The 109512-nt window shown below is 45.0% G+C and overlaps 1 protein-coding gene and 1 long non-coding RNA gene across 4 annotated transcripts in view; one reads left to right on the top strand and one right to left on the bottom strand.

The window, feature by feature from the left end:
- LOC145721430 (uncharacterized) overlaps nucleotides 1-2488 on the top strand; it is an 11216-nt gene extending 8728 nt beyond the window's left edge. Inside the window, exon 3 of the long non-coding RNA XR_014145105.1 lies at nucleotides 1377-2488. This is a non-coding gene — a long non-coding RNA (uncharacterized LOC145721430). The remainder of the gene's footprint in view (nucleotides 1-1376) is intronic.
- Nucleotides 2489-18788: 16300 nt separating this feature from the next.
- On the bottom strand, nucleotides 18789-98765 carry SLC4A8 (solute carrier family 4 member 8). 3 transcript variants are annotated; one of them, XR_014145700.1, is made up of 26 exons: nucleotides 98561-98765; nucleotides 85723-85804; nucleotides 77583-77729; nucleotides 76925-77060; nucleotides 75470-75630; nucleotides 72588-72776; nucleotides 71591-71682; nucleotides 70482-70639; nucleotides 69830-69917; nucleotides 68688-68834; nucleotides 67783-67883; nucleotides 62403-62577; nucleotides 61672-61805; nucleotides 60680-60925; nucleotides 56904-57009; nucleotides 56143-56304; nucleotides 52740-52853; nucleotides 49207-49368; nucleotides 48044-48295; nucleotides 44662-44730; nucleotides 42629-42802; nucleotides 39600-39743; nucleotides 34250-34341; nucleotides 32393-32488; nucleotides 30750-31003; nucleotides 18789-20058 (listed from the first exon to the last, which is right to left on the bottom strand). XR_014145700.1 is itself a non-coding variant. In XM_081821690.1 (25 exons), exons 1-25 carry the CDS (start codon nucleotides 98603-98605, stop codon nucleotides 30991-30993), a joined length of 3285 nt encoding a protein of 1094 aa, XP_081677816.1. In that variant the 5' UTR covers nucleotides 98606-98765; the 3' UTR covers nucleotides 25595-30990. The 3 variants fall into 3 exon arrangements, 2 of the variants coding, with proteins under 2 accessions (XP_081677816.1, XP_081677817.1); XM_081821690.1 differs by lacking the exon at nucleotides 18789-20058 and having other exon boundaries at nucleotides 25595-31003; XM_081821691.1 differs by lacking the exon at nucleotides 18789-20058 and having other exon boundaries at nucleotides 25595-31003; nucleotides 39606-39743.
- Nucleotides 98766-109512: the final 10747 nt, after the last annotated feature.

Here is a 109512-nt window from a genome sequence, read left to right as displayed (position 1 = left end):
AGATGAACCATGAGAGACGATGGACCCTGAGAAACAAACTGAGGGTTCTAGAGTGGAGGATGGGTTAGCCTGGTGATGGGTATTAAAGAGGGCACGTTCTGCATGGAGCACTGGGTGTTATATGCAAACAATGAATCATGGAACACTACATCAAAAACTAATGATGTAATATATGGTTACTAACATAACATAATAATAAAAAAAAAGTTGGTTTAGTTTTTCTGGCTATGGGGCACCTGGGTTATTTTATTTTATTTTATTTTATTTTTTTAAGATTTCATTTATTTATTTGACAGAGAGAGAGAGAGCACAAGCAGGGGGAGAGGCAGAGGGAGAGGGAGAAGCAGGCCCCCCGCTGAGCAAGGAGCCCAATGTGGGACTCAATCCCAGGACCCCGCAATTATGACCTGAGCCAAAGGCAGACGCTTAACTGACTGAGCCACACAGGCACCCCTTTATTTTATTTCTTGAAAGAGAAGGTCAAGAGAAGAAACAGGAGAATGGTGGAGAAGGTTCAGATCATATCACTGAAACACAAGAGAAGGAGCTAGGGCTGTTGGTCCTGGTGAAGAGAAGGGGGTGCTGGGGAACTGATTTAAAATGTCTAGAAGGGGGTGCCTGGGTGGCTCAGTCATTAAGCATCTGCCTTTGGCTCAGGTCATGATCCCAGGGTCCTGGGATCGATCCAGCTCCCTTCTCAGCGGGAAGCCTGCTTCTCCCTCTCCCACTCTCCCTGTTTGTGTTCCCTCTCTCTCTGTCTCTCTCTGTCAAATAAATAAATAAAATCTTTAAAAAAATAAAATAAAAAATAAAATGTCTAGAAGACTAGTACGTGTTATTAGACTGGTTTGTGTGCTACCAGAGAACAGAACTAGAACCAGTGGGTAGGCATTCCAGGAAAGCAGATTTTCCTTAAATTAAGAGACGGACGGGGCGCCTGGGTGGCTCAGTCGTTAAGCGTCTGCCTTCGGCTCAGGTCGTGGTCCCAGGGTCCTGGGATCGAGCCCCGCATTGGGCTCCCTGCTCCGCGGGAAGCCTGCTTCTTCCTCTCCTACTCCCCCTGCTTGTGTTCCTTCTCTCGCTGTCTCTCTCTCTGACAAATAAATAAATAAAATCTTAAAAAAAAGAGATGGACATAAATGAAACTAACCACTGCGGCTTCTTATCTGTTGCTACCTTGGGCTTCTATGATATGGGGATTACCAACTGTCAGTCCATCAGGCCATTTCCACGCCACCAGCCACTCCCTGGGCTCTGCAAAACCCCCAAACGCTAACCAGGTGGCAGTACCTGGGACCTGTCCTTCCTGAAAGACCCTGAGGCTTTCGTTCCTTCACTCTGGTTGTGTTCTGAGATTTCTTTCTGATCTTTTTCAGGAGATAGAAAATATTTGCCTTCCCCTGTCTGGGATGGATATGTTTCTTGAGGCCCAGAGACAACAGACATTGACTCTTTTGTTCCGTTCCACTGTGGGATCAGCATCGCCTCAGCAAAGCAGCATCCACCCTGCTTCACCTGGTACCTGGCTCACAGTTACCACCAGGAGGACCCCCTGACAATAAACAGCATCACACGGCCCCTCCACTTTGCCCTCGCTTTCCTTAAGAATGCCTAAGTTGTTAACCTAGAGACTCGTTCTACCACTGAAGCCCAGGTCGAGGAAACTATGCGTCCTCTGATTCGGGGACCCACTCCTACCGCCCAAACAACATGTAGGAGTTTTCTCTGGGCCAAAGCTTCTGTGTATTATCTCACTTAATTTTAATAACACAGTCCTATGTAGTAGGCACAGAGGAGAAAATGCAGGCAAAGAGAAGTTAGGTAACCCAGCTCAAGGTCACAGTTGCCAAGCGGTAGAAAGGAACCCCAGGCAGGCGGACTCCAGAGCCGGTGACCTTAACCATGACACTAGAATAGCTACGGAGTGCATCATTTATGGAGTGCATAAGACAGCATGACAATGTCTTGAGTGCTCACAACTGGATGAGATTCGTGTTATTGTCTCCACTGCTCCAGGTGACGAAACTGAGACACAAAGAGGTTAAGAAACTTGCCCAAGGACATAGACTCATGAGTAGCAGTGATGGGTAAAACACGGCCAGACTGTGACACTCTGCCCATTGCCAATGAGGTCTCTTTTCCCTCCTCCTGTTTTTTTGTTTTGTTTTGTTTTTAAATTCCAGTTCATTATCATACGGTGTAATATTAGTTGGAGGTGCACAATTTGGTGATTCAGCACCACCATAAAACACCCGGTGCTCATCGCAAGTGCACTCCTTCGAGGGCACCTGGGTGGCTCACTCAGTCGGTTAAGCATCTAACTTCAGCTCAGGTCATGATCCTAGGGTCCTGGGATTGAGCCCCGCATTGGGTCCCTGCTCAGTGGGGAGCCTGCTTCTCCCTCTGCCCACTTATGCTCTCTCTCACTCACTCTGTCTCTCAAATAAATAAATAAAATCTTAAAAAAACAAAAACAAGTGCACTCCTTCATCCCCATCACTTATTTTACCCATCCCCCCACCCACCTCCACTCTATAATTAGAGTCTGTTTCTTGGTTTGCCTCTCTCTCTCTCTTTTTCCTTTGGCAGCAGAAAGGGAAGTTAAGGTATCCATCCTATTTATAATTGCACCAGAAACAATAAGATGCCTAGGAGTAAACCTAACCAAAGAGGTGGAAGAACTGTACTCTGAAAATTATAAAACACTGATGAAAGAAACTGAGGAAGACACAAAGAAATGGAAAGACATTCCATGCCTGTGGATTAGAAGAACAAATATTGTTAAAATGTCTATACTACCCAAAGAGATCTACACATTTAATGTAATCTTTTCCCTCCTCTTAATACTGGCCTCTGGCTGCCTTGATCTACAATGAAGGACAAGCAGAAAGGGTTGTACGTGAGTTCCAGACCCAGACTTTTTTTTAAGACTTTATTTATTTAGAGAGAGAGTGTGTGTGTGCGAGGAGAGGGGCAGGAGAGGGAAAGAGCAGACTCGGAGCTGAGCAAAGAGCCTGACGCGGGGCTCCATCTTGCGACCCGAGCTCATGACCTGAGCCGACATCAAGAGTCGGTTGCTCAACTGACTGAGCCACCTAGCGCCCCCAGACCCAGACTTTGAGAAGACTGACATCTTGGTCTCTTCGAGCACTGGCTGCCATATGAGAAATCTGACACACTGCTGGAAAGACCCCATGGGGAGGCCCTGAGAGCACATGGAAAGAGAGAAGGGCCTAGCTGGGCCCAGCCTTCCCGCTGACTCCTCAATGCACCAGATGTGTGCATGAAACCATCTTGGACCCCTCAGACCCGCTCAGTTGCCAGCTGAATACCACCAAGTCACATCCGGTGATGCCATGTGGACACAAGAATCATCCAGCTCTAGCTGAATTCTCATCCCAGGAAATCGTGCAATATAATAAAATGGTTGCCACTGTGCTTCAAGAGGGTTTGTTACAGAGAAATAGATAACTGGAATAGTAGCAAGGCTTGGAGATGACCCCATGCTGTCTGGTTTCGAAGCACATCCACGTACGTATCCGGCTACTCGGATGATGTCAGCAGCCATCATCAGGCCAACAACACAAAACCAAAACCCAAACCAGCCATCAGCATCCTGCATGTTTTCCTGAATTGGGTCTACCGTACCAGGCCGCGACTCCGTGGCTTCCGTTTGGGGGCTCTGCCAACAGCTCTCCCCTCAGTTCCGGACACATCTCACAGGTGCTGATACGGGAAGAACCTAGATGGACTCCAAGACTGCAGGGTGGGACACATAACACAACACCAGTGAAGGTCCAGTGTCAGAGTGGGAGAGAGTCCCTCACACCTGCCCAGAAGGAAAGGGAGCTAAGACATCTGGATGGATGATAGGGCCCCTCGGCTGAGTTCCAGCAGATAAACCCCCCAAAAGAACAGGGTCAAGTAGCAAAACACAAATGTACAGCAGGCCTTGAGCTCCCCTGGAGAAACAGATGACAAGGTGAGAGAAAGATCTGGGGACAGGCAGCCTTGACTCCAATCCTAGCTCTGCTGAGTTCCTGCTGTGCAACCTTCGGGAAGTTAACTTTTCTGACCACCAAGAAGTCTGTGTGACACACCGTTTCGGACATAGTAGGAACTCAGCAACTGTTAGTTTTCCTTGTTCCTTACCCAGGGGTTCAGAATATCACTTCGCTCTTTTTATCTCTCAAACATTTCATGGTTTCTGATCATTGAGCGTTTGTCATAACTTGAACAGAGTAGGGGAGAGAGAGAGAGAGAAGGAGAAAAGGTGACATTGGAACCCTATCCCTTTCGGCAACTAACCAAGGTGACTTACTCCCCCCTGACAGTGAGGACCTGGGCCTCAGCCTTCAGCTGGCTGCCCGGGCCGAGGGCTGAGCCTACCAGCTCCGCTCAGCCGCCTTCTGAGGGGGCGCGGAGGTAGGGGGGCTCACGGCTGCTCCCCCAGGGGTGTCTCATCTCAGGGCGGCTGTCTTGCCCTGGACTCGTTTTCAGCAGGCCACCGGGCCATGAGCCGTGTCCGGGGAGGCCTGCTCGGCGTGGCCGGCTTTGTTGCGCTGCCGAGGTGTCAGAAGGACTCCCGGGGATAGAGAACAGGTGGGGGACGCCCTCAGCACGGCCGCTGGAAAGCCGTGCCCCGACCCGGGTCTGCACTCTTGGCACTACAGCTGACAGGAAATGGCTGCCATGGGCCCCGCCATCTGCCGCCACCCGCCAGCAGGAAGGAAGAGGGGGCCCGGGAAGCTCCCTCATGTTCCATCTTTTTAAGGGCAAGAACTGGGGAGTGGCTTCCATTGCTTCTCTTACAAATCACTGGCCACAACCCTGTCATCAGATACCTCCGGCAGCAAAATGCTAGAGGAGGTTGGTTTACCTGGGTGGCCTCTGTCATTTTGGAGGGAGGGAGGATGGATATTGGGGGACAGCAAGAGTCTCCCCCTCCTCCTTCCCCCCCTTCCTGCTCACGTCTAACATAATAGCATAAATATGCAAATTTTTGCTGGGGAGAAACAACAACAAAGGGGTACACTGCAGAGCAGGACTTTAAAAATACAGAGATCAGCCGCTGGTAGTGGCAGAAAGGAAGGAAGGAAGTGCCCAAAAAACAGAAGGATGGCAGAGAGGCATGGGAACCAACTTGAAAAATCCCCCAGTGGCCAAAGCTGGAACAACCTGAGCAACAAAACAAACTGTGCTATTGGACTACAATCCAAAATATAGGATACACATAAGTCTATACTGGTGAATGGTGAAGTTAATGATTCAATAAGCAGATGGAGGACAAAGGACAAATCTTCCTTACAGAAGAATTCCGAATAATATCAGTAGACACTCCACCCTTAGGAGGGAGAGCTTAATTCCCACCCACCCCGCCTTGAGTGTGGGCTGAACTTAGTGACTCACATCCAAAGAATACCATATGTGAAGGGAAAAACAGTCACTTTACCGTGGAGGAACTTGGCAAACACAACTTAAACCAAATGATCAAGGTTACCATCTCATTAACATCCCATACCCCCGGGGCGCCTGGGTGGCTCAGTCGGTTAAGCGTCTGCCTTCGGCTCAGGTCATGATCCCGGGGTCCTGGGATCGAGCCCCGCATCGGGCTCCCTGCTCTGCGGGGAGCCTGCTTCGCCCTCTCCCACTCCCCCTGCTTGTGTTCCCTCTCTCGCGGTGTCTCTCTCTGTCAAATAAATAAATAAAAAAATCTTTAAAAAAAAAAAAAAAAAAAACATCCCATACCCCCAATAGGATGTGATGAAGAAGGCACTTGACCTCTGTCGGACTCTTCCTACAAACTCATAACAACATTCAGATCATGAGAAAAACACCTGAGGAACCCTCCAAGCCTCTGGAGCGTTTGTAGATTGAGGGACAGTCTACAAAACACTGTATACCAATACTCCTTAAAATTGTCAAGGTCATGAAAAACGAGGAGAGCCCGAAACTATCCCAGACCAGAGATGCTAAGGAGACGTGATGCCTGCATGTAATGCAGCTTCCTGGGGGGGCGGATCCTGGACCCGAAAAACTGCCAAAAATGACTGACATCCAAGTAGAGACTAGAGCATAGTTAATAATAATGTACCACCGTTGGTTTCTTAGTTTTAACAAATCTACCGTGGGTACCGTAAGGTGCTAACATTGCCGGAAACTGGGCGAGAGGCATATGGGAACCGTCTGTACTTTATCTTTACAACTTTTCTATAAACCTAAAATGATTCCCAAATAAAAAGTTGGTCACTGTGTACGTGTAGAGCTGACCCTTGAACAGCAGAGATTTGAACTGTGCGGCTCTACTTACAAGCGAATTTTTTTCGATAAATACAGTACATTCTGTAAATGTATTTTCTCTTCCTTATGATTTTCTTAATAAGATTTCGTTTTCCTTAGCTGGCTTTATGGTGAGAATACAGTATATAATACATACGACATACACATACGTGTAAATCGACTGTGTTATCGGTAAGGCTTCTGGTCAATAGTAGGCTAGTAGTAGTTAAGTTTTGGGGAAGTCAAGAGTTATACCTGGTTAGGGGTTGGCGCCCCTAAACCCTGTGTTGTTGAAGGGTCAACCATATATGTATATTATGTAAATGGGTGTGTGTGTGTGTGTAAAGATGATCCAGATCCAGATTAATTAACTTCACATCGGTGGCTTTCAAACTTTCTGACTGGGAGACCTAGTGTAAGAAATACTGTGTATGTTAGGACTTGATGTATTTGGAACAAATATTTCCTGCGACAATACTTACTGGCTCTCGCACGGTGCACTCTGATGTTTTCTTTCCTGTTCTCACCACACTACTGAGCCCGGGACTCTGCTGACATGACCAGCTCCCCAACCTCGTCTCCCTCCAAGCCCAGCACATGGCCACATACTGTCACTCCTCCCTGAGACGCTCCTTATGCAGATACTGGAACAGTTCAATCCCTTCCCTGGCTACCCTATCTAAAGTCATCTCCCCCCATAATCCTGTCAGTCTCTGTCCCCGTTCCCTGCTTTCTATATCCCTGTAGCAGGGATCACAACCCAGTATCATGTCACGTCTATTCGCCATGCATTTATGTGTGTTCTTTCTCCCTGACTAGAAAGTCAGCGCCAGGGCACCTGGGTGGCTCAGTCATTAAGCATCTGCCTTCAGCTCAGGTCATGATCCCAGGGTCCTGGGATCGAGTCCCGTATCAGGTTCCCTGCTAGTGTGGAGCCTGCTTCTCCCTCTGCCTCTGCTGCTCCCCCTGCTTGTTCTCCCTCTCTTTTGCAAAAATAAATAAAATTTTTAAAAGAAAAAAAAGAAAGCACCATGAAATAGGGACTCGATCTGTTTTACTCACTGCTGTGTCCTCCTGCCTGATACACAGCAGCCGCTGAATAAAAATCACTTTGCTGCATTCTCTAGGTTTTTATTTATTTATTTTTAATTTTTAAAAAGATTTTATCTATTTGAGAGAGAGAGAGCACAGAGGGAGAGTGAGAAGCAGACTCCCCAACAAGCAGAGAGCCTGATGTGGCGCTCGATCCCAGGACCCTGAGATTATGACCTGAGCCAAAGGCAGACGCTTTACCGACTGAACCACCCAGGCACCCACCTAGGTTTTTAGATGCAAGCAGAGAAAACAGGACTGAGCCTTGGATTTTCTTCCTTTCCTCCCCTAACTATGGACTCAAGGCCCGCCCCTCTGATCTCGGTCACCCGGGTTGAGCTCCCTGCAGCCCCGCTATGACCAGGCCCTCCAACCCCTCAGTGCGTGCTCAGCTTTTATTGAATCCCTGGCCTCTCGTTGCTCCATGTGGCTATACCTCCAGACTTCTTGGCAATCTTTTTTATCTCTAGCAAGAATAAGAGAGGAAAGAAAGGAGGAGGAGGAAGACAAGGCGGCGAAGGAGATAAAAAAAATATTCTTGCAAATAAAAAAACCTGTCACTCTTGACCATCAGGCTTCTCTGGGGCTCACTCCCTCCATATCCCCTGACTTTGGCATTCTCTGTGTCTTGTGGTCTACGTTGTTTCTGCATAAAATGACTTGGGTTCTTTTTAGCTTCTGAGATCAGACGAGATGGGGCGCGTTCAGGGTGGTATGGCCGTAGACGACTTGGGTTCTTTTTAACTACATTCTGTAGCTCAGTGTTTTCTAACTAGATACAAACTGCTTCTGTCTCCTGAAGGGCTGTACGTGTTTCTCCCCCTTCTGACCATTTTTCGGGGAGGGCTGCCAGTAGTTTCCTCACAATTATGGTTTTGAGAAGGGGATTCAGGGGCACCTGAGTGGCTCACTCAGCTGGGCATCTGACTCTTGATTTCAGCTCAGACTGTGGTCTCAGGGTCATGAGATAGAGCCCCCCTGTCGGGATCCTCGCTCAGCAGGGAGTCTGCTTAAGATCTCTCTCTCCCTCCCTCTCTCTCTCTACTCCTCCCCACTCTCTAAAATAAATAAATAAATCTTTTTTAAAAAGAGGAGATTCAACTGTTAAGTAGAAAGGACAAGGAACATGGTAGTGTAAGAAATTAATAGCTATGTAAAAGGGGAAGGTGGAGAATATGTATTCAGTTTTTGTTTGTAAATGCACGAGAGACTTGGGAAATATATGTAAGAAATTGATAACACTTGGGAAAAGGAAAACGTTTCAGTTATCTATTCCAAGCCTGTAATCACTCAGTTAGTTGTAAGGGATGGGCCCATGCAGGTGGACAAGAAGGTAAATTTGCCTTTCAGAGAAGGAAGCAGCTTGTCCTTGGCAGGTGAAGCCTCTGATGTCATTGGGAGGGAAATTGAAGGGATGAATGAAATTGATCTTTGATGGGGCCGTTTAAAAACTTTGTTAAGCCCCAGGGACTCCTACTTTTATTATGTCAAATATATTAAAATGTGCTTACGTCCTACAATAAATACAATTTTGCCCTGGGAATTTGAGAGGAGATTTTATGATTTTGTTTTGGAAATTATTTGGCTATGAGTAATATTTAATTTGCAATTGGCGACAATTTCTCAGGAGTCACTGTCTCTACTCGGGAATCCTACTCAGGAAGTGAGAAAATCCAACCCACAAATCCTTTTCAAATAGAATGAATATTTAAAAGGTTAAATTTAGCAGTTAATGAGGTTGACATAATGTTATGTTTTACTGACATGTAATTAAGTACTTATTAATTCTGTTTTACTGTTTTCTTTTTGCATTTTGCGTTTTGCGTTTGAGCCAATAATTTCATGTTACAATGATATAATGGCCCCGTTGATATGTGTCCCACACCTATCTTGCTGGAACCTCTCACTTCAGGGTGAGTGCCTGGTAGTTCCTTTCTGCTTCCCTCTAATGCCCCAACCTCTCCCCAGCCTTATCCAGGCAACGGTCTTCAGAAGTACGCCATGCTCAACCCTCTCCTCCTTTATTCATTACCCTCTTCCTTTCTGCACCTCTCTGCCATCGACAAACATCTCCCATAACACCATGGCTCTGAGCTCTAGGCTCTGTTAATGTGCTAAAGCCATAAGTGGTTAATGCCTCACAGAGCAGGCAACATGTTTACATTTTTTCAGTTATATTTTAATTGGGTCTTTTTGGAGATGCATTTGAATCCAAACGACTGTCTTTTTAAAAAAGACTTTATTTGTCAGAGAGAGAGAGAGAGCACAAGCAGGGGGAGCGGCAGGCAGAGGGAGAGGGAGAAGCAAGCTCCCTGCCAAGCAAGGAGCCCGATGCGGGACTCGACCCCAGGACCCCGGGATCATGACCTGAGCCGAAGGCAGACGCTTAACGACTGAGCCACCCAGGCGCCCCTAAAGACACTGTCTTTAATGGTGTAAATTTAGGGCTTAGTTGTAGGAGACATTTCTGGGCAGGTACAAAATCCTTTGGGAGTAAACTTCAAAAAAAAAAAAATCCTTTGCCCCTGGGAGCTCACAAATTAATCAGGGAGATAACATATAAACTACATAACCATGACATGAGGCAGCACCTTACATAACACCCGTCTGTATAAGGTAGACAGGTAGAGAGGTGTAAATGAAGGGCTGGCAAGAGCTCACAGGAAAGAACTTGCTTCCAGCTCCAAGAACCAGGGGAGGCTTCCCGGAGGAGATGACATTTAAGTTGGACCCTGAAGGATGAGTAGGATTTGAGTAGAATTCTGGAACCTCCTTTGGCTCCACCCCTCCTGACTAGCCGCTGTTCATGAGTCACTCCAGCAGAGGGCAGGCTGAGCAAAGATGGGACAGCTAGTCTGGACAAGTCCTCCTGTTGGTCTCAGCGCCTCCCAACTGTCTGGACAGCTTTCTAGGCTTGCTAAAAAGAGTGAGTCCTCTCTGTGTGTTTTGAGGTTATTTGCCCCAGGTCTAGGCTCCAGATTTAGCGTTTTGGTTTTGCCTGGAATTAATACTGAGTTTGCATTTTCTATCAGTTTCCCGGAGTTTGGGGCAATTTGAAGCCTGGTGCCCCTTCTCCTTAGGCACTGGCAATGTCCTTTCTAGAGAACCCAGACCAGGCAGGCTTGGGCGGTCCAGGCTGGGGGCGGGGAGAGGAATGCTTCTCCGGGCTGCCATGGGAACAGGTTCAGCTTTGCCTCCCCATTCCTTACTTTGTCCCTTCTTCCGAAGCACTGTGAGCCAGGGTACAGGTTGCTTTGGTGCTTGAATTGTCTCTCTGTCTTCAGTCAGATGGGACAAAGCTTCACGTGCGGGTGGTTTACTAAGCACATATTCTCACTCGAATCCGGGGATGGGGAGAGCAGACTAGGGAAGGAGAAGCCAGTGTTTGATTCCAGGTGAGGTCCTCACCTCAGCCTGATCCTGTGGGGAGCTCCGGGGTAGAAGCTGGAGCAGAGTTTGTCCCAGCTCGGGGCAAAGGGATCGTTGCGTATCCTGCACCAGCATCGCTGCCCTGGGGATGTGAACTTGAAGGCACGTGTGGGTCTTGGTGCCTTTGGGTGAAGCAGCTCCAGAGCTCACCCATGTTTTAGCCTCTGAGGACAGCAGTTGACCGCAGCCTTCGGGACTGAACCCTGAAGCTGGGGGATGGGCACAGAGCGGCGGAGGCGACCTGAGGGTCCCCGGGGCGGTGCCAGCAGTGTTCACCACTTTCTCCAAGGCCCTTCCTTCTCTTTATCTAGTCTCCCCCGGCCGGAGGCCTTGCCTCTTCAGGCAGAGCCACCTCTGAGAAAACCTAGGAAGATTCAGAGCCCTCTCGCCTTCCTGGTATCTCGGCACCTCCTTTATTGCTCTTGGGAGCCCAGATTTTCATGACAGTTCTCAGCGCCGTCCCCTAATCCCTCCCACCCTGGCTCCCCAGATGTGCCCCTTCCGAGTTCTCCATGCTCAGCAACTCTGACTTCAGAAATGGATATATGAAAGGCAGAGAAATGCTCCAAAAGGCATTACGCTCATCCAGATACCCATCCCCATGTCACCGAAGAGTAAGCTCTTGAAGGGCAAGGGCTTGTCTAACTCACCTTCAGGCCGCCCACCAGCCCTGTCTCCTCCTGCAGTTCCCAGACCACCAGCACTCATTAAATAATGACAACAGCTCGAGGGACAGGGCCGGTCCTCCGGAGAACTGGCGTGGCAGTCATCCCCACAGCCAGCTCCCTCATCTCTGTCAAGTCACGCAGCACCTTCCCAAGCGGCCCCACCTTCACCCCAGCACCCCTGTCTCGGCTTGACTTTTTCTCTCTACCATAGCATCTGTTACCTTATTTATTCTTCGCTGCTCACAGGCTCTCACCCTGCCCCCACGAGAACCAGAGCTCTGTGAGGGCGAAGGGCTCTGTCTCACTGCCTGGGGTCCTCCAGGCCCGGAATGCAACGTGGGCACGCTGCAGAGCTTCAGGACATGTTTGTTGCGTGAATAAATGAAGTGTCTGTGCAGAGGTGTCCCTGCAGCTGAAGACAAAGATGATTCTCCTTCCAGGCTTCTTTCATCACATTGTGTTGGGATCCCCAAGACCACCACGGGGTTCAATGGTTCGCTGGAAGGACTCCCAGGACTCAGAAAAGCTCGCCTACTCCCAGCTACGGCTTAGCAAGGCCACACAATACAGATTAAAGGCAGCAAAGTGACAAAGCACATGGGGTGAAGTCCTGGAGAAACGAGGCTCAACTTCCCGGGGGTCCCCTCCCAGTGGAGCTGCACAGGGGTGCGCTTCATGCCGCTGGAAACTCCTCGAAGTGTTGTCAACCAGAGAGGCACATCCAAGCCTTGCTGTCCAGTGGCTTTATTGGGGACCCGTCAGCAGGCATGCACTGCGCATGTGACTGATTTTAGCTCCTCGGTTTCTGGCTCCCGGCCCTGCTAGAGGGCAAACTGGGCCTCCAGGGCCTCACGCACACACAACGGGCATTCCCCATAGGTCACTTTGTTAGCATAAACTATCTGGTCACGCTGACACAATATGGCCCAAGGCCTCAAGCAGGGGAAAAATACCGTCCTATCAAGCAGGGTATTCCAAGGGCTCAAATGTTACGGCCAGGAGCCGGGTCAAGGACAGTCCTGCAGATGGGCCTTTCTCGGGAGTGTGCAGAGTTGGAGCATCAGGCCTACTGAGCTGACCCTTTTCCACACAGACACCAGGAAGCAGACCCTTGACATGGACCCAGCTGAGCCTGTTCTGTAATTTGTCTATTTAGTGTGGATCTGACTTCTCCTTAAATGTCGTTGTACCCAATTAGCATAGAGTTGCGGGTTAATGCTACCTCCAAGTCGGGCCATGCGTTCATTTAACAAAGCTAATGAGCATCTTCTGTGTGCTTTCCTGGGAACACGAAAATGGACACGATAGACCTGGGTTCTGTCTTCAAGGCGTTTATGGTCCAAACTCATGACAGAGCAGTTTGGGGACTTTGGCGTGTATAGGATTCTTCTGGAACAACAACCCATTCCACAGGGAGGCAGGGAAAAGAGAGGACCATGGAGTAAAGATAACAGAGGTGTGGGTGAGAAGCTCCTATATATAGGGTCAGCTCTGCCCTTTGAACCTGCTGCTGCAGACCCCGAGGGACCTCCTGTGGCTTGTTTGAGGCACTGGAGATTTGCTTGGAGCAAGGCTGCCTTCTGAGAGAAAGGGCAGCCAGGGAATGTCAATGCTGAGTCCACATTTGTGCATCAAACACGTATGTGGCAGCTACTGTGAGCCAGCCATAGCTTCGGGCACTTTCTAGATATTAGCTTACCGCTACCCCTCGACCCCGCTCACAGCTCCCAGCATGCCCGTGCTGCCCTGCGCACTGTGCGTCCTGGGGAAAGCAGCAGGCTGCACTTGCTGTCCCCCCGAAGCCCCTTCTGGATCTAGATTTCTTATTCTCACATGCCCACCAGCTTGGCCCTCCGTGCCAGGCTCACATTGTCCTTGGCCTCTCCCTAACCAGTCCCTTTGCTTCTGTCCTTAGGGAACTCCTCTCTTTTGGGAACATACTTCCCTATATTATTGAACTTTTCTACTAATGCTTCTGGCACTTTGCCCCCACGGAAGCCGGGCTTTCCCCGGACACCCTGATTCCCAGTTCAGGTAATCAGTGAGCCAGTGACAGAATCAGTCTGAAGTCTGAGGCAGTAGTAACTCAGACAGAATCGGTCTGAAGTGTGAAGCTAGGGCAGTAACGAGGGGGGAAACAGGGATTCAGGGGCGGGTCACCAGGTCCCAGAGTCACATTTCTGCGGGTGAGAAGAGGTGAGGACCTCTAAGCCACGTGCCAAGGGATGATGGACCAAGGGGGTGACAGGTGGAATTGCAGGCACTTGGAAAACCCAGAGCCACCATCAGCCCATAGGCTATCTTTGTGCAAATCTGAAAAAGGTGTTCTTTCTTCTGCCCAAACACAGCCGTGTTAGGGCACAGTTGTGTGTGTGATCTTGGCTAGTGGAGTTCCAGCTCGAATTCCCCCTTTCAGCTGAGCCCCTGACAGAGCAACAGAGTGGCCCTGGGAAGCCCAGGGGCAGGAGGGGCAGCCCCATCTCTGTTCTCCTCCCCAGGAGAGACCAGCAGACCCTGCGAACGGGGGGCTGGCAAACTTGTCCGCCCCCAGCATCCCATTCCAAGGGGCACGGCAGACACAGCGGTGGGATTTTGGCTGCAGTTGTTTTCAGAGTCTGGTGCCCTGGGAGGGTTCTCCCAGGAAAGAAAGACCTTGGGACCACGTCCCAGGACAAGCAGGAATGAGGAAGGTATAGGGCTCCAGCCTAACACTGGGGTCCCATGGCTGCTGGGAGCCAAGAATAAGGGAACCAGGCAGATCTCCACGCCATTACTCTTGGTCCCCCCCGCACTCAGCCCACCCTCCTTGGGACCCAAGTCCCACAATGCCAGCCCCTCAGATTCTCTTACTCTCCATCATTTCTGTCTCTCTCAGCTCAGCATCAGCTCCATTTGCACGCAGTAAGTGCCTGTGGATTAAATGCACAGACCCATTCTCTCTGTGAATGGCATTGTGTGGTATTTATGTACCACAAAATAAACTATAAATACATATCATGTACTTTGTGTTGTAGCAGAGTAATTTCAAATATATTATAAAGCGATAGGGACGGAGGTGACCTTAAACTCGTTGAAATGCAACATCTTCTCTTTCCAGAGAAGGAAACTGATACTGAAGTAGGGAAATGTCTTAGCCAGGGTCACGCAGCTGGTGAGCGGTAGAGCTTGAACCGAGAGCTGGGGTGACAGCCGGACGGGGAGTGGAGTCTGGGCCTGGCATGCAGGGAGAAGGCTCACTAATGCTCCAGGCCTTGCCCTTGCCCCTCTCTCGGGGTACTGAAGCACAGAAGCACAAAGGGCGACCCTGAATATGAAATAATAGGAAATATATATTGGTTTCTGCTCCTGGTTCCTGACACAGAGCTCTTAAAATGTTTACAATTTCCTGAGTGATAGAAGCATCTGACACACATCTCCTAAATCCCTTGGAATTTCCCAGGTGATTGGAGCATATTTTGTTTCTAATGAGGTGACTCTGGTGGGTCCTGGAGGGCTCCTGGATGGGGGGTGGTCACCAGAGAGACCAAGCCATGATGAGAAGCTTGGATCTTTCAGCCCCAAACCGCCCCCCATCCTCTAGAACGGGGAGAGGGCCTGGAAATGGAGTTAATAATTGATCACAGCTAAGTGATGAAGTCTCCATAAAAATCCCCAAAGTACAGGTTCATAGAGCTTCCAGGTTGTGAACACATTCACCTACTGGGAGTGGGGCACACCTCAAATCCATGGGGACAGAAACTCCTGTGCTCAAGGCCCTTCCAGACCTCGCCCTATATATCTCTTCATCTGGCTGTTCATTTGTATCCTTCAAAATATCCTGCAAAATAAATTGGCAATAGTAAGTAAACTGCTTTCCTGAGTTCTAGGAGCCACTCCAGCAAATTATCAAACCTGAAAGAGGGGGTCAAGGGAACCTCTGGTTTGTAGCCAAGTTGGACAGACGTTGTGGGTAACCTGGGGACCCACTACTTGGCAAGTGGCACCTGAGGTGTGTGTTGGGGACCGGGGGTGGCAGTCCTGTGGGACTGAGCCCTTAACCGTGGTGTCTGTCCTAACTCCAGGTGTGTGGAAAACCCACACGTCTAGCGTCAGGAGCATTGTGACTTTGAATAAAAAAATAGAAGAGTTTTCCCTACTCACCGACATGCTTCATCCTGGCACAGAAAATAGCCTCTCTTCTCCGTCATGTGAATCTCAACAGAGAAGGGGAATGTTGCTCTCCAATAAACTGGTAGGTAGGGGGGCTTTCCCTGAAACATAAAGAAATACCCCAGAATCTGGGCACAGATTTTCCAAATTTCAAAATGATTCTTGAACTTGCTATTGACATGCACCTGCACTGTGCTCAAACAGCAGGTAAAACGCTGACAGCTATCAGTTTCTCCAGACTGGAGAAAAGTTGTGCTTTTTGGGACAGGTTCTGTTCAAGCCCTGGGGGCTGATGAAGATTCTGGGCTACCCCTACCTGTTTTGGAGGAGGTGCTCTGTCCAGTGGGGACACTGAGCCGGAGATCCCGTGGTTCTGCCCAGAGAGGCTCAACCACCTCAACTCGACCAAAACCAAGAGGTCCCAAACCATGACCCATGCAGCAAATGGGCATGCGCCTCCCCGGCTGGGGGCTTATCTGTTGGTACACTTGGGGAAAGCACTTAGTTGTATCAAGAGTCTTGCAAATTGCTATGTTCTTTTAGCTAATAATTTCCTTTGTCAAATCTATTCTAAACAATGTGACATACAGAAAAAATTATGCACAAAGATGTTTGTCACAGTATTGATAATAGTAGGTAAAAAATTAACAACACATTTGTCCAGCAGTAGGGAATTAGTTACATAAATCATAATATATCCGTGGTAGGGTATTATCCAGTCATTAATGATGTTTGCAGTGACTTTCTCATGACGTGATAGTGGTAAAAAAAAAAAAACAAAACCAACAGCAACAGATTCAAATTGTACATTCAGCATGATTTTAGTAGTATTAAAAGAAATACGATCAGAAAAGACTGGAAGGAGATAAAACAATGTTAGCAATGGTCCCCTTCAGTGGCAGAATTATAGATTTATTGAGTTTTGTCTTTTTGTACTCTTTCGTGTTATTTGTCTTTTCATACTATTATACTGGGTTGTAGTGAGCAGAATCATCAGACGGCCCCTATGATTCCTGCCCCCAGTGTCCACACCTTTGTATAATCCCCTCTCCTTGAGCGTGGGTGGAAGCCATGAGACTAGGGGCAAGTGATTCTGACCAACAGACTACAGCAAAGGTGAGCAGATGTCACTCTGTGATTATGTGACATTATACGGCAAAGGTTAGGAATTGCTCAGATGTCATTAAAGTTGACTAGTCTAAGGTAGTAGGCATGAAGGAGGAGGGCACGTGATGGAATGAGCACTGGGTGTTGTATGCAACTGATGAATCACTGAACTCTACCTCTAAAACTAATAATACACTATATTGTTAATTAATTGAACTTAAAAAAAAAAAAAGTTGACTAGTCTAGCTGGCGCTAAGGTAATCAGAAGGGAGGTTATCCTGGGTGGGCCTGACCTAATCAGGTGAGCCCTTAAGAGCAGGTCTAGAGGTTTGAGCTGCTCTCCTGCTGGAACTTGAAGGCGCAGTCCATCATGTTGTAAAGTGCCTGTGGAGATGAGTAGCCTCTGGGAGCTGAGGGCCACAGTCCATGGCAAGGGACTCAATTCTCCCAACCATTTGAATGATCTTGGCAGAGGAGGATCTTGGAAGAGGAGCTGAGCCTCAGATGAGACAGAAACCTTGGCAGACACCCCAGTTACAGCCTGTGGAGGCCCTGAGCCGAGGACCAGACGGCCATGCCCAGACTCCTGAACCACGGAAACTGGGAGTTAAGAAGTGTGTCATTTAAAAGGTTGTAGTAACTCGTCACACAGCAATGAAACATGAGTACATTTATACTCCTATGTGACTTTATAATTTTCTGTACCTTCTAAATATTTGGTATGAGCGCTGTCCAATGGAACTGTCTGCAATGATGGAAATGCTCTCCTCTGTGTTGTCCAATGCACTCACTGCTAGCTGCGTATGGCCACGGAGCTCCTGAAAAGCGGGCGGTGTGACCGAGGGACTCAATTTTTAAATTTTTAATTTTAATTATGTTTAAATAGCTGCACATGACTAGTGGACAGCATCTTTGACAATACAGTTCTGTGATTTCCTTTTATGGTAAATTTTTAAGATCTGACCCGTGAAACAAACTGCAGGTAAATGTCCACTCTGAAAAGAGAGGGTGTAAAATGCACAAAGCTGGGCAGGAGGCAGCAAGGACAGCACTAATGGGCTCCAGGGCCCAGAGTGTTCCCACCTCTAAAAAGGAAATAAGAATAATTGCTCGCAGGCAGCTTCGAGGATCAAATAAGATGCCGTCTGCAAACAGGCTGCTGGGAAGAAGGAAGCTGGGCCAATCGGTTCCCTCCAGCGCAGGACAAGCTAGTGGAAGAAGAGCTGCTCTCTGGGGACCTCGGGCTCTTTCTGACCCAGATGGTCTAAGCAAAGGAGAAAGGAAGGACAGGCTCTGCTCCTGCTGTGGGGTCCCCAGGGCCTGTCCTTGCGTGGGTCCACTCATTCCTGCTCAGAGACACCCGGGCTTCCCATCCTAAGGCACTGGCAGAAAACTTTCTTTCTGGATTCACTCTTCTGGCTGAGTTTAGGGGAATCGAGGCCTTTCCCCAAATGGAATCAGACCACTCCAAGGTAGCTCATGGCCCTCGGGAGCTGGAGTGAGGGTGGTAAGAATGTCTTCCTCTGAATGTCTTCCTTCTGTGAATATACACAGCCTCCCTGCGGGGGACAGGCAGGGAGCAGAATGCAGAGTAGGAAAAAGCATGTTTAGTATTATGAAATAATTTCATATCTGGATAACAAGCATCAGTTTAAAAGGCTTAAGAAAGCCTCCTCTGGAGGTTCTGGGACATAAGAGTAATGAAGTAGAAAGAGGAAAGTGCTTCGCAGTCATATCTACCACCTAATAGCTGGGTGATCTTGGGAAAATTACTAAGCATCTCAGAGCTTCAGTTTCTTTATCTATAAAATAGGAATAATTCTACCTACTCTGCAGTGCCCCACGGAAGGTATGTCTCATTTGAAACTGCATACAGCCCAACAGCATCCATCTACCTCATGCGATTCTGATTCTGTGGTGAGGCTGAGAGCAGGAGGTAGAAGGGAGAGAAGCTGGAGACAGGGGAGGGCTCTGCTGGGCATGCACCGCGAGGGCCCATGCGAGCAGGAACCAGGCGAGCCCTGGAGCCGGGGGTTGAAGAGGACGAGGCCCCATGCTGTCCCTGAGACACGACAGCCCTTGTTGGCATGTTTGCCCCAGGTGAGGGGAGAATGAGGCTGGAGAGGTGGGGAGGCGCTGTGCCAGAGGGGCAGGGGGTGGGCAGGACGAGACCGGAGGCAGGGCAACGATCAGCTTCCAGCACCTGTGCAGAGGGGCAGCAGTGAGAGATTTGTCATGTCGCTGGCGGCAGCCTGATGGGAGGGCTAGACGGGTCCCTCCTTCCTCTGACGGTGTGCCGGCGTGACGAAGACTCCAGTTGCAGGGATTGATCTGCAAGGTCCTAGTGTTGTCTGGGGCTGTGGCCATCACGCCAGCAACATAACGCAGGTTCTTTCTGGTTGGATTTTTCCAGTAACTCACTACAGGCTGCACAAAGCGGAGTCCGTGACCTAGTGATGATATGAATGGATCTGTGTTCCCTTCTCCAGGCAGGGGATCCGAGGCCACAAACCCCTGGCTTTGCACTTTCATCAATGTCAATATAGCAGATCCAGGAGACCACCGATAAACATGGGAACCAGTCTGCCCCGGGAGGGTCCCTGAATGTCTAGGTCCTGTGAGGGACTCCTTTCCCCTGGTGCCACTATCTAAAGCTTTCACCCATTGGATTCCAGACTGCAACCTACTTAGAGCCTCCTAGATGTCTCTGGTCCTGAGCAATTCCTGCCCTCATTATGGACTCAGGGGACATCGAACTCAGAAGAGAGCTAAGAAACTAAACATGAACCAGTGATTATACTGATGAAGAACCCAGAGACCAAGAAGGAAACTGAAGCTAGTCAAGAGCAGAGTCAGGACTCAAACCGCATCTCCTGACTTCCCCTTTCCCAGGCCATGTGACAACCATGAGACTGGGGTCCCTGCCAGTAGTTTTTCCAGTTGCTCATCCTGCTGGGGAGATCAGCCCCCTCCTCAGTGGCATGTGCTCACCTATGTCACCCTCTTCTGGGCTGGTAGCTCCATTGAGTTTGTCCACCACTGTGTCCTAAGCACGGGGGACGGTGCTCGGCACCACCATTATTTGTTGAACCAGTAAGCAAGTTGGTGTAGATATGGCCAAACCAAATTAGTCGACCCTCAAAAAAGTGGTCATTTGGGCCTAGAAGACTGGACAGGCTGAGCCAGTGTGGTCAGAACAATGCACAATGATGTGGTTTTGAGCATGAATGTGCTTTGGACTCAGAAGGACCTAGGTCTGAATCTTAGCTCTGCCATCTGCCGGCTGTACGTCATCAGGCAAATCACTGAACTTTCTTCACCTCAGTTTCCAGACCTGTTAAAAAGAAATAACAATACTTACCTCAAAGAGCTGTTATGAGAATTCATTGAATTGTACATTTAAAGCCCTTGGCCCAGAGACTGACCTATGCTAAGCACTCAAGGTACGGTAGCTTTTTATGTTAGGGATGCTTCATGAGCAGAGATGCCAGCTCTGCCCATACCTCCTGCTCGGAGCAACCCCCACTCACGGCCTCTGCTGTCTGCGTGACCTTGACATTGGACACCACTGGTTGGACCAAGGTAGGGAATTGGTAGTAAAGGTCAACCTGTTCCATCCTGTTCTTTGGGGGACATGGGCCTCCAGGCAATTGCCGCCTTGTAATGAACCCTCTTCCTCTGGCACACTGGAGGGGCCAAGGCAACTAGTCAGCTTTGGGAATCCATCGGCACAGGGGAGGGCGCCTTGACGCCGGGAGAAAAGGCTCCTTAGCCCCGATCAGGATGGGTGGCCACCAGCCCGTGGGGTGTGGGCCCAGCAGGTCGGCAGTGGCTGATGGAGGCAGCAGCAAGGGCAGGGTCTCGCTCGGCGGTGGCCGCAGCACAGAGTGCTGGAACTGGGGTCTGGGTTGCAGAGGTTGTCACTGAGGTTACCACGCTCACGAGCAGACAGGAGTCGGCTCTGGGGTCTTTTAAGAGTCTGGAGGTCCTCTAATAGCAGGTGGGGGGCAAGGGACTGTCAGGAAAGTACCCTCTTATGTCATTCTGGAACCCTATTTTTTTAACCCAGACCCATGTAACCTGGGACCCATGTAACCCAAAGACGCAGCCCCGAGCAGCGGGCACTCCCGGGGCTGAGGCCCCATCCTCATGCTCGGCCTCGGGAGCAAACAACCGCATCCCACTCACTCTCTTCCCCGCACCGTTTTCTCCGTCTCCTCGACTCAGACATCTGTTCTCCACCCACTCCTTCATCACCACCCTCCCATCTCTCATCCTCCTCCCAGGTAACATCGTCTGTCTGCAGCTCGCGCCCTGTCCCTGTGGCAGAGTCATGGGCCCTGGCGTCCATCCTCCCACACCTGCAGCTCTCCTGACACATGGCCCCCCTGCACCCAGGGGGCGGCTCCAGCGCTGGGCACCCCCTCCCCCGGCTCCTGGGGCAGCGAGTTCCAGGCTGGGACACCTTTCGCTCTAAGTCCTATCACTGAGCCCAAATCGGCCTCCTTGGAAGAGAGGTTGTCCTGCTTGTGTCCTCTGAAGCTCGGTCAGACAAGTCTCTGACGACAGCTTTTCTCTCAGACGTGTGATGTTAGAGAGATGTTCCCTCCACCTGCGCACCCCGCCCCCTCCCGAGTCAGTGACTTTTGTTCCTTCAGGTCATCTCCCTGGTCTGCCCTTCGTCTGTCACGAGTGCCCTGGCCCTGGTCCGGAGCCTCCCCGCCTCGGTCCCAGAGCCCTTCCTCGCTGCCACAGGACGCAGTTCTCCACACCACAGCAAACATACATCTCCCTCCTGGTAGTGGCTCGGAGCCTATAGGAACTCCTCGCTCCTTATCCCGGGCATTTAAGGTCTTCTTTCCTGTGTGTCCAATTTTATGTGCAATTGCTTCCTTACACAAAACCTTTAACAGCAAGCAAACCAGCCAGATTCACCGTCTGCAGAACATTCCATCAGTACTCCTGCCTCTGGGACCCGGTCTACACCCTCTTCTTTCCCTCCTCCAATACTGTCTTGTCTTTGGAGGCCTCCCTGACTTCTGAGGCTCTGCGAGGGTGCCCTCCTACGTCCCACAGAATCCACGGTCCTCACCACTGTGCTTTACATATGCTGTCTGATTTTCTAGATGACTCCAATCCTAGGTCCTCTGAGGACTCTTATTCCCACACAGCCTTCCTAGGACAATGACGAGATAAACCCAGCTGCCAGGGCTCCCGAGGCCTCTTCCCCGTTTTCTTTGACTGTCTCTCTCAAGGGCATGCTTTGGGCATCTCTGTTTTTCAGCAGCGTCTGAAGAGGGCACGGTCCTCTCCTTGGGACCGGGTACACGGAAACCACAGCCCCCCTGCGCCAAATGTGGGGAGAGGGATGCAGTGAATTCCAACGAAACAATTTGACGGCCAACAGTTATTTACTCTGGTTCCCAGCAGAGAGATCAGTTTAGGTTCTTCGCATCTTCACAATGCACCCTGAAGTGCTTCTTGTGAGGAAACTTTCCCGGGATTGCCCAGGAGCGGTTACAGCTGCCCTTGGTCATTCATTTAAAAAAAAAGCTTGTGTCCCTGGCCACAATTTAGGCACTCTTACTGGAACACTGAGTTCATTTTCTCAACTTCTGCTATTTATAAGCAATGTAACTGTTATGTTCTCTAATTTCCTATTTATCGAATGCTTTTATTTTTCAGTAAGCCTTCTTACTTTTCTTTACTCGTGAACGTGTGTGTTTTAGATGCAGAGCCCATGGACAGGAGCCTTATGCACCTGGCAGAGTGCAAACTGAGGGCCAGGGCTCAAAATCAGTGCTAGAATCATATATCCCGAAGTTACTAGAAAACTTACGATTTTGCCTGGAGAGTCGAGGCCTGGGCATTGTCTTTATCCACTGTGTCTATTAAGGAAATCAGGTGATTATAACTCATTCTGTAATTTCTGAGAGTGGGGAGAGGCATTGGGGACTATGGTAATAATAAAGACATGGCCATTACCCTTACGGGCTTAGGAACACCCTGGTCACTCTGCCTCTCCTCTCTGGACCTAGGGAGCATACACCCGAACAAGGACTGATAAATACCTTACACTGGGCAAGCACTCCAAAGCCCCAAATGAAAGGCTCAGGTGGAAGCTGGGTTGGAGAACATGGCTTAGGCCAGGAAGCCCAAGCGAAGCCTCGTTCTTCCCAGAAGTTAATGCCTATAAAGACCCCAGACAAAGGTTACAGTGCTGGGACTCCTTTATGCTTGGCCCCAGGGCCCCATTCTACCACCTACTGCAGAGCCAAGGGTTGGAGGAGCAAGCGAAGGGAGGGCAGCTGCTGCGAGAGGGCACGGAGGGCACACGGGGCCTGCCTCCCCATGCTTGGAATTCATTTAGCCCTCCCCACTGGCCCTATAAAGTGGGTGGCGCTGTCGCTGCCATTCTGCAGTGAAGAAACTGGGGCACAGACGAGACAGGTTGCCCAAGGTCACACAGCTGTCGAGGCAGAGCTGGGACTTGAACCCAGACAGGCTTGTTCCTGGTTTAGCTGTTATGAACAAGGCTGCTTGCGAAGAGCCTCAGTCTCACCCCCTTAGCCTCCTGTCCGCAGCTCTGTGCCTCCCTCCGTCAGTGAGCCCCGGGCCAATGACACTGGGGAGTGTGCTTGGCTAAGGACATTTGGGGCAATGGCTGAAGAAGGGAGCAGTGCGCTAGCTTGCACTTTTTTCTTGCAAGTGTGTGCCTGTGTGTCCCTGTAATGAAACACAACCACGAGGTAAAAGGGGTGAATTTGTGGCCAGGTCTGTAACCTGGGGATCAACCTTTGGACATCACTAAGCTGTCCAGACACGTCAATCACTGTGTCTCTGGGGCCCTTGTCTCCTTCTCCGAGGGACTGACAAGTCACAGCTTCTGCTGAAGGAGCACCCCTTGACTGCCATACTTTTTAACTGCTTGCATTTCACGCTCTCCCTGTTGGCCCAGGCACGGCTCCAGACCGAGAGGCCCCTGATCCAGAGGCCGGTCAGGGACCTACAGTGTGGCCCGCCAAGACACCAATTACATTCTCGATCTTGGGATTCTGGTTTTGGAAATGGCGAGGCAGTGAGGGTGAATGAATGTGGAGGTGGCTAAGGCTGTGACAGGTCAGGCTTTAACGCTGCAGAAGGGCTACTGCGTGGAAGGACATTTACACGGTCAAGGCTGAGGAGGAGCTGGCCGGGAGAGACTCAGACGCTGGAGAGCAGGGTCAGACCATGGGGATGCACCGTAGCAGGGAATGCTCAACCCTACCTGAGTGTGAGAATCGTCCGGAGAGAAATTAACAAATATTAGTGCCCACACTTGTCGCCAGAGCCTCGATTTAATTGGTGTAGAGTAGGGACCAGGCACCAGTAGGTTCAAAATCTCAGATGAGTCTCCGGTCAAGGTGGGTGGAGAACCAATGACCTTTGGCGAGGTTCCCGCTGCTAGCAGAATCCTAATTCTGTACAAGTATTGGAGCTGGGCCCCAGCCCCGAGAATAAAGCCTCATTGGCCCAAGCTGAACGAGGTCATCCCATCCCTGTTTTCCCATCCTAGAGTCAGGGAGGTGGCTCAGTTCTGACCACTGACGTGACGGGGTCGGGGGGTGTCTCTGGGAATAATTTTCCCCTTTAAAAGAGAGAAGCTGGAGAAATGCCCTTCTCTCTTCCTGCATTTGGCTGATGTGATGCCTGGAGCTTCTGGAGCCATCTCGTGACGACTAGGAGGGGAAAACCCAGGATGCTGCAGAGACTGTAACCAGAGTCCTGATGTGATGGCTGCTGAATTTACCCCCCCACCCAGGAACCCCTCCCTCCAGATTTCTCGTTCCTTACCTGTGTGCTCACTGCATGCCAGGTGCCATTCTAAGTACTTTCCATCTATTACTTAATGGGATCCTTCACAGCCCCGAGGCCAGTCCTCTGGACATGAGAGTGCTCAGTGCTCCCCGACATGAGAACCGGCCCGTGCCCTGCACCAGCGGCCTTCCCATCCACTACCCCGACTCAACACAACTTAAGCATGTTTTTCTGAGACAAAGTGGCATATCGTGTATACTGTCAGGGTATTTAAAAAATAGCCCAAAGATAGCAAAAGTCCTGAGAGCTAGTGAGTTCTAGGTCTACAGCCCAACTCGGCTTGGGTCCCTTGATAAAATATCCACACTGTGCTCCATGTTCAGAGTGCTTTTGGGTGATGCCTTTCTAGGAACTCCATGAGGCTTGCTGACTGCCTCTCCCCGTGCCCCTGCCTCTCCCCACCTCACCGGCCTCCCTACTCTTACTCCATTGCCTCCCTCTTCCCCTTTTCTCCAGGCTTCCAACAGATGGATTTGGGAAGAAGATAAATAGGGCACCCCTCTCCCCCCAAAACTCAAAACACTCCTGAGTGACAGCAATTTTTAAAATCTGGATTTTTTTTTTAAAGGGAGGAATAACTTTTAAACAAATTTTATTTATCTTTAAGTAATCTCTACACCCAGCGTGGGGCTTGAACTCATGACCCCGAGATTAAGAGTCACACGCTCTACCAACCAAGCCAGCCAGGTGCCCCTGAAATCCGGATTTCTAGGCAGCACAGAGTCCTTCAATATTAGCAGTTGCTCTCAACAGTCTGGTTGTTATCTCCAAAATGGGCTGTCTTTTCCTGCTGACCTGTCCGCCCACCCAAACAGACGTCTAGGCAGTCCCTTTCTTCGCCAAGGACTGTGCAGGGTCTGCACCAGGGGGGTACACATGCCCCTGTCAAGGCACGCCCAGCAGGCAGCCCACCCTTTCTCCCAACTGTCTTCAGGACTCTCTTCTTCCACGTTCTGAAATTGGTCCGCATCGGCCCGGCCCCTTGGTTCAGGCTCAAAAAAATACCACAGGTGTGAAGAGTTTACACAGACTTTATTTTTCCCCCACTGAGCACAGGAAGGCCTGGGCAGAGGTGCCACAGTCGCCTGCCCTGGTTCACAGACGCAGACCGCAGGACTCGGGGGCAAGGGACAGGGTCCTATTCCTACCACAGATTGCTATGGGATTATCACAACACGTTTGTTCTCGGGTCTATTTACACCGTGGAGTGTGGAGAGGGTACATTTCTTACACTAAAAATATAGATTCTGGAATCTCTAAAACAAAAATATCTCTATCTCTACATGAGACCTACTAGAAAGAAGAGCATAGAAAACCAGGGGAAATGTACCAGCATCTCAAGCTGTCCCCTTCCGTGGGAAGGGTGTTCTGCTCTCCACCTGATGCCATTAGCTCCGGGCAGCCATATCTAACCAATCACACAGACAGACACGGATACACATGAGGGAGGCTTATCATCTTGGAGGAGTGAATACGGGAGACAGGAGTGGGGAGGATTTTGGCCTCTTTTGCAAAAGGAGTAATTGCACATTCAGTTTGGTACTTCTGTTTCCAACATCGTTGCCTGTGTGAGAACCTGCCTGCTGGAGCCATTCGCGATCCCGCTAAGAGAAGCCTAAGCTCTGCTGATGTCTGAGGGGCTTGGAAGAGTGCTGGGGTGGGGTGGGGGGTTTCTCTCTCAGGAAATATTAATGCCATCAGCTAGAAGAAGAAGTCCTGTGTTCTCCAATGCTGAAAGTGGGTTAGGTTTAAGACAAATGCTATCCCTTTTCTTTTCAGAAGGATCAGAAACCATTCCATTCCCTTTGAGCACAGAACCTCCTAAAGGAATTATGCCTATGGATGAATCATTCCACTTTCTGACTTTTCCTGTTGAAGAGATCCACATAACACTCCTTTCCTCTTTTCATGCTTCACGCAGTGATATGGTTCCTTCACACCTCTTTTGGTTATGAAAATTAGCCTCCTTTCCAGTAAAGAAGTGTTAACTGAGTCGACTGCCCATTCTCTACAATTAAGGTACGAGAACAAGGGCACCAAGAATCAAAAAGAATAGGTTTGGTAGAAAAACCACTCTGGTTTGCTTTTGGGGTGTCTTTTCCTGTTTACCCTGAAATATGGATGAGCTTGAGGGTTTGAGAATCCTTAGTCCCTCACACCAAGTAAGGAAAATAATCATAAAATTCCCTTTCCGAGGAGCCCCAGAACCGTCCAACCACCTCACCTCTCTCACCACCCTTGATTGGTGGTGGTTTTGAGGACCCCTGACCGAGAACGTCAGCCCTCCAAGGAGAACTTGAAAAACCAGGCAGAAAGGAGAAGAAAGGCTGCCAGAGAAAGCTGAGTCAGTAAAAGGGGCAGAACTTGGAGGATGCCTCATTTGGCCGGTCGGGGCCCCCAGGAAGGATTTCTACGTCATGGAGGCCTGACAGCTGCAACCAAAAGAAAGTCAGGAAGGCTGAGAACATGCAGTGCAGGGTTCCTGAATGTCCTGCCAGGATGTGGCTTGGGAACCTGAGAAGTCCGAGGAAAATGCAGTGACAAACTAGAAAGACTGCTTAAAAGTCCTAGGAGGAGGTGCTAACACTCTTGCAGAAGAAGAAATTTAGAGAAGCTGATATAGTAGCAGAGAGAACAGAGTGGATGGGACTTCTGATGCTAGTTAAAAGGAAAGTCAGGGGCGCTGGGGTCACACCTTCTCCTATGCTTCAGGAAAACATAGAGACTCAGAACATAGACAGTGAAGTTGATAGAGAAGATGCAGGGAGAACAGCTGATTACTCCACTAAGAGGGAAGTCTAGAGAGCTGAGTAAGTAGAAAATTAAGTAAAACTGAGAATTGTCTTTTCTGGATGACCAGAAAGCACAGATTCCTAAAATCAGAGACCTCTTGAAGGTCACCATTGTCATAGCCTGAGATGTCAACCCCGCCTGAGACTTAGCATTTACCAGACTTTTATCAAACATTTATGACTAGTTTAAAAGCCAGTTACAACCCAGACAAAGAGAAAGAGCAGCTATTCACGCCACCTTTTGAAATAAATGGTTCACTACCTCTCTATCCCAAAGGCAAATTTATACGACTGAGGAGGTGGGGACAGGAGCTGTATGCGTAAAGACCAGATCTCCTGATGATCCCATCATCAGAAGTTGGAAATCATATATAGTCACAAAGAGCTAGCCTGCGTTTTATGCAACCAAACAGATTTGGCAAGTTCACGGCATATTGCTGGTCTTCCTTGTTCTCTCTAGACCAACCCTTCCCCTCAAAGTCATGAGCTAGGAAGTAACCCAACCACCCCGCAACACCCGTTCTTACCACTAGAACCAAGATTTCACCTACCATCACTTTCTTAACCCCCTGGCCTCCCTCCCTTCCTACCTCAACACGACCAGCCCATCAGGGCACTGGCCTGCCAATACTCAAACCATTCCCGAAATCTCCCTTGTCATAAAAGAGGCGGACTGCCTCTCTGGCCCAAGCAAACTACCTGCCTTGCTTTCTACCCCTAAGTCAGTTTCTCCTTAACATTGAGTTTAAACACCTTTTCCTATAGACTAATCTGCCTATATTTGTCGTCAAGCTATTCTTATCAGAGAACTCTAAGAAACCCTAGATAGGAGAATGATCATATTTTTTTATGTCCCTCCAGCTTAGGTACACAAAGCTATTTAATAACAGCAAGGACATCTTATGGGCACACTTGCATTTGTCGATGAACATACATGAACACACACACAGACTCACCTCCACTCCCAGTTCCCTACCCCAAACACTGCCCAACCTGCCTCTGCCACCATGGCCACCATGGCCACCAGCCACAGACGTAAGTGAGGACGCATTCGGGTAGGACTGGGGTTGGGCGTTTGGTGGGAGTTGGGAAAAGAGAGACAATAAGAGTAGGGAATGGTTTCTACCACTGAGATGCAGCAGAAATGAGGCTGGCTATTGCTTGAGAAAGATGTAATGGCCTGAAAGGATTGGCAACAGTCTTCCAAAGTAACTAACATTCCTAAGGCACAGGAACCTGGGAGGATCTGGCTCCGGAAGGACTGGAGGTACACACATGGCCCTGTGACTGCCCTGCACACAGTTAACGAAGACAGGTTTTCTGCTCTCGAGAGGCCTAGCATACACAAGGCATCGTGAGACATCGACCATTAGGAGAGAGGTTTTTTGAGTGATGCTGTCACCTAACTTGTTGTATGAAAGGCTTTCCCCCGCCACATTCCTTACAGCTGTGCTGAGGCTCGGGGAACAGGAGAAGCAGTCACCAACCTGCCCCCACAGGGGTGGCAGGAAAAGATAGGAGGGGCAGGAGGGAGGAGGAAAGTGGGAGTGCTCTCAGGGAACAAGGAAGACGAAGAAAGAGGCAAGCTCAAGGAAGTAGCCAGAGAGAGAAAGGGCAAGTCAGCAGGAGAGCTCTTCCTATTGACAGGTTGCCTTTTGATTTTTCTACATTAGGTAGGTAAATGGGTACAATCATTACATTTCTCCCAAAGTGATAAAAGGTGAAGCTTTGGCTTGCAGAGATTTTAATGCCCATATAGTTCAAAGATGCATGCCTGTTCCCGTCTGCACCATATAAAGGGAAGCCAAGGCTGTCCCTAAAACGGCCGTGTGAGCAGAAATCCGACAAACCAGGAACAATACCCACAATTCAAAGGGATATGATTTTGACGTTTGAAAGCAGCGTGGCGCCCGGCCCACAGGCAGTGGTATGGCCGCGCGTAGCTGCCCGTTTACAGCCAGCATCCGTTCTGAGTGGTTGGCGTCCATTCTGTACCAGTTGTTCAATAGTCTGAAAATCATCTGTGTATTAAAATAGGTGAGGTTCTGGGGGTGGGGAAATGTTCAAGAAATGCAGGGTTCCTTCAATTTCAAAGGTCCTCAGAGTAAGACTAGACTGCACAGATGTATTTTAAGAGTCGAAGGAATGCGAAATTCAACAAAGTTTTGTCACCAACTCTTCACCTATAAAAGGAGAGCATCCGTGGGAACATCCCACTGTACAAAGGTTTTCCGGAACGGAAAACTGATGTGATCCAATTCCCTGGGTACTGACACACTTACTCATCACGTTCTGTTCACAAAAGAAGGGAAGACCTAGACACACTGGAGCCCAAACCCTTGATACTCATCACAAAGGAGAAGAGAAGAGAAAAACTATAAATACAGTTTTCAACCAAATAACAAAATTAATTTCACTACTTACAGTTCATTTCCCAGTGTGGCTTTTTACATCTGAGAGCCAAAACATTTGTCAACCAAAAGAAACTCATGATGATGGAGAAACCACATGGCTGAAGGTGGTTTTGGTCCATTGAGTTGATGATGGTTCGCTACTAAGGCAGCTAAGGAGACATTACGTAAGCACTTGGATCTCTCCTGGAGTGGAATCAGAATGTATCCTCAAGAGACAGCAGCAAAACATGGATGTTTCCACAACATGGCCAATAAAAACACCTTATCTCCCTTTCTACTCACAAACAACTATTATCAAATCTTTCCCAGATGTCTAGAAAGTAGACACTATGACAAATCTTCGGGCTAGGAAGCCCTTCCTGGTGTCTAAACCAACTCCTTCCGTAGCTACTGAAGCTCATTCTCTTAGCCTATCCTCAGTGAAACCAAGAGAAGCTGCTCATCCTCACTTACCATTACTGATTTTCCCCTGAGCTTTTTCCTGTGTGAGCTACACAACTCCAGTGTCCCTCGTGGCCCTGCCATCATCCAAGGTTCTCGCCAAGTTATGCGGGCTGCTATGCTAGCGAGTGATACAGACGCGCCTGGGGCAGAGGCATCTTCTGGCTGCGGTGGTGGGCCCTGCCAATGCCCAGGTCGCTGATCCTCCTAGTGGCAGACCCTCCCGACAGCCTCTGGGTCTGACCAGCCTCCCCCAGAGGAGGCATCAAACCAAGTCCTGCCTCACAGCCTGCAGATTCTACGGGACTGGAGAGCCTTCCCTTTTCTCTCTGCTCTCCTCCTACTCCCCCGCCCCATCCTTTAGGAAGAGGGAGCTCACTGAAGGAATCCTCAGTGGCAGAATGGATCCATATGGCTCTGCACGCCAGCAGAGAGTTTCAGAGAAAATGTCTGGAAGATGGGAAGCTGGGTCTTCACGGGTGGCAGTTCTGAAGAGAAAGAGAAAGGAAGAAGAGAAGTACCAACAAGAGGTGGTCTTCTGCTTCCACGTTCACATCTGGTGACTGGCTGCCGGTATGGGGATGGCTGGCTGCCCTCCAACGCACAGCACGGGTAACTGAATGCTTCGGCATGGCTTTGACATGACCGTGGACAGGGCCAGACTTGGTCTTGCTTTTTCTCTGAGAGACTCAACATCCTCTCTGTAACCAGAACTTCCCTGAGGCACCTCACGGCCCAAATCTTCCTTCCCAGCAAAGACTTTTAGTTGAAGAGACTGAATAAAAGTGTTACAATTAGACAAAAAGGGAACACATGATTCATTCCTGCTTTTAACACAATACTTTGAAGATGTCACCACAATTTGGATCTGGCTATATTTTAAGTTCATTTACAAGTAGACTAGTTCTCGACTAAAAATAACCATGTGCGTTATACATTTCGACAGCTGCCTGGATTTTCCTCTGAAGGAAACAAGATTCTTTATTTCACTCACATTCAGCACAGATTTATTTTAACCCATTCGATGAAGAAACAGCCTACCAATACCACCCACTGGTGACTGTGACTTTTCAAAATACTTAGTACTTCAGCTTCTCCTCAGAACATTCTTGTAAGTGAGGCAGTTAGTCATTATTATCTCCATTTTACTGCTGAATAAACTGAGTCCCAGAAACAACGGCCTGCCAGGTTATACACGGAATGATGGCTAGACCAGGTCCCCTAAATCCTAGCCTACTGCTTTTTTTCTTCCTTAACTAGAAAAGTTGCCTTTAATATAGACCTAAGATTTTGCCTTTAGTTAACTGACTTCTTCAATTAAAATGGTGTTGGGACTAAATTATTCAAGTGATTTGGGTGCATAGCCTACCTCAGTGAAGGCAAAGATGCCTCAAGTCCTTCCATTTTCTTCAGTAAGCTGATGAAAATTGATCTATGTATTGGCAAATGATATACAGAATTTTGTTTCCCAAATAAGAAAACTGTGATAATATTTCAAAATCTTTTCTTGGCAATAATTCTCATTATGGAATGAGTTAAATGTCTGTATCAATACTATCGACACTCTGCACATTTTAGCCACTTTCCAGTTTGTGCGGTTACAGTAACCAGGGAGATTTTGAAATGGGAACTTTTAACGGTTATTTTTTTCTTTCTTTTCTTTTCTTTTTTTTTTTTTTTTGAGAGAGAGAGCACATGCACGAGTTGGGGGAGGGGCAGAGGGAGAGGAAGAGAGAGAATCTTAAACAGGCTCCATGCCCAGTGCAGAGCCCGACCTCATGACCCTGAGATCATGACCTGAGCTGAAACCAAGAGTCGGATGCTTTCACCGACTGAGCCACCCAGGCGCCCCTGAAATGGAAACTTTTAGAAAGAGGATTAAGGTGACTAAATAAATAAAGTAAATTTACATCCCCAAATAATCCCATCCTGACTTTGGGGCTGTGTAAATGGGCAGCTGCAAACAGCACATCTGTTCAAATAGTGAGAAAACATGTTTCCTTTCCTTAGGCTTCTAGCAATTCTCGTGGGGTTAGCAGCAGTCCCAGAAGTGATATTTTTTAGATAATTCACTTTTGCAACTAAGATATATTTCACTTTCGACATAATTGTTATTTTTAAAAGCCAGAAATAAATAAAAACCAACAATTATAGTTCTCTTTACCTCTTTTCCTTTGTGTTTCCAGAGTTCATACTGAGAGCTTTCCAGACTGTAGTTTTAGGCATTTCATCAGATATATTAATCTCAGAGGGGTCACATCTGAAATCAATGTTTAGGACAGTAAATGTAGGACATACAAACATAAGACATATCTCAGTCTGTCACGATTACCACGCCACCGGATGGGAGAGAGTAGGTCTGACGGAGCTCAGCTGACAGCTCTCAGCAGCACCAGGAGCCAGGTGGTTGGAATGTACAGGGGCAAGGTAGCCCACTCGGTGCTGCTGAGGACTGGGCGAGGGTACCAAGTGGAGGGCAGCTCTTCCCCCACAATCGTGCCCTCCTTCAAAGGGCCCCTCTGGGGGTGCTGAGGACAACTTGAGGAGCTACCACCTACTGAGTGTTCGCTGGTGCCAGGCTCACCATGTGCCCGGCAGTGTGCTAATAAGCATTCCTCATACGCTTTCTCACATACATGGCCAAAAGTTTTCCATTTGTAGTTTACAAAGGATTCTTACAATCTATGATCTTAACTATCAGATCAGAAATTATTCACATCCTCATTTTGAAAGCACAGGAACCAAAGCTCCCAGAGCTAAGTGATTAATCAAGGTCAGACGTCAGTAAGTGGAGAATCAAGGCCTTGAATCCAGTCCTTGGTCTCCCAGCACCCCGGAGGACTGGGAAATTTTCTACAAAGCGGACAGTCTCATTTTGAAAGGCCAGAAGAGGAGGCAGCATCCCAGTAGAGAGAGGACACTGCTCCTACTTTGCTGCCAGAGAATTCAGAGTCTATGGCTACTTCCTTCACGACTTGTAGAAAGCTTATTAAGGTCCAAAGATTCCATTTCTTTGGGGTCAGTCACACACAAAAAGTCAAACTCATAAGAACAGACAGTAGAGGGATGCCTGGGTGGCTCAGTCGGTTAAGCGTCTGCCTTCGGCTCAGGTCATGATCCCAGGGTCCTGGGATCGAGCCCCGCATCGGGCTCCCTGCTCCGCGGGGAGCCTGCTTCTCCCTCTGCCTCTGCCTCTCTCTCTCTCTATCTCTCATGAATAAATAAGTAAAATCTTTAAAAAAAAAAAAAAAAAAAGAACAGACAGAAGAATGGTGGTTACCAGAGGCCGGGGAGTAGGGGAAAAGGGAAGATGTGGATCAAAGGGTACAAACTTGTAGTTATAGATGATCACTGGCAGAAGTAAGGAATTTGGGGGACCCCAGCTTAGTTTCCCCTTGGCTCCTAGGACCCCAGATGCCATGAGTCAAACTGGAGGGGCTGCCTCTGCCCCTCACCAAAGGCTGGCCAAACATGTGAATTTCACGCCCCCCCCAAGCTGAGAACTCTCTGGAAACAAAGGCCATATCCTATTCATCTCTGGAAAATGGCTAGAGGAAGGAGAGGAGCACTGACCTGAAGAATACAAAGACTAGGGTTTGACTCTTAAACTTTCTGCTTAGCAGCGTTGTGACCTTGGGCAAATTACCCCAAACCCTCCAAACCTCAGTTTCCTCATTGTACAAACATGGATAACAAGGCTTACATCAGAGAATTGTTGTGAAGATTAAAGGAGAATACGTAAGTCAAGCTTCTAGCACATTCCTAGCACGGAGAAGGCGCTCAGTACGTGGGCTCCCTTACCCCTGTTCTGGTGATTCCCAGCACCTGGTGTGATGCCCGGCACATAGCAGGTGCTCAGGAAACCATGAAAGGAAAAGGTACTTTCCCAGGTTGGAGCTGGGAGACTGAAGTTTAGCTCTTCATACCAGCAGCTGCATGTGTGACCACCCCCCACCACAACGCCACATGTTTACAGAATAACCAAAACAGTGATCTGCCTGGTGTTTGGGGAGTTTTTTACCTGAAACTGTTGTTCTTTCCAGGACTACTTAGTAACTTCCTGCTCTCTAAGGGGAACTTGTCTCCCCCCATTTCTAACATTTTCTCAGCCTCCTGCAAGAGAAGACATTATTTTATCTTAGACCAAGTAAAACCATGAATCTACACCACCCATATTTCTCTCACCACAATTTCTACCTAATTTCGCTCACATTTATTTTGAAAGAGTATACTTCTGTTCTTTCATAGATTTGGCTCATTACCAAAAAAGACACAACCAGATCTTTGTACCTATGGAATAGTATTTTTTTAAAAGAAGAAAGAAAATGAATCTGAATAAACCTCTAGAGCCAACTACCAATTTACTAGAAATATAGGGGACAGAAGAACATGCTGTTAAATGACACCAAGGGACACAGTAAAATCTGAATGGTGGAAAATCCTACAGGTCACAAACCTAGTTTCTTCAACAAAAAGAAAAAAAAGATACAAAGGGCCCCCTAAAGAGATTTAAGAAACATATCAACCATTGTAATATATATAGGTCTTATTTGGATCCTGATTCAAATAGATTGTTAAAAAATTAATATGGCAATTGGGGAAATATGAATACTGACTGCTCTTTCTACCTTTGGGTATGTTTGAATATTCCATAACAAAATGTTTTTTAAAAAAATAATCCCATCGGGCGCCTGGGTGGCTCAGATGGTTAAGCATCTGCCTTCGGCTCAGGTCATGATCCCAGGGTCCTGGGATTGAGTCCCACATCGGGCTCCCGGCTCAGCGGGGAGCCTGCTTCTCCCTCTGACCCTCTCCCCTCTAATGCTGTTTCTCTCTCTAAAAAAAAATAAATAAAAATCTTTAAAAAAAAAATAATCCCATCAATTCAAAGAAAACCATTACAGAGGAAAAAATATGTACAAAGATGTTTAAAGTAGTATGATTAGTAATAAGTCCTAAAACAACTATAAATTTTAACAAAGGAAGTTTAAAGTAATTATGAGAAAAAATTATAGAATATTATGCAGTCATTAAAACAATAAATATGATTGTTTATTATACAGACATATAGAAACATGAAAGTGTCTTATGAAATCAAGTTGAGGGGGGAAAATCAGAAAAAAATTACCTCCCCCCCAAATAAACAATTATTACAGTTACATGAAAACTATGTTAAGGACTTAAGGGCGCCTGGCTGGCTCAATTGCTAAGTGTCTGCCTTCAGCTCAGGTCATGATCCCGGGGTCCTGGGATTTAGCCCCGCATCGGGCTCCCTGCTCCACGGGAAGCCTGCTTCTCCCTCTCCTGCTCCCCCTGCTTGTGTTCCCTCTCTGGCTGTCTCTCTGTGTCAAATAAATAAAATCTTTAAAAAAAGAAAAAAGAAAAATAATAAAAAGAAAAGAAAAGAAAACTATGTTAAGAACTTAAAGAGAACATAAAGTAATGAACATAAATATTGGATGCTGATATGAAATTTTGGGGTGAAGTCTTCATTATTTTTCTTTCATTTAGTTTTCAAAATGACTTTATGAAGTAAAACATGTATTAACAAATACGTGTTTACTTTAGAAATTTTGGAAAATAAGGGGTATAATGTTTACTGCCCACCCCAAAATTAACATCCAAAGAGATGCTTTGATTCTCCTCCCAAAACTGCTTAATAAATAGCACAACCACTCATCCAATTGTTCACTCCAAAAATCTAAGACTTGTCCTTGATTCTTCTCTTTCACCTATGCTCATTATACATTAGCAAAACCTGTCAGCTCTCTCTTCAAAGGAAGTCCCCAATCCAGCTGCTTCACCACCTCTCCCTTAGCCTCGGCCACCTTCACCTCTTGCCTGAGCCATTGCCACAGACTTCTAGCTAGTCTCCCGCTACCTCTCTTCCCTCCAGGCTCTTTGGCTTTCTCATGTTCTTTAACCACACCAAGCTCATTCCTGCTTCAAAACCTTTGCATCTGCTGTACCCCTGGCCTGGAATGTTCCTACTCCCAGATATTCTCACGGCTTGCCCTCACTTTATTCAGATTTCAGATGAGATGTCTCCTTACAGTCATCCCTGATCACCCTAAATAAAGTAACTCCCTCACTCCTTATGTTCTTCTTCAAACATATCACTACCTAAAATTTTATATAAATCAGTAAATAAATGTATGTATGTATGTGTGTATGTATATACGTACGTAAAGAGATATTATGGGTTTGGTTCCAGACTACCACAATAAAGCAAGTCAAATGAATTTTTTGGCTTCCCAGTGCATATAAAAGTTATGTTTACACTATACTGTAGTCTATTTGGTGTCTAAAAACAATGTACATGCCTTAAGTAAAACATACTTTATTGCTAGAAAATGCTAACCATCACCTGAGCTTTCAATGAATCATAAACTCTAAACACAAATCACCATAACAAATATAATAATAATGAGAAAGCTTGAAATATTGCAAGAATTGCCAAAGGATGACACAAAGACACAAAGCAAGCAGATGCTGCTGGGAAAAGGGCGCTGACAGATTCACTTGACACAAGGGTGCCACAAACCTTCACTTTGTAAAGAACATAATATTTATGAAGTGCAATAAAGTGAAGCACAATAAAATGAGGTATGCCTCTGTGTGTCCACGCATGCGCACACATGTGTATATATAATTTTTAAATTTTGTTTATAGAGTTTTGGGACACTTGAAAGCTTCACATTTTATGTAGGGATTTCTATCAATCTTCTATTTAAAGTTTTCCTCCATTGCTTCTGTGATTATAATTGTTAAAATTCATTTAATAATAGAAAACAGACACATGTAATAGACTTGGGAGCCCAGAAATATGCCCAAGCTTATATGGTCAACTGATATTCGAAAAGGGAGCCAAAAATACTCAGTAGAGAAAGGATATCCTCTTCAATAAATGTCGCTGGGAAAACTGGATATTCACGAGCAAAAGAATGAAAGTGGATCTCCATCTTACACCATTCACAAAAATCACCCCAAAATGTTATTAAAGCTTAAATGTAAAACCTGAAACACTAAAACTCCTAGAAGAAAATAGAGGGAAAAAGTCCTTTGACATTGTTCTTGGCAATGATTTTGTGGATATGACACCAAAAGCACAAGCAACAAAAGCAAAAATAAACAAGTGGACCAATATCAAACTAAAAAGCTTCTGTGCAACAAAAGAAATGAGCAACAAAATGAAAAGGGAAACCATGGAATGGGAGGAAACATCTGCAAACTACATCTCTGGTAAGGAGTTAATATCCAAAATATACAAGGGATCCATACAACTCAATGGCAATAATAATAATAGTAATAATAATAATAATAATAATCCAATTTAAAAATAGCCATTTTTCCAAAGAAGATACACAAATGGCTGGAAGGTACATGAAAGGGTGCTCAACATCACTAATAATAAGTGAAATTTAAATCGAAACCACAAAGATATAACACCCCACACCTGTCAGAGTGGCTATTACCAAAAAGAGAAGAGGTAAGTACGGGCAAGGATGCGGAGAAAGGGGAACCCTCTTGCACTGTTGGTAGGAATGCAAACTCATGCAGCCACTCTGGAAAACAGCATGGAGACTCCTCAAAAAGTTAAAAATAGAACTACTGTAAGATCCAGCATTTGCACTAATGGGTATATATCCAAAGGAAATGAAATTACTATCTCAAAGAGATCTCTATATCCCCATGTTCATTGCAGCATTAATTACAACAGCCAAACATGGAAATAACCTAAGTGTCTATCAGTGGATGAATGGACAAAGAAAAGGTAATATATATTGTGTATATATATACACAATTGAATATCACTTGGCCATAAAAAAGAAGGAAATCTGAGGTGCCTGGGTGGCTCAGTCGGTTAAGCATCTGCCTTCGGCTCAGGTCATGATCTCAGGGTCCTGGGATCGAGCCCCGCATCGGGCTCCCTGCTCCTGGGGAAGCCTGCTTCTCCCTCTCCCACTCCCCCTGCTTGTGTTCCCTCTCTCGCTGTGTCTCTCTCTGTCAAATAAATAAATAAAATCTTTAAAAAAAAAAAAAAAGAAGGAAATCCTGCCATTTGCAGCAACATGAATGAAACTTGAGGGCATTATGCTAAGTGAAATAAGTCAGACAGAGAAAGACGAATACTATGTGATCTCACTTATTTGTGGAACCTGAAAAAAAACTGAAGTCACAGAAACAGAGAACAGATGCTGTTGCTGGGGGTGGGGGAAATGGGTGAAGGTGGTCAAAGGGTACAAACTTTCAGTTATAAGATGAATAAATTCTGGGGATGTAATGTACAGGATGGTGACTATAGTTAACAATGCTGTATCGTATATTTGAAAGTTGCTGAGAGAGTGATTTTAAAAGTTCTCACCACAAAAAAAAAAAGTGACTATGTGAGGTGATGAATGTGTTAACAAACCCTACTGTGGTGATCATTTCACAATATATACATATAGCGAATCATTATGTTGTACACAGTGTTATATGTCAATTATATCTCAATAGAGCTGGGAAAGAAATAATACAAGATTTTAAAAATTCAAGATATTAGGGAAAAATGTCATTTAAAATGCATTTCAAAGGACACTATTTCAGGCACTAACTGTATTTGGAAACACTTTCTGGCTCATTCATTTCTTGGTCTGATATTTTCATTTGTTACATATCCATTCTTGGCATGTATAGACCATTGATTGAGGATCCATTGTGTGGACAGCAGATGCCAAGCGCTGAGGGAAATGAGGAAGGACAGAAAGTCCTATGCAAGTTATCTGTGCATGTTGCCAACCACGACACCATCTGCAGTTAGGTACATAACAAATAATAGGTTTTGTATAGTTGTCAAATTAGGCCTTTTAGGAGAACACGAACCATGAGATCTGATAATAAAAGCAGAATCTATGTTCATATTCTAAGTATGAACCTGGTGAGTAGACTGTAGACAAACAAAGGGGAAAAGAACTGATTATTGGGACTAAAAATAAAGGACAGATAAGGACAAGAATCCTTCATCCATTCTCAGCTAAGAACATCTTTGCAGTAGGAGCGCCTGGGTGGCACAGTCGTTAAGCGGCTGCCTTCGGCTCAGGTCATGATCCCAGGGTCCTGGGATCGAGCCCCACACCGGGCTCCCTGCTCCGTGGGAAGCCTGCTTCTCCCTCTCCCACTCCCCCTGCTTGTGCTCCCTCTCTCTCACTGTGTTTCTCTCTCTGTCAAATAAATAAATAAAATCTTTTTAAAAAAAAGAACATCTTTGGAGTAATCTTTCCAGCTCCTGAATATAACCCTTGGGATTCCAGACATGCTGCCTTCTCACGTGGCCCTTCCTATGTTCTGTAATTTGAGGCTGCCCCGAAGTGTACAGTTGGTGCAAGCACCATGACCTCTTCCTCCTTGGCCTTCTTTTTGGCATCATCCAACTTCTTCTTTTTACTTTCAGGCATGAGATCATCTAACCAGCTCAGCTCTCGTTTAGAGAAACAGAGATCCATGACTTTCCTGACAAAGACCAACGCCAAAACCTGAAGAAAAATAAAGAAAGGGAATTAAAGGAGTTCATTTCCTTCCTGGAGTTAAACACTATGGCATTTCAAGGAAAAGCAAACTCATAGTAATCATAATAGTTGCCTATTATGGAGTGTCCTCTTTGTACCAGATACACAGGTGAGTGTTTTCTATGTAGTATTTTATTTAACTATCATCATAACAACCCTACAACTTAGAGAGCACCCAATTTAATGTCCTCATGGAAAAGAGACACCCCTCATCCTCAGAGGGCCCGAAGAGTTGCCTTTCCCTGTGGTGGGACCGGCAGGAAGGGCTGTAGGGCAGTCCTGGGGGAGAGAGGCTTTGCCAGAGCACAGCTATGGAGACCCCAGCCACACTCAGCCCAAGCATGCCTCACCATGGCAGGAAGGGACTCTGAAGGACCATCAGAATTCCCTCTGATCCTTCGCCTCGACATTTCCCCACAAAATCCTTGCTTCGTGCCTGCATTGTGAATTGCTAGTGTTTTGTGTCTCTGCCCTCCGGACTGGCCTGACACTCCTTTCGTAAATGAGGAAACCGAGGCCCAGGGAGAGAAAGTAACTTGCCTAAAATCCGACAGCTAATTTCCTCAACTGTCCAAGGACAGGATGCCTCAACTGCTGCCCCACTTTTTTCCCATAAAAGGCCATTTTTGCCAAAGGGGGATTAATAATAACCCAGAATGACCGGCCTGGAGTGGCTGGTGTTCACCAGCTACATCTGGTGGCTGGACAGGAATGAGGCAAATCAGGCTTCTTATGTTCAACCACGTTTCTCCTTCATGTCCACAACTACTCTCTCAATAAAGCCAAAATCAATAGTATCCCTTCCAAGGGGTTGTCAGGCATTTGCTGTTTCTTTAACCAAACAGTCAACCCCTGAATATAACACCCAAATGCAGAAACCCACATGAACTGACAAAAATTGAGAGATCCATCAGGAGGTACATGTGTAGGAGATGAGGGGAGAAGAGTCCCCCTCACCCCCATTTTCCTCACCCTTGAATATTCTCCCAGTAAGACAGAGTTCCAAAGTCCCGAAACAAGCACCAAACATTACCCCTATTGCCTTTTCTCTCTAGAGGCCCATGCTTTGGGTCATTTTCAAACAGCCCACAGAATGCTCCGCAGCCTCATGACCCCGGGTAAGCCAGAGAGGGGAAGGTAACAAGAGGAGAAGATGAGACCGTGAGGATGTCGGGTGGCAAGAATTTCATCCTCACCCTAGTGGCAGGAAACAGCTTGTCACCTGTGGTACCACACACAGTTCAGCTTCCCTAGTGCCTTTTCCAAAGCCTCTGCTTCAGCTCGAGAGGAGGTGAGGATGTCCCAATCACTTCTCAGTGCTGGGCCAACTTCTTCCTAAATTCCAGTGGCTTAAAACAGTGCATTTCCACCACTTCGGGCACATCTGATTGCAATGAATTCTAAACTGGAACTATGTTGCTCTGAAGTAATATGCAAATTATCAAATTATTGAAAACATGAAGAATCCTCTCCATGTCAGAGTCACGAGAGAGAGAGAAGAGAAGAGAAAGGGAGGAACGGAGGAAGACAGACTGATGGACTTGAAAGTAAAGATGGCAAGCTGCCCCACACATGCATCCACACCTCAAGGTCCCCAAATAATGCTGCTCCTGCAAAAGCCAACCAGAAAACTCGCCACCAATAAGGGATTCATATCCAGAATAGATGGAGAACTCCTAGAACTCAACAACAACAACAAAAACAAACAATCTGATTAAAAAATGGGCAAAGGACTTGAATAGACTTGTCTCCAAAGAAGATATACAAGTAGTCAATAAGCACATGAAAGGGCGCCTGGGTGGTTCAGTCGTTAAGCGTCTGCCTTCAGCTCAGGTCATGATCCTGGAGTCCTGGGATCAAGCCCCGCATCAGGCTCCCTGCTCTGGGGGAAGCCTGCTTCTCCCTCTCCCACTCCCCCTGCTTGTGTTCCCTCTCTCGCTGTGTATCTCTCTGTCAAATAAATAAATAAAATCTTTAAAAAAAAAATAAGCACATGAAAAGGGGCTCAACCTCACTAGTCATTAGGGAAATGCAAATCGAAACCACAATGAGATAGTACTTCACACACATTAGGATGGCTGATATCCAAAAATAACAAACAAAACTAAAACCCCCAAAGCAGAAAGTAAGTGTTGGCAAAGATGTGGACCAACTGGAACCCCATGTACTTATAAAATCGTGCTGCCGTTCCTCGAAAAATTAAAAATGGAATCACCATATGATCCAGGAATCCACTTTTAGGTATATACCACAAAGAAGTGAAAGTGGGAACACAAACAGATATTTGTACAATTCATGTTTATAGCAGCATTATTCACAATAGCCAAAAAGTGGGAGCAATCCAAGTGTCTGTCAATGAATGTACAGATAACCAAAAGGTGGTATGTATATATACATATATATATACAAATATACACACATACGCACACACACACACAGAGGAATATTATTCAGCCTTTCACAGGGAAATTCTGACACATGTTACAACATGGAAGAACCCCTTGGAGACATTATGCTAATAAGTAAAATAAGCCAGACACAAAAACACAAATACTTTATGGTTCCAGTCACATGAGGCACCTAAAGTAGTCAAGTTCATGGAGACCGAAAGTAGAATAGTGGTTGCTGGGGGGGGGGGGGGAGGGGGGCGGCTGGGGAGTCATTGTTTAATGAGTTTCAGTTTTGCAAGATAAAATAGTTCTGGAAATGTATGGTGGCAATAGTTGTACCACAACGTAAATGTACTTAATGCCACTGAACTGTACCCTTACAAATGGTTAAGATGATACATCTTATGTTATGTATATTTCATCATGATTTTTAAAAATAAATAATAACGTTGTTAAACTCACCATCATTGGAAAGACAATGGCGGCTGGAGATGCCTTAATGACCCAGAGCAGGACAAGGCAGGTGAGCTGGATGAGGGTGAAGAGGTGCACTTTGCGCAGGGGCACGTGCCGAAGGTAGATAAAATCCGGCTGGTGCTTTGCAGGCATCCCAAAGAGCTTCAGACGGTCAAAGAACTGAAAGGAGAGAACTGGCATTTATTTTCAGGAGGTTTCTTTGAGTCAGAAGCCTTGTGAGGCCCATTCATGTCTCTTACATCACCCGCTTTGAAAGGTTACCTACCACTGGACAAAAATAGAAACTGAGGGCGCCTGGGTGGCTCAGTCGGTTAAGCATCTGCCTTCAGCCCAGGTCATGATCCCAGGGTCCTGGGATCGAGCCCACATCGGGCTCCTTGCTCAGTGGGGAGTCTGCTTCTCCCTCTGCCCCTCCCCCTGCTCATGCTCTCTCTTGCTATCTCTTTGTCTCTCAAATAAATAATAAAAAAAAAAAAGTAAAAAAAAACTCTTAAAAAAATGGAAACTGAGTCTCAAAGAGTATAGGTAATTTGGCTGAGGTTGGTATGTGACAGAGTCAAAATTTAAATCCATCTCTTTTTTTAAGATTTTATTTGTTTGAGAGAGAGAAAAACAGAGACAGAGAGAGCGAGCACGAGCAGAGGGGAGCAACAGGTAGAGGGAGAGGAGAAGCAGGCTCCCCGCTGAGCAGGGAGTCTGACATGGGGCTCGATCCCAGGACCCCAGGATCATGACCTGAGCCGAAGGCAGACACTTGACCAACTGAGCCACTGAGGTGCTCCTATTTTCTTTTTTTTTTTTTTAAGGTTTTTTTTAAGTAATCTCTATACCCAGCACGGGGGTTGAATTCACAACTCTGAGACCAAGAGGCACATGCTCTATATACTGAGCCAGCCAGGTGTCCCTAAATCCATCTTTTCTAATTCTAGGTTCAAATTTCTTTCTTCTATCCCACACTGGCTCCTGAGAGATCTTTCTCAGGGAGTGTTGAAAATAAAATAAGCCAGTTCCATCTTTCTGCTTATCAAAACCAAATCTCTTACTTGTTCTTTGAGGGGTTTGAAGGTTTTCATTGATTATTTATAATAAAAAGATAAAAAAAAAACCTTCATAACATTCTGGATATAGAACATATGATCATCCTTATATCATAAAAAGGAAAACAGGGGCGCCTGCGTGGCTCAGTCAGTTAGGCGTCTGCCTTCTGCTCAGGTCATGAACCCAGGGTCCTAGAATGGAGCCCCATGTCAGGATTCCTGCTCAGCAGGAAGTCTGTTTCTCCCTCTCCCTCTGCCGCTCCCCTACATTTGTGCTCTCTCTCTCTCTCTCACTCCCTCTCTCTCTCAGATAAAGAAATAAAATCTCTATAAATAAATAAATTAAATTAAAAATGAATAAAAAGGAAAACAGAGACCCAGAGGGATTCAATAACCTGCCCAAGGTCACATTAAAACTCAGTGGGTAAGAATGACCGTTGGACATTCCATAAAAACAAAGAGGAACCAGCCACCAATAGAAGAAACTAAGTTATCGAATCATCTGGGGTGCCCACGTTATCTGTGGCCAGCTCCTGACTTTCTATGTTCAAATGACTCGGAGGAATGAGTTGACAGATGGGCAAAGGCAGAGCGTGACAGGAAGTAGTACCCGCTTACCTGGAGCAGCCCCCACTACTACTGGTCCCGTCTCCCTCGCTCACACTGCAGCCCTGGCCCGACAACTAGCGCGATCCGTGCGTGGAAGCCTAATATCTGTCTGTTACATAGCTAATGAATGACTGGCACCATGAATGACATCAAGCCAGGCCATCCTGAAAGTCTCTGTACCCTCATGCCAGCTTGACTGTCCAAATGACTTGCCCAATGCCCAAAGAAACGTCTCAAACAGCTTTAACCCGCAAACCTAGGAAAGGGGTTCTCAGGAACGGGTTTGTGTGTCCCTGGAAGAGCCCTCCCTTCCCGGTCAGGATGGATGAGCTCGCGGTGCAAAGCCGTTGCCCTAGCTGAACCATGCAATACCTGAATTCCTTGTAGTGAGGAAACTCCCATGTAGAGGAAAACTCCATAGAGTACTGGCATTGGGATAAACTGAAGACAAAAGGGCAAAAAGACCAGAAATTAAATTAGGTATCATAAACTTCTAAATCTCCAAGAAGGAAACAAAGTCCCCAAACCACTGCATAAACACTGCATTAGTTTCTGCTACCTTTGCACGATTTAGAAGGAGAAGCAAAATCAGAAGCTGACAATGATGAAAAAAAAATCATTTTGTTCTGAAATGAAATGATTACACATAAGAGTAATCCGGCCCTGGTTAAATCGTAGGCCTCACATTTTACCCCTGCTCTTCCTCCTCCGTGGGCATGGGTGGACACACACACACACACATCCCCCTTTTACAGAACTGATACCTTTTAAAACTAATTACATAATCAATCATCTCAGGGATTTGGCGTGTTTTAACATGGACTAAAAAGTTTCCTTTCTGCTAACAAGAGCCTTAGGGAAAGGAATGGGGAGGTATCAGAGAGGGAATGATTTGGGGAGAAATATCAACATCATTAACTGCCCTTGAATATACATACACACCTATCACATCTCATTGGTAATCTTCAGGGCAACTCGATGAGGTAGGGAAATGAGGCCTGTGGAATGAAGGCAAGGGAAGTCTTATAGCTAAAGACTAAACTTGACTTGCTTTTATTCTGAAGCTAAAGAACATTCCCAAACATAATTCCTCTCAGAACTAGAAAATCCCCATTGGATTTTATGCTGTTTCAGCTGTAGAGTGAGTAGACATCTCAGTTTGGTGCTAACCTTGCTTGTAGAACTACTGAATGACTTCCTGAAAGAAGACTTCTGAGCCAGTTCTAGGAAGGCCCAGTGATGCCCACTGGCCATGCCTTTGTGGTTACCTTCCTGGACAAGCAGCAACCTTTGGGTTCCTCCAAATGGCAGCTAGACCAGAGGTAGGAGTGGGGACCAGGCTGGGGACAGAGAGTAGAAGGGGGGAAGGGGGCATGAGGAGAGGTGGATTGGGTGGAAAGTAAGGGGCCAGGAAGATGGTTCCAAATCCTTTACCATTTACTCAACTGTCACCCTTAAATAGCACCCTTAAATAGCACCCTTAAATAGCCAGGAAGATGGTTCCAAATCCTTTACCCTTTACTCAACTGTCACCCTTAAATAGCACTCACAGTGCAAGCTGGGGTGGTTGAAGATTCACCAAAAGAAGGAGAAAGGAGGCAAGGGAGCCAAGTAATGGGGCTTGGCGATACAGCCATAGAGCTTTCCTTTTCACCCCATTTTTCCCAGATGCAAAACTTACACCTACAAAACTAAATATTTTTTTCTCACATTCAAGGTATCTTCCATCTTTCCCAAAATCCTCTTTTAACCCCATGTCTCACACCAGTCACTGCCCATTTTCTGTTCCATTTCAGAAAAATCTCTTGAAAGAGCTGTCTGCCCACGATCTCTTTACTTCTCACCTCCTATTTGCTCTTCACTTCCCTGTAATTCAACTTCAGCCCTATCATTCCACTGAATCTGTTCTTGTCGAGTCACGTTAGGCCCCCATGTTGCCAAATCCAATGGCTTGGTTTAGTCCTTATCTTTCTAGACAGATTCTAACCAATCCCTCTTTCTGGAAACATTCCCCTCACTTGGCTTCCCTGATACCACACCCTCCTGGTTTCCCTCCTACCTCTCTGGCAGCTCCTTCTGGGTCTCTGTTGCTATCTCCTCCTCTACCCGACTTCTAAATATTGGAGCTCCTTAGACTCTGCTCTTGCCTCTGAGCCTACTTCTCTTTTATATCTACCCTTCTCCCTGAGTGATCTTATCTACTCCCATGGCTGTACCACTAAGTGCTGTTGACTCCCACATTTATATTTTTAATCCAGAACCTTCCTCTAGCTTCTTCACACAGTTGCCTCCTGGATATCTCACCCAAAATCTGACCATAGCCCCACCACCTCTCACAAAATCACTTCCTCCTTCAAGCAGTCTTTTCCATCTTAAATGTCAGTACTCTCCACCCAGATGGTCAAATCAGAAACCTAGCAGGCATTTTGATTTTTCCATTTTCCACTCTCCATTCCACATCCACTCAATCAGCAAGACTTTGGGTCTGCCTCCAAGATATACAGAAGTCATGCCTTTTCTCCATCCCTTCCCTACTCAAGTCACCAGCATCTCCCACTTATAATAGCCTCACTAGCAACTCTGCTTCTATTTTTCCCAACCCTAAAAACTTATTCTCTAGACATTGGCCAGAGTGATCTTTTAAAAAATACTAAATGGAGGGGCACCTGGGTGGCTAGGTCGGTTGAGCGTCTGCCTTTGGCTCAGGTCATGGTCTCTAGGTCCTGGGATCAAGCCCCGCGTCAGGCTTCCTGCTTAGCAGGGAGTCTGCCTCTCTCTTTCTCTCTCTCTCTCAAATAATCCCTCTGCCTCTCCCCACTGCTTGTTCTCTCTCTCTCTCTCAAATAATCTTTAAAAAAATAAGTAAAAATAAAAATATTAAATGGATCATGTCCCTTGCCTGAAAGTTAACCCTTCAAAGGTTAACTTTACCAGAGTCAACAAGGCCCTGCATGATCTGCCCCTACATGCTCTTCACTCTCATCTCACTATGCTCTTGCCTTGACTCAATACCCTTGAGCCACATGGCCCTCATACTTCTTAGAACACATATCACTCTTTCCCATCTCAGGGCCTGACTAGATTGCTATTCTCCCTTTCCCCATGCTGGCTCCCTCCATCCGTGGCATGGCTGCTCCATCTCATCTTAAATACCATCTCTGTAGAAGCCTTCTCTGACCACACTAACTAAAACAGCACTCCTTAATTCTCTAAGGCACCATAGAACACTATATATTTCCTTTTATCATTTTCATATTCTATAATTATCATGTTTGTTTCCTTTCTTTTTTTTTTTTACCCTTCCTTCCCCTCTCTTCTTTTTTCATTTTTTTTTTTTTTTTAAGTAGGCTCCATGCCCAGAGTGGAGCCCAACACGGGGCCTGAATCCAAGATCCCAAGCTGAAATCAAGAGTCAGAAGCTTAACCAACTAAGCCACCCAGGCGCCCCTCTTTTTTTTTTTTAAGATTTTATTTTTGAGTAATCCCTACACCCAACATGGGGTTCGAAACCACAACCCCGAGATCAAGAGTCATATGCTCCACTGACTGAGCCAGCCAGGCGCCCCTCATGTTTGTTTTCTTAACTAACTTCCTTAACTACATCTTGTCTGTCTTACTGTGCTTGAGTAAGCTCTTTCAGGGCAGGTATTTGTATGTGTATCTCTTTGGTGTATCACTGTATTCCCAGTACCTAACGGAATTCCTGACACAAATCAGGTATAAATATTTATCTAACGTGTGAATGAATGGTTACCTTTAATATGGCCGTCATGAAGACTGAGCAGCCCATCAGCACAAAGATCATAAGGCCTGTCACTCTCTGTTCTCGGATGCCCAAGAACTTGGGTTGTTCTCCAGGAGCAGAGCACTCAGATTCTAGTTTGAGGCTGTTCACGTGTGTGATGGACAGGACAGTTGCAGCCACAAACCAGGGCAGGCCCATGATGGAGCAGACACCCAGCATGATGGCCACCATCAGCAGGTCCAGGTGGTAACCACAACCTTTCTGTGGGGAAACAGAGTCTCCGTCACCACCCGTGGGCTGGCTGTAGTGGGGCACAGAACAGTGAGCTAAGAGTCTCAGGCCCAAAGCAGGAAGGGGTATATGGGTAAGGAAGAAGGGGTCCAGGGATCCCAGATGAGTCTTCCAGCCCCTCCTGGTGTGGAGGGAACAGAGAAGGAAAACAAAAAAACAAAAAACCTTAGCCTATCCTATACATGCCATATCCATTTTTTATTCAAGTGCCCCCAGATCTCACCCAGAGTCTCATACATTCAAAGATTCACCTTTTCTTGGCAGAGTAACCAGAGGCCAAGCCACATCTTGATCATCCTAGTGTCTAGATGGTAGACAATACAGGAGTTGGAGATAAATGGCTTCTTACAAACACTCCCAGATCCTTGACAAAATGGATTTGCCTACTCTATATAAGGAAAGAACAGAGATGAAGGCATGAAGCCTCTCACTAATAAATGTGCTGGAATCAACCCTATCTCCTTAGAATCCCTGCGCTCAAGGTTCAGTCTGGAAACCCCAGTAATGGACACCAATGGGAGAATATCTGACGCTCGGAAACAGTGGCCCAAGCCCTGAACTGAACCTCAGAAAGATAAGCCTGTGTAGGGACCACAAGGAATTTTGCCCACCCACCTTCCCCACAGGTTTGCAAGGACAGTAACGGAGTCCAAGCTCCCTTCACATCATTCCATCATGCTCTACTCTGGTTTCATCTCCAAACCAATCTTTGTCATTAATGGAGGGATTGGAAACCCCTGAAAACCCTTTATGAGCTCCTTCCATGATTGTTTTTATCCAGGTTCTATCGTTCCTGGTCTAAAAGGGCTTACCCTAAAAACAAAACAAAACAAAACAGTAACAGGCTGCCATTTGTCCTTCTAGGTCAGAACTTTTGTTACCTTGAGCTTGTGCTCCTTCCTGTTAATGATGACAGCTGTGATCTGCTGGTCCATGAATATTAAGATAGTGCAGAGAAGAGCCGGGATAATTGCAGCTATCACAGTCCACCAGGGATTGGGGCCAATGGGACTAATAATCCACCCTCGATCATCCCTTGTTGGCTACAGGGGAAAAAAACAAAGTTTTATTTTTGTATTTTAACTATAGTCATTAGGGCAAAATAGATCAAACTGAATCACAATATCCACATTATTTTTATTCTTAAATGAGAATCCTTTAAAAAAGAAAAAGTCACGTGAGGTGCCTGGGTGGCTCAGTCGGTTAAGCATCTGCCTTCAGTTCAGGTCATGGTCCCGGGGTCCTCGGATCGAGCCCCACTTTGGGCTCCCTACTCAGCAGGGAGTCTGCTTCTCCCTCTCCCTCTGCCTGACGCTCCCCCTGCTCGTGTTCTCTTTCTCACTGGCTTTCTCTCTCTCAAGTAAATAAAATCTTAAAAAAAAAAAAAGTCATGAAATAGAGCAACTGCTTAAGAAATCTATGACCTTGTTCCAAATTCCCTTTGAGTCAATTCTTGATTATCAACTTCCTGTGAAATATTCATTAATCCTTTACTTCTTCCCCTACTCTCCAAACCCACATACAGAAAAAGAAATTTATCTGAACGTTAGTCCAAGTAAAATAACAAAATCCGTTGTCAAAAAAGAATTTTAATACAATTATAATTGAGGCAAATATAAATAATTTTGACTATCCTCCTCCAGATTTTGGACTGCTCCCCTCCAGAAGCCATATAATGTATGTCTACAGCACAAAAAAAGGCAGAGTAGAGCCAGTTGCTTGGAATCTCATGGGCTTAGATTGTATTGGTCCAGGGATGAAGGCATGTGAAACAGGAGCCCAGGTACTAGAGACTTGAGAGAAGAGCCCAAGACTACTGAACTTGGGGGCTTGTTAGGTCTAGGACCCTCTCCAATACCCCTGTAAGACCACTACTGTTCATAAATCTTGTTTGAGTGTTAATGACATACCTAAACTCTCCTAGATCCTCAAACCCCTTCCAGGGTACTCTGGGGAAGAAACACTCCCCTTGTTTGGCAAGTAGTAATGGAAGATAAAAGGCCAGGGATACAAAATGGCCCAGAATTAACCCAAACTCAATGAACAAAGCAAAGACTGTTATATCCAAAGTAGTTGGGTCCATATTGGTCACAACTCTAGGATTCAAAGACTGATCAATAATGCCAACAAATCCCAAATTATGAATGGGTTAAGTTCTGAAAGTTTATAGAATCCATGTCTCCTTAGTAACAATGTTTTAAGTGATAGTTAAATTCTCAGGTCAACACAAGAATTTACTAAACTCTGACCTACATGGGGCGCCTGGGTGGCTCAGTTGATCAAGCATCTGCCTTCAGCTCAGGTCACGGTCCCGGGGTCCTGGGATCAAGCTCCCTGCTTAGCAGGGAGTCTGTTTCTCCCTCTCCCCTCTGACCACCACCCCCTGCTCGTGCTCTCACTCCCTCACACTCTCTCTCTCAAATGAATAAATTTTTTAAAATCTTAAAAAAAAAAACCAAACCTCTGACTGACATTAACACACCAGTAATAGTACTGGCCTTTGGATTGGGTCTTAATCACCAGGGGCCATGTGACATAATAGGGAAGGAAAGAAGGAAGAAAATTTCTTCTCTGCTTCCTGAAAGCGAGGCCTGCCAATGAGCAACATTTTCCTTGACATTCTCCCATTTTCCCTTCTTATCTCTCTCCCACCTCCCAGAGGCCTTCTTCCCAGATGTCCCAGAAATTCAGTACCTTCTGACTATCTTAAGCCTACCCATCAGGGAACCTTTCCAAGGACTACTTAATGTTATCAAATTACTTATTTTTACACCAAACCCATTCCTCCTGGAGGGGTGACCTCAGCTAGGTATTAGAGAGAAAGCTGACTGCACTCATTCAAAGGCGAGAATGACATATTCTCGGAGGAATTATATTTTTAAAGAGGGTGTTTTTTAATCCACAAATTTCTAACTGATGGCATTGCAGTGCATTTAACAAAATAAAATTAAAATTTTTCAGGCAATATGGAAAAAGATATTTTTAACCAGGCCTATTTCAGGGAGGGAGAGAAAAAGAAAGGGAAGACAAAGACGCACGGTACAGGGATGTTTATAAGCCAAGGACTGCCTTTATTCCCATCTTCCTTCTCCTCCCAGACTCTCCTGCCTTCTCATTGTAGGATTCTTCTCAGGGCACTGAGGACACCCAGGCTTTCCCTCCCCTCTGCTCTTGTGGGGCCTGTGGAACCGAGCTCAGCTTCCCATCCTCTGTGTTACTCAGTGCCCCTCAAATGAAATAGATCTAGAGTCCCCCATATGATCATTTGTTTGACTTTTTTGTATACATTTTGGGCAAAAATTTTTTTTTAATTTTTTTTATTAACATATAATGTATTATTTGTTTCAGGGGTACAGGTCTGTGATTCATCAGTCTTACACAATTCAAAGTGCTCACCATAGTACCTACCCTCCCTAATGTCCATCACCCAGCCACCCCATCCCTTCCTCTCCCCTCCACTCCAACAACCCTCAGTTTGTTTCCTGAGATTAAGAGTCTCTTATGGTTTGTCTCCCTCTCCGGTTTTGTCTTATTTCATTTTTCCCTGCTTTCCCCTATGATCCTCTGTCTTGTTTCTCAAATTCCTCATATCAGTGAGATCATATGATACTTCTCTTTCTCTGATTGACTTATTTCACTTAGCATAATACCCTCTAGTTCTACCACGTCATTGCAAATGGCAAGATTTCATTTTTTTGATGGCTGCATAATATTCCATTGTATACATATACCACATCTTCTTTATCCATTCATCTCTTGATGGACATCTAGGCTCTTTCCATAGTTTGGCTATTGTGGACATTGCTGCTATAAACATTGGGGTGTATGTGCCCCTTCAGATCACTACATTTGTATCTTTGGGATAAATATATTTTGGGCAATATATTACAGATTATAGAGAGTTACACAAAGAAACAATGAAATAGGGCTGAAGAGCTGTCCTGGTTACTCTGGCAGGAATGCTACACTGTGGGTGAGGCCCCCTGGCCCACTCACCTCTTCACACGGCAAGATCCTTGAGGACAGGGGCCAAGTCCTAATCCAGCTTCTTTATCCCTTCCAGTGCCCTTAGAGAGTTGATGCTCCATGAAAGCTGTTAACCATATTTGTTCCAGGGACCCCACATTTCCACCAAATGTGGTATGTATTTAAGTAAACATGTGCATTCCATTGTTTTAAATCATAACTTTTCATTCATTAAACCACTTTAGGGTTCTGTTCTCGGACTTTTCGGGCTTGAATTCAGCCAAGCCTGAAGAGTTTGCTCTTCTAAAAGGTAAGGAATGAGGAGCAAAGTTCAGATGGAGGGCACTGCAGACCACAGGATTCGGGTATGGTAAGGCCTTTGAGATTAACTTGGGAGCAGATTCTAGGAAACCATGTGAGGGCACCATGTGCCCTGAAAGTTGTTTACCTTGAACACACTGGGAACTTGAAGTTTTGGTGATGGGACTCCAATCAAAAAGTCAATGATCACCATTGTGAAGATAGTGAGGAAGACAGCAAAGTCACTCACCATGGAGCGTACCTGGCATGAGAAAGGATTGGAAAAGTGTTTTATTAGGTTAAATTCAGTAGAAAATAATTTAGTATTATAAAAGTTTTAAAAGTCCTTAGAAGCATGTTTTCATTTTATAATTGAATTAACATAAGCATATTTCAACAACAGGAATATGTTAATATGTCCAAGTTAATACTCCAAAAGGGTGGATATGATGGGGGAGAAGGATCTATCCAACAAACTCTCATGTCACCACCCTGACTGTGAAGAGTTCTGTTCGGAGCACTCATGCCCAGGTGTAGGCAATAGTTCTGAGAACTTGGAATAAGATTTTCTGGGACCAGTCAAGGTCCATTTGTGCCAGCCAAGAACCTTGGCGGCAGCATTGACTCCTCTTCTCCCTCATGTCCAACACCTCATCTACCTGCACATGAGTCCTGTTGGCTCCACCTTCAGAATCCATCCCGGATCTGAGCACCTGTCACCACCTCCACTGTTCCTATCCAGATCAAGTTCACCATCAGCTCTTGTCCCGGTAAGTACAGCAGACCCTTAACCTTACTCTGCCCTTGGGGAGCCTGGGTGGCTCAGTCAGTTAAGCGGCTGCCTTCGGCTCAGGTCACAATCCCGGAGTCCCGGGATGGAGCCCCACATCAGGCTCCCCACTCAATGGGGAGTCTGCTTCTCATGCTCTCTCTCTCAAATAAATTTTAAAAAAATAAAAAAATAAAAACCTTGCTCTGCCCTTCTTGAAAGCTGCCAGACTGATCATTGAAAACAGAAGTTGGATAAGGTCACTCCTCCATGAAAACCCTGAAATGGTGCCTCATTTCACTGAGGTGAACACCCAAAAGGCCTTGGCCTCTGAGGCCCACACACTGCAGTCATCACCTCCCTGAGCCCAGCTTCTAGGGCTTCTCCGCTTGCTCACTCTGCTCCAGTCACACAGACCACTGTCTTGTTTCTTACATGTTCCAGACTCACTCCCACCTCAGGGTCTCTGTGCTTGCTCAGAGACCTGGAATGCTTTTTCTCCAGGTAATGTCTCAGGTAGCTCCCTCACCCCCTTTATGTTCACGCATATATCACCTTCTCCTTGAGGTCATCTCCGATGACACCACCCTCCACTCCAGCACCTCCTCTACTCCTTTCCTGCTTCATTTTCTCTATAGCACTTCTCACCGTTTTGTGCCCCAGAGGGCTTTATAGTTTAGTGTAGCTTTTTTTTTTTAAAAGATTTTATTTATTTATTCATGAGAGACAGAGAGAGAGAGGCAGAGGGAGAAGCAGGCTCCCAAGGAGCAGAGAGCCCGATGCGGGACTCGATCCCAGGACCCTGGGATCATGACTTGAGCCGAAGGCAGATGCTTAACCATCTGAGCCACCCAGGCGCCCTTAGTGTAGCTTTAATAAAATACAATGCCTCTAAAATGCCCAGTGCCTACCTTAATCTGAACTTCCAACAGAGATCGAGCAAAATATATCTAAGCCAAAATATATCTTAACCTGACTTTGCTTTCCTTTGAAACCTGAGGTTTCCGGCTCCCTGAACCTGGTTTTATTAGTTTTCTTCTGAATGTTACACAAATTCTCTGCACCTGTACCTGCCCCCACCATCATGAGCCATTTTGGGCTCATCTGACCAGCCTGGGGTCCAGTGGCCCTCTCCCCTCTGAACTCCTATGGCCCTGACACCCAACTCTCTACTGCTCTACGCATATGGACCTGTATGTTTCATATGTTTCCCCTTCCTAGATGATGGCAGAAACCATATTCTAAACTTCCTTTGGGGCGCCTGGATGGCTCAGTCGGTTAAGTGTCTGCCTTTGGCTCAGGTCATGATCCCAGGGTCCTGGGATAGAGCCCCACGTCAGGCTGCCTGCTCAGCGGGAAGTCTGCTTCTCCCTCTGCCCCTTCCCCCACTCCTGTGCTCGCTTTTTCTCTCAAATGAATAAATAAAATCTTTAAAAAAAAAAACAAACTTCTTTTAGGGGCGCCTGGGTGGCTCAGTTGTTAAGTGTCTGCCTTCAGCTCAGGTCATGATCCCAGGCTCCTGGGATCAAGCCCTGCGTTGGGCTCTCTGCTCAGCGGGAAGCCTGCTTCTCCCTCTCCCTCTGCTTGTGTTCCCTCTCTCACTGTGTCTCTCTCTGTCAAACAAATAAATAAAATCTTTAAAAAAATAAAATAAAATAAAAATTTAAAAAAAAACTTCTTTCATATCCCTCCTAGCACTTAACCCAGGCCTGGGCAAATAGCTAGTAGAGAACCGCCACTTGTTAACTATTTGTCCAGACCAGAAACAATGACCCAGAACTTATTTGATATATGTTTCCCTTAACTACCATGTAGTCTCACTGAAATCTAAGAATGTGTTTTAGTCATGCATGTGTATACCGTAAATATCTAAGCAACTGAGCTCCCCACCCGTTCAGACATCCTGCTCTGCAAATGCACCTGATTGAACCCTCAGTTACAGAAAAACCACCATTTCTCCTCATTTGAACTCCCTTTCAAAGTAAAAGTGGCCCCTTTTAGCCACTCTATACCCAGCCTCTAATTCTGCCCTGCTGAAACTGGTCACGATCAGACAGTGCCATCTGCATCAGGAAAGATCGTTGAGGCTTCAAACAGTCATGCAAACCAACTCAGGAGCATTTTGGCTGCTGCTGTCGAGGTGACTGGTGATTTCACAAGCTGCCACAAGAGCCATCCCTGGGAAGAGACTTTGGGGTCCCCTATGCATCCAAAGTGATCATACTAATTTACTATATCTAGGAGCAAGCTCTAGCTATTGTATGCTACATGTCCCAGCATTCTGGAAATGAAACTTAACAGCATTCTGGACATGAGAGTTAATAGCTTTTAGAGAACCACCTTAAACCACCTGACCTTTTTTTTTTTTTTTAAGTAATCTCTACCCCTAATGTGGCTAGAGTTGGTTAGCTATCTGACTCTTGATCTTAGCTCAGGTCTTGATCTCAGGGCTGTGAGTTCAAGCCCTCAGTTGGGCTCCACACTGGGTGTGGAACATAGTTAAAAAACAAAAAAAAGAGTCGCATGCTCTACTGAATGAGCCAGCAAGGCACCCATCACCTGGCACTCTAAACAAAATTTTTAAGTATTAATGCCTCATCCCACACCACACATTGATGAAAGGTTGCCAGACACTGGAAGAAAAGAATGCCATAGTGTGGCTTACCGGGACATGTGGAGCTTGCCACCTGCCACTCCACCCAGCAGGCAGTGTGGAGGCTGAGAATCAACTCCGTTACATTAGAATTCTAACGCAAAAGTAACTTGTGAGCATGCTACCTACTCTGGTTGGGAAGTAGCGGCTTGTCTTAAATGTCTTTAAGGTGCTCGAGAGGATGAAGGTGGTGAAGAAGAGAATGCAGGACCAAAAGAGCACGTCAGGAGTATAGGGCCCATGATGGCCACACGCAGATCCCGTGAACTCTCCATGCATCTCCTGGCATTCCTGGAGGAGCAAGCATTCTGGGTGACAAGAGGCAGGCACAAGGGAATCGACAGCTCTGGCCTTCGAGGCCCACCGCTCACTGTCACCCGGCAGTGGCCGGGGGTGCGCGGGGAGCGCAGGCTGCCAGCCGCGTCCACCCGACCTCCACGCAGCGTGGTGCTGCCGCTTACACAGGCCCCTTCCGAGCATGGCAATGACTTCTCATCCCTAGGCACTTTTGGAAATGAAGCCAGGATGGTCCCAAGCAAGCATGCAGTTCTGGGAGGGCCCTGGCAATGCGTAGTGTCTATATGACAGAGCACTTCCCAGTCTGAATGTTCTCCAAGCCTCACCACATCTGGGTGTGCCCCCCGCCCTGCCTGGTGTCATGCCCGCATATCCCTAGCGCAGGGTCACCGGGTAGGGGGTGTCTGGGAGAGAAGAGGAAAGCAATCTTCTTTTCCCTTTATATACAAGAGGACTTCTGAAGGGGTAAAAAGGGTCAGTAAGAATAGTTTAAATAAAAAAGAACTTTCTTTTTGAAAATGCCAGACCTTGCGGAAGGGCTACCGAGCTTCTCCCTGGCAGTCACAGTGCCATAGTGCAGCTCCCAGACTTACACTAACAGTCAGGTTGGCCCAGTGGACTTCTGTCGTCACGATATTGTGGTCCTTCCAGTACTGTAGGGTATGATTGTTGGGGTTTTCTGGGAGAGTACACCTGCAGCTAAGGGGAAAAGGAAAAAGATTCCTGAAGAAAGCAGCCAAGTACTCCATTAAATACTTTTAGCCATGGGATGCCTGGGTGGCTCAGTTGGTTAAGTGTCTGCCTTCGGTCCAGGTCATGGTCCCAGGGTCCTAGGATCGAGTCCCACATCAGGGAGCCTGCTTCTTCCTCTGCCTGCCACTCCCCCTGCTTGTGTGCACGCTCTCTCTCTGGCAAATAAATAAATAAAATCTTTAAATACTTTTAGCCATGACTGGGCTAAAGGCTCTGTCAGAGCCTGCCTTGTTGCTCCTTTACCTGCTTCAGATCCCTGAAATTGGTCCTGTTACTTGAGGCCCATGCGTAAGCCCAACCACACCCTTATTTTTCAGTCAGCCATTACTAAAGACAGACACAAATCAGCATGTGGGTCTTGAATTAAATTGTGCCGACAACCAAGCTCGGTGCCTCATGTGCCCAGAATGAGCCCTGGTGGTTTCCTGCTTAGTTTCTTTCTCTCAGGCCCTTCCCTTGAAATTCAATCTACAGAGCAAGGAGGACCTGATACCCTAGTCAGCTCTCAACAGTCTCCTCCAAGCCTGGCTATCTCCTTCTTGCTCCCTATATCCCGTCACATTCTTGCTCTAAAAATCAGAGTCTCGAGATGCTTGGGTGGCTCAGTTGGTTAAGTGTTTGCCTTCGGCTCAGATCATGATCCCAGGGTATGGGGCTCCTTGCTCAGTGGGGAGCCTGCTTCTCTCCCCCTGTCTGCCGCTCCCCCTGCTTGTGCTCTTTCTCTGTCAAATAAATAAATAAACTCTTTAAAAAAATAAAAATAAAAATCAGAGTCTCCTGGAATTGTGATGCAAGCTCTTCACTGCATTATTCCTGGTAATATCCCACCACAGTAGCCTCCTCTTCCATCTAACCAGACCAGACCAGACTTGTCCTACTGGCCACCATGTTACCTCCCAGTCCCAACATGCTTCATGCTTGAACTGGCTCCCAGTATACACAACTACATAGCCATTCCCACCAACTTTGTATCATCTGTAAATTTAATGGGCATGCCTTCTAACCATCTAGTATGACAAAATTAAAATACAAAAAGATCTCAACAGATTGTAATAGGAGGAAACCAACAAAATGAAAAGTAATTGGGAAAGCTATAAAGTCCTATATTTAGGTATAAAAAATCAATTCCAGGTGTGCCTAGATGGCGCAGTTGGTTGAACGTCAGACTCTTGGTTTCCGCTCAGGTTGTGATCTCGGGGTCATGGATCCGCACTCAGCACAGAGTCTGCTTGGAACTCTCTCCCTCTCCCTTTGCTCCCCCACCCCAACCCATGCTCTCTTTCTCTCTCTCTCTCTCTAAAATAAATAAATAAACCTTAAAAAAAATCAATTCCAAACTTGGAAGCAACGAAGATGTCCTTTAGTCGGTGAATGGATGAGCTATAGAATACCTAGACAATGGACTATTATTCAGCACTAGAAAGAAACAAACTATCAAGGCATTAAAAGACATAAAAGACCTTTAAGGAGATAATACTATGTGAATAAAGCCAGTCTGAAAAGCCTATATACTGCATGATTACAACTATATGACATTGCGGAAAAGGCACAACTATGAAGATGCTAAAAAAGATAAGTGGTTGCCAGGGGTTGGAGTGTTAGCAAGGGATGAGTAGGCAGAGCACAGAGGATTTTTAAGGCAGTGAAACTATTCTGTATGATATTATAATAGTGGATATATCATTATAGATTCATCAAAACCCACAGAATGTATAATACCACGAGTGAACCCTAACGTAAACTATGGACTTTGGGCGATAATGAGGTATCAATGTAAATTCATTGGTTGCAACAAACTTACCACTCTGGTATATGGGATGGTGACAGCAGAGGACCTGCACATGTGCGGGAGCAGAGGGTAGATGGGAACTCTCTGCATCTTCTGCTCAATTTTGCTATGAACCTAAACTGCTCTTAAAAATTCAGTTCCAGTGGCGCCTGGGTGGCTCAGTCAGTTAAGCGTCTGCCTTCAGCTCAGGTCATGATCCCCGGGTCTTCAGATGGAGCCCCAGGTCAGGGAGGCGTCTGCTTCTCCCTCTCCCTCTGCCCTTCCCCCAACTTGCATTTTCTCTCTCCCTCCCACCCTCTCTCTCTCAAATAAATAAAATCTTTTAAAAAATTAATTAATTAAAAAATTTAAAAATCAGTTCAACACATACTAACATAAAATCATTTAAAGAGTTGGAGAGTTCTAGCTTCACAGCTCCAACAGTGGAATGCAACTAAGAAAAATACCATCTTGAGCTTTACTAACACAGAATTACAGTATCCTGACCCAAAGTCTACTCAATCCAGGGCTGGTTACTTTTGTCTGTCTTCTCCCACTGGGATATAAGCCTCAGGAAGGTAGATCCTTTGTCTGTCATGCCTTATGTTTTGAGGGCCTAAAACAGTGCCTGGCACATAGTAGGTTCTCAACAAATATTTGTTAAATGAATATATGATTTTTTTTTAAGATTTTATTTGTTTATTTGACAGACACAGCAAAAGAGGGAACACAAGCAGGGGCAGTGGGAGAGGGAGAAGCAGGCCTCCTGCTGAGCAGAGATCATGACCTGAGCCAAAAGCAGACGCCCAACGACCGAGCCACCCAGGCACCCCTGAATATATGATTTTTAAAAAGGTCAAAGAATGAACCTTACCCCAATGCCCATCGGCAATCCACAAGGCTTTAAAAATCATACCCCCAATGGTTGTTATTTTGTAATAAAATAATTTCAAAATTCTAACAAATTTTTTATGAATTTGGACCTTCAAAAGGTTAATAAATGGATAAGCAAAATCTACAGAAGTGTATCTGTGGCTAGGTGACAGACACCTCCATGCAGTCTGCTCTCTCTGCTCAGTTTCAGGTTGAAATTGTTCGCTTCACAACCAGACCCTCCTCATCAGAAATGTACAGCCACCAGGGAGGGAACTTGATGGATAGAGCTAAAGGTTGAGGGTCTTTTGTCATAATTTGGAGAATACTATTCCAGAGAAGAAATGTTTTATAGGACCAGACTCTCCTAGATGGTTGAAAACACAGCCAAATACTGGGTTTCATTTCCAGCTGATCCAAACTGTATTAAATACGTGAAGAAAATGGTCTCTTGGGTTGAAATCTAGGTAACTAAATAGATTATTAGATCTTTAGGAAACAAAGTAAGAGGCCCGTGGAACTCTCAGGAATTACTATTATATCTCTACCTAATGATTCCTAAGAGTAGCCTGTACATACTTTCAGAGAATCTTGTTAACATGGTCCAGGGACACACAAATCCTTGCAAAAAGAAGTCCCTCCCAACAACTCACTTGAACACTCCCCGCTCCCTTTGCAGCCCATTTTTGTCTCATGCCTGAACCAAAGGCCATGCTCTGGAAAGCAGTTCTCATGTGCCCTGAGTTTCACTCTTAATCCATCCTCTCCATCATTACTCCTAACTGTTCTCCTCTGGGGCATGTCCCCCAAGTCTCCACATCCCCACCTGAGCCCTATTTCCCAGTGAGAGTGCCAAGACCCTTCCTTATTCCTTAACACAAGCTACAAGTACTGCCTGGTACACTGTATCCAGCCAATAAACTCAGGCCTTCTGCTCAATTGAAAAAAAAAAAGACAAGCAGAAAGCATACTTACTAATACAGGCTAAGGTGGTCCAGCTGGCTGTGCATGTGGATGGGGTAGGTCTCTGCCAGGTGAATCAGCTTTTCTATGGCTTCATAGATGAAAATAATGCAAATCAGGGAGGCAAACGCTTCTTCCGTGAAGCGGGTAATGTAACAGACAAGGGAACTGGCATCAGTTGCCACAAGGACAATACACAGGAAGGCGGTCCACAGTCCAATACAAGCTCGCAGGGAGAGGTATGAAAGAGCGTAGTCTCTGAAACAAGACCAAGGTTCATCAGAAAGTATGGATGGACGAATTACAAGACAAAGGGTCAGAAATGTGGTTAGTTCATCTCGTAGTACCCATTCAAGTATTGTGACCTAGTTTATCCCTAATTCTGACTGTCCTTCCCTCCTAAAGGTTGCCCAGGGACAGCTGTGACAAAAGATCTGCTCCACAGCTGGTATTTGCCACAGCAAGGACGTGGGAAGCAGAGAAGGAAGGTATTGCCCCTCACCCATTTCTGCCGTTACCGGCCAACGTGATTCAGATCTTATTCTTGCAGCTAGGAAAAAAGGAGCTCACCCTTGTTCCACATGTTCCTACTCCTAATGCAAAATGAAGAAAAGATTTTATAGGAAAACTGGGAAACAAGGGCACTGCCAAGTCCCTACCATCACTAGCAACCAGAACATGAAGGGGGCATATTAGGCCAAATTAAAAATGGACTTGAAATAAAAATAGAGGAATCTGAATTAGCTAGGGAACTTTTTTTTTTTTAAAGATAAAAAGTGAAGACTTCAATGACGGCTGAGGGACATTAATAAAGCTCTTTAAGACTTTATTTTAGGTACGGTACTACCCGGGGGGCAGGACAACAGACCAAATGATGTTCTTCTTTCGGGTTTTACAATCCAGAGTAATATTTGCCTACTTATACTCGCCTAAGATCCTGGCATTCAATCCTAACCACATAATAACACATCCAGTTAGAGTTTTCAGAAAACCAAATGTCTTACTTGCAGAATTTGAACAAAATCTTTTCAAATACAAGCACTGGCCCCGTACTTCCCAGGATGGTGAGAGCCTGTCCCGCAAACAAGGAATAGGCAATCCCAGTCATGGAGGCTCCAAACAAGGATTCAATTGCACTCTGAGGGGGGAAAAGAAATCATCAGAGTCCATAGCCCATCTGTAACCAGTAATGTGGGCTTCTGTACATTCCTGACTTAGCTCTCTTGTGTGCCCCGCCAAGCCATTTGCTTGTATTTCATCTTAGCAAGAGTGAAGAGTACACACTATCTAATACTCCTGTAAATGGATACCACTTTGATAATTCAGGTGCCCAAATCCAACCACATATGATTCCTTAACTAAGTCCTGTTCTTCAGTGATTCAATTCAGTACTGAAATATACATAGAAAGTACAAGGATACCATTCACACTACGAGCCATCAGTCAGAGTCACCTTAAATATCAAAAGACATTGATATATCATTTTCCGTCTTTTGAGCACCAGGTAATCCAACTGGGCAATCAACTATTGAAATTGATATCAAGCAGAAGAGAGTCTGTTCTAAAGGGAAAACTGTTGCTGTCTGGTATGAAGTCAGAAGACCACAGTAACTCAGTAGAAAGAATCCAATCTCCTCAGTCTTAGCGCAGGGGATTTTCCCCTCAGCGGACTTGGCAGGCAGCACAATATTTTAAGTCTTGTTTGGGACCAAGAGAAGTGGTTAAAAGTCCTTACTATGCGCCCCTCAGTGGCTTCTCCGAGCAATCCCCCAAAGGTGATGACAGGTGACATGCAGGCACAGTACAGGAACAGAAAGGAGGCCAAACACTGTAAGCTGAGTGCATCCCGGTAGTCGCTCCAGTACCAGGGGGCCTTCCGCTTGATGTCCAATATCAAGCCCCCAAAGAGCCTGTGGAAACATGGCAGACAGGCCTCTGACATTGTCCCTCTTCTGTGAAAGTATCTTAACAGCACCCATTTGAAAAGCATTTCAAATGTGTTCTGTACTGAAGACATACTTCGCCTGTAATTTGACCCCAAGTACAAGAGCTCTCTCGGGGGCCTGGACAGATTCTATTTGCAGCTAAGGGCGTGAATTTGAATGATTATCCCAAGCACAAAAAGAATGAATTTGGGTGTGCATATTACCCATTCAATAAGAAGTTCCAAAAAAATTAATGTGAAATTAAGTAATAGCTTCAAACTTCAAATCCTGAGCTGTTAGGAGGAAATGTGCAAAACCAATTCAAGGTATTAAAGTTGTTAGTTTTAGTATAATATGTAGTTTAGATAAAAAGCCCCATCACATGCACTTTCCTACTCTGAACAGCTACCCACCTTCCTGTTGAGAAATTAGCATAATAATTCATTCATGCAGTTGACAAGTAGTAGCAGATACTTCCTGTCAGGCATTGTGCCAGATACTGGAGATGCAGCAGTGAGCAAGACAACACAGCTCTTCTCTCCGGGACCCGCAGTCTAGTGCAGGAGATAGGCAGTGCTGTGAGGGTGCCCCGGGCGGCATAGGACAGGGAGGGACATTTCCGCAGGGACTCAGAGAAAGGACCAGGAGTCAGCCAGATGAGGCAGAGGGGCTAGCACGGGCGCCACCTAGAGGCGAGAGCGCATGGCTGACGGAGATACGGCTGGAAGACCGTGTGAGGAGCCAATGCCAATAGAGGAGGATGGAGAAGCTGGAGAAGCCAAGTCCCGAAGAGTCTTGTAAACTGTTTTACGGAATTAGAACTTTATGCTAATGGCATGTCACATCACTGAGGGATTGTAAACAGGAGGACAACATAAACATGCATTCTGGAAGGATCACTCTGGCAGGGGTGTAATGAATGGAATGTGGGGTGAGACTGGAGGCAGTGGATTGGGATGAGGAGAAGTGGATGGACTCAAGGGCTTAATAAGGAAGTAGAATCAACAGGACTTGGTGGCAGACTTTGGGGACCCTTCTCCACTTCCCAAGGATGAGACAGATCAAGAGCAAGATATCCCACACAAAAGAGGAGTAGTGTTCTCAAAGGGGGTCACTTTTTCTAAGAGTGGAGTCACTGCACCAGAGTGAAAGTTGGTAGGTGAGTCACAGAAAGAGTCACTCAGCATTCTACAGGACAAATGGCCTGGTCTCTTCTACAAATCAGTGGCACAGAAAAAAAAGGAAGGAGAGCTGTTATAGAATGGGATCATAATAACAAAATGCAATCCCTGATTGGATCCTATGTCAAACAAATGAACTCTAAAAGGATGTTGCTAAGACAATCACAAAAAGTTGAATATGAACTGAACATTAGACAATTTAAAGAATCAGTGTTAATTGTGTTAGATTTCTTAATGGCATGATAGTTGTTTTTTAAAATGTCCTCATCAAACAGAGATACATACTGAAGTAGTTACAGGTAAAATGACATGATACCGGTGATTTGGTTTTAAATAATCTAGAAAACATAAAAATAAAACAATTAAGTGGGGAGAAATAGATGAAACATAATTGGCAAAGTGTTAATCACTGTTGATGGGCACATGGGGGTTCATTATACCATTCTCTCTCCTGTCTTACATGTTTGAAATGTTCTATAATAAAAAGCTAAAGACAAAAAACGAGCTTCATGAAAGGAGGCTTGGCCAGCTCTTCCTCTCTGCCTGGGAGCCTGGAGGAGAACCAGGAGGCCTGGAACCTGGGTGCCAGGGGAGAAGGCCGAGCCAGCTCGCGTGCTCTCTCTCTCTCTCCATTTGAATGCCCTCTCTCCCCTAGCCAGGTGCAATGAGGGTGCAGGTGGACACAGGGCAGATACTGTTCTATCTTACCCATTTGCTCCTTTCCTCTGGTTTGGGTGGGTATAGTTGGGATTCACCATTCTTTAATTTACAGCAATAACATCATAATCTGGGTCTTAGCTTAGGGAAGAGGGGCAAAGCTAGCTTTGTTTTTAGTCTGTCTGGCAAACCTAGCTTAGGTAAGGAGCTATCTATAGGGTCTAACCTAGAGTGTGAGAATTCCACCTCAGGGTTTGTAACCAAGGCTCCAATTTGTAATAAAGTGTCACTATGTTTCGCTTTCTCCTCTAGGTAAATAGGACCTTACAGGCAGTTGTGACTAGTCTAGGGCGCAATATGAGTGTTTCTGGGTCTTTACTAACACAGAATCTTGGTACCATGTGAATATCACCTCTTAATCATTGATGACCTTCCTCTGAAGGGTATTATTCTGGGAAAATAATCCCCTACTACAATAATGAGCCTCACCCCGCTAGGCCACCAAAGACACTGCCATGATTGCTCAGCCCCCTGGATGCAGGAGGCACCTTCAGGGAGGAGTGTCTGTGAGTAACACAAAAGATTTATGTGAAATGGACTCATGGGACGCCAATAGAAAGGGAGGACATCTGTTTGTCTAGCAGTGATTAAAGGGGGAAGGAAGGGGCGCCTGGCTGGCTCAGTTGGTTAAGTGTCTGCCTTTGGCTCAGGTCATGATCCCGGGATCCTGGGACTCTTATCGATAATGTAACTATAAATTAATAAAATAATTTCTGAATACTGTTTACAGAGTCAGCCTTATATCTCACTCATGCATAAAAATCAGACCATAACTGCACATCTACCACAGACCAGGCATGGATGCTTCTCTTCACATTTGAGACTTCCTTTCCCTTTCAACACTATCCTTGATGTTCAAGTTTTTTGGGGGTAGGAGGCACACAGGGATATGAATTTAAGCTTGATGCAAGACAGGACTTACCCGTGTAGAGAGTCACTAGGCTCTGGAGCACTGACTTAGGGAGCCCTTCTCTGGAGGGCTTTAGGGACAGGACAGCCATCCTTTGTCTGGTGTGCTTTGAAAGAAACCTGTTTGAAGTGTGGGGGGGGGGATCATCGAGATAGCAGCTCCTGATTCTTTTTTTCATTAACCCTTCCCAAAAGCGGCATCCCCAATAAGGTAAATAAATATACCTTGGAAAAACCCTTTCCAGAGTATCCTCCCTGTGGTGAAGCTTCTGGCCTAGGAACACTCTAGTCAGATTTTCCTCTTTGTTATGTATGGGAATGTGTCAGCATCACTGCTTGCATCAACATCAGGGAGGTCCAAGATGATGTCTTAGTCCTGGCATGGAGGGTCACGTAATACAGAACTCAGAGTACTGCTTTCCACCTGTCTCTTTCCCACCTTCTTAGAATCTACACTCCCCCATCTTCATATACCTCACCGTCCAACAAGCAGAACATCCCCTAAGTCTCCAAGTCTTGCCCCAGGCTATACAACACCGTATGCATAAAGCAGGTCTTTCACCTCAAAGAAATACAACTAATGGTATGAAGAACTACAAAGCCCAGGCTGCTAATATATTTTTGGTCTGTGCAGTCCAGGCAGGTCCAGAAATTTCTAGGATGTCCATCTGCATGGGCAGGAAAACGTTCACTCTTCGAGAGTGATCTCAATACTTTGAGATTAGGAAAGGGGCAAGAGTGGGCACAGAATCATAATGTCTGATGCAGGCATTAAGTCAGCTTGTAGTAGTCACTACAAGGCTACAATGGGAGAAAGGCCATGTGTCTTGAGGTCTTCTACTAAGGGCTCTGAGGAAAACTTTAGGAGCTCAGGAAGAGGAAGTATCTCCTCACCAAGCCGACTTAGGCTCTGAGCCTAGATAACCCTTCCTTTCAGCCTTGTCAACTCATAACTTCCTGACAAGACATGAAGGGAGAGCTTCCTCACACCCTATGTGAATTTGTGAGTAAGGGTACTTTGATACTATGAGTAAGCATGTGATGATTCTGGCTGTATGAGATTCTCTTTTGGGATGTTAGGCACCATTGCTGAGAATCTATAATTGTTGAGATACGATCTAATGGTCTCCCAAACCCCCTGTGGAATTGATTATAAATGACCCCCTCAAAAGGCTTGAGATTCCAGTTTATTCTCATCTGACACAAAAAGAAACCTGAAATCTCTCTTCTGCATGGATGTCACTTGGAGGAAATCCTGTTGCTCTTATTTCCATTACCTTCAAACTCTAAGTCCTGGGGTGTGGACACCATTTATATTCAAAAGATAAATCACAAGTCTGAAATACTATCAAAGCCATACCCAAGACTCTTCCCCTAAAAAAAATACCACCTCTTCCAGGACAGTCTCAATCCTAGAACCTATTCTAAGGACAGATGGTTCCCTTGAACTGCTTCTAAATACCAGGCCTCCCACCCAATTCAGACCTCTCCCAACTTTAAAGAAAATGTTAAACTCACATTTGGAGGTTGCTCCCTCATTTCAGTGACCCCCTTCCATCAAAGGACTGTTCCTTTCCTCCATGATCGCTCCCCAGAACCCAATTATCTTTCCCCACCCTCAAATACCTTCCTCCAGCCAGGAAACACATTCCCCCCCTCTGGACACTGCTAGTTAAGTGCCTTTTCTCCTGCTTCTCAGTCTCCTTTCCTGGCTCCTCCCTGAATTTTCAAGAGTAGAAAAATAGATGACTGTCTAAAATTCTAAAAAAAAACCCTGAGTTTCCACTGCGTAGAGTACTGAGGATAGAAAAGGAAAGCAACTTCAAGCAAAAAGGAAAAAAATAAGGTGAAAGCAAGGAAGTAGAAGATGTAACAGAGCTTCTCTCCATGATCAGTGCCCTGTCCTGAGAATCTCCACTCTTCTTCAACACAAGCACAATTTACAGAGCCAGAACTATGGTCTCAACCTTCTCCCACAATCTGGGGGAAACCCTAGATGTCACTCCAACCCAAATCTGTATACCTAACCTCATCTATAGAGTCTTAGAAGGCTTTCCAAAGGAAGTGACACCTAAGCTGAGACAAAGGATAAGTGGCAGTTAGCCAGGAGATAAGGAAGGGGACGAGTGTTCAAATCAGGGAACAATGTGTGGAAAGGACTGGAGGGGAGACAGACTCTGGTAGGTGGTTTGAGGAACTTGAATGAATGAATATGATATCTGATATATTTGCAATACTTATTATAGTCAGTGGTTCCATTTGGAAAGTCATTCCCAGCCAATATACTACAGAGAAGAAGGCTGAAAGCAAAGAGTATGACTCATTCCTTTACACACCTTCAGCCCAGTAAGCAGTATGAGCTGTGAAGCATCCCCGAACTTACCGCCCAGTGCGCTGAAGTTCTGGCCCGCTGTGGCCCCCATGTGGTTCTGGTTCTATGTGGCAAACATTTCCATTTGGAACTCCGGGCATTTTCCTTTTCTCCTTTTAGCAAAGGACCCCAAAATTAGTAAAGTCAGCCATCTATTCTGTCCTTCCTGCTAACAGGGGGGAGTGGTAATGAGATAATCCAAAAGCAGCCCCCAAATAACCAAGTGTCTGTAGTTTTCAAATGCATTTAGTGATTTGGGGCAGTTTACTGATTTTCCTGAAAAACAACACCACCATATAATTTCTCCCCCTCTCTACTAGTACCTGACTCCTAACTCTGCCTTGTCCAGAAACAAAAATATGGAGGCTTTGGCATCAGCTATGACCTAAGTTCCAGTTTCAAATCTCCCTCTGTGTAATCTTACTTTCCCTTAAAACTTTGAAGATAGTTTTATTTATTTAAAAAATTAAGGATAAAAATACCTACTTGGGGATGTTGCTGGCAAGGCTGAGCCAGGCTTGTTGGCTAGTGTACAAGAGCTCCTTTCCCACCCTTAACCTGGCCGAAGCATGGGCGACTCTACTTGCCCTCTCTCTCTGCAACTTGCTCTTTTCATTGCATGGCTTCAACCACAATCTACTCCCAAGAAAAGTCCTTCCCTCCCCTCTCTGCCATTCTACATCAAACCATCAAAAGCCACTTGAAATTTCTCTAGAGTAATCCTGACTGATCACATCACCTGAGCCAACCTATGTTACTGTATACTTATTTTTTATAACTGTTCTGTTCATTCTACGTGTCCCAAAAAGGGCCATGTCTTGATTTATTTAGTATATATCCACATGGTCTTTGCTTTGTCCATGGTGGGTACTCAGTAAGTGGCACTAAGCCACCATTGGCTAATGTGCATACATTACCTGGGAAGGGACATTTTTGGGTGGTTCAATTCTAATGGTGGGGTCCCACTCCCCCGGAGGCAAAACCGTGACCTGATCCAGGAACTCATCAATCCCCGCCAGGAGATCATCTCGCTCTTTCGCCTTATATGCCACATCATGAAAAATCTACAGGGGAGAAAAAGTCCTCAGGAAAGTTGAAAATAACTTTACTTAAAACAATCACCAATGAATATGGTGAAGGACAAATATAGCCTCATGATTTTTATCTCTGTCATGTGGATCTGAAATGTGGAAAACTTTAGCATTTAAAAAAATGCAAAGATAAAAGGATAAAAAACATAAACCTGAAGATGAGATGGGTCAAAAAGAACTAGCTATATGTGTGTTAGTACAAGAAAAGATAAGACTCTAACACTGTATCATGGCCATCGCTCCAAAGAATGGAACAAAAGGCAAAATGCATGGGAAAATTTCCAAATCATAATAGTCGGAAAAACTGGGTGGAATTACTAATGAAGGTCCCTCCATGAAATAAGTTTCCCAATCAAAGAGAAATGATAAAACACAACCCCCATCTGCCTCTACCTGCTATGACACATGCCTTAAAAACCTGCTATGACACATGCCTTAAAAACCTTACATTGCAGCTTACATGAGCAGTGCACGCCTCACTAAGGTATGTGGTGGGGATTCAGCACCATGGCGGCCAAAATATCCGGTTGCCTTGGGACATTCACATTACAGTGCCTAAGCTCATACCCCTGACCCTTATGCAAACTGGTCTCGTTTACATGGAATAAGAGTGAGGTTTCTTTATGTAAATAGCTTTTATGCAGGTAATTAACTATCCTCTCTAGCAAGCTATCAGCCTTAGTATCTTTCTCTGTAGGTATCCTAATTGGCAATAATAATTTTCCCAGAAAAGGATTTCTCTGCACCCTTGTTTACTCAAAAAGGGAGAGATGACATAGGAAGAAATATCCCCAGAAGGTTTGGTCCTCCCACAAAAGGCATTCAGAGAAGTGACCTGAACTGCTTCCCAAAAGATAATTACCCAGAATGGTAATTACTTTATCTCCAACAAATAGCACAGGACCTGGCACAGAGTAAATACTCAATAAATATCTGTAGCATGAATGGAAAGCAGAAGTGATGCATACCTCATCAGTCATGATGGTAGCCATGGATCTGCCAATCTCATGGTACTGCTGACCTTTCCCTACTGGACCCAATAGGATAAACAAAAATCTGGCAACACATACAGAGGAAGAAATTATAAATTATGTCAGTAAACATAAAGAAGTGGCACCTTATTCCTCTCCAAACAATAAAACATTTCTCTTTCCTATTAAACAGAAATCACTGTTGTAACTTCAATAAAAGGAGACAGGCTAATGATGGAGCAGTAGAAGTTGCCTTGACCTAAGAGCTCCACTATGCACTGGAAGCTATTTGTAGGACATCAATACCTTTGCTCAGAGACATTTCCCTGGGACACGGCTCTGTAAAACTGGGAGACTAAGATTCAGGCTTCCCATCCTAACAAGTGATTAGCCCGTGATATGCTCTTTGGATGCTCTGCAATTCTCCATTCCCAAGCCTGTAGGTACTGTATAGTCACAGCCTTGCAAGTCTTAGAATCCTTCTGCATGGAGGTTAATCAAATATAACCCCAGTGAGAGTACTGCTGAATTTTAAATAGCATTCTCCAATTAATCCTAAATTTTGGCATTAGCTGGTTTCTTCCACCAGAGCTCACACAAATCTGTACTTGAGACGGCATGCACTGAGTTTTGCGGTCCTTGTCTTTACCTGGTTGGGATGGGCACTTCGGTCAGGCCTGAGAGAAGAACAGCTGGAGACAGCCTCACAAAGGCAACAATGGGGCGGTCCAGAGTATCCACCTCTCCAACCAGGACATTTGAGGCCTCTGCCCCAGTGGGAATTTTTTTCATGAAATGAAGATCCACCTGAAAGTCCAAAAGAATCCTCTGACAACCTAGGAGCATCACCTCAAACATCAATCACCCTCTCGTACCTTACATTTGTCTGTCATTTTATGATTTAACAAATGTTTTCTCACACTATTTCATGTAATCCTTACAATAGCTCTGTGAAGTGGATAAAACAGATCTCATCAGCCCCATTTTTTTATTTTAAAAAATGAAGCAGCTGAGACCCAGGGAGGTGAAGTTGACTTGCTCAATGGAGCTTTGAAGAGAGAGAATTTAAATCCCGGTGTTCTGATTTGAATTCCATTACACCACCCTTTCTCAGAGACTGTTTTTGAAGCTCTAGGTCACAGTTTTTCCATTTTAAAATACCTGAATGCTTTGTCAGAGGTTTCAGCTTTTCTAAATAAAACAGGGAGCCTTCCAGGCAGAGAAGTGCCATGACACCATGTGTGTGTTCTAGCTAGAGTCAAGGATAGACCAGGGCAGCCAGAGGCTGGAGGCGGGGAGATCGAGGCTTATGCCAGTAGCTGCAGGGAAGCACTGTTGCTGCAGCAGGCCTCGGACACCCAAGTCACAGTCCCAAAGAGGAGTCTCAACTGCCATGTAGTTTTAGCAGACAGGAGCAAAAATATTGTTTCAGCAAAATCCTTGGAGGTAAGAAGGAGATGCTGAAGAGCAAGGGCCAAAAAAAAAAAAAAAATGGTGGAAAAATCAGGAGGTCTGTGTCAGTGAGGATTAGCAGGGGCTACTCTCAGTTCTAGCACATTGAACCTGGTGGGCCCCATCTAGGCTGTAGTGGAAGGGAGAAGACCTGAGCAGAGGGGCCTCCTTTCCTGCAGAGGGGGTTCTGGTCTTAGACAGAGGCTGCAGAAATACCAAAGCTTACCCAGCTTCCAGCAACTGGACTCTCGGTTCCACTAGGGATGCGCTTAGGCCTCTAAGCCAAGTTCCCATGTCTGTGCTCACCTTGCTTAAATCCACGGGACTGTGTTCACAATTCACTCCATTTTTTACTTCAAGACTTGTAGTGGGAACAGACTGAGGAGACACAGTTTGACCTATTCAGAGAAAACAATTCCCTGAGTCTCTGCCCTAACCCCCTTTCGACACACCCTATCCATCATAGGTTGGCTATGGCCATGTCTCCTGCAAAGCCCATATAGAGAAGAGGTTCAGATGACATGAAGCTAAGACCCCCACATACATATCTCCTTACCCACTAGTTAGTGGTAAAGGGAGGACAGAAGTCTTACTACTTCTGCACCTTCTTCTGAACATATTTGTGATCCTCTTTTCTTCCTCTATTAAGGTAGTAATTCTTAACCAGGAGTGCACATCAGAGACTCCTTTGGAAAACTTTTCAAATATGTAGATTCCCAGGCACATCCCCTGCACATTGTGATTCAGTGAATGTGGGGACAGGGAGACATATAGATTAGGCCCTGCCTGGCCACAGAAAAGGAAACCAAACAGCAAGCAGCTGAAATTCATTGAGTATTTATAACCCATCATGCACCTGGTTAAGGGATTTACAAGGATTATCATATTGAAGTCTCACAATAAATTTATGGGGTAGATGCTATCATTACCCTTATTTCACAGAGGGGAAAAGTGAGACTTCAAGAGATTTAGGAGGTTGCCCAAGGTCACACACTTTGCAAGGAGTGAAGCCTGAATCTCAAACCTTGAAGTCTGACTCAAGAACCTACATTACTCTATTTTGCCTCCTTAATCTAATATCTATCCGAGATCTATCTGAAGCATGTATCCCTAGCGCCACAAGAGATGGATGGTCATCAGTCCCAGTCCCCCCATCTTGCCTGTGACCAGAGTACTGTGTGTAAGTGAGCGCGAAGCATATTAGACAAATACAGCCTGTACCCTCTAGTAACTTAGCATCTCCAACTAGTTCCTAAATGTCTAATTAATAAGAAGAGAAAACAGTCACTCCTAATAATCTTACCATTTTTATCCATCGAATGTGGATCAGACTGCTTCTTGCCAACCTCAGCAAAAGAGCGAACAATGGGAATGAGGTTATTTCTCTTTTTTTCATTCTGATGGTGATGCTTTTTGAGCAGGGCTTCTCGTACTTTAACCCTCATGCTGTCATTCAGGTCACTGAACAGTTCTTGCTGGTCCAGGATCAGGTCTGGAAAGCAGGCGCTAACATGAATACTCCAACTGACAGTCAATGAACTCAAAGAGGGCAGCGTCAGGTGGGGTGAGGGGTGAGGGGCACGGAGTAGGGGGAAGCAGTTCCATCAGGTACAACTTATGCTTCTGTGCCCAAAAGAGTTATCTGATGATAGCAACTGTGGCAAGTTACACTTGATTCGTGTGACAAATCATTATTAGAAACTATCGAGCACTGGGGCGCCTGGGTGGCTCAGTCGGTTAAGCGTCTGCCTTTGGCTCAGGTCATGATCCCAGGGTCCTGGGATCGAGCCCCGCATCGGGCTCCCTGCTCAGCGGGAAGCCTGCTTCTCCCTCTCCCACTCCCCCTGCTTGTGTTCCCTCTCTCAATGTCTCCCTCTCTGTCGAATAAATAAATAAAATCTTTAAAAAAAAACAAAAACAAAAAAAAAAAGAAACTATCGAGCACTTAATATGTGCCAGAACTGTACTGAGAACTTTACACAGATTATCCAATTGAATCCCAATAAAAATTCTGAGAAGTAGGTGGCACTGTAGCAATTTGTACAGATCAGGAAACTGAGGCCCAAACATTACAAAATTCCCCAAGATCTCATATCTAGGAAGTTGCGGGGATGGGATTCAAACCCAACACTGTCTGACTCCAAAGCCCACATTAATACCCACTTTGTTCTGTCATCTGCCAAAATTCCTCTATATTCCCTTCCTCCAAGATTTCAACATCGCTATGATTGTCAAGACGAACTATAACTGTAGAACACTCCAAATGACAATTTGAAGGAGGAACCTACATGTATGATTAAGCTAACTAAGCACCCCAGACAATTGCCACCAAGCATCAACCTTTAACCTGCCAAGCCCAGCACAGTTGAGGGGGGAAAGAATTCCAATACCTGCTATTGAGTATGAGTTCTAGAGCTAAAGGCCCACATTCTTTCCCACTTTTACCACTTTCTGTGTGATCTTGGGCAAGTTACATAACCTTTCCATACCTCAGTTTCCTCATCTGTAATATGGAGCTAATATCATCAACCATCCTCAAAGCTTGTTAAGGAAAATTAATGAGATAATAAATACAACGTGCTGATGCACAGGTGATACTCGATCCAGTTTATCTAACCTTATCACTAACACGAATACATCAGGTACCTAACGTAAAGAACTATAACAGTTCAATCCTACATACCTATCCCCAAGCCTACCCAAAACTTCAACTTATTCTCAACCCCAACTCCATCCATGACTATCAAAGTACTAGAAGCAATAAATAAAGAAAATCCATTTTGAATATTCAAGCTGAAGATCCATGGTTTCTCTATCTTTAACCTTTATATTGATTGGTTCATTGCCCCCATATTGTAAACATGCTTCAAGACCCTACATCTTGAAAAGAAATTTAAAGTAAGAAAAAGAATGTTCACCCCAGGTCCCCCTTTATTTATAAACCTCTCTCTCTCACTCCTATCATTTAAAGTTCTCAAAGAAAAATTTCTCAGTCCCCTGCAATTTGGCTACCTCAATGAAATTGCTTTTGATAAAATCATCAATAACTTCCTAGTTGCTAAATCTGATGGATGTTTACCTTACCTCTCTGCAGCATTTAACACTGATGAGTTGAAACTCTCTCTCCTCTTAGCTTTTGTAATAATGGGTTGAATGGTACCCCCCTAAAAGATACATCTATGTACTAATCCCCCAGAACTTGTGACTGCGATCTTATTTGTAAAAAGTGTCTTTGCATATGTAAGTAAGCTAAGGATCTCAAGATAAAATCATCTTGGATGATACTGACAAATATTCTTACAAGAGTAGTACACAAATGAGAGGTCCGCATGAAGACAGAGGCAGATTGGAGTTAGGCATTCATGAGAAGGAACACCCAGAGCCACTAGAAGCTGAAGAAACAGGGAATAGCTCTCCCCTAGAGCCTTCAGAGGGGACACAGGATCTCATCAGAGCTGACCCCTCCCCTGCTTCCCCAAGTGATCCCAGAAAGGCAGAATAACTTGGATACTTGAAGAAAAGTTTGAAGAAATCTCTATTTAACCAGCCAAATGGACCCAAGCTGAGGGAATAACCCTCACATGCACCCAGATGTTTCTCAAACGCCGTTCCCAAAACATGGTAGCAACACTCAACCGCGTCAGGAAATCCCATCAGACATCGCCCTTCACACCCTGCTGAAGCCATGGGGGTACTTTGGCTCAATTTCTTACATGTCTTCCCTAGCAGCCATGTTTAAAAATCTTTCCTTCACACCTTTTTCTCTTCACAATTCCCAGTTGCCCCTTTCTCTGATTATTACCAAGACATATCTCTGTGGTTGCACTTATTCGAATTGTCCCATGGCTATTTCCCCAACTTGAAGGTGAGTTTCTTGAGGGTAGGAATTGTATCTTATCTTTATTCCCCTGCGTTTAGCACATTATCAAGCATAAATAGATACAAATAAATGTGTGCTAAATGAACAGGCAAATGGAAGACTGAATACCCTATTGTTTGAATCCTATAAGAAGGCTGTGAAATAGGTAGTTTCTTAGTTTAAAACCCATCCCCCCCAGCTGAAGACATTAAGGTTGGGAAGGTTCAATGACTGATCTGAGGACACACAGCTACTTTACTCTTTCCTCCACACCACACTTCTTAACTTACACAAACATTCCTCTGTTTTCCCGCACCTAAACTTACCTGAAATTTCTTCTATGCTATTTGCACGCATATCCAGAAGGACTGTTCCATTAATAAGGCAGCTCCTTAGCTCAAAGAGACTGTGCAGTGAAAGGGTTGCCACATAAGGCTTGCTCCAGCGTTCACCCCCATCCTCAACATCCTCTTCAAACTTCAGCCACCTGAAAGCATTACAAACAACTGGATGCCAAAGGTAGAAAATGAGTAATTTTCACGAGAGAGAGTCTTTAATGTAAGCCACAATGAAAGATACCTGAATAATCATATTGAACATTATAATTTCATCTATACTTTCAGGGTACACTGATAAGTGAAAAAAGCAGGTTATAAAACAGCGCAAACTTAAGTACAGTTTGATCCCATTTCTATTTAAAGAAAATTTTAAAACTGCAAACACACATGTATAAGACACCAAATGGTGTCTTCCTCATTATCCTTGAGGTAGTAGATTTATACATAATTTTCATCTTCTTTTTGCTTATCTTTCTTTTCTGATTTCATATAAGGAGCACATATTACTTGTGCAATTAAAAAGATAGATCTAATCGATATCATTTGGATAGATTAACAAAATGGTAATATTTTTCTTTTTTAAAAAGTCTGTATGTGACATTTACAAGTTGGCAAAGACTAACTGCCTTTTCACTTGGTATCAGGGTGATTGGCTTGCCTAATCCTCTCCACCCATGGCAAACGAATATTCAAGGATATAGCAAGGATCCAGGAAGAGCTGTTCCAGTGAAAGTTAGAGTCACACTTTGCTGGTTACCCACCTTGCCTTCTTCCCTGAAGCTCAGGCATTCTGGCTTTCTATCACCCATAAGGTTCACTGGTCAATTACTAGAGGAGCCCAGACATGGTTCTGGTTAATCTGAGGGCTCTTCTGGGGTTTGAGCCTCAGGCAAGCGTTGTCACTCTACAGCTACCCCCAGGAAGCCTACCATCAGGCTAGCTATAATCCCACTGGTCTCCATGAGGTTGGGCTGTCCCATAGGACATCTCAAAAATTATGAAACATCTAGCGAATCAAAACCCAAATGAATTAAGACACTATAGTTCACCTTCAGAAAAGTCTTCACCTATCCTGTGTTCACCTACACTTGGTTGCTTGGGTCCAAACCAAGGTGGCCCCATCAGGCATCTTCTAAGCCAGACCTATAATATCAAGATAGCCCATGAGCAACTCTGGGCCCTAAATAAATGAGAGGACTCCCTAAATGTTCTGTGTTTCTGTCACCAATCCCAGGATCAAGGTCAATTGGTATAGGTGTCACCAGAGACATCACAAAGAGGCCGAAATCAAGACTTCCCATAGAAGACTCTGGAACATCAGTCCCCATGTCAGTCATCACTTCTCCCATGAAGAAATAAAAGGCAAGCAGACCTGTCACTTGTCGAAAGGAACACGTTTGCCTACCCAAGCAAATCGTGACCCAGGATATTTTAGGGCCTTACCTAGCTGTCTCCTTCCACTCAGCATCTTCTCCCTCTTTCATACAGATCTCATCCAGCTCTGTGAACAGCTCATGAGGCACATGCTCTTCATCTTCCTCAGTGCCAAGAATGAACTGAACACGCTGAGATGGTGTGTCTAGAAAATCAACCACAGAGAAAGGTCTGCTCCCAGCCTCAACTTAGAACAGAAATAGTATTCTGCTATACTTAGCACATCTGGGGGCCTTATAACTTTAGGAACATAGAGAAAACAATCCTGAATGTCGAGGAAAAAGATTTCTTTATTTTCCTCCCCCCCAAAAAAAATTCCTCTTCTATGGAAGCAATTAGTGGGAGGAAAAAATTATGAACTAAGACCACTTAAAGAAAGCCCACAACAAACCGGAAATCAGATTAATCTGATCAAAAAGAATGGTTAATTTTCTGGCAAATGATTTCAGCCTACATGGTAATTGATTTGGGAAGCCCAAACTATGAGTTTTTCCAGAAAGATACTTTTGATTCTTAGAGGCATTCCTTCTTCTTGGAAGCAAGCCCTGAGAACTCTACAAAAGGGCTAGAGAATCAAGACCACCTACTTGATGTCCATCACACACATTCCCTCAGCCTCACCAAGGTCCCAGCCATGGATCTCCGCCCTGCCTCCCAAGAATGTTACCGTGGGCCAGGGCCTCTGGGCCTTCCTCCCCCTGGCTGGCTCCTTTGCCCCGCCCTCGCCTGCGGTGCTTCTGGCCATGCGTTCGGTGATGGCGGTGGCTCTGCCGGCCCAGGGGCATCCGCACCCCCACATACAGAGTTCTATGACCTAGAACGAAGCAGAAGGTCTGTGCAGAGAATGCCTTTATTTTTCATTTTATTTTATTTTATTTTAAAAGTTTTTATTGATTTTTAGTAATCTCTACATTCAATTTGGGGCTCAAACTCAGGATCCCGAGATCAAGAGGCTAATGTCATACTCTTCCGACTGAGCCAGCCAGGTACCCCAAAGAATGCCTTTAATAAAAGGAATCGAGCATATTTAAGAGAGAAAAAAATCATAGCTCTCTGGCCGGGTCACAACTCTGTAATGGCAAAACTTCAAAGACTAAAGACGTAGAGATCTTGGAGCTGACGCACTCCCTCCCCACTGCACGTGGCTGCAAACCTCACAGGAGTGTTAAGATCAAAAGAAGTAATGTGCGTGAACTTGATTTGCAAACCATGAAGACCAATAAGGATTCTAGTCGTTATTGCGACAACTTGAGCAATTGAAAAAAAGCAATATGGTCACTGTGCCAACTGTAACAAGTCCTGGCAGGGAGGCAGTTTAGAGAAGTGGCTAAATGCTCAGGTCAACCTGTCCGGGTCCGAAACTTGACCTCACCATTCACTAACCATGTGACCTTGAACAAGTTAGCTAATCTCTCTCTGTCTTTAAAACATAATACCAAAAGCTTATTATTTAAACTCAGAGGGTTTTCATGAGCAGTACATAAGGTAATGTATGTAAAATCCTTAACACAATGCCCGGAATAACTTTTAGCAGCCACTGCATTCTAGGACCAGTTTCCGCTACTTTTCCTTCTGCACTGTAGAATACGCAATCTAGAATAGTAGTGAGAGACTAGTTACAAATCATAAGAAACATGAGTCTGGGGTTACAGGGAGAGATAGTAAATGTACAAGAAGAGGAAGAATGTGGGAAAATAAGTGATCCAAGAGTGTTCTGTCCAATTCCGCTTTTTCTACTCATTTGTTCCTTCTAGAAGCCTTATTTCGTGCTGCTCATGACTGCCAGGCTTCTCTCTCACCTCCACCTGGCTTCCCTTGCCTTGCTGCCAGCCTGAAGCCCAGAATCAGTACCTTCAGGGCTGCTACCACCCTGATGCACAGAGCCTTAGTCTTCTCCCACTGCTGCCCAGTTCCTGCTGCTAGCGCTCTAGGTCTCAGGCTGACTCCCCACTTCTTCCACCATAGATGTGTTCCAGTCTTCGGTCACTGTCCTCAAATCCACAACCTGAGCCACACTTCCTCCCTCTGAGCAGGTGACCTCACTTCATATTTTACTAAGAAGACTTAGGCAGTCTCATGTGGCCTCCCTGCATCTCAGCCTGGCTTGCTTTCCTCCCCCAGCTGCCCCTCTTTGCCAGGCTAATGAGTATGGCTTCCTCTTCCATCAGCTAGCCTCAGTCTCTCTTTTCCATCCATCCCTTCCACGCTTTCTCCTGATTACAAATCTCTCTACCTTTTTTTTTTTTTAAGTAAGCTCTAGGCCCAACGTGGGGCTCAAACTCATGACCCTGAGATCAAAGATTCACATGCTCTACCAACTGAGCCAGCCAGGTGCCCCACATCTCTCTTAAAAAGAAACTTTCCAATATAGTGCTCTAAGCTTCTACCTGTCCGTTCTCCTTCTCCACCAAACCACTTTCAAGAACAATCTACCCACCTAGCTTCTGTTCTTCACCATCTCCTTGTTCCATAGCCTCTGCATGTGGCTACTTCCCACTGAGAGTGTCCTCATTAGGAACCACTTAGTCACCAAATCTCTATCATCTTATGTCTCTCAGTTCAACTCCAAAGCCTTTCCTGAGAGCCCACCAAGTGCCAGGCAGTGTCCAAATCCCTGGACTACTTCCTCCCATTGGTGGTCCAGGGTCCCTTAGCTCCTATACCCCTGCCCTCCCTTGGTCATCTACACTCTTCTGACTTGGCTTCTCCATCCCTTCCACAATCCACCAAAGGAAAGCTCCCAGGGTTTTGGTCCTGGGCCCTTCTCTTTTTTTATTGGTATCTACTCTCATGATTTGAAAGTTTACTTCTACAAATGACCCCCAAATCTTTATCTACAGTGATTCAACATCTCCCAAAGCAAAGTCATCATCCTCCATCTCAGATCTAGTTCATACCCATTTCTTCCATGTTTCTGTTCATGGCATCACCATTCTCTCAACTTTCCAGGCCTGAAAACTCAGAGTTACCTTAGATTTCCACCTCTCCCAATGCCCCTCAGTGCTACATCCTACAGATTAGGGATGTCAAGGATTTCTCTCCCCTCACTTTGACAATAGCAGGAGCTTCTTTCCTGCCTCCCACACCAGCTCAGTCCTACAAACGAATCCTCCTGAAGCACTGCTCTGATCACAGCTCACGTCTGTGCAGTCAGGACCCTTCATGCTCCAGCATGCTCAGGCCTCAGCCTCCTTTCTAGTCTTTTCTTTGCTAGGACAAACTGCACATTCAATAGGAAAATTAAGGGGAGGGCCTCTAAAAGGACTGAGCACTCAGCTCGAGCAAGACTGAAGTGGAAATCTCACACGTGCTCACACCAATTAAACATTCCGGGGGCAGAGGGAAATCTGGAGATGTACACCTTCTGCGTCCACCCCAGCAACTCTGTCTCCTCCCCACAGCCTCAGCTGCTGCACCCACCGTCATCTCACGTTCTTTCCTCTACATGAACCAACCCGCCATTCCACAAATGTGCCAGTGCCTTCCAGACACGGACTTGGCTAGCTCCCACAAGATTCATGGCAACGCACATTCCTTCTTGGTATGATCTCTGATCTCCCCAATCAAATGTGCTGCCTTCCTACCTCTAAATCCTCAGAGCCCTTGGCTAGCTTTCTCTTACGTACTTATTTTATGCCTTGCACTAGAATTAATACCTCCCACTATTCATCTGCAAGCTTCTCAAGGTCCCAGGCCATTTCTCTTGGAATCCCTCACATAACAAAGCACAGTGTTTTACATATAGTCGTTGTCCCACAAATGTTCAGAAAATGGAACATCCCCTAAGAGCCTCCCTCAGGAACATAACCCCTTCGAACGTCCTCAGGAGTCTACAATCTGACCTAAGGGAAACTAGCTAAAATGATTAGAGGCAACATCTGAGTGATGAGGAGAGACCATGAGAAGAGCATTCCAGGACAAGGCAAGATCAATGCATAGGCTTTACAGTGGGAATGTGTGTGTTCCAAAGCAAAAGGGCGGCCAGTGGGGCCAGAGCAAAGTAAAAGAGGAAAGAAGAGGAGGGGGGAAAGGTCAAAAAGACAGGCAGGGGCAGATCATGAAGAACCCATGGACAGTGAAAAGCATAATTAGATCCCACAGAACCACTTCAACCAGCCCCTAAAATAGAGACCTAGGTGTTGTAAAATCAGTGGTTCTAGGTAGAGCTTAGACTTAGGTGAAGAAAAGCCTCACCAAGGGGTGACTTTCCATCCCTCAATAGAGCCATGAGCTTCCTCTTCCCAACAAATCCTCCAGAGGGTTATTGGCCAGGCTAGGACCTCTACTTCTTCTTAAGTACATTTCAAATACTTCCACTGGGCTTTCGTTGGTATATTGCTAATATTATGTAATTTTAAGTATATCCTAAATAGAAATTGAGGGGTAGTGATTAAGTATTAGAACCTGTGTTGTTAGATCTCATTTTCTTAATTTGCTCGCTGTCACTATTAAAGTAAAACAAGGAGTTTGAACCAAATGACTTCTCACATCTAGTCCAGGTTCTATGTACAAACTTAGGAAAGGCTCAGGAAAGGTCATTCTTTGGAGAAGACAAGACGGTTGGATTGTTCCCACTATTCTTACTTATTGCTGCAAAAAGGCTATAGCAGGGGCTCAATAAATATTTGTTGAGCGAATGATGTATGATTTTGCCTGATATCTAAAATTCCCACTAGGCAAGTTTGAGGATAATGGGGAAGACATCCTTCAGGAGCCTCTGTAGGAAGTAAGGTAAAGCTTAAATCTTAGGGAAGGAAGACTCTTTTACTTTAAGAATTTTTTTGGTCCAATCAGTTCTCCCAAACACTAACCAACCACAGTGCCTGCCTTTTGAAAATGTTGAAGACAGGCAGAAATGAAAACAAGCCCCAGCCGGGGTCAGAGCTAAGAAGGATCAAAGTGGCTGTCAGAAAATTAGACCTCAGTTTCTAAGCTGAGGACTCTGAAGCAGGGACTTGGATTTTCTGAGTGAAATCAGCAGAAAAGATGACAAACAAATGGGCACCAGAAAACGAATATGGCATCAATAAAATCTAGTCCATTTAACTGGATTGTGGCAGTCTGTGACTTCACTAAACTCATCCTGTGGTCACTTAGCTGCTCTCCTACCCGAAGTCTTCTTCCCCCTCATCTACTTACCAACTCACCCGGACTCCGCCTTCTCCCCATCTAATTCCCCATTCTTTCTTTCCAGTCATTGTCAAACCTATGCTTTGGGAGCTATCTGTGTGCAAATACAAGTATTCATTCAGTAAAACTTAATGGGAGAGATGTAACGTTAGTATATATTTTTAAAAATAAGTAAGTATACACATACGGGGAGCAACCATTAGTGAACTGGGGCTGAATCTTGTGGAGCAGGACAGAAATCACAGCTGTGACCTACCTTGCAGATAAAGACTGGGCCTACCGACATAAGAGTGCATGTCATAAACACTGTTTACCCAGTACACACGCAGAACTCACTAGCACATACTGAAAATTATTCCACCCCCCTGGGCTACAGGTCCGACTCAAAGTCAATAACTGGAGGGGGGAATCTAACATGCGGAGCAGATGCAAGCCTTTTTTTTTATAACTTAAAAATAGGATCAAAAGGCTCTTACCTCTGTTAAAAACTTATTAGAAGGCACTAAACCTAGTCCAGGATTTTTAAGTCTAATAGTTAATCAGGAATAATGATCTGCCAGAAAAAATGGAAAAAAACAGTTCTGTAACTAAAGCAACTGTTCCATGTCCTTCTGGGAGCAGGAGAGTCCACTGAAGCACATCACGGACTATTGCTCTTTGTGAGTTTATCTTTGGAAATCTGTTCTAATACTTGCTTTGGACTCCTCTCATACATAAAAAGAAGCAATGTCATGGTTTACTGCACCTTCTCCTACTGATGGAATTAACTTACGCAAAAAGACCCACGTTTACAAGAGTCTGTAACAAATGTCCAGAGACTAAATCTCTGAAGTAGTTCTGAAAGGGGGGATGGGTTATGTTATGTGGAGCAGAGGGTATGGAATAAAGGGGAAGGAAGACCCAGAGATTTATCCACAGCCACAGAACCCTGTATCATGGCATACACTTTGAATCAGAATATAATTTACTTCTGTCTTCTATCAAAGTGGGACTGACTTTATTTCATGCCTTCAAGAAATGACACTACCCTAGATGCAGTCTGAGTCCTAGGGCCTCCCTCACAGTGAGTCAGGGTAGAGCCCCCAGCATGACCAAGCCTACAGCAAATCCCAACTCCCTCTTCTCTTCTCCGGTGCTGCTCTAGAACCACATCAGGCCTGAGAAGTGGGCACCATTTGCCCTCCATGTGCCAAATGTGCTTTATTTAAAAAGTGCTAACCTAAATAAGATGCTGGTTTTCAAAAAGCTCTCTGTATAAAGGACCACTTCCCAAGACACTGTCCCCTACAGAGGACATCATGTATAGCTTTCTTTTATAGCAAAATGGTGAGGGCATGAAGAATAGATGATGTCATCTTGAAAAGATGCTCCGACTACCAATTGCTCAGCTGACCTCTGTGGATGGAACCCAGTCCTCAGGATCCGAGTTTGCCCGTGTTTATGATTCTACTCCCAAGCAGACAAGAGTGTTCATAGGTGGTTACCTCCTTGCTGAGGGCAAAGGTCTAGTGGGCCCAGACAACTAAACCGAGAACAACAGTGTCCTCAGGGTGCAGTAAGAGAATAGAGAGGCAACAGGATTGTCAGGGCAGAAGGAGGGGTAGGGCAACATGATATTCATATGATGTTTATATCATATACAAATGTTTATGTGATGGAGCCAGAAGTTGAGGTTGGGTGGTTAATGCCGAGGACTGTCCTCCCTTGCAGGCAGTGTAGTTGAATAGAAAGAGCAGAATTCCATCCCAGTCTCACCTGCTGTTAGGCTAAATGACCCTATTTCTCCACATGTAAAATACGGATGATACCTACCGCCTGGGCTGCTGGGAAGATGAAAAAGACAACTTGTCCATTACAAAAAAAAAAAAAAAGACAACTTGTCCGAAATGCCTAATCCAATGCCTAACACACAGAGGGCAGTCAACAAATGTTAGCCTCCCCACCTCCACACCCTTTCCTTCTCCACTTTCTCCCAGTTGCTGAAACCCACACTGGCTCTTCTTGCATCTGGTCAGAATAACTTGGAAAACTTGACCTTGATATATCCAAACTCCGCTGACCTCCAGAAGCCACCCACATAAGTTCTCATGGTAACAGACCCAGAGGCTGAGTCAACCTCTACAGCTTTCACTCTCCCCAACCAAAGGACAAGTTTTCTCTGAAGATTATACAACTTTGATGAAAAAAACGTCATGGGAACAAGTAGTACAGAGAGAACGTTTTACATGCTGTCTCAGTCATTAGAAAGGTGCTGTATCATAGCCTTCAACATTGCAGGGGATGTTGCAGAGATTTCACAAAGGCTTCTGAGCCAAATGTGGGTTCTCATTAAAGCTATACTGGACACGAGCCTTTCTCTCATAAAACTGAGCATCACCACTTATCAGGAAACCACCCTACAAAGAAAGGAAAGCAGAAGGACACCACCAACGGTCATGTGGGGACCCAGGGGTGGGACAGGGGAAAAAGAAAGTTAAGGGAACCTAGACAAAGCAGATCAATAAGAATGACTCTTCTCTCCCTTCCACTTTAGCTGGGTGGGTTTTTTTTCGGGGAGGGGGTTGGTTTTTTGTTGTTGTTTAAAGATTTTATTTATTTGTCAGAGAGAGAGACAGTGAGAGAGGGAACAGAAGCAGGGGGAGTGGGAGAGGGAGAAGCAGCCTTCCCGCAGAGCCGGGAGCCCAATGCAGGGCTCGATCCCAGGACCCTGGGATCATGACCTGAGCCGAAGGCAGATGCTTAACGACTGAGCCACCCAGGCGCTCCTAGCTGGGTGTTTTTTAAATACAACTCTGTGCTATGAATTCTTAAAGAATATGTTACAGGGGTGTATGTTTTCTCTTGTCTTGTTTAGATGAAAACACCAGGCAGAAATGGGTATAATTAGAATGGAAGAGCAAATATTGGAGATGGGGCAAACTGAATAATATAACCAAACAACTGAATAATATAACCAAACTAAATTTTAAAAACTATTTGTATTTTATTTTCTTTTAAAATTGTGTATATATTTACATTTATATTTGTAGGCAGTTGCCAAGAATTGACAAACTGATCTGAGTACTTTACATTCTCAAGGAATAGATCATTTATTAATATTTATATTAGACTTCACAGTGCTCAGAGCACTGTCTCACATGTTAGTGGATCCTAATAGTAAGGTATTAATATCCCTAGTTTTTAAATTGAATTATAATTAATATCAATGCTGTGCTCAGTTCAGGTGTACAACATGATTATTTAACAATTCTATGCATTACTCAGTGCTCATCATGGTAAGTGTACTCACATCTGTCACCAAACAACATTATTACGATATTATTGACTCTATTCCCTATGCTGTACTTTTCATCTCCATGCCTTATTTATTTTATAACTGGAAGTTTGTACCTCTTAATCCCCTTTATCCATTTCACCCATTTTCCCCCCACCTCTCTCCCCTCTGGCAACCACCAGTTTGTTCTCTGTATTAATATCCCTACTTTTATTTAACAGATGAGGACATAGAGCCTAAGGGAAATGAAGTGATTTTACCCCCACTAGGTCTTGCAGCTAGTGAGAAAGAATTAGAGGATTTAAACCCAAGCCTCCTGATGGCAAAGCTCTCCTCCCACACCAGGGTGCCTCTCATTAATTCTCCCCGCCCCCCAACACACACACAAAACTACAATTCTTACCTTCCAACTCCTCTTTCTCATAGTGAATGTTGAGAATTGTACTGGTCCCACCCTGATCCACCACAGCCTCTTCATCTGGTCTCTGTTGAAACAAAAAGAAGTAGCCATAGTAATATGCATACATTCATTCAAACATTCATTTAAGTCCCACCTATATGCCCGACCCTTTTTGCAACCCTTGGGGGAGAAAGCATGATGGTTTACATATGTTTTTCATTTGAACCTCACAATAACTTTGAGACACAAACGTGACAGCCATTCTCTTTCTCATTTTATAAAAGAGCAGCCTGAGAGTCAGAGAAAATGAAGTAATTATTGGTCAAGGGCACAAATGTGGTAAAAGGCAGAGGTGGGACTGAACTCAGGTCTTGTGACTACAGATCTCATGCCTTTTCCAACTCCCCACTCCACCTGTACAAGTGGATAATAGCCCTGCATTTTGTAAGTGGTGTCAACCACATCATTTCATTTATTGTAAATTGGTCTCCTTGACCTCTCTACAGTGTTTGAGCCTCTTGTCCTTGAAATTCTCCATCCTGCTTCTCTGATCAAGTCTCCTCCCTCTCAACCTAAGGCTCAGCTTCTTCCTCTAACCATAATTCCCAAGCAGGAGCACTCTACCTTTTGTTTCCCTCCCTTGAGTCTTACAATCTCAACAGTAGCCTGAAACTGTTGACTCAGTATTTGACAAACCATTGGGATGTTGACCACAAGATCCACAGGACTAAAACCAAACTAATCTTTCCAAAACTAGCACCCTGTGCTCATTTACTTACACTCACCCATGGCACCATTGTTTCTTAGTCCACATTTGAAATTTCAAATGTATTGACTTATCCATTCCATGTATACTGAGTGTCTATTATATGTCTTCAGGGAAATTGTTTTCTCCCTTTTCTTATCAAGTCCTCCTTTGCAATTTTTCTTGAATCCACTCTCATGTCTCATCTACTCTAGGCCACACTCTCCAGCCCTTTAGGTCATACTGGACATGTTTTCAGTTCTGGAACCACACTTACTTTCTTCCTTGAGTGTTTCTCCCTCCCTGAACTATAAGTTTCTCCCTGCTATCCTCACCTCCACCACCAACAGCCAATACTTATTCATCATCCCGCAGATCTCAGCCTCCATGCACTTCCTTGAAAGGCTTCCCTGACTACCTCTCATCTGAACTAAGCTAGGTCCCCCCATTAATATGCCTTCACAGCACACTGTACTTCTCCTTCGTAATGAAATGTCTCTGCTCAAGGGAGGGACCCTGTGTGTCTTCCTCACCACTGTTTCCCCAGCATCCTACACAGACTTTTCACATAGTAGGTACTCAATAATTCTTTGGTAAAATAATGAATATAATGGCACCTACCTTATCAAGACCCTGAATTATTTCAAAAAAAATGTGAACTGATTTTCCTGCCAATCTATTTCTCTTATCAAATCTGCAGCTCCAGCCAACTTCACTGATCCCATGAGCATTGTGCACGTTCCCACTTTCATGCCTTTGCTCACATGTCCTGTCGTCTAATGTGCCCCATCCCCAACTCTCTGCCAAGTCCAGATTATCTTCTAGATCCTGCTCAAATTTCCAGCTTACTGTCCTAATTTTACTCTTTTCCTTTCCAGTTATCATCCATGTCCCCAAATAAGGTAACCCTGAACTGCATTTTCCTAATGAGAAGATTCAAGAACTTTTTTTTTAAAGATTTTGTTTTATTTATTTGAGAGAGAAAGAGAAAGACAGCGAGCACAAACAGGGGGAGCGGCAGGCAGAGGGAGAGGGAGAAGCAGGCTCCCCACTGAGCAGGGAGCCCGACGACCCCAATGTCATGGGGCTCTATCCCAGGACCCCAGGATCATGACCTGAGCTGAAGGCAGATGCTCAACCGACTGAGCCACCCAGGCACTGCTCAGAAAAGTTTTTGAGGACAACTTGAATAAACCAATTTTTAGGGAAGTAGATGAAAGTCAAATGTCTATCTATCTATCTATCTATCTATCTATCAATGCTATTCTTTTTTCTATTCAAGTATATTTCTGCTATTTCTTTTTTTTACTCAAGTATAATTAACATATGTGTTAAATTAGTTTCAAGTGTATAATATAATGATTCAACACTTCCATACATACTCAGTGCTCATCAAGGTAAGTGTATTCTTAATTTCCTTTATCTTTTTCACCCATCCCCCTGGCAACTACCAATTTGTTCTCTGTATTTAAGAGGCTGGGGTTTTGTGGTACCTGGGTGGCTCAGTCGGTTAAGCAGCTGCCTTCAGCTCAGGTCATGTTCCCAGAATCCCATATATATGTACATATATATGTAAAAGAAAAAGTGTTGGAACATAAGCATCTGCTTATACTTAAAAGCAGACAAAGGAAGACTAAGCCATGAACATTTTTTTTTAATAGTTACCTATAGAGGAGTTAGGAGACAAGGACAGAACACCAGAGTTCTTTGAATATACCTAATTTTACAAATATCTTACATAATTTTAAAACAAAACTAAAAATTTTAAAAGCAATTCCCAGAAATGAAAAACAAAATGAAAACAAAGGTCAAATTGATGGCATAACTATTCCAAGAGAAATTATTCCACGTAACTTTAAGATATAATAAATTGACTGAACATCCTTAGTGGCATATACCCTAAAGACAAAAAGAGTTTAAGAAGATCTTTTTTTTTTTTTTTAAAGATTTTATTTATTTATTTGACAGAGAGAGAGATAGCGAGAGCAGGAACACAAGCAGCGGGAGTGGGAGAGGGAGAGCAGGCTTCCCGCTGAGTAAGGAGCCGGATGTGGGGCTCGATCCCAGGACCCTGGGATCATGACCTGAGCCGAAGGCAGACGCTTAACGACTGAGCCACCCAGGAGCCCAAGTTTAAGAAGATCTTAAACTGCTTTTTTTTTTTTTTTTAAAGATTTTATCCATTCATTTGACAGAGAGAGAGACAGCGAGAGCAGGAACACAAGAGGGGGAGTGGGAGAGGGAGAAGCAGGCTTCCCGCCGAGCAGGGAGCCCGATGTGGGACTCGATCCCAGGACCCTGGGATCATGACCTGAGCCGAAGGCAGACGCCCAACGACTGAGCCACCCAGGCGCCCTAAACTGCTTTTTAGTTATCTATTGGTGGTAGTGTTGGTGCTATCACTCTGAGACAGTTGTCCATTGTGAGATAAACAAATGAGTGATTATGTAAACTTGTTCTGTCATTCTCAATGTCATTGAGAACTGGCATTCTCAGCAGGGGTAAGAGGAAATACAGTCTTAAGATAGAAGTTAAGTAAAAACCATGTAGTCCTGAATTTGAATCGGATGTATCAACAAGAACATATATTTTTATCTTTTAATATTTTAAAATTTATAAATTTACATTTTCTAGCTCTGTCCACTCAAAAGTCCTAGAAAAAAATGAACAGCCAGAAGCAATGAGTATCCTTAGCACCTAGATTGTGGTCTCTTAAAGTATCATTTTCTACTAAAAGCTACCCACAGACAACTAGGATGGTGTCAAAAGGACTCAGGAGTCAACTTAAAGAGATCCCTTGCTTTTTAGGACAATTTGAGCATCAGTAAGAGTAATAACTATAACAGATTAACTGTATCAAATATGTTAAAATCCATGAGTTCACAATGTCACTCTAAAAATTAATTGGTCACCATTGGAGGATCATGCTAACAAACCAACTCATTATTTTGAAAACTGTTAAAAATTTATCTTGGCTTTCCTATATAAATTGTACCATAGAGTGATATCATAGAAGAGATGAAAGAAGTTTCTTATTATAGAAAAGAATAAATGAAAAAGGAATGTTAGAATTAGGATATCACCATTTTGCAATCCCTAATAGATTACATTGATTTTCAATAGCCGCTAACATCACAAAGAGAGAAAACCAGACATTACATGTCTCCTAATGGGAGGCCATATCACCTGACCCATTAGGTAATCTTAACAAATAAAGTGTCCCTGAATCTAACCAAGCCTCTAAATCCAAATATCAATTTACTGGAAATACAGTGAAGCACAATTCCATGGAAAAACACCAGCATGAGAATACAATCAACAAAATCCAGACTGTGGGAAACTATAGAACAAAGCCTCTCCCTCCCCCTACCCCTTTTTTAAAATAAATAATTGCAAGAAGAGAAAGACAGAAACAGAGACAGGGAGAGAAGAAGGTGAAAGCAGTAGTTTAAAAGAGACAACAAACAAATCTCAATGTGTGGACTTTATTTGAATCCTGATTCAAACAAACCAAAATAATATTTTTAGTTATTTTTTAAAATAATTTTTTGAGACGATTGGAAATTTGAATATTTGACTAGATCTTTTATCATATTAAAGAAATTGCTATTTTTTCTTTAGGTGATATTATGCTCATTTTCTAAAGAATTCTTATCTTTTTTGTTTTTGTTTTTTTTTTGAATTCTTATCTTTTTTTTTTTTGTATGGGATTGTTGAATCACTATCTTACACACCTGAAACTAATATAACACTGTATGTTAACTGTGCTGAAATTAAAATAAAATAAAATTTTAAATTAAAAAAAGAATTCTTATCTTTTAGTGATACACACAGAAATATTTACAGATAAAACTGAAAGATTACAGATACGGAAAATAATATATTAACTTAGAAATACTACTTTTTTCACATTTTATAATTATTTAAGAATATTCAAAATCTTCAAATACACCTTTAACATCAATGTAAAGACTCATATAAAGTAAAGGAATAACTTTTAGGCAGAAAAACTTGCTTTTACTTTAGATTTGTTATTCATTTATCTAGCTCATCTTTTCGATCATGGATTTCCGGATGGCAACAGCCACAATTTGTCATCTTTATGCTCGTAGAGCCCAATACAGTAGCTTACCACTGTAAGTACTTTGCATTCTTGTAAGTCCCAGAAGGGGAGGTGCTGTGCCTATGTTCACCACTATGTACCTAGCAGCTAGTATAATGTCCAGTATGTGGTAAGTATCCAAAACCTGTGATGAATAAATATTTATTACGGTTCTGAACTCTTTATCATATGATCATTATATTTTCCCATAAAACTTCATATATATATGAATAACTTTTCATGTCGACTTCCCCACAGGTTTATAAATATCCAAAGAACAGGGACCAATTAGTTATAATGTTTAGCACTGTCCACAGATCCCTGGCACAGCACAGAACACAGCAGGAATCTGGAGGAAGGGGGCAGGGGAGATGGCGGGATAATTGATTTTATGATTCTAAGAACCATGAAAACAAAATATGGAAAGCAAGGTCAAACATCTGAAATATTCAGGTTGAAAAATCAACCTGTTTCCTTAATTTAGATTAGTTAACCACAGCCTAAACTCACTGAATAATTGTTCATCCACTTTCTTTGTCTTGCCAAAGAAAACAGAGCCACTGTCAAACACCATTAGCCAAAGCATTTGAAATGTCAGGCTTGGATGTGAATGTGCGGACCTCGTGTGGATCCCTATTCAAATAAACCAACTATTTAAAAAATTATAAGGCACTCACATCAACTTAAACAACTAAATGGATATTTATTAAGGAGTTATTGTTAATTTTAAAAATAGTAATATTGTGATTTGGTAGTTATGTCATTTAAAAAACTTCTTAATCTTTAGTGACACATACTGAAGTGTTTACTGATGAAATGATATGATGTCTGGGATTTGGAGAATGGGTGGGGACATAATGAAACAGAATAGATATGTGTTCATTGTTGAAGCCAGGTCATGGGTACATGACGAGTCACTTTTACAAGTCTTTCTACTTTGTTCTTTTTTTTTTATTTAAGATTTTATTTATTTATTTGACAGAGAGAGAGTTAGTGAGAGCAGGAACACAAGCAGAGGGAGTGGGAGAGGGAGAAACAGGCTTCCCGCTGAGCAGGGAGCCCAATGTGGGGCTCCATCCCAGGACCCTGGGATCATGACCTGAGCCGAAGGCAGACGCTTAACGACTGAGCCATACAGGTGCCCCTAGTCTTTCTACTTTGTTATCTGCTTGAAATGTTCCATAAATTTCAAGTATATACAAAGTGTTTAAAATCATAAAAAATGAAAAGAAAAGAATATCAAGTCTCATTTGCCTGTGCTTGTTGCAGATTCCTCACCAGCTAGCTGTTATATTTCCTCTGATACTATCATTATTTCTGGCAGAGAGGATTTCTTATCCATAGATTTCTAGGGTTCCCATAAATGGGCTTCAGGATTATGTGTGAGTACACATTTTTCTTGAGAAGGTCCGTAACTTTCATCAGATTCTCAGGGAAGCTTGTGACTCAGAAAAGATTGGAATCATGAGAACCACGTTACTTAAGTTTAGGAGATAAAGGAAAGAAAGGAGGGAGGGAAAGAAGAGTGAACTAGAGAAAAGGTGGTGTTTCTAAGTCTCCTCTTTTCTGTACTTCCTCCTAGCTCACAGACAATGACCCGCTATGTAAATGTGAATTGATTTGGGTGCCTACCTCAAGGACTAGAAAGATTAAAAGAACTGAGGAGGTTAAAAACACATTAAAACACTGAAATTACAAGGCACATCTTGTTATGAGTCTTGAAAAATGAATGAATTGTACCTGAGTAGCAGACCAGATTCTAACTTACAGTTAATGGACAAATGAAAAGGCAGGGGCAGGGCTGAGCCTTGCACAATGGCTCCAGCTCCTGGAAGCAGCCCCCAGAGGCTGCAGGGGAGGGGGAAGGCAGCAGACAGTGGAGCCCACCTTGAGCCCTCTCCCTGACTCATGCCCCTTGCTGCGCCACTCTGGACCTGTGGGGTGGTGGACCTGCCAAACTCAACTCCGCCTCCTTTCCTGCAGTTAGTCTCAGACTTTTCACCTCCAAAGACCCCTTTCATCTTTTTTCCTAAGGATCCAGTGTTTTCAGAGATCGTGTACACCCATCCACCCTCCTATCCTCACCCCCAACAAAAAAGAGTCAAGCATTTACTGAGTTCTGATACATTTAACCATTTTTAAAACAACAAATATAGAAGTGACTTCCAGGGTTTCTAATCAGCAAAGTAAGTTGATACAGTGAGTTTTGGAACAAATATTTACTGAGCACTTCCTATACGCCTAGTATTGTGCCTTATGTATATTACTCCAATTAATCCTTACAGCAGTCTTAAATCAAGGCTAAGTAAGATCACACAAGAGCTAAGTGGGATAGAAGGAACTCAAACTCAAGCCTCTCTGTATTCTTATTAACACTGTATGCTAATTTTGCCAAAAGCAAAGAACCCAGTCATTTCAGAGAGCTCAGGTCACCTGATCAGGCATTAGTGTCCACAGCTCAAGATCCACATTATTACCATCTTAAATCCTTAGTGTGCCAGAACCTGGTACTTGAAACTTGTACTTTTTGCCCTTTTACTGACCGGACTTCCAATAGTTCTCCATCTCATTCACTTCCATCTTCCTCTTCAGCCAACAAAGTCTCTGAATTCTGGCCCCTTGTACACCCTTGTCAGTGAATCTGGCCCACAGATGCCCATCTGTCTAATGCCCTCAATCTGACATCCTCACGGAATTCAGCCTGTTTTAGTGAGAACAAAGGTTCCATAAGGACTTGTATAGTTGTTCCAGACCTCCTCTCAGTGGCCATGAGCTCCTCAATACCCAGGAGCTTCCTATTCTGACTCTTCAGCAGCCACTGGGGCCTCAAATTTCAAAGTAGCTCTGGTTTCTCAGTGATTCTTTTCTTGAACCTCACCTGAAGTCACTCCTGTTCAGTATTCAGACTACTAGTTAGTTAGTACATGGTGGTAGGCAGAGTAATGCCCCACCCCCCCCGCCGACCCAAGTAAGATTGCAGTTGGAAGTAAGGTTCCTCATCAGCTGAACTTAAAATAAGGAGATTATCCTGGATTATCTGGTGGGCTCAATGTAATCACAGGGTCCCTAAAAAGTGGACAAGGGGGGCGGAAGACTAGAGTCCAAGAAAGAGATGTGATGCCAAAAGCAGGGTTGGAGACACGCTATGCTTCTAGCTTTGAGTGGAGGGAGGGAACTAGGCGCCAAGGAATGCAGTTAGCCTTCAGAAGCTGCAGAAGTCAAGGAAACAGATTCTTCCTTAGAGCCTCCAGAAAGAAACACAGCCCTGCCAACACTTTGATATAGCCCAGTGAGAGCTGCGTTGGATTTGTCAAGTATAGAACTGTAAGATAATCAATTTGTGGGTTTTTAAAAAGATTTTATTTATTTATTTGAGAGACAGAGAATGAGAGAGAGAGCACATGAAAGGGGGGAGGGTCAGAGGGAGAAGCAGACTCCCCGCCGAGCAGGGAGCCCGATGTGGGACTAAATTGTGTTGTTTTAAGCCACCAAATTTGTGGTCATTTGCTATGGCAGCAACAGAAACTAATACACACATTATGGCTCCCTAACTACCAAGACCAGAGTAAACTTATTACTGCCTTACAGGAACAACCACTCTCTCCATTATCTAAGATTTGTTGCTGTTACCTAGCAGCAGATCTAGAATAAACATGGTTGCTTTCTGTGTCCTGACTAGTACTAGGCAGTCTTGACTGAGAGCCCTGTCTACACTGCCAAGGCAAACCTGAGCTAAGGCAATTATCTACAGATTTTGAAGGAAGTAAATTTGCAACCTGAATTGTCCCCCAGACTACCACAATTCTCTGCTTGGCAGGACAGTCCACATCTCTCCTACTGAAGCTCCCCAGTGGAGCTGGGAAAGCCAGGGACAGAGGATGCTCACAATTTACCCCCACTCCCACGTAGAAAGAGAACACCTAGTGTATGTTGGAAGAGGGTGGAGGAATATGGATTATACGCTACAATGTAGTGAGAGGAGAAATGCCATGGTTGATACTTTTATTCAATAACATTCAGCAAATGTTAACTGGGCTCCAACACATGCCAGTCATTAGGCGCTAGCATTCAGGTCTCCCTCAGGAAGTCTTGGCTTGGACGAGTTTTTCCAGGTCCACAGAAGATAGGGAATGTGACTCTCTTCTCATCAGTCCTTCTCATCAGCCATCCTTCCTAATTATCATCCATTTCCCAGGGCTGAATTTTCCATTCTGAGCAGGCCTGATTCACAGAAAAGCCTTGGAAACCCAAACTCACTTGCTCGCCTCTCTGTCACTTACACCATCCCTGAACCTGCCTGCAGTTCCCAGCACTGGCTCAATTGCTGATGGTTCTGACCACTCCAGCCTTCTCCTCCAGCACTTCTTTCTGCTCAATTCTGAAAGTGCTGATCAGGAGAACTTTGAAGATACAAGATGTCCTCAGTTCCAGTCCAAACTAGAGGCTCTCCCTAAAGTTTTCTGCTCTTCCTCCTCCCTTACTACCTAACCCCTTTAAGAGCACATTGACTCCTAAAATTTCAATAACCACCTCCAGAAATCTCATCAAAATTCAGTAATGCAGGCCTTCATTAAGTCATCCTACGTTACAAAAAAAAAAAAAAGTCATCCCAAATTACAGCTTCCTAGCTGGCCTCCCTCAGTCCAATCTCTTCCTAATCCAATACATCCATTGTATACCTTGCCACATATCTTCCCAAACATTTACTAGTGCTCACTCCCAGTCAGGCACTGGCCTAGGTTTCAAAGACACAAGCTACCATAACGCAGAGTGATTAAAGGCACGTACTTTGGAGACAGTAATAGCATTTGGTGGGCATTGTGAGCAGAGAAGACAGAATGATGAATTCTGATAGTGATATAGAGCCAGACCCTGAAAGCTAAATGGAATATTCCAGGGGAAGAGGAGGGAAAAGCAATGGGCCCCTGATGCTCTGTGCTAATCCCGACAAGACCATGAGCTCCTTGAGGAGAAGCGCATCGGCTTTGGATATAGGAAAGTCATTCATTCACTCAAGCAACTAAGCACCTATTTTATACCAGGAACTGTTCTGTATGACAAGATTTTCCTCCTGGTCCTTGCCCCCAAGAAGTTTCCATTCTAAAAGATAATATAGAAATCAAACAAGAACACTTCAGATGAGTTAAAAACGCTATTAAGAACATAAAGCAGGATCGTATGAAAGAGAGTCACTGTGGGTGGAGGTCAGGGAAAGCCACTCTGAGGTGGTAACATTTGAGTTCAGTCACAAAAAAGCCTGGGTAGAATCATGTCCTAGGCAGAGAAAACGACAGGAACAAAGATCCTAAAGCATGAAGGAGCTTGCCATATTAAAGAAATGGAAAGAAAGCCAGTACAGAGGTGCGTGGTGAGAGAATGGAGGAAAGGCAGTCAGTGCTGAGCACACTGAAGCTTGGTAAGCCATGATGAGTTTGGATCTTATTTTAAAATGCACCGGGAAACCACTGAAGGGTCTCAAGATAGGATGGGGCATGATTTGTGTTTTTAAAAGCTCTCTCTGGCTGCCATGTGGAAGGTGGACTGTAGAAGGGCAAGAGAGAGCAGAGGGAAGTGTAGGAGGCTAGTGCAGTAGTCCAAACCAGAGAAAACAGCCTAGACTTATGATATTTAGATGTGATGCTTAGAATCTCTCTTTACACCAAGTTACACAATCTCCTCGCTTTGTAAGGTCCATCCCCCCATAATACACACACACACACACACACAGAGCCTAACTGGCACATAGGAGCCTTCATGGGTAATTTTCAATCGGTTGACTATGTGTCTTCCAGGTCATCCCTATTTCCTTTCCTCCTCCTGCCCTCATTTTTCTTCCTCCCCCATATCTCAAGTGCCCATTTGCCCATCACCTGACTCAGCCTTCATGAGGTCGTGCTGTTCCTGCTCTATTCCTTTTCCTTTCCTCACCCCACCACTCGTGAAAGTTACATGAACTAGATGTAAAGGAGATAATTATTTTCTATTCTACCCCAGAAGCACTCAGGAATTATAAATTTCACAGAGCACTAACAGAAGCTTATGGGTTATTATGATCTTGACAATACAACTGCTACACATTCTGCATGTTAAGGACACTGTCTCTTCACACTCATTCCTGCTTATTCTATTCCTCCCACTGCAGCCAGAGAAATCTTTCAATAGGAAAATCTGATCATGATCTCATTGGTGCTTGCTCTCTCACCCCCCCCCACTCTCATGCACTTGTGCTCTCTCTTTCTTGCAATCTTTCTCTCTCTCCTTCCCCTCCCTGCTTAAACCCCTTCGTGGCTTCCCCTTGATCCTCAAATAAATCCCAACTTTCTCAGGATGGGCCATAATGACCCTGTGTGTTACAACCCCAGAGTGTATCTCACACCACCTCCCCGCCCCCCACCGTTGCTCCCTGTGGCTCCAGCCACACTGGCCTTCTTTCAGGCCCTCTAACTAGATATGCCCCTTTCTGCTATTCTCTTTGTCTCCAAGGTCCTTTGATCTCCCTCTTCCCTCAGTTGACACTCTTTCTTTAGACCTTTAATTTTCTTCTTTAGCAAACTCTTCTCTCATCTAAGACCAAGGCTGGAACCACTCAGAGCACTGCCTATCTTTCTTTCGAAACACTTATCACAGTTCATAATAATACATTTACTTATGGGATTATTTGATTAAAAATGGTTATTTCTCCCCACCCCCCAAGACAGGAAGCTCCAGGGGGCAAGAACATTGCCTATTTTTGCTCATCACTGTCTCCCCAACATACATTGGATAAACTTAAGATATGAAAAGATTTTCCAAAATCTTAGATATGGTTCCCTTTTTGATGGAGCAAGCAAACAAGGAATCATGGATCTTCTAGTGGCAAACTATTACAGGAGGAAGAAGAGTCAGTGTCTGATGCCCATTTTGCTACACACTCAGACTGTTTCCCCTGCCTCCTTACAGAAAACATCACTGACATCAACATGCACTTGTTTCCAAGACCCATCATCCTTCCTAAGAAGGCCCATCATCCTCTTCACACCCCTCCACTTCAGACTTGACCCCCCCATCTCTCTTTCCAGAGCAGTAACTAGACCACCTGACTGCACAGGAAAGGGGGGGGGTGAGAATTCAATAAGCTACCACTCACTTACTGGTTGTCACACAATAAAGCATTCACAAATAGCACCTCATTTAGTCCTCAAAACAACTCCGTGAGGTAAGCAAAGCAGGTATTACCATCCCCATTTTACTAGATGGAGAGACTGAGGTTCAAGGAGGCAAGTGATGTATTCAAGGTCACAAAGCCAGTGCAAGGCGGATGTAGGATTTGAGCCTACAGTCTCTGACACCTAATCCAACGCTTTCCCTGACATTTGCCACCCCAACAGTTATCACATACTTAAATCTGGTTTCCTCATTCCCTTAATCAAACACCTGTTCCTGACCTCTCAACACATCCCCAGCCCATTTCCCCTTCCCTTCCCAGAAGTTTCCAGATGCCTGCCCAAGGGGATGGAGAAAGTCATAAAGCTGGCCACACTAGCGGGGTCTGGTCCCAGCCTCCAGTCTTTCCAGCTCTTTCTCTGAACCACTGAGGAACCAGAAGTCTCCAGAAATAAAAACACAAAGGGGAGACCTGCCCCACCAGAGCAAGCTCCTTGGCCACCCTTCCTCCCGCGTTCCAACAAGACGCCGCGAGGCCAGAAGCCAGCCTCCCTCCCAAGAAGGAGTACCCGAGGAGAACAGAGGTCACCGCCCGCCGCCTTCAGGGCTCCCCGGGCCGGCCGCTCAAGGGATGCGGCAGTGATCCGCCGGCTCCCAGGTTCGGCCCAAGGTCACCCGCTCGCGGCCCCGGCCCGATCCCCAGCCGCCCGGAGCGCCCCCTGGTGTCGCTGGCGGGCCTCCCCTCGCCCTCAGGGAGTGGCCTGCGAAGCCCGGCTCGGGGGCAGAGGCAGGAGGGTGGGCAGAGGATGAGGAGGCCGAGCCCCGGGGAGGGGCGGGAGGCGGGGCCCTACCTGATAGCGGAGGACGCCGTCCGGCTCGTTACTGCCGGCCGGCATGGCGGAACCCAGCTAGGTCTGGCCCGAGGGCTCCAGGCCGAGCGTCAGCAGCCCGCGCGCTCCGGTCGGCTCTGAGCCGATCGCCCGAGCGGCGACCCCTACCCCGGAGCCAACGGTCAACCATCAACCGCCGCCGCCTCCATTGCCACCGGCCCGCGAGGCCTCACCGCAGCCAATCAGCGTGCGGCCTGTGCGGCCAATCAGCGCGCGGAGCACAGGAGGACGCTGTCCGGCGGTACCCTGGGCTACCGGGAGGAGGAGGGGGAGGAGGGATCCTGGGGAGGCTACCGCTCCGGGCCCGGTTGCCTTGGAAACCGCCTCCCTCCCTTCAGGGGCCTCTGGGCTTAAAGGTCCTTCCAACTGCTTGCTAGAAATTGAAAATCCCGTGCTTCTATTTGCGGCTGCACCTGACCCTTGAAAACTGAGAAAGTGTCGGCTTTGTCTAATTCTGATGTTATTACTTAGGTAATGGTTTTCAAATTCTGAGGAAACGGCCCTTGGGACTGAAGAAGGAAGTACCAGAGGATGAGGGGGAAGGGCCTTCTAAAATTACTTGTTAATGTCTGAACTAATGGCCATTAAAGAGAAGCGGGACAGGCAGTGCATTAAAGAGAAGCGGGACAGGCAGTGATCAGACCCCCTCCACAGACTCGCTCCTACTTAGGTCTTCTCCCCTGGTCTTAGGTGGGCAGAGAAAAGCACAGAGTTGAACCTAGGCTGATTGCTGAAATAATTCCACAAAAACGCTTCCAACTTTTCCAAGAAATGATCTAAGGCAAATTATTATTTAACAACAGAACTACTGATCTAGGGCAAGGTTAGAAAATCATGAGTAATGCATTCAATTTGATTTGGGTTTGAAAGCAAAAGAGAGGCTGGCCATAATCCAACCAATCCTCTGTCCCCAAGAGGAGGCAAGGGGCCTTTTGCCTTTCATGCACTATCACATCAGACTGTAGGTGAGTCCATATTATGGGGGGGGGGGGGAAACAGTCCAAATGATTCTTTGCCTCAAAAGAAACTACATTTGGAGAACATAGTCGGGTACATGTTAAATTTCAACCCCTGTATACCACAACTTGCGTTGGCCCTGAAATTTGACACAAGGTTATGCTTCAATGTCCCTGGGGCAGAACCATATTTCTGATCTCCTGTCTAAGGCCCTTGGTCCTGTTTCTGAGCGTTAGCATTCTTTGCCACAGTCTCTGTTTATCACTTCACTAATCCTTGAATCCTTGAATTTGGAATTCACTGCCCCCCATTTTTGCCCATCAAAATCTTAGCCATCCTTCAAAGTCAATCTCAAAGGCTATCTCTTCCAAGAAACCTTCCTTTATCCCACTCTCTCCAACACCTCTTAAAGATACCATATCTCCCTTCTCTGAAGCCTCACAGCACTCCATACCTTTCTTATATCAGTTATCACACTGTGGTTATTTAAGTACTTTAACTATATATTGACTTTAACTTACTATAATATTGTAAGTTTTTTGAAGATAATTATTTTTTATGTCCTTCTGTACTCCACAGAGCCTCAAAGAATGCTGGTTATATAGAAAGTAGTTAACAAATATATATGTTTTTAATTCGATCAAAAGCATATTCAACACCTACTATGTACAGGCCCAAATGGCACTGAAGATGAAAACAAATTTAAAATATAATACATATCTCTGAAGGGCTTATAGTCTAATCAGGGAAACAGAAGACATGTGAATATGATGACAGATAATAAAACATAGAATAAGAGCCATATGAGGGGCGCCTGGGTGGCTCAGTCGTTAAGCATCTGCCTTCGGCTCGGGTCATGATCCCAGGGTCCTGGGATCGAGCCCCACATCAGGCTCCCCGCTCCACGGGAAGCCTGCTTCTCCCTCTCCCACTCCCCTTGCTTGTGTTCCCTCTCTGGCTGTCTTTCTCTCTGTCAAATAAATAAAACCTTTAAAAAAAAAAAAAAAGAATAAGAGCCATATGAGAAATGTAGACAACAAAGATTATAAAAATTCAGAAGAGAAAATGATTTTTATGACCTGGGACACTAAAGGACCATGACACAGAGGACATGGGTTAAAGCTAAATCTGAAAATAATTGAGCCAAGGTAAGGAGAGCAAGCATCTCAACTACTGGCAAAAACTTAATAATAGGAATGGGCGCACCTGGGTGGCGCAGTTGGTTGAACGTCCAACTCTTGCCTTCAGCTCAGGTCATGATCTCATCGCCTGGGATTGAGCCTGGTGTCCAGCTCCATGCTCAGCAGGGAGTCTGCTTGAAGATTCTCTCCCTCTGCCCTTCCCCTGACTCTTGTGTGCGCACGCACGCACGCGCACGCGCGTGCAAATACCATCTCTCTCTCTCTAAAATAAGTAAATAAATCTTTTTAAAAATGGGCACCTGGGTGGCTCAGTTGGTTAACTGTCTGCCTTCAGCTCAGGTTGTGATCCCTGGGTCCTGGGATCAAGTCCCACAATGGGCTCCCTGCTCAGTGGTGAGTCTGCTTCTCCCTCTTCTCCCTCTCTTCCCACCTCGTGCTTGCTCATGCTCTCTGTCACTATCTCTGTCTCTCTCTCTCTCAAATAAATAGATCATCTTTTTTAAATAAATAAATAAAATCTTTAAATAATAATAATAGGAATGTACATGGCCCATTCAGAGTAGTCATGATTTGAGCCAAAGCAAAAAGTTATAGAGAAGAGCAGTAGTGAAGTACAAATTGTGGTTTAAAAAAACAAACAGGGGCGCCTGGGTGGCTCAGTCCCTTAAGGTTAAGCGTCCGACTCTTGATTTTGGCTCCGGTCATGATCTCAGAGTTATGAGACAGAGCCCCCCCACCCCCCACCCTGCAACCTTTCCCATTGGCTCCAAGCTGGGCATAGAGCCTGCTTAGGATTCTCTTTGCCCCTCTTCCTCTCCCCCTCCCTTCACCCTCAGGTGCACACTGTTGCACTCTCTCTCTCTAAAAGAAACAAAAAAACAAAAAAATAACTATGGCCAAATTATGGAGAGCCAGCTAATTAATTCAGATTTTACTTTTCTCATATAATAGAAAGTAAGGCACTGCTGAAAGTTTTGGAGAACACTTCCATGTACCAGGTGCCAGGCTTTGTCGCATAAATGCATTGTGTTACGTAAAATTTATAATAACTCCATTATTTCTCCTATTTCACTGGTAAGAAAACAGGGGCTTAGGGAAGTTTAGCAGCTTTCTTAATATCAGGCAGTCATGAAGCTGAGCTTTGGTCATTTATTAATACAAAATACATTTACTGAGAACCTATGTATTCAGGTTGCATGTTGGGGAAAGAACAATAAAACACGGTCTTGCCCTCTTGAGCCTTACAGTCTAGTGGGGAGACAGTAAACAAGTAACCAAACAGACAATTACAGATTATGATGGCTGCTAAGAAGTCAATAGCAAGGTCATGCGATAGAAGGTAACTGGCATGGGGGATGGAGTGATCTGGGAGAGCTCCTCCTGGGAGGTGAGTCAAGGATGAGTCTATCTGACTCTAGAGTTCTTGGCCACTATGCAATACTGCCAGATCTGCCACTGGGGCAAGGTGGGTTTAAGGGGGAAAGCTGGGGCAGGGGGTCAGATAGAATGGCTCTGGCAATGTGGTAATTCAAGGAGAGGCCAAGGATGGTATTCAAAGGGAAGATGTGCCCCGAATTCCCCTCTCCCCAGAAAGATAGGTCTTAGCCATGGGAGTGGGCATGAATGGGCATAGGAGGGAGAGGGCTAAGGAGGTAGAAAATTCCTGGGAGCTCTCGTGGGTCTATTTTCCACCACTTCAAATGTAGAGAAAGAGCCTCTGGCCCTTGACTCCAAGGTCAAGAGCCCCATCTTCTGGCCTATTGTACAAATTACAAAAGGAATTAGGCCACAGAGCCGGCCCCTGAGGCTGCCTGAGGCAGCCACTATCTGAGGTGCTGCAGAAGACAGGCTCTCCCCTCACAGCACTGTTTGGGTCTCTCCTTCCCAAAGGAGGCTGGCTCACTTGGCTCCATGCTCCAGGCTCTAGGCTTCTAGCCTCTAATGCTCCCTATACTGCGTGGAAACTTGCAAGCATGTAGCTCTCAACCTAGCCAGCAAGCAGGCTCCAGAAAAGCTGGAAGGAGGATACTCAGCTGAGGACACTGCCTCACAATGATTATTTTTCTAAAGAAAGCAGAAAAAAGGGGCGCCTGGGTGGCTCAGTCAGTTAAGCGTCTGCCTCCGGCTCAGGTCATGATCCCAGGGTCCTGGGATCAAGCCCCACATCGGGCTCCCTGCTCAGTGGGGAGCCTGCTTCTCACTCTCCCTCTGCCTGCCTCTCTCTCTCTCTCTCTGTCAAATAAATAAATAAAATCTTAAAAAAAAAAAAAAAAAGAGGGGGTGGGAGGATGGGTTAGCCTGGTGATGGGTATTGAGGAGGGCACATTCTGCATGGAGCACTGGGTGTTATGCACAAACAATGAATCATGGAACACTTCATCTAAAACTAATGATGTAATGTATGGGGATTAACATAAGAATAAAAAAAAAAGCAGAAAAAAACAGATAGTGGAATAGAATGCAGAGCCTCTTGACATCTGTACAGGATACTTGGTCCAGAAGGAGGCATAAAATGCACAGGAAAAAAGCAAAGTATGCATAGAAACAGAGACTGCACACATCAACAGGGAGGCAAGGAGGCATGCTACATGGATGACCTTAGTCCTTGCAACAACTTCATGAGGTAGGTGCCATCATCCCATCCCAAATTAGAGATGTAACTTGCCCTTGTCATACAGTCAGCTCAGTTAATAAAGGAAGATGCTGGGCTCTCGGCTCAGGTGTATCTGATTCCAGAGCACACATGCTTAACCACTCACTGCCCCCCATGGGTCTGTCTGGGGCTTCCATCCTTCCCTAACTTTTATAGGCTCCATCCTGTCTTCATGGCTTCCAAATGTGGCTATCCTCCCAGATTTCGTCTCCAGATCCTTCTCTAATACCAGTGGTTCTTAAGCTTTGGGGGAAGACAGTATATCTTGAACCCATTGGGGACATGATAAAATCAATGGGACTCTCTTTTCAGATAAGTACACAAAGCCTCAGATTTTGCATTTAATTGTAAGGGAGTGTTCACAGCCTTCCCAGGGAAGCACCAGGCACCTTACATTTATTGTCTTTAAATATTGGCTGAAAAACATTGAAATTCTTTTCTTCAGCGACAAAAAGGTGAAAACACAAGAAACTCAAAATGTCTGAACAAATGTTCTCACATAATTAAAACCAATCTTTTCATCAAAAGCATCTTAATTTCTCCATCATTTTGCCATATCCCTTACTCCGTTTAAACTGTCAAAAGAGCCGCCAGAATGGAGATTCTAGTCTTTCCTTGCTATTAAGTAGCTCCAATTCCCAGCTGCATCGTATACCTGATTTTGTTCTCCCCCACCCTTCCTCTTAATTACACATCTAAACCCAAGGAAAGGTTGGAGGAAAAAGTGTCAGGATCCAAGGTAAGGGAAGACTTAATTAGGGTTTGTTGGTGCTGCCGTCTGGGAGCATTTCCTGTGAAGGGAGGGGGAGAGCCAGAATTCTTTGTCAAGCTAACAAGGTTGTGCAGGTGCATGATTTGCCTTCAGCCCTTTGCCAAGTGACAGCATATCCGAAGAGACTATCGCGTGCAATTTCTTTGTGCACAGCATGCTGAAACACTACACATCACAGGGAAGAACAATGAAGCATCACAAAAACTGACTCCTGACTGGGAAAATCGCTCCCCCTCCATTCATTGTCATCAACATCATCCACAGAAATTCCCTAGACTGTACTCATCCACATCTTGCTCCGGACTAAGTAAGTTTGTAATAGATGGAACCCACATAAGAGGGCAAAAACCTACACTCTGCCTTCTCTAGAATCATGAGGAAGATATTTGGACAGAGGCAGAGGTAGGGGAAAGGACCTACAGGAAGAGGCAGACCACAAGAGAAAGCAGCCCTTTGAGGAAAGAAGGCTTTGAGACTTCCAAATCCAGATGGGCAATCATTCAAGAATTTGGGAGAAGTGGGTGTTAACCAAGAACCATTTGCCAAGTCCTTGATATCAGGTCCAAACACATTTGTATTAATTAAATACATCTATCTTATCCGTTTCTAGCCAAACCTAGTCCTGCTTCAAGATCGGGTGGTTTCATTCCACATCTTATCGGCTTCGGGATAAGACCTCTTGAGCTTATTATACTACATATGGAAATTCTTGCTTCACTTTTAGCCATTATGCCTAGGATATCCTTAAGGGGGCAGCATATTCAATACCTCACATTTGTATAATTCCATATACTCTTGACTTTTTTTTTTATCACTTTGTCTCATTTCCCTTCAACGGATCTGTAAATGTACACAGAAACATTTGTTAGACTAGAAAGCTGAACTGTGGCTGGAGGAGGGACTTGCCCAGGCCAGTCAATAGCAGAGCCGGGTCAAGAACTACTAATACTTTCCACTTCATTGTGTGGCTTCCTAGAAACATAATTCCACTCAGCCACTTCCTACATAAAATTGAATTGATTTCAATTGAACAGCGAAGATGTGAATCTCCTTTAGAATTGACATGAACTCCCCATAGCAAAAGCCCAGAGTTCCTCCTCTGTTACCCTTTCCCCTCAGATGACAGTTTCATATAATTTCCACTTTGGAAAGCTTGTCAGTGATACCCATTCATTAGTTTACTGAACAAACGCTCATGAACTTCTGAAAATAACTCTTACTGCTTCTTATCTCTAGAAGCATGTTATGTGACATAGATATAAATTCAGTCCAAGCTACTCTTACTTCCAGGGAAACATCCCTTGAGGTCTTTCATTTTGCAGTTAATAAAAAAGAAACCCATTCAGACATTTGGGCTGGGGCAAAAGGGAATAGACATAGAATTTGAATGCATTTCCCTGGTTTATCTTTTTCTACCTCTAATCTTTTGCCAAATTGAAAAGGACTGCCTCCTCTTTAAAGAAGGCAGAGTTTGTCTCGTCTTTTCTTATAAAATATAAGAGAGAGTATTTGCTAGATTTACCAAGAACAACCAGAGCTATGAGATGGGCAGCCAATGAATAGCAGAGAAAGAAGTCCAACCTTAAAACAGATATAGAAACAATCACCTTTGTTTGGGATAGGCAAAATGAACTAAATTTGGGGTCCCTGGGTGGCTCAGTCAGTTAAGCATCTGCCTTCGGCTCGGGTCATGATCCCAGGGTCCTGGGATTGAGCCCCATGTCAGGCTCCCTGCTCAGCAGGGAGACTGCTTCTCCCTCTCCCTCTGCTGCTCCCCCTACTCATGCTTTCTCTCTCTCTTTCTCTCAAGTAAATAAAATCTTAAAAAATGAACTAAGGTCACCACAACTTGATTTTAACCTGTATATCAGTTTGGGTCTCTCCAGAACTTCTGGTCCCTGTCCCTTAAGAACTGTCAGAAGTGACTTAAAAGACCATAGACCAGTTTTCTATCCAGTACAATCCTTCTTCACAGCATCCCAGAGAAGGGGCCATCCATTTCCCTGGATATTTCCAGTGACAGGGAATTCACCATTGAATGAGGCCACTAGTCCCATTCCAGATTCAGTTGGCCTCCTTGAAACATCCATTTTTTATTCCAGGCATTCGCTTCTGTAGCTCCAAAGGGAAATCTGCTTACTTTCCCACATGACAGCCCTTCAAACACTTGCAGCCAGTTTATGATATCCTCCCTTGTTCTTGTCTTCCTTAAAGGGCATGAGCAGGATGGGATTACTGTCTCCAGCAAGCTATTTGCATCCCTCTGATTCTAGACTACTAGGAGAACTTCCAGCAATGAAACACAGAATTTAAAGAGACTTCCACCATGGTTAATGTTTATATACGACAATGGTTTGTGGTTATGTAGGAGATGATTCTTAGTCTTAGAAGATGCATGCTTCAGTGTTTGGGGTAGAATATCATGGTGTCTACAGATTACTTTTAAATGATAAACAATATAGGTATAGAAGCAGATAGATACGCCTAGATAGAGAGGAATAAAGTAAATATGGCAAGATGTTAACAATTGTGGAATCTAGTGGAGGCTTTACAGATGTTCATTGTTCTTGTTTTTCATATTTTCTCTATATTTGAACATTTTCATAATTAAAAGTTGGGAAGTAATTATATAATTGTTGAATCACTATGTTGTACACCTGAAACTAATATAATATATCCACTATATTTCAATTTTTTAAATAATTAAAATCACACTGTTCTCTCTCTCTTTTTTTTTAAGATTTTATTTTTAAGTCATCTCTACACCCAACCTGGGGTTCAAACTCACAACCCCTAGATCAAGAGAAGAGTTGCACGCTCCACTGACTGAGACAGCCAGGTGCCCCCAACACACTGTTATCTCTTAAAACAAAACAAAACAAAACAAATTTTCTCCTGAAAAAAAAAAAGTTGAGAAATAGAGGGCCAAAAAAGGTGGGGGATGAAAGTGAAATAAAGACATTTTTGAAAACACAAATAATTAAACAAAAAAAGACTTCCATCAGGGTGCCTGGGTGGCTCTGTCAGTTAAGCATCTGCCTTTGCTTCAGGTCATGATCCCAGGGTCCTGGGATCGAGCCCCTCATCGGGCTCCCTGCTCAGTGGGGAGCCTGCTTCTCTCCCTCCCTCTGCTGCCCCCCCCACCCCGCTTGTGCTCTCTCACTCTCGCTCTCTCTTAAATAAATAAATATATATATATATAAATAAAATCTTAAAAAGAAAAAAAGACCTCCATCAAACAGCCAAATTCCCAGGCCAGTAAGCACAACCTTAGGACATTTCTGCCCCGAGCTGGCCAAATGCCAAAAGTACAAATTGGCCCCAAAATATAAGAATCACACCTAAAGGAAGATGACTCAGTGAGTTTTAAAGATAAAGGAAGGGCAAAAGCATGCCACATATGTGAAAGAAAGAAAGGGGTGGGAGGAAGAGGAAGGAATAAAGGAAGGAAGGAAAGCAGGAAAGCATGATCTTACCTTCTGGTAATACAGATTTCAAGGCAAAAATTACAGGCACTTTATAACAATAAAGATTCAAGCCCTTGAAAAGATATATTTTTTGTTTTCAAAATATAGAGTTCAAGGGGCGCCTGGGTGGCTCAGTCGTTGAGAGTCTGCCTTCGGCTCAGGTCATGATCCCAGGGTCCTGGGATTGAGCCCCGCATCGGTCTCCCTGCTCGGCAGAGAACCTGCTTCTCCCTCTCCCACTCCCCCTGCTTGAGGTCCCTCTCTCGCTGTGTCTCTCTGTCAAATAAATAAATAAATAAATCTTTTAAAAAACAACAACAAAATACAGAGTTCAATATATATCAATTAGATCAGTCATATCAATTGTATTACTCAAGTGTATATCCTTATTTTTTTTGTTCTGTCACAAGCTGAGAGGGGTAAAAGAAACTCTTCTTATAATAATACATGTGTTGATTCTCTCTTGTATTTCCAGCAAACTTCGTTGTTATGTTATTTGGTTGCACAGGTATTTGTTAGATCCCCAGAGTAAAGTAAATCTCTCTCTCCCTCTCTCTCTCTCAAAATGGATAAATAAAATCTTTTTTAAAAAAAGATTCTCTCGGGACGCCTGGGTGGCTCAGTCGGTTAAGCGGCTGCCTTCGGCTCAGGTCATGATCCCAGGTCCTGAGATCAAGTCCCACATCAGGCTCCTTGCTCGTCGGGGAGCCTGCTTCTCCCTCTGCCTGCCTCTCCCCCTGCTTGTGTTCTGTCTCTCTCTCTCTGACAAATAAATAAATCTTAAAAAAAAAAAGATTCTCTCTCTCCCTCTCCCTCTGCCCCCCTCTCTCCCTCTCTAAAAAAAAAAAATAATACAATAAAACCCTGAAACTGCAAAAGTGTAGAATCAAAAATATTTTATTGATTTAAATAATAACATATAGAGGTGAAAATGAACATAAACAAATTACACATCACACTCAAGAAGTTAAAAAAAGGGGGGGGCACCTGGGTGGCTCAGTCAGTTAAGTGTCTGCCTTCAGCTCAGGTCATGATCCTGGAGTCCCGGGATGGAGCCCCACATCAGGCTCTCTGCTCAGCAGGGGGGTCTGCTTCTCCCTCTGCTCCTCCCCCACCCCCACCCCCACCCCCTGCTTGTGTTCTCTTTCTCTCTCTCTCTCTCTCTCTCCAATAAATAAATAAAAATCTTTTTTAAAAAATGTTTAAAAAAGAGCCACAGAAAAACTAAATACTTCCTAAAAGATAAAAGTAGAAAGTATTAGATGAGAAAACAGAAAAACAATAGAGCTTATAAATATATCCAAGAACTTTTGAAACTATATCACAAAGCTATAGCAATCAAAACAGTATGGTGCTGGCATAAAAACAGATACATAGACCAAAGCAACAGAATCAAGAACCCAAAAATAAACTCATTCATACTCAGTTAACTAATGTTTGATAAGAAAGCCAAGAATAGGGGCACCTGAGTGGCTCAGTTGGTTGAGCAACCAACTCTTAATTTCAGCTCAGGTCATGATCTCAGGGTTATGGAATCAAGCCCCACATTGGGCTCCACCCTCAGCGGGTAGTCTGCTTCTCTCTCTCCCTCTCCTTCTACCCCTACCCCCGCCCCCCCCATGCACGTGCTCTCTCTAATAAATAAATCAATCTTTAAAAAAAAAGCCAAGAATACTCAGTGGGGAAAACAGTCTCTTCAATAAATGCAATTGTGAAAACTGGATATTCACATGCAAAAGAATGAAAGTGAACCTTCTACACCACTGACAAAAATTAACTCCAAATGGATTAAAGATTTAAATGTAAGACCTAAACCTGTAAAGCTCTTAGAAGAAAACATAGGGGGGGCACCTGGGTGGCTCAGTCATTAAACGTCTGCCTTCGGCTCAGGTCATGATCCCAGGGTCCTGGGATCGAGCCCC

This window comes from Leptonychotes weddellii, chromosome 5 (assembly GCF_054177405.1).
Source record: "Leptonychotes weddellii isolate Sample4059 chromosome 5, ASM5417740v2, whole genome shotgun sequence".
Lineage (NCBI taxonomy): Eukaryota > Metazoa > Chordata > Mammalia > Carnivora > Phocidae > Leptonychotes > Leptonychotes weddellii.
Note: the sequence above shows the minus strand (reverse complement) of the source record. Positions and strands in the feature narration are given on the sequence as shown.

Coding starts and splice junctions, on each gene's coding strand:
- SLC4A8 (XM_081821690.1), bottom strand. CDS start 98,605: ATGCCGGCCGGCAGTAACGAGCCGGACGGCGTCCTCCGCTATCAG. Junction 77,730..85,722: donor TGAGAAAGAGGAGTTGGAAG/GTAAGAATTGTA, acceptor GCTTCGTTCTAG/GTCATAGAACTCTGTATGTG. Junction 32,489..34,249: donor GGAAAGAACAACAGTTTCAG/GTAAAAAACTCC, acceptor CATTGATTTCAG/ATGTGACCCCTCTGAGATTA.